Below are 144,179 nucleotides of genomic sequence, written 5' to 3' on the forward strand. Positions count from 1 at the left end.
ATGAGATGTACAAGTCGTTACATCGAAAGCGAACTTTACAACTTTTGGGGACGGGGGAGTGGGGAGGATTGGGTGGAATGGGGAGACGGAGGGAGGATGGGAAGGGATGGAAAGGGGAAACAAAGGAGGAGGCTACAATGCTTGATAAGAAATTTACTCATTATCTTGCCCATGTAATTGTAACTCCTCTGTACAGTATTTTCACAATTAAAAAAATATCACCTCAAAAAATTAAAAGGAATAAAAAAATTGGCTGACAAATATTCGATACTCACAGTTGATGCTTTTTGAATACACACATTTTATTTGTCCTGTTTGATGTGTCTTCTTTTCAATTTTAGATTTTTATATTAAATTAACTTTTAAGATTTAATTAATTTTAAGTTTTTAATGATTATTAACTTGCTCATGTAGCAGATGAATCATGCCTAAACTAAAAGATTGCTAACAAATAATAAAGGGGCTTCCTTGCATTAACATCCAATTTACCTACAAATTTGAAACAATTTGTATGGGGAAAAAGAATGCAAATGAAAAAGGCACTGTGATTCCTACTTACTCACGTTAATATAGGACATGTTTTGACAAGAAATCATATCAGAAGCTGGCATATATGTGACCAAATGGGAACATCGCTAGTCTGTATAAGGAATGTCAATAAGTATCAACCACTTTTGAAAACACTCTCGTGTTCCTATATATTGAAAAGATAGCTCCTCTATCATCCAGTAATCCCATTCCTTTGCTTTGACCCAAAGGATCACATTGTAGAATGGAATAAACCTACCAACATCACTATGGTCATTGTCTCATTATTTATCGTAGCTAAGGTGTGGAACCAACCCTGGTAGATAAGAACATTGTGGCATACTCCCTAGAACCATGTTTCAAAATTTTTACATCTGGTAATTTGTATAAAACTATCGGTGGACAAATGGATTACAGTGGATAATGATAATGATAATTATAATGATAGAGTGGATATTAAACAGACTGGTACTTAATGCTGGAATATGACAGCCTTTTCTGTCTTTAAAAATCAAAACACACACACACACACACACACACACACACACACACACACACACACACACACACACACACAAACCCAAAAAACAACAAAATATATTTTTGCCTGACATTGGACCTGAACTTTGGCCCAGTGCACTATCTCTCAGTTCTTCAGCTCAAAGCTAGCGCTCTACCTCTTGAACCATTGCACCACTTTTTCACCTTTTTCGGCTTCTGTGGTGCTAAGGAATCAGACCTAGAGCTTCATGCATGAGTTGATTGATTAAATTTTAAACTTGTGGAGTTAAAATATAGGGCTATACCCATATTCCCTCTACATAATAGAAATTGTTCAAACAAGAATGAGAAGGATATTTGGTCTACCATTCCATTTAAAATCATCTGATGTTAGTGACTATCACACCATATATAATTTTTTCTTCAAGTATTATCAGAACTGAATTCAAAATGGTGCTTATAGGTAGGAAGGAAGTTTATCATGAAAAGTACGCTTGTTAGACATTGCATATCCTTTGTTTATTTTCTTTTCAGAGAGTAAATCAATTCCAGATGAAAACTGCCTTTCAGGTGCCTGTTGATGTGACAGTATTTGGTTGTGTCCCCAAATTTGGGGTCTAAGATATACCCAACCATACTATGTGAGATACAGATATGCATTTTATTTGTTAGATGAGCTCTGAGTTCCTGATCTTCTCTGTCATATTTTATTTTGAACAATATATAAACAGCTATATAAAATAAATGAAACAGCAAACTCTAAATAATTATAAATTGTTGTGGAGCATCAAGAACAAGAAAATAACTGCCTCTTTTAGACATGTTTTGTTCACTTCGTTTTGTATTGCCAGATTTCAAGTAATAGGATGGATAGGATTTAAAGAACTGCACTGGTAAGGATAAAATTTTTGAGCAAACTATTCGATGGTTGAACATGACAGAAATAGATGTTATCTGTAGTGAAGTGAGATTTATGCATGATAGAATGGAAAACTAAAGGAGCTCTTTATTCTAACCTCAGTCATCCTAAGAGAAAGGACATTGTGATAATACCAAGTACTGTTGACTGCTTGAGCAATGAAATAGTACATCAAGCATTAAAAAGGTCTAAAGGGCCTATCTTGTTGTAGGTCTTGTGCTTCAAATGAAGCTTGCGTATACCTTCCTAATTACATTTTTCCATAGAACATAGTATATGCTTGTAACTTGATTAATAGATAGAAGAATGACTACTGTTATATGTTCCTTGCAAAAGATTTAAAGTATAAGTGTGGGAGAAGCGAGGGAATATTGAGAATCACTTTCAGAGATTTCAACTCTAGTCGACAGGGAGAAAACATCTTATGTGTGTTCTGGCTTTGAGTTAAAGTAAAATATAGGAAATAGTATAGGAAACTGAATTTGTGGGATGCCAAACCACTGACTTTAGAGAAATTAAAGACAAAATATGTTATTTATGTACAAGAAAGTGATAAAGAAAATAAACGAGTACTTTATAGAAGATTGAAAATAACTTGAGCCTTTTGGATGTTTATCAAAGTAGAGTACACACCAAGCAGAGCAGGTACCCTTAACCGCTGGAGAGAGAAGGGATAAGGTCAAGTAGGTATCTCAATAAGGGTGGTCATTTGCTTCCAGATTAGCATATTCTATCTTTCCCTTTTTGATTTCCTGAAAACTTGTGTTTTTTTTCAAAAAAATTGAAAAGTTGTTAGATTTTGTATCCTTTTGATCTCACATATAAAAAGATACTACAGATTATGTCTGTTGGCTTGTGTCTATGATTCTCTCATCTTTATTGGTGCACTAATTACCAGTGTAGTTTTTATTTTTTAATGAGAGTTTAAGAACAGTATATCAGAAATTAATGTATTCAAACTTAGACCTAAAACAGGGTGAGTATAAGGCAGAAGACGACCTTTCTTCAAAATGTAGTCCTGTATAGATATTAAGGGAACATACCTATAAACAAATGTCTGTATATAGACTACAATGCACATATATATCCATGTATAAACGTATGAAATTTAAAATAAGTGTTACTATCAATATCCTATTTAAACCTTATTGTCAAGGCATTGTACAGAATAATTTAATTAGTCACAATATTATGCTATCTTCACAAACTGTTTTTTCTCCTCTCAAGAGAATATGTTTGGAATGTTATTTTGTGTACACACAGACGAACCTGGTTTTGCCCTACCACAGGTTTTGCAAAAAAACAAAACAAAACAAAAACTCTCATAATTTCTTCTGATGAGAATACACATGGAAATCACTGACATATATAAGACTTGTATATTAAGAAACATACATCAGGATATTGGTTGAAAAATTCTTTTGAAATTTTCAGGGCCATTCTGTATGGAATAGATAGGTGATGTAGGATTTGTATAAGAAATCTAACATTTCTGCAGTTTTGTCATATATTTATTAGGTTATAAAATTATAACAATATGTGAAAAGGAAAATTATATTCACAGGCAAACCGAAGGACAGTAAAAACAGAAGTATAATTTTTTTCTCGAAAGGAAACATGTAGATGTTGATGTGATGATGGAAATTTCCATACTCCAACCTTCCCATGTCTATTTGGCAAGTGACTTGGTGAATTCCAATGAAGACATAAATACCTGTATACTTCTGGATTCCAGGTAAGGTGAAAAGGTAGTAGAAATCAAAATGCATAAATTAGTTGAGTTATTATCACATATTTATAAATGTAAGATGTAACTCCAACAATGAGAAATGGTTTGAACTCATGATTTATTCACTGAACGATTTCTGCAAAGAATTATTTCAAGAGCTATGCAAAAATTAACAAAAGCACATCATCAGTTATTTTCAAAAAATTTATGCTTGCTTCCATTTCCATTTCCATTCAAACTTAATCATTGTATACAAACCTTCCCACAAATTATGCTTGGACATTCTCTTAACACATTCAAAGTGCATCGAACATTTGAAATATGACCCTAGTCAATCTATTGTTTTAACAAGTATGATACAGTTCTGCAAATCTTAATATATTGTGACCCAGTCAATCTTAGCTATGTATGGGCACCGGTCCTGAAATATGTCTCTTAAAACATTAATTGTTATAACATGCATCCAGGAAAGTAAGATGAAATAAGTCACATAGCTGTATAGAAAAGAAAATATATAGTGGTATTAGTATATAACGTTATTGTAATCAACTTAAATCAACAGGATAATTTGGTGTCCATTTCAAAATTTGTGAAACGGTGCATAAAAACAAAGCACAAATCATAATTATTTCATGATATGTATCCTAACAAAGGCTACATTTAACTAAAATAGTAAGGTTTTTAAAAATCCAAATACCTTTAGGTGTAATTACAAGAATAGTGCCATGGCTCAAACAAATAAACTGCTTTTCCACTTTTATGTGTGCATAAAACAAATGCCATTTTGTAGTGATAGTCATATAGTGAATTGGTTCCTGCTAAATGTATTCATCAGTCCGGGGAAATAATGAAAATTTTAGAAACATATGCATGTCACCTGTCAGTAAGAACACTGAAATATTGGACTTTAAGGGAACATTGTAAATTGCCACTTTCTCAAATATATATGGTTATGAGAATTCTATGCCAGAGACACACAAACATTTGGAATACATGTCTAGGATTGAGCCCAGGGTAACAGAATTGATATCAATGATACAATCAGGCATTCAATCCTCATTACCAGGGAAGACCTGTGATTAATGTTTATTATGATTGAGTAAAATCAAGAGTTGAAGGAAGGCAAAAATCTCCTCAGTTTTACATTCCAAAAATCATAGCAATATGCCCTGACTCACCTTAGGTGTGTTGAAACTGTGTAGGGAAAAATTGTAATACCACTTCAATTTGTACACACACAGACACAAAATTTGCATATACAAAAGTCAGGTAACAGAAATATCTTATCACATATGAATCTATTCTCCCCCCCAACTCTCTCTCTCTCTCTCTCTCTCTCTCTCTCTCTCTCTCTCTCTCTCTCTCTCTCTCTCTCTCTCTCTCTGTCTCTCTCTCTCACACACACACACACACACACACACACACGTAGGAAAAAGAGAGAATGAGAAAGATACTTTGGATAAAATTTAAGAGACAACTCAGAAAGTAACCTGGTATTCTATTTTGTCGAAGATTCTCTCATCAATTCAGATGTTTCTGCTAGGTTCCACATTTAGAAGCCAGAAAAAATTTTCATTCCATAGCTAAATCGTAATAGCATAATTGAAAAGGACTAGTAATACTGTGTAATCACATTAATTATTCTAATAACATAAAGTTAGGGAAATATTACTGGCCCCACCACCATTACTCTCTGATTTTCAAAGAGAATATACAAGTTAGTACAAGTTGGGGGTGAATAAAATATAACTGGCTATCATGTGGATGAAAATAGTTCAGAGATTTTGGAAATACCTGTGAGTATTGGACATTATTGATGAATATTGCATTAGATCCCTGTGTTTGATTATTGTTGTTCGTCTTTCGGCTTGAACTATGGGCTTAGACACAGTCCCTGTGCACTTCAGAAGGCTAATGGTCTACCAATTGATCAACACTGCTTCTTCTCGTTTTGAGGAAATTTACTGGTGAAGAGAGTGTGACAATGGCTCCTTTTGGGCTGCCTTGAAACTCTTCTCAGATCACAGCCTCCAACAAGTTTCTAAGTGACATTTACTGAGATTCTTTTCTGTTATCCAGAGTCTATTCACGATTTTTCTGCTGTTTTGTTCTTGATATTCATGCAAATTTCACGTCTCTGAGTAACCATGATTTTCATTAAAGATACTGCTCTATACTATTCGATTTTGAGGGGATTAATACCAGAACTGAATCTGAGAAAAATAATTGACTTTATTAATCTGTAATGAGATCCTCATCTGTGAAAGGTGTGATATGCTAGAATTAACACGTGGCCTGGCTCAAGTGTGATTGTCATCCCTCAAAATCAATATGAGCTAATCACTTTCTTCTGCATGAAAGAGGATGAGAAACTGTCTAACCACAAGAATAAAACGCATTCTGTTGATCAAATACTATTCAGTTGGAAAGCAGTATGAGTTTTAGTCCTTTATAATCTTCATGAATTAGAAAACTTTCATCAGACTATCTTCACTATATAAACTGCCAATAAATCCTCCACATAATATTGTAATATATTTAACATACAGTAGTCAATAGAAACGGAACATCCTAGCCCAAGTTTTGTTTGGGGCACAATCAAATCTTCTGGCTACAACAGGTAAATAAAATGCTGTTTTTTATGATGCACTCTTTTCTCTCAAAATTGAAAGTAAAGAAATAGGATAAATGGATAAGCCTCTTTCTGAACTTTATGCCCATATAATTTGCTTGCTACAAATGAAGTTTGGACTGTTCTCTGACCGGGTAACCCTTTGATTGGTGGCAAATATCAATTAGAGTTTCTGCCAAAGAGGAAACATATACTTGGTTGACATGCTACATTAGATGGTATCTAATATCATATATTAATAAAGAATAATAAAAGTTTTCAAGAACTTAAGAGCCTTACAAGAAACAGTGAGGTGGATAATAAACATTGAAAAAAAAAGATTCTTAGCCATTGTGCAAAAAACAAATCATTTAGGTATTTGACATAGTTTTACTCATTTAGGGATGCATATCTTCATATATGTTATTGATATTAGCATACAACACAATCCAAGTTGAGCACAGAGTTTTAATTTCACTACTAAGGGAAGAAATCATACATCAGCACGAGATAAGTTGAGGTTCAATCACAGAAAATACAGACAAACTAACAAGTTCTTTACCTTTATCCCAGTGTTGCCCAGAGGAAACATATTGGCATGCATTATCAGGATTATGGTCTTCTCTCTGGTTCCAAGTGAAGTTCACTATAAGCTAACAGAAATCTACAATCACAATACAAATTCAGTACAATTATCCTATATTGTTTTGGATTGTATTTTACATATCAGGCTTACCGACATCATCTTCAAGGGCAGTTTTGTCCACCCAAGTTTTGATATGTGTAGTGAGTTGATCTTGTGGAACCAGGTGGTGAGCATTGAAGGGACATGTGATGAATTTGGAAGCAAAATCAGGATGATTCTGTGCAACAAAATTTCAAATGTGAAAAATCTTTTCAAATTTTACTGTTTTAGATTACTTTGGGCTGGATGCCTACTGCATGGATTTTCACCAAGATTTGCATGCTATGCTATTGCATCGTTTTGCAAAGCACTAGACTTCTGCAATTTTAGCTACAGCACCTCCTCTCTGTTCTCATTTGAGAGTGAAGCTAAAAGTCTCTGTGATTCCCTGTCTGGACTTTTACCAAAAAATTATACAGAGCTTTCAAACGTTCGGTTTGACATGAATTCATTCTGGAGGAACCACTGCCATTCTCCATAAAATTTTATATCAATATTTAGTAAGGTACGCCTATACTTAATATTGGCCTATGTTTACTCAACATGGATTACTTATATCGAATTTATAAACACATAGATACGGTGATTGAAACAATATTTGAAAATATCCAAAATGATGGGTCATGTGTCTTCTTTACAAAACACCATACCAGAAATTGTGTTTCTCATAAAGCTCTGGAACTTACTGTAGCAGTGTTACTTTAAGAAACAATAATTTACTACTAACAATTCTGTCAAATTTCAAATATTGTGAATTTTTTTTCAAACTAAGAAGAGGAAAATCAATACCCAAAATATACAAAAGAGACACAATGCATCTTCCATGTTATCAGTTTATGAAATTGGACTGAAAAATGAGTATTCAAACTGAATTCTAGTCATAAAAATAGAGTGGGTGGAGTGTCTTAACAAAATAATTAACAGTTAATAATGTAATTAATTTACATTTTGTCTATTACATAATGTGGAGGAAGGCACCAACTATAATATTTGTGAAATGTGGCACACTCAATTTGATATAATTGCCCAAAATAAACATCTTGCCTATGTTCTGCTTTGAATAGAACTCTAGCAATAAAACTAAAAATACACAAGTTGGACTTCCTTTGCCTTACTTTCCATTACATGCTGCAGAGATTTCAGGAAATATAAAATGGTCTCGATGACATTGCTGCCAACCCACTGTCTCACACCTTACAAATACATTTCGAACAATTTATTTTAAAAACAATATGCAAATGTATACATGAACTAAAGAAGTTATGTAATACCTAACTTGCTGTATTTCACCACATAGTACGGTAACCTGCATGACCTCATTTTGTGATAATTAATATAGAGACATTGCAATAACCTCTCAGCAGCCACAGATTCCTCCAAAAAAAATACCTCAGGAACAATCAATATATTTGGGAAAATACAAAACTTCTGTGTTATTTCCTTATGAAATATACATTGTCACCAATCCTTATTTGAAGTATGTAGATTCTAACTATGACAATTAAACTTGAATACAAATCATGATCTATTCTCAGTTTCTATTAGGTAGTTCTTACTTTTTAATATTTTGAAAACTATTACTTCTAGTTAAATGACTATTGATTTCAGTCAAATGGAACTGTTAGCTTGTGTTATCTTCTGAGAGCACACATAAAATGTGGGTCCCTGATTTAATTCCTTCCTTACATATCAATGTAGAAAATGCCTATAATTTACATGGTTTTTACCTTTCAATCTAGCCTATCAAAAGTGAAAGTTATAATTACCATCATGTCTACACTTTCAGAGTCCATCAGGAGAAATCCTACTATCCTTTTCTCTCTGATCCTGTCAATATATCTTTTGTGATTCAAAAAATAAAAAAATGTGAACTCGATCATTTAAATTAATTCCCCAAACAAATGAATAAACATGTTTACCTCCTTCCACTGTGAAAGGCATGTGACTATCACCAGGTCCTGCAGACAGAAAAATTCTCTGAGAGAAAACATAACTATATAAGTAAAATCTCATGTCTTAAATGTTGTGATTTCCTCAATGGTATGAAAAACAACCCAGTAGAACCTATTCATTCCTAATACTTGCTTTTCGAAACACATATGACATGAAATAAATTGATGACTCTACATCACAGATTACAGTCACTTTCAGAGCTCAGTAACAACGTATAACTTTGGAACTCAACAAATTGAATATTTTTCAGGCATTTGTTTCTTCACCCTAAAAAACAATTAGAGCATGATGCATAATAGCAAATTTTGAGTGAGTTTGGAAAAGGTTTGCTAAATTATGGATGTCTAAATTAAGAAATGCTGAACTCCCATTTACAAATCTCCTATGCCTATTGAAAATATACAGTCATCACAAGTAGGATTTGCCATTCTTATCGATATGTGTTGAGAAGATATGTATCACAAAGTAAAGTAATCATTGAGACCCGTAAGAGTCAATGTTTGATATTAGGGCAGTGGTTCAATAGGTAGTACATTTTATTAGGAGAGTGTCTAGTGGTCATGAAGCAGAGCCAGAAGACATAAAATATGTCATTGCTTTGACCCACTTAATATTGAAGGTAAGAGAAGTGACTTTCAAGTTTGACAGAATGGAACTAGTTCTTTATTTCCTCAAGTCTTAGGAACCTAGTAAAGAAATTCATTCTTTACCTGTGGAACTATACTGCCTACTTAGAGAACATGATAAGAACTACATCTTGGGATGTCAGGGATAGAAAGCAAGAAATGTCCCAGTCACATACAAGAGCCAAAGAGATAATGTAAATGAATAAGTCATAGAAGAAGGAAAAGAGCACAAGGGACTGTCACCTCTCTCTGTTAGTTAACTGTATTGACCAAACAAGTCCAGGATCTCTTCCTCCCCACAATGGACGAGGTCCCATTAGTAGGTTTTCCACAGCAACACCTCCTTCCGTATAGTGTCTTCTCTGGTTGAAGCAACCGTTATTGTGAAGTAGCCCATAAATGCCACTTCCATTTTACGAACTGAGGAAACTCAGCCACATTTCTGCATAGGACAACAGAAATGCTGACTTTCAGGATGAAACAGGAAGACAAAGTCCCTCTTCCTTTTAATATACATTGGTGGACTTCAGTAGATTAGAAATGTACAACTCTTCAGTAAGGGAATAATGTGAATTGATGTCTCACGTTTTTCATATTGTCATCAACTACTGATTCTTTGTAAGTTGTTCTCCCTAGACAGCAAGACAATATCTATGGTCACTGTAGTCAAAATAATTCAATCTTTAAGTATTATGATTCTTTGTTCATTTCTTTAGTTTCCTTACTGATCAATATTTAGAATAGAAAAAGATTTAACAAAGACATTTCTAGAACTTATTCACCTTCTGCCCAAAATGTAACTTTGCTTTCCTTTTAGACATGCTTGATAATTGTATATATCCTTTAATTCACACTTTTTATTAATATCATGTAAAGTAAATTAATATAGTCTAGGATTTCTCAAAGCAACTAGTGGCAAATATTAAATAAAGAGCAAGAGAGAGAGACAACTTCCCAGATGAATTTTTTAAAATTTAAATATGATACATTTCTAATGATTCAAATATTAACATTATGATATATTATAAAATACGATCATAAACATAGATAAATGTCTGTAGGTTTATGTATATCTATGCATTAATTAATGATATAGATATATACGTACACATTATTTAATAAACAATAATGTGAACTATATAGAAAATTCCTGGAATATAACATGATTATATAATTTTCAACTCGAGAATCTGAACGGTTTATGTAGTACACATGAAATTAAATTAGGTTTTAATAAAATATGAAAACTTTTAAAAGGATGAATTTGTGTATTCTGATATTTAAAATGTGGTGCATAGTATCTGTCAGTTTTCTAGTATTATGTATAGTGTGTATCATTATTTTCAGAAATACAAAATAAATTAAGAAAATTCCAGAGATTTTTGGGTATATATTCAGGAAACTTTAAGAGTATTGAGACTTAACTATGGATGCTGAAATTATGTAATCTCAATGGCAACGTTCTTCTTATATAACTAGTGTATAAGAACAAAACAGTGGAAATTAAAGTATTTGGTGGTACAACAATGAGGCACAGGATACTTTGTTTACAATGTTGTTTGCTTACAGTTGTTGATTTATGAATCCTGAGGAGCTGAAATACTTTAATTTTTTCATGGATAGAATAATAGAATGTGGTTTGAGAAAATGGCATTAAACGGACATGGGAAGAACAAATAAAAGTCCATAATTTGTCTTTAAATGGAGTATCTGGCAATATACCCAAGTGAAACAGAGAACATGGACACTTAGGTACAGATAAAAGAAACTATAATATAGAGGTAATTGATATCTCATGAAGTTAATCAGGCACACGAAAGCAGAGCAGGAACCTTCTCTGTAATAGTAGAAACGATTCCCATTAGAAGGCTTCTGAAAAGTAATCATCAGGTTTTCTAAGTGTCTATTATGTGTGTGTTTATCACGCTTGGGAAATGACAAACAGTGCTCATGTAAGAATCACCACCTTAGGACTCTTAGTACACATTGTGTTTCTGTCAATTAATCAAAGTATAGGATACTATCCAACTCCTTCTGACACCAAGATGAACTACAATTCATTGCAATTTTACTAACATTCAGTACATTTTATTTCTACTTGGAATTCTTCCTGTTATTCTTCACTATGCATACTGCTCTGGATTCGCATTCCTTCTATTAAAAGAGCAGTGTTTTCTATGCCTTAAACAGGCTTCTATACACAATAGACTTTTTCTAACATATCAATAAAAGTAATCGAGATAAATTTAGACACAAGACATGACGGAATTAAGTTCTTAGGACAAATAGAGTAGACTTTAACTGCTTTTGTTCATAGAATGCGCCTAATCATAGAGACAATTATAAATAGTAAACTGCATACATTTGCAAAATATAACTTGATATTGTAGTATGAATCATCAAGAAATAGGAAAGTAAATGAAATTGTATTCTTGTAGATTACATTTAAACATTAATGAACATTTACAATTTGAATGAAGAATATTTGGGCAAATTGTGCTCACAAGCCTACATGCAGAGGCAATAATTTTATCAACCTTTTCCTTCATGGCAATATCGTACTGAGAATGATAAGGAATCTCTCGGACACTGTCCAAAACTATTCTCACCAATCACAGTTTTCTGAGATAAGCATCTACGAATTGATTGATGTTAGAGAAATGATAGTTCCTCTAAAATCTAGGTGTTCATATAATTCTCAATGACTCTACTCACATTCAGTTTCTGGTAGTTTTGTTCCTGAACAAGAACATAACAGAGTCACAAAATATATTCATTGATAATTCCTCTACTCATGATATATAGATTCGCATTTTCCTGCCATGAACTCTTTTGGAAATTAAAACCCTTTTGTAGAAATTAAAAGAAAGGATTTTTGTTTTAATTTCTGTTGATCAATTGGCCAAAAAAGGTCTCATGTAGAAGGATTTTTGGAAATGTATCATTACATTTATATGGCGTAAAATCATATCATATATTTTTTGTTTCCTTTCCAATTCAAAAAGAGTTAGAATAATAGAGAACCTTCCCTAACTCCCTTTCTCCTTCATATGTCATCATTTTTGTGTTGGCATATTTTGTTTATGTTCAATAAACAATTTCCATTCTCTCTTTATGATTTTATGACTATGTTTAAAAAAATTACAGAGTATTGGCCCTGATGATTATCACCTCAAATTAAGCATAAAGAAGAACATCTAAAAGGAAAATTTGAAATATTAATATAGATGCTAATATTCAAATCCTATTACATTGTTGAATTCATTATATCTGACTGCAATCAGTGAAACAATGTTTTTTTTTCCCCTAGTCAATCGGTATTGAACCAATCAGATGTGAAGTGACATTAGAGAATATCACGACGTCAAACAGCACCCAGAGTAACTAAAACGTTAGGGCCCATTATATTTTGACACTGTCATTTGTCAATTCTCATGTAAAGACCTGTCTATTGATTGTCAAACTCCATACACTCTTTTGGACTCAAAACTGTATGTTCAAACTTATTTCATATTTCTTGCTGTGAGAAATATTTTTAACACACTGAACAATTTCCTCCGATTTTATCACTACACATAAAATGGAACAGAATAAAAGAGTGTTATATACCCATAAGAAATGAATAATCAGAAGAAAGATAAAATATTCATTTGGAGAGTTTGTTGAATACAGAAAATTACACCATGGCACATGTATTCTAATTGTAGCATAATCATCACAAAATTTATTAAACAAAACAATAGTAGAAGTATATTAAGCCCGGTCACATATTCCGTGCCATTATTATCTGTTTCTTTTGACACTAGCTTGAGTTGATCTGAGAGTCCTGGTGTCAGGAACTGATATTGCACATTCTTTGGCCTATAACAATAACAAAGAAATCTCTCAAGGGAGACAATCTAAAAGTTGACAATTTTTCGTTAAAAACTCAACTGCTGAGGATGATTTCTTCCTTTTTATGGAATAAATCCTGTTTTAACTTAAGGACTCCAATTTACTTTATGACATATCAACCAAGATATGCCAAATTTTTCCACCTTCCAAATATTATTTCCATAGGTTATTTTTGTGGCCTTTGGATATTTCTATATTATGCAATAATGAACATATATTATGATTCTATTTCAATTTTTCATTCATTTTTTCCTTGCTTTCCTCACATTTTCTCAAAATTTCAAGTTTTGTCGTGTGTGCAGCAGCATCAGCATGCTTCTGTTCCTATCAGTTTAGAAAAACACATTATCAAGAAACCTTAAATACAAAAGGCATGTTATAGTTTGAAACACAAACAAATATTCTTATTTCTTACTTTTGTGGTTCAGAATCACTGTACATGTGTGTATTAGGAATTTTCCTCCCATTGAAAACAGAGTTCTAAGAGCTGTTTTTACTTTTACTTTCCCCAAAGTTTTCTTTTTGATCCTTCATCAATTTCCATTAAAATATTCTCATGCAAAATTTCGTTGCTAAGTGTTGGTAGCTGAAAACTGCAAACCTAGCAACTTAGGTGGCTGAGACTGTTGGGTGCTTGGTCAAATCCACCAAGGGAAGTAAAGTATTTTAACATCGTAACTGCAAATAACCATCAGAACAGCAGATACACCACAGTGATTAAAACTACCATAGAGCTGGCTTTTAACAAAATGAGCTTAGAGATACTGAAAGGGCCATGAATTTTGGCAAAATGAACTCTCCTAAATTTTTTCTGGTATTTATTCGCAGATGCCAGTTACAAAAACAAGAATAATAAAATATGACATTAACTGGAAATAGCTATCATATGTCAGTAAATATTTGACAAATTGTGTTTCCAACAATTTGAGATATGATTGTGAATTGATACCTTCTGTAATACGTTATCAAAGGAAGCTCTAAACATTCTAGGCCTGAGAAATAAATGAAAAATAACTGCCATGTCATTTCTATTTTTGTTCAATTTACTATATTTTAAAAACCTATCATTCGGACTTCCCAAGTTTTGGGTTTTTTGTTTGTGGGGCTTTACCTCTGGGCTTGGGCACTTTCTTTGTGCTCTTCAGCTCAAGGCAAGCACTCTACTGCTTGAGCCGCAGCACTACTTCTGGTTTTCTAACAATTTATTGGAGATAAGAGTGTCACGAACTTTCCTGACACAGCTGGCTTTGAACCGCGATCCTCAGATCTCAGCCTCTAGAGTAGCTAGGATTACAGGCGTGAGCCACCAGTGCCCGGCTCGTTTGGCTGTTTTTAAATATTCTTATTCCTTAGTAATTTTCAGAAAATCCCAGAGGGGTTAGTGTTGTTTCAGATCACAGTTTTACATCCATAGGTCTGATATCATTTTGTACGTCATATTCTAAGACACAGGTTATACATACTCTGTTTTATATATTGCAGGGTGTAAAATATTTGGTAAGTAAAGGTTGGTTTATTAAGATATTTCTATTTGCAAGTAAGTACGTCATTTCTTGCTAGAAAACTTCATTGAGGATAAATGTACACTGCCCATTAACCCGTTACAGTGGCTGATATATAATCCAGTGATTATTTTTTGCTGGGAATATTTTCAGTGCAGAAATAAACTTTAATTCCCTAGATAAAACAGACCATAGAAAAAAGAGTGACATAATGTAACTTCTATGTAGGTATAAAAAGTGGGATGTAGTTCAGGTGAGTTAGATGCAAAGAAGATACTTGCAGCACACTTCTATCAAAGCCTAGCAAAATTCCTGTGAATTGTAAGATGAAAATCTGGAATGTAATTTTTCCTTCAGTCTTTGAGCCAGAAGCAGTATTTCAATTGACATAACTTAGGTGGTGATGAAGGACGCAAACTAATGAATGCGAAATTATTCTGCCATTTTTATATTAAGTATGGTCCCAAACAGAGGAGATATTGGAAATGACTCCTGCACATGAACTATCTCATTGATGGAAGGGCCTTCTGTTGTCTTTGTTAAGTTACTTAACTTTAGCAAATACCTTAATGTCCACACATTACTTTTTACTGTTCCCGAATGTAAACATTTGTTATTCTTTTTATTCATCGATCTAAACTCTACTCATATTCAGAGCTTTTCCACATATCAGCAGATGTCTTCCTACAAGATTTGGTCATTACAAGTTTTCTAGGTTTAACAAGCGCCAGAACACTACACTCTAAAGCATTGTTTGAATTACAGAATGATAGCAGGAAACACTATGTTTCTAACCCAATATTCCATCAACTACCCAAATTTATGCTGTAATATTTGCTAGGAATCTCTTTAGCCATATTTCCTACCGGTTATTAATAGAAGGCAGGTAGTTATTAAATTATACTTTGGAAAAGTGATATTATCTCTCAAATTATCTTTCCTAATACAATATATTTTCAATGGCTTCCAGAGAATGTTTAGGCACAATTTTGAAATGTGATCAACAAGGTATAAAAGCTCTATGAAATTTTGTAACAAAAAATACATATAGAAGTAAATTTGTATTTAAAAAATTGGTTGTAAATGTCATCTCTATATTTATTTGTGAATTTGTGAATTTGTCTGCTTCTCCTTCATACACCAAATTAACAGCATGGGATTAATTCCAGAAACAGTACTGACTTTTAAGGTCAAAATGTATATTCCAGAAATTCTGGAAAATCTTCATATCTAAAATAGGACTTCAAATAATTAATAGTTACACTCATATAGTATATCGTCATATAACGTTACAGTTTTCTTCATGTCAACATAGGATATTTCCTAGTTATGAACTTAGGCAACACCGTTTAATTACTCCATGATAACTCATAGCTATAAACCTCATATTGAAAATGGTTTGCGGTATGGTATTATTTATCTGGGAGGGAAGAATAACAATAATCTAGGGATTTGTATTGAGAGAACATTTGAAAACATACAGGTCAAATCAATCCTGTCTGTTTTCTGTCCAAATACTGTTTAAATTAGAATTTTGCTTCTTAGTGATGAACTGTGTAAATGTGTGTATGCTTAAGCCTTTCTATATTCATGCGAGTTTATTTATGTAAGTCTTTCTTCTGTATGTGTCTGAAATATTTGATTTGATAAAGTGCAATATTGCTTCAGCTTAGAGATCCTTACTTGCAAAAACAGAAACATTCCTTATATTAATTAGGGAATCATCGATGATCCAATTTTTTAATGACATTAACCCAAACACAGATAAATGCATATGGTACCTTGCAATAATATCTACAATAAATTAGAGTTTACCCGACGACTGCCTACACAGTTGCCTTCCTATCACCTAATTGGGATAAAGTCTAAGTGCTAGTCATTTGCAGTTTCACAAATATCAATGTCCCAATTCACTAGAGTTCTCAAGATACAGACGGATAAAACAATTTTTAAAAACAATTTTTAGAAACGCCTATGATTGACATGTACAATTGAACTATTCACACAGACAATGACATATGTTTATGAAAATATAGCTAATTATTTGACATTGTTCTGAAACTTTCCCTAATAACACTACATACTGTGACTATTATCACTTTCCAAACATTTGCATTTTTCATATTTTCAAATGGAATCAAAGTAATCTTGGTTTGAACATAGGGACATCATTGTGTATGACAATTCTTTAGTTATTGAATTGAAATTTTTATTACATTATTTCAATATTTTGCATAGGTGACTATAATTCTTGAGTGAATTCATATTAATCTTCTCATTAAACAATGCATGTCGCATCACACTGAGATATGCAAGAGATTAGAAAAGGAGCAATGAAAACAGCATTTAAAAATATGTATAAAATCATGAATTTATTACTTCCAAAGTTAGTAAATTTTACTTTCATATCACATCCTGTTGTAAGTTTTAAATTTTTTTGAATATATACAATTTTTAGTGTTTTGAATACATATGATTCCATAGAGTACACTCAGGTTTATGAATGAGATGTATTTTCAAATGTGTTATAAAAATTTGCAAAGTCTGTGCCTTCACCATAATATTAAATTGGAAAAAGTAGACTGAAACAATAACTCCTGTAATACTTGAGAAGAGGATTATGGATGGAAAGAGAGGGACAAACGAAGATGTGTGTAACATGTTTACCAGGAATTATACTCATTATCTTTCTTATTTAACTATATGCACTCTGTGTCACACCATGACAATAATATGAAAATAAAAAATAAAAGGTAGACCTCAATTATGGAAATACTGTATTGATTCATATTCCATTTCACATAATCAACTCATTTTAAAATAGATGAGAATTTTAATATCTATTAATATTTCTTTGAATACTAATTTTGCAATTAGCATATTTTTAATGTGCAAGACAATGCAAGAACAAAACAATTTTAGTCTACTTAACCAAATGCTATCTTTAAAATTTGGATATCTTTATGAGTATCCTTGTTAGTTTATTTCTAGATTACAGAAGTTATGTTAAGGTCTTTTGCACAGAAGATATATATAGACAATTTTGTCATTTTTTTTTTCATAAACCACTCCAGTCCAAAAGTTGCACATGATTTTCAAGCATTTCTCATTTCCAAAACTGAATTTTGATAAATAGCTGATGACTAAAACCACAGGTTTTTTTCCCTGTTAAATCAGAATTTTTTTATTTTTATTTTTATTTTAAAGTTACGGTACAGAGGGCATACAATTACATGGGCAAGATAAGTACAATTCTTATCAAGCATTGTAGCCTCCTCCTTTTTTTCCCCTTCCCATCCCTTCTCATCCTACTCCTACAACCCACCCAATTCTAATTGCTACCCCCAAACAAACTTGTAAAGTTCGTTTTTCAAAATAATGACTTGTACATGTCATTGCTGCAATGGATTCACATATATCCCTATTTAAACGATTTGTTTTTCCCTTCCCCTCCACAAATTATACCAACCTCAAATACAGTGAAAGCAGGGGTTATACCATGAAGGAGGGACATACAAAGCAACGAAGAAATAATCTTATAAATGTGTTAGAAACAATCACCTGAGTGAAAAAAAATTGAATACATATCTTAGGGTTCATTTCCCTTACATCAACTTATCTGACCATTTCGGTTTGACTCAGACATATACTAGTTATTGCAAATAAGGGAAACCACAAGACTTAAGTTTCTTTGGATATGGTTTACTTCACTTAATATAATTTTTTGCGACTCTTTCCATTTCCTAACAAATGCGGCAATGTCCTTCTTTCTGATGGAGGCATAGAAATCCATTGTGTATATATAGCACATTTTCTTGATCCATTCATTTACTGAGGATCATCTCGGTTGGTTCCATATCTTAGCTATGGTAAATAATACTGCAATAAACATAGTCGTTCTGGTAGCTTTATTGTGGCCTTGTTTTGACCATTTGAATAAATGCCCAAGAGTGGAATTGCTGGGTTGTAAGGGAACTCTGTGTAGAGTCTTTTGAGGAACCTCGATACTGCTTTCCAAAGTGGTTGAAAAAGTTTTCACTACCACCAACAATGAAGTGAGGTACCCTTTTGTCCACATCCCCTCCAGCATCTGTTGTTATTAAATTTCTTGATTATAGCCATTGTACCTAGGGTGAGGTGGTATCTCAATGTTGTTTTGATTTGCATTTCTTTTATGGCTAGGGAGGTTGTACATTTATTAATGTGTCTATTGGTAATCCTTCTTTCTTCTTCAGAGAAGTTTCCCTTTAAATCTTTAGCCCACTTATTTATTGGGCAATTCTTTCTTTGAAGATTTGTTGCTGAAATTAGGAAATTTATGGCTGAAATTAGGAAAGCAACTCCATTTGTAATAGCCCCACAAAAAATAAAATACCTAGGAATTAACTTAATCAAACAAGTGAAGACCCTCTATGATGAAAATTTAAAATCTTGAAAAAGGAAATCAAAACAGAACTTAGAAAATGGCAAAACCTCCCATGCTCCTGGATTGGAACGATTAACATCATGAAAATTGCAATACTTCCCAAGGCTATCTACAAATTCAACGCAATACCTATCAGAATTCCAACCTCATACTTCAAGGAAATAGAAGAGGCAATCCAAAAATTCATATAGAACAATAAAAGACACTGAATAGAAAAAACGCTCCTCAACGAAAAAAACATTACTGGAGGAATATCAATACCAAATTTCAAACTCTACTATAAAGCCATAATAATCAAAACAGCTTGGTATTGGCATAAGAACAGACCTCAGGGCCAATGGTATAGAATTGAAAACCCAGAAATGAACCTATAGACCTATAGCCAACTAATCTTCGATAAGGAATCTAAAACAAGAGAATAGAAGAAAGACAGCCTCTTCGGTAAATGGTGCTGGCAAAATTGGTTAAGTACTTGTAGAAAACTGAAACTAGATCCTTATATATCACCCTGCACCAGAATCAACTCCAAATGGATCAAAGACCTCGAAGTCAAAGCAGACAATCTGAAAACATTACTGGATAGAATAGGAGACACCCTAGGTCTCCTTGGCTTAGGCCAAAATTTTCTTAACAGAGACCCGGAAACACAACAAATCAAAGTAAGGCTGGACAAATGGGATTGCATAAAGTTGCAGAGTTTCTGCATGGCAAAGGACATAGCTAGCTAGATCAATAGATAGCCAACAGATTGGGAGAAGACCTTCACTACCCATACAACAGACAAGGGTCTCATATCTCAAATATACTTGGAACTCAAAAAATTAAATACCCCAACAACAAATCCTCAAAGAAACAAATGCCTAATAAATAAGTGGGCGAAATATTTAAAGAGAAACTTCTCTTAAGAAGGAAGAAGGATGGCCAATAGACACATAAAGAAATGCTCAACATCCCTAGCCATAAAAGAAATGCAAATCAAAACAACTTTGAGATACCACCTCACTCCAGTCAGAGTGGCAAAAATCAAGAACTCTAACAACAACAGATGCTGGATGGGATGTGGACAGGAGGGAACCTTACTTCATTGTTGGTGGGAATATAAACTTGTTCAACCACTTTGGAAAGCAGTATGGAGGTTCCTCAAAAGACTCACATAGAGCTCCCCTCTGATCCAGCAATCCCACTTTTGGGCATTTACCCAAATTGTTACAAACAAGACCACACTAAAGCTACCAGCACAACTATGTTTATTGCAGCATTATTTACCATAGCTAAGATATGGAACCAACCCAGATGCCCTTCAGTAGATGAATGGATCAAGAAAATGTGGTATATATACACAATGGAATTCTATGCCTCCATCAGTAAGAATGACATTTCCCCATTTGTTAGGAAATAGAAAAACTTGGAATAAACTATATTAAGTGATGTAAGCCAGGCCCAAAGAAACATAGGTCACATGGTTTCCCTTATTTGCAATATCTAGTATATGTTTGAGTCAAACAGATAAGGTCAGATAGTGTGATGTTAGGAAAACGAACCATTAGATATGTATTTTAATGTTTTTTTTTCTTTCATGCATTTGTTTCTAATGCATTTATAAGATTATCTCTTTGTTGCTTTATGTTCTTCCCCCACAGTATAACCCCTGCTTTCCCTATATTTGATGTCAGTATAACTTGTGGAGGAGATGGGGAAAAACAAGTCGTTTAAGGATACAGGTGGACCGGTTGCAACAATGAGAAGTACAAGTTGTCTTGTTGAAAACGAGCTTTACAACGTTGGTGCGGGGTGGGGTGGGGGGGGGGAAATTAGTTGGGAGGGGGGAGTCTGGGAGGGGATGTGAAGGGTAAACAAAGGAGGAGGCTGCAATGCTTGGTAAGAAATATATGCATTATCCTGTCCATTTAATTGTAACCCCTCTGTACAGTATGTTTACAAATTAAATTAAATTAAATTAAAGTTAAAAAAAGATTTGTTGTTGGAGGATTTAATTTTTTGTGTTCCAGGTATATTTGAGATATGAGTCCCTTCACTGTTGTAAGGAAAGTGAAAATATTGTCCCAATCCGTGGGCTTTCAATGGATCTTGTTAGCTATGTCCTTTGCCATAGTAAAACTGTGCAATTTCATGCAATCCCGTTTGTCCAAACTTTCTTTGATTTGTTGTGTTTCTGGGTCTCTATTAAGAAAATTTCTGCCTGTGCCAAGGAATCCTAGAGTTTCTCCTATTCCATCCTGTAACGTTTTCAGGATTTCTGCTTTGACTCCGTCTTTTTTTTTTTTTTCTTTGATCCTTTTGGAGTTGATTCTGGTGCAGGGTGATATAATAAGAATCAATCTTTAGTTTTCTGCAAAACGTTCACCAATTTGCCAAGACCATTTATTGAAGAGGCTGTCTTTCTTCCATCCTATTTTTTTTAGCTCCCTTATTGAGTATTAGATGGCCATAGAGCTGTAGGTTCTTTTCTGGGTTTTCACTTCTATTCCAGTGGTCCTGGGGTCTGTTCTTTTGCCAGTACCAAGTGTTTTTATTACTATGGGTTTGAAGTAGAGTTTGAAATTTGGTATTGATATTCCTCCAGCATTGTTTTTTCTAATGAGGACTGTTTCAGCTATATTCAGGGTCTTTTATTATTCCATAGGAAGTTTAGGATTGCCTCTTCTATTTCGTTGAAGAATGAGAATGGAATATTGATAGGTATTGCATTGATAACCTTGGGAAGTATTGCCATTTTCATGATCTTGATCTTTCTAATCTAGGAGGATGAGAGTTTTTGCCACTTTCCAAGTTCTGTTTTGATTTCCTTTTTCAGGTTTTTAAAGTTTCATCATAAAGGTCCTTCACTTCTTTGGTTAAGTTAATTCCGAGGTATTTTATTTTTGTGGGGCTATTACAAATGGAGTTGCTTTCCTGATTTCAGCCACACATTTCTCATTGTTAGCATACAGAAAAGCCATCGATTTTTGAGTGTTGTTATAATCTGATACTTGCCAAAGTTTTGAATCAGCTTGAGTAATTTGGGAGTGGTGTCTGTGTGATGTTTTAAATACAATATTATGTCATCTGCAAAGAAGGAGTGTTTTACTTTTTCTTTCCCTATTTGGATCCCCTTTAAGTTTGCATCTTGTCTTATGCCTATAGATAGGCATTCTAATACTAGATTGAAAAGCAGTGGAGACAGTGGACAACATTGTCTCATTCCTGAGTAAAGAGGAATTAGCTTTAATTTTTCAGCATTAAATACAATGTTTGCTTTAGATTTGTCATATACAGCCTTTATTGTATTGAGGAATGTTCCATGGATGTCTAATTTTTCCAGAACCTTCATCATAAAAGGGTGTTGTATCTTGTCATATGCTTTTCCTGCATCTATTGAGATAACCATATAGTTCTTATCCTTGCTCCTGTGGGTTTGATTAATTATATTAATTGATTTGGTATATTGAACCAGCTTTGCATCCCTGAAATGAATCCTGTATTATCGTGGTGTATGATATTTTGGATGAATTGTTGAATTCGAGTGGCCAAAATTTTGTTGAGAAGTTTTGAATCCATTTGCATCCAAGAAATAGGTCTATAGTGCTCTTTCTTTGACGAGTCCCTGCCTGGATTAGGATGAGGATTATGATGGCTTCATAGAATGTGTTCGGTAGTGAACTTTCTCTTTCAATTTCATTCATGTTTTTAAAGTTTCATCATACAGTTGGAGGGGTATTTGTGTGACCTGTGCCTAAAAGGCTTTGTAGAATTCTGCTGTAAAACCATCTGGTTCTGGGCTTTTCTTAGAGGGCATGTCTCTTATAGCTGTTTCTATTTGAGTACTTGATATGGGCCTGTTAAAATGATTTAACTCATCTTGGTTTAGTTTTGGCATGTCAATATTTGCTATGAAAAGGTCTATTTCTGTCAAGTTCTCGAACTTATTAGCATAAAGTTTTGAGAATTATTCCCTTATAATGTTCTAAATCTTGGTTGTTTCTGTGGTGTTTCCATTTTTGTCTGAGTTTATTTGGGTGTGTCCTCTTCTTTTTCTGATAAGATTTGCTAAGGATCTGTCAATGTTGTTAATTTTTTCAAATAACCAACTCTTTGTTTTATTGATTCTTCCTATTATTTTGGATTCTAATTCCTTTAATTCTGATTTAATTTTAATTATTTCTTTCCGTCTACTTGATTCGGGTTCATCTTGCTGCTCTTTCTCAAGGAGGCTCAGATGCCTCGATAAATTATTAGTTTCAGATCTCTCCAATTTGTTGATGTAGGAATTCAGAACTATAAACTTGTCCCTAAGTACTGCCTTAGCTATGTCCCAAAGGAGCTGGTAGTTCGTATGTTCATTTTTGTTGAAAATGATGAATATTTGAATTTCCTTTCTAAACTCTTCAATGACCCAATCGTGACTCAGGAGTGTTTTTCAGCCTCCAATTGTTACAGGACTTTCTTTGGTGGCTTTTGGTGTTGAGTTCTAATTTTATTTCCTTGTGGTCTGAGAGAATGCAAGGTATAATTTCACTGTTACTGAATTTGGATAAGTTTGTTTTGTGCCCTAAAATGTGGTCTATTTTGGAAAATGCTCCATGTGCTGCTGAGAAAAACGTATATTCTGATGTTGCAGAGTGAAATATTTGGTAGATGTCTGTTAAATCTAGTTGATCTATGCAGTTGTTTAGATCTGTGGTTTCTCTGTTGAGGTTTTGTCCAGTTGATCTATCTAGTGAGGAAAGTGGTGTGTTAAAGTCCCCAAAATCTTGTAGAACTTTTTTGAAAGAGCATGTTTCTCATTTTCCAGGAACCAGACAAAGGTACTTTAAAATTTGTTGAAAGCAAAAAGCAAGTTTCTTTTATTTTTCTCAGAATAAGTTAATGCATTTTTCATAGGAATTTTAATGTAATGGTACAGGGATTTTAATAAAATGAGTGCAAAAATAAAATAAAATAAAATAAAATTACTGCAATATATGTATAATTTGCTCTATGGTAAATATCATTGAAATGTTGTCACTAGATTAGTTTTTACCAGTGATTAGTATGCTTCAATTTACTTTTTAATCCCAAATAAATCATTACAATAGTTGACGTCCTCTAGAATTTTCATATATATATATATATATATATATATATATATATATATATAAAAATGGTCTAAACACAATATCAACAAAAAATTGAATGAGCACATTCACTAAAATTTTTAGACATGTATACACTACTCTCCAGGTTTTGACAGAATCATGAGCTCAATGGAATCATTGAATAATTTGACAAGTTTGGTTCTGTATCTTAGTTATGGTAAAAATATTGCTGCAAAAATAGCTGTGCTGGTAGCAATAGTATGGCCTTGTTTGTGGTTGTTTAGGTAAATGCCCAAAGTGTGATTGCTGGGTGATAGGAGAGCTCTATGTAGAGTCTATTGGGAAAAAGTCTATTAGAACTAGCAAGACAAATATGATACTAATATATCTTTACGAGAAGCCTACATTCAGTATTGGTTGAACAAATTTATACTCCCAACAACTATGCACTAGGCTTCACTTTGTGCCACATTCTTACAGTATTTATTGGTATTAGGTTTCTTGATTTTACTTATGCTGCCGGGGGGTGTGGTGGAATCTCAATGTTTTCATTTGTATTTGTGTCATGCCTAGAGAAATTGGACTTTTTTTCTTGTGTCTATTGGTGATTATTATTTCCTCTTCAGAGAAGTTTCTCTGTAAGTCTTTAGCAGCCCACGTGTTTATCTGGCAATCGTTTGAGGAATTGTTGTTGGGGGATTTACATTTTTGCGGGGGAGTCCGGTTGTGGGGCCTGAAATCTGGGCGCTGTCCCTCAGCTCTTCAGCTCAAGGCTAGCACTCTTCCACTTTAGCCACATTGCCACTTCCAACTTTTTTCTTTTTGCTTATGTGATGCTGAGGAATTGAACCCAGGGCCTCATGCATGCAAGGCAAGTGCTCTACCACTGAAACACCTTCCCACCCCTGGATTTACTTTTTGAGTTCCAAGTATATTTTAGATAGGAGACGATTGTCCATTTTATGGCTAGTGAAGATCTCCCACTCCTTGGACTTTATATTGATCTTGCTAGCTATGTCCTTTGCCATGTAGAAGCACTGCAGTTTTATGCAATGTCACTTGTCCAAACTTTCTTTGACTTTTTTGGTTTCTGGGTCTCTATTAAAAAATATTTGCCTTGTTTCAAGGAGCCATAGAGTTTCTACTATTCCTTCCTGTAATGCTTTTAGGATGTATGCTTTGACTCTAAGGTCTTTGATCTGTTTGGAGTTGATGCTGTTGCAGGGTGATATATAAGGATCTAGCTTTAGTTTTCTATTGATGATTAACCAATTTTGCAAGCACCATTTACTGAAGATGCTGTCTTTCTTTCGTTATATATATATATATATATATATATATATATATATATATATATATATATATATATATATATATATACTTTTTAGCTACCTTATCGAAGATTAGGTGGCTTTTGATCTTCAGGTTCATTTCTGGGTTTTCAATTCTATTCCATTGATCCTCTTTTCTGTTCTTATACAAGTATCAAGCTTTTTTGATTTTTTTAAAATTTATTTATTTTTTTTTTAAAAACACTGTACAGAGGGGTTACAATTACATGGGCAGGATAATGCGTACATTTCTTAACAAGCACTGCAGCCTCCACAATTGTTTACCCTTCACATCCCTTCCCAGCCTCCCCGCCCAAGCCCACCCACTTCTCCCCCCCCCAGCACCAACGTTGTAAAGCTCATTTTCGACATGACACCTTGTACTACTCATTGTTGCAACCGGCCCCCTGTGTCCTTAAATGACTTGTTTTGCCCCATGTCCTCCACAAGTTATACTAACATCAAATATAGTGAAAGCAGGGGATATACTGTGGGGGAGGGACATACAAAGCAACAAAGAGATAATCTTATAAATGCATTAGAAACAAATGCATGAAAGAAAAAAAACATTAAAATACATATCTAAGGGTTCATTTTCCTAACATCACATTATCTGACCTTTTCTGCTTGACTCATACATATACTAGATATTGCAAATAAGGGAAACCATGGGACCTATATTTCTTTGGGTCTGGCTTACTTCACTTAATATAATTTATTCCAAGTTTTTCCATTTCCTAACAAATGGGGAAATGTCATTCTTTCTGATTGAGGCATAGAATTCCATTGTGTATATATACCACATTTTCTTGATCCATTCATCTACTGAGGGGCATCTGGGTTGGTTCCATATCTTAGCTATGGTAAATAATGCTGCAATAAACATAGTTGTGCTGGTAGCTTTAGTGTGGTCTTGTTTGTAACCATTAGGGTAAATGCCCAAAATTGGGACTGCTGGGTTATAGTGGAGCTCTATGTGGAGTCTTTTGAGGAACATCCATACTACTTTCCAAAGTGGTTGAACAAGTTTACACTCTCACCAACAATGTACTAAGGTTCCCTTCTGTCCACATCCCCTCCTGAATCTGTTTTTATTAGAGTTCTTGATTATTGCCATTCTTGATTATTGCCATTCTTGATTATTGCCATTTTTTGATTATATAGCTTTTTTTAAATATTATTTTATTTTATTTGAGAACATACTGTACAGAGGGGCTACAATTACATGGGCAGGATAATGCATACATTTCTTACCAAGCATTGCAGCCTCCTCCTTTGTTTACCCTTCACCTCCCTTCCCAGCCTCCCCCCTCCCCCCACCCAATTGTACCCCCTCCCCCCCCACACCGACATTGTAAAGCTGGTTTTGACATGACATTTTGTACTTCTCATTGTTGCAACAGGTCCACCTGAATCCTTAAACGACTTGTTTGCCCCCATCTCCTCCACATGTTATACTGACATCAAATATAGTGAAAGCGGGGGTTACACTGTGGGGGAGGGACATACAAAGCAACAAAGAAATAATCTTATAAATGCGTTAGAAACATATGCATGAAAGAAACGAAAACATTAAAATACATATTTAAGGGTTCATTTTCCTAACATCACATTATCTGACCTTTTCTGCTTGACTCATTATAGTAGGGTTTGAAATTTGGTTTTGATATTCTTCCAGCAGTGTCCTTTCCGTTGAGGAGCGTTTTTGCTATACAGGGTCTTTTATTGTTCCATATGAATTTTTGGATTGCCTCTTCTATTTCCTTGAAGAATGAGGCTGGAATTATGATAGGTGTTGCAAGGAATTTGTAGATACCCTTGGGAAGTATTGCCATTTTCAAGATGTTAATCTTTCCAGTTCAGGAGCAGGGCACGTAACTTCCATAGTAATACGCTCATATTTTATGTCTTCATTCTCCCAATAGGGATTCCTAAGGTAATATATTGGTCATAAAGGAAAAACAGTATAGATTTGTATATACTCTAGTATATTGCTTCTTGCAGAGGTAATTCCTTTTTCAGAATTCTGTGTTTCGTGAGAGGTTATTGCAATATCCCCATATAAAATTCACAAGATCATATAATGCAGGTTCCCAGACGTAGGGTGAAATACAGAAAAATAACCTTTCATTGGAAAATGTTGGTACTACAAAATTTCTATTGTTCATGGATAAATTTCTGTATGGTTTGTAAAGTAAATTTTTTGAAATGTATGCATATGATGTGAGAGAGTGTGTGGGCAGAAATGCCAAGGACAGGTTATGTATTACTTCTGAAATCTCACCAGCATGTAAGGGAAACTATGACAGTGACATTCCAAATTGTGTATTTCATTTTTTTAATTTAATTTAATTTTATTTGTGAACATACTGTACAGAGGAGTTACAATTACATGGGCAGGATAATGCGTACATTTCTTAGCAAGCATTGCAGCCTCCTCCTATGTTTACCCTTCACATCCCTTCCCAGCCTCCGTCCTCCCCCCCAATCCCAATCCTTCTCCTTCCTCCCCATCCCCCCCCCCCCGACGTTGTAAAGCTCGTTTTGGACATGACAACTTGTACTTCTCATTGTTGCAACAGGTCCAGCTGTATCCTTAAACAACTGGTTTTTCCCCATCTCCTCCACATGTTATACTTACATCAAATATAATGAAAGCAGGGGTTATACTGTGGGGGAGGGACGTACAAAGCAACAAAGAAATAATCTTATAAATGCGTCAGAAACACATGCATGAAAGAAAAAAACATTAAAATACACAACTAAGGGTTCATTTATCTGACATCACATTATCTGACATTTTCAGCTTGACTCATACATATACTAGATATTACAAATAAGGGAAACCATGGGGCCTATGTTTCTTTGGGCCTGGCTTACTTCACTTAATATAATTTTTTCCAAGTTTTTCCATTTCCTAACAAATGGGGAAATGTCATTCTTTCTGATTGAGGCATAGAATTCCATTGTGTATATATACCACATTTTCTTGATCCATTCATCTACTGAGGGGCATCTGGGTTGGTTCCATATCTTAGCTATGGTAAATAATGCTGCAATAAACATAGTTGTGCTGGTAGCTTTAGTGTGGTCTTTTTTGTACACGTTAGGGTAAATGCCCAAAAGTGGGATTGCTGGGTAATAGGGGAGTTCTATGTGAAGTCTTTTGAGGAACCAACATACTGCTTTCCAAAGTGGTTGAACAAGTTTTTATTCCCACCAACAATAAAGTAAGGTTCCTTTCTGTCCACATCCCCTCCAGCATCTGTTGTTGTTAGAGTTCTTGATTTTTGCCGTTCTAACTGGAGTGAGGTGATATCCCAATGTTGTTTTGATTTGCATTTCTTTTATGGCTAGGGATGTTGAACATTTCTTCATGTGTCTATTGTCCATCCTTCTTTCTTATTCAGAGAAGTTTCTATTTAAGTCTTTCGCCCACTTATTTATTGGGCAGTTTTTTCTTTGAGGATTTGTTGTTGGGGGGTTTAATTTTTTGAGTTCCAAGTATATTTTAGATATGAGACCCTTGTCCGTTGTATGGCTAGTAAAGATCTTCTCCCAATCGGGGGGCTTTCTATTGATCTTGCTAGCTATGTCATTTGCCATGCAGAAGCTCTGCAACTTTATGCAATCCCATTTGTCCAACCTTTCTTTGATTTGTTCTGTTTCCGGATCTCTCAAAATTGTGTAATTCTTGTGCAGTATTTCTTGGGGTCTTCTCCAAGCAGAGCATAGACAAAATCTTTTGTGTGTCCAGTTATATCAAACTTTGTGTCCCATATTTACCATATATTAAAAGTAGTTTCCTGTTACTCACTATTGCCTAATGGAAAAAATGCAAATTACCTGTATGAATAAACATTAACTTAATATATTAAGACATCACTGCATTATTTTATGAACAGGAATTCAGCTTAAATCTTTATACTGTCATGCCGTGGTAATAAACAGATAACATGGAGAGATTCAATGTGTCTCTGTTTTATATTTAGGGTATTGATTACAAAGTTTTTCCTCATTTTGATGAAAAATTTCACAGTATTTGAAGATTGTCAGAATGGTGGGTAGAAAATTAAGTGTCTCCTAATTTAACCCCATAAGTTTTTGCAATGTAAGAGAGACTATTTCATCTTTTTTATTTTTTAAAAAAAGAGATATACTATGACCAAACATTTTGGATGATTTCAAAAATCCTTTTCAATCATGCCTTGTATACATTCATCAATTCTATATAAGTAATCAATATTTGAGCAAACAGAGGCCAAAATTTTGAATATGTATGGTTTTAAATTTTGATAAAAATTTAGAAAAAAGAGTGTTTAGCACTCTTCTTTCATGCAATAAATCCCATCTGTGTTTGAGATCTGTGTAAAATTTTTCGACCCCTGCCAGGGAATAAGAGTCCTAGCAACCATTATGTCCACTTTCAAAAGAAAAGAGTCAGAAGATGTGCTTTGACCAAATTCTTAGAAGATTAGACCACAGCAAAAGGATGCAATAGAACTGAACATTTATCACTTTCAGGATCTTCAGGCAGTCAATCTTTTTGGCTTTTTTAAATTGATGTATAATGTTAGAGCCACCGTAATCTAGCATTTCAACCAAGTATTTGTTTCTCCCTTGGGCAGAATCTTTACAATATCCTAGCCCCAGTTTTTTTGAGGCACAATCAAATCCTATGGCAACAACAGGCAAAGAAAATGCTGTTTACCTATGACAAACTATTTTCCTTCAAAATTAATGGTAAAAAAAGGATAAATGTACAATGAACTTTCTGTTCTACATATCCACAAATTTTGCTCATTGCAAATGAAGATTTGGATTGCTCTTGCACCTGGTGAATCAATCAAGCATAGTTTCAGTAGGAAAAATGGGAAATTTACTCTTCCATCCTGTGAATAATTAGTCATTCATAGTTTATAATTAGTCTAATTCATAAAGATTATAGAAATGACTAAAACACGCTGCTTTCAAACTGTATGGATCAATGCAACATATGAACAATATATGTTTATTCTTGTGATTAGGGAGTTGCTTACCCTCATGCAGAAGAAAACAAATAGAACATTGGAAACTATTTTATTGAGCCAGGCCTGGTTTTGATGCGTGTAATTCTATAATCTCAGGCATTTGACATATGTTGATCTCCTTACAGATTCATAAACTGAAGAATTTTTCTGAGATTCATTTCTAGAATGAATCCCCTCAAAATCCAATACTATAGAGAAAAATTTCCTTAAGGATAATCATAGTTACCTTACAGAACTCCAGTGTGGATGGCAGTCCCCGAACAAACAAGCACAAAAAAACATCAACACACTAATGAAAGAGAAAAACAGCCTAATGTGAGTGGCTTAAAAACTTGTAATCCTCCCAACTCAGGAGGCTGCCATATGAGGATCACGTTTCAAGGCAGCCCAGCAGGAGTCTCCATGAGACTCTGATCACTATATCAACCTCAAAACTGGAATGGCACTGTTGCTTAAGTGGTAGAGGATTATCCTATAGCTGAAGAGCACAGGGACTGCACCCAAGCTCAGAGTTAAAAGCCAATGAATAAAAACAACTGGAAAAATCGACACAAAAGTAATTCACTATTCATCAACTATGCCCCATACTGACTCTTACTTTGGAAAAAGTGACTGAACTATTTTTCTCAACATAACAGCCACTTAGATTGTAAGGAACATATCGCATTTTCTCTTTGAAATCTACAACGTAATATGTTAAGGAGTAGTGATATTTGCCGAACTTCAACAGTTGTTAGGTCACTTAATGTGACGCTGTGGTAATACAAATCTTTTCCCTTATGTAATATATCTTAATTTTGGAATCATAAGAATTTTGGCTACTAAGAACAGTATGGTACTAGAGAAGCTGTGAATTGATTAGTTTGTGACAATTTAGTAGACCATGTTATTATTTCTTGATGTGTCTCTTGTACTAGGCTAAGATTTAGCAAACGGTATCTTTGTCATGATACATAGATGAGCAGATTTGTGTGTGGTATCATATATGTCTGTTACCTATCCATTTGTAGATGCAATAATTGTGAGTGTTTGTGTGTGTGTGTGGGTGTGTTTGAAAAAACTGAAACTGTGTTATAAATTTTCCCTACTCTATTTCAACTCTCATAAATTGTATCAGGGAACATTATTGTGTTTTTGCAATTTATAACTGTGGTGAGCTTTTGCCTCCTTAAATTCTAGATTTTATTCAATTTTGATAAATTTTAATCACAGGTTGTTCAGGATTTTATTTCTTATACATCTTCCTTGTCATGATGATTAAAATCAGGATAATGCCATTGATATTAAAGCATCTTACAATAGGCTTAATCCCAGATATGTATTCCCAATGTTGGTGTGCCTCTTGAGTAGAATTATTGAAGAGAATCATGTGTGAAATAATAATCTTAACAAAGAAATGCTAACCTAAATTAATGGCAATCTCCTCAAAGTTCATATCAATGTTCATATTGACAGGTGACATTGCCTATATCTCTTGTTCTTATATATATTTCCTGATGACTGAAAATATTGACTAGGTATCACTTTATAATTTGATTATTACCTCACTATGGCATTAGTTTTGTCCACACATAAGAAAGTATAGGCAGTTTTTTTTTTAATTTCGATTATGTTCAAAGTGGGCCACCGCACCTATCTGTTAATTGTACCTCTCCTTTTATGCTTTTGTCATGCATTACATTATGTATGTATTCTTTAAGGGGATACCTCACAGGAAAAAATATGTGTGCTTTGTTGATATACATCCTTTCACATTGAGATTGAGATACATATTATCATATTATTTTAAATTCTTTGGAATGACATTATATAGGAAATGCATTACAGTTTTCTTTCCAATATAACGAAGTGAAGAAAAATTCCTTTCTATTTTCCTTTATGCATAATACTTCCATGAATATTGTATAAGATATTAAGGTTTGAGGAGTTGGGACATAAACCTTAACGTAAGGGTAACATTTCAAATGTTCAATGAACTTGGAATGTGATGAAAAAGGGTCCAAACATAATATCTGTGAAGGTGTGTTCATAACAAATTTCAATAGAGGAGGAAGTGGAAGCAGGGCAGCTTTGCATAGCTATTGTTAATTTTTGCTTTTCTCTTGGCCAAGGAGTGTAGTTTCTTTTGGATCACAGAGATGTATAGATACCAGAAATATATGATCAGATCTTTTTTTCTTATTTTTATTGGGAGAAAAGGGTACAAAAGAATAACAATTACAAGGGCAAGAAAATGAGTTCTTTTTTTATCAAGCAATGTTGTTCATATCTTCTCCACAAAAAATTATTTGTCGGAATCATTCAGGAGACACAACATGAGTTCAAATCAATTGTCTAATGGCAAGTGCTTTTTACATATATCTCACATTAATAAATATATTGTGAAACTCACTCAACCAAAGGAATGCATTTTAATTTCTATTGCTAAATTACCCAATCTCATTTTATAAGATTATACATATTTTTCCTTGAATATAGAAATAACCAAAGGAATGCATTTTAATTTCTATTGCTAAATTACCCAATCTCATTTTATAAGATTATACATATTTTTTCTTGAATATAGAAATAAACTCATGCTTTTACATCTTCTTTGGAATTAACCATGTCAATATCTATGTGCACATGGTGAGTTCAGCATAAGGAATTGTCAATCATCATATCCAAATATACATATACTTCCTTTTGCAGAACAAACCAAACTTCATATTTCCCTGTAGTTGCTTTCCTGTGAATATTTTCATTTTCATTTTTCTTATAGTTGTAGAGCCTAATAAATGTATAACAAAAGTGCAATGAATTTGTTCCATAATAGAAATTTTACATCACCTTATGTATTCTGTTGAAATGGGCCTGAAACCTTTGATGGTTTTTTCCAACCAAAAATGTGAAATATATTTCATACTATGCAAGATTCTCTTCCATCTCAATGATTTCCATGATTAATCTCATCTTCAGAAGGACAGTGTGACTTCTTTCCTATGCCCCTCATGAGGAAAAACAAAGTTTTAGTATGTAAACACATAATATCATCCAAAATATAGTCCTTGGAAAACATGAATTTTGTGAAGTTACCATATTTTCTGCCAACATCTGACCCTTCAGAAAATCACAGTTTCCTTACTGCTGACCTTGATATTGACTTCTATTCCCATGACTTTCATGTGGATTCTATGCTTAAATGTTCTTCTAGCTCTACTTCAAGGATACTAAACACTGTTCTACTGAAATTTACTACCTATTCAACAACATCCCCAATCTCAAATTTTGATTCACTTGATTCACAATGATCCCTTTTCTTTGTGTTATATGTCTTGCTAAGAAGCAGATATCAGAATGATTCATCCTACTGATCTTATAATCCTAGTAGAGACAAAAATGTAGAATGGCAAATCCTCCTTCAGGTGAGTGTAAATTTTTAATAGGTTTTGATATTTGTAAAAGGTTATATGGAAATGGGTGATTAAGACATCCATAATTTAGAAACTTTTTGCAAAATCGTTCACGATATATTTTCCTCTAGTTTGTCTATGATGAAGAAAAAATGACTAAAAATTATGGAATTGGTTGAGTTCAAATTTATACATTTGTATAGCTTGTTATAACTGACCCTAATCTGTGAAGTAGACAGAAAAATCAATGTATGTAGGTCATGTGTGCGTAGCTCAAGATTCAGAGATGAATATATTCTACCTTTTTATTGTTCATTTCATTAAAGAAATCACAACATTTAAGACATCTCATTTTGATCTATTTTGTCAAGATAATTTTCTAAGTATTTTTCTTCCCACAGGACTGCTGACATTTGACTGCTTATCACAATAGAAGAAGGTACAGATTTTTTAGAAATTGTTTACCTGGTTGAGTTCATCTTATTTTCTTCATTGATTGAATCACAGATGGTATCAACACAGGACTAGACAGAATAGGGTAAATAGTATTACTCCTAATCTTCTCTGAAAATTTAGACATGTTGATCATTATATCTTTGAGATTTTATATGATAGATTGAGATTTAAGACAGAATGTAAATTATGGAACTTTTCTTTATTGAATTGTAAAAAAGCAAGTAAATCATGAGCCCCCTCCAACATGGGTGTAAACTCTCAGAATATAATACTGGATAACAATGCCAATTGGCTCAAACAATAATTATTTAACTAGAATGAATATTTTTTATACTAGAAATGAGAACAACTATCTGAAGGGAAGTGAGAGTACATCAGAAACTAATTTCTACAATAATATTCTTTGTACTATTTTGAATGTTCATTCTCCTAAGAGTGATTCCTAAGGTATTGTTTTAAAGTGAAAAAATGAAGATTTCTACTTTCCCTAATATATTGCTTTTTCCTTCAATGTATTTTTTTAATTTTCAGAAGAATCTGTGGATCCTGAGAGTTTATTGCTGTATCGCTATGATACAACTCATAAAATCAGGTCATGCAAGTTCCCATCCTATCTTGTAAAAGCTATTGTTTCAGTATAAAATGGACACTGGACACTGTTCTACTGAAATTAATTACCTATGGTACATATTCCCAATCTCCAATTTTGATTCTCATAACTCACAATGAATCCTTTGCTTTGTGGTACATACCTTTATATGAAACAGTTATCTTCTCTAAGAAGCAGGGTAAAATGTTGGTTCCTAATACAGTCTTCAGTTCATGCATAAATTAGGGTTTCTTTTTAAGTTTAAATTTTAAAAGTATTTGAATGACTTGAGAGAGTGTTTGGGAAAACGTGTCATGTAGAGACTTTTGCATTGCTACTGAAATCTCAGCAAAATGTAATGGAAACCATGACAGTGAAAGTTCAACTTGTGTATTTGCAGAGCAGAGACTATGGAAGATGTTTTGTGTTGGACAATTTTTTAAACTTTGTTTGCCAGATTTCACAAACTTTGGAGGTGGTTTCCTTTTACTCAACATTGCCTAATAGCTCAAATGTAATTTATGATATTGTTAAACGTTCAATTCTAAAATGTTAAAACATTCACTGTAATATCATATGACCTGAATTCAGCTTGAAACATTTAGGTTCCCGGCCGTAGTTTTTAGCTAATTATCATGGTGAGATTCATTGTTTCTATGTCTAGGGTATGGATTACAATTTTGCTCTTAGTTTGATTCAAACCTCAAGATATTTGAAGGTTAATAGATCTATGTGTAGAAAATGAATTTTTCCTAAGTTTTCACTGCTACACTAAGTTTTAGAGATGTAAGACAGAACACAATTTCAGTAGACTTCGTTTGAAAGAAGATACTGGTGATGGCCCAGCTGTGGGATGTTTTTAAATATCCTTTTCTATCTCCTTTGTATACATTCATTGAGTATATATACCTAAACATTATTTGCATAAACAAAGGTCCAAATGTTGAAGATGTGTTTGTTTTTGAAGTTTGATAAAATATTTCACGGAGTCTTGCCCTGCTTCTTTATGTTTGAAATCCTATCAATGAAAAAGTTTAAGATCTGTGTATTATTTGTTCAGAGAGCCTTGACAAAGTGCTCATAGAGACTCATATGATCCATCAAATGTGAAAAGAAGAATTGCTCTGGTTAATTAACCAGTCTACTAAGCCTCCCCTCAACCACCGAATCAAACCATCACCCAAATAACCTACCCTCTAACCAGTCGACCAACCAATCTTTTCTGAGTGATGTTTCTCTTACCCTCCCTACTTCCTCCAACCTCCCTCCTCCCCCTCTCCATCTGGGCATTCCGATCCTGGTACATCCTGCTGTCATTGGACTCCTCTGGGTGAATTGACTGCAGTATGAATCTTAACATCTCCCAGATGGTCATCCTGTGGGAGTCCATGGTCATGTTGAGGATGATGGAAGGGAAGGAGTAGGAGGAGGACAAGGAGGAGGAAGGCAGTTCCCCCCTAATCACTCCCCGCTTCTACATCCTAGCTATGGCACTGGGGATGTCAGACAAGGCCCCGAGCACATTGTGGAGAAATAACCAACAAACGCTGAGCACAAGCAGCCTATATTTCGACCTTCTAACCTCCTTCCATGCCCTCCATCCTGTCTTTCTTCATCCTTCTTTTCCCTTCTCTCCTCCTTTTCTTCCCTCACTATCCTTCTTTTACTTCCTTTCTTCTTCTTGGATGAGTTTTTCATCCACTCTATCTGAAGATCCATTCCAGCTTGACGAAAAGACAGACTTCCCAGCCATGCCTCGCCTCTGCATAGAAAGGAACCTAAAAGAATAAACCTGCACTGCCCCCATCGGGGGAACTCAGCTCTATGCACTCAGCTTTTCCAAGGGAGGAAGCTGGATGCCCAATGCAAGATGAAAATCCTTAGGAAAACTGTTCCAAATAAACACAGCAACAACAATCATGTTGAGGCTTTTCCACAATGAGAACAGGAAGACATTGATGTAGAGGGTAGAGGGGGAAGAGAAGGAGAAGGAAGACAAAAAGGAAGCAATAAAGAAGGAGATTCTCCTACTTCCCAAATCACATGTTGCCAGAATACATGGTCTTTATGAAAAAGAACAAACAGGTAAACCACAACATCAACAGAACAAAAAGTTGAGTTTTGGGGGAGCTGATTGATCTTCCCACATGTGGGTAGGCCAGCCTCTATACATGGGGAAGGTGATTTGTGAATTGTATCAGGACAAGGTCTGGAGTCGATTTAAATCCCCCAACGAAAACCCAGAATAATAAGAAGCTTGCATGGTTGCCAAGCCGGGCCTGGTTTAGAAACTTCTCTCTGCCCTGTGTGTGTGCACACTCGCTCACCTATATGCCTGTGTGTGGTTTATCCATTGGCCTTGCCTCTTCTACTTATTTTTTATGCACTCTGGCCTCTGTATCGAGTCACCTACTTAGTCCCCTACGGGCTGGAAAGCCTGATAATTCCCCCTCCTGCCTATCATTAGAAAGCATACAAGGGTAGATAGCCTCCTCCCACACATTACATACTCCCTGTCTTCTAGCCTAGCCCCTCTACTTTCAGATAAAGAGAAATGCTAAAATATAAAGGGGAACCAAACCAACCAACAAACAAAATGCAAGAAATATGAATTGAATTTCTTCTCTTGAAGAAATAATAGATTTGTGATTCAGAATCCAAAATAAAAATGAACATCTTCTACCATTGTGGAACAAAAATAGAAAAACAGTCGTGTCTGGAGTGGTTGAACATGAACCCTAAGCACAGAGAAGCTCAGGAACATTGTCCAGTCCCCAAATTCAAGGCCTGGTGCCGGAATTCAAGGTCCGAACTGAGCTCAATCCCCAGGTCCCCATTTCGGGCCCATACTGTAAATTCAATTCTCAGGGCCTGCATTCAGAGCCCAATCGATGAATTCAAGATCCAGAAATGAGTTGAAGGCCCTTTCCCCATGTTCAAGGAATAGGCATTTAATTCAAGGACACAGCATGGAGTTAAATGCTCATGCTATGAATTCAATCCCTGGGCCTGAATTCAAGACAAAAACCCAATTCAAGTCCCAGGTCCGAGTCAATCCAGGTCACAATTTGAAGTGCCAGGTGATGAATTTAAGGCCAAGGCTGTGAATTTAAATCCCACACCTGATTTTCATGCCTGGCTGTGAGTTAAAAGCTTAGGATCAGAGCTCAGGTCCTAAGAGATAGTTCTAGGAACTGGAAAACTATTCTATTCCCAGGCCCTCAAATCAAGTCCAGGCCCTGAGTTAATAGCCCAGGTTGTTAGTTTAAGGCTTTGGCCCACAGTTTTATGGCCAGGCTAATTGTTCGAATCCCAGCTGGAGAGTTTAAGTCCCAGCTTTTGAGTTAAAGACTTAGGCCATTATTTCCAATCCTATTCCCAATTTTAAGTCCCAGGAAATGATGCAAGTTCAAATCTTCATTCTGGGGTAGGATAGGGAGGGGCAGGGAAAACAAAATCAGGAAATGATGTGGACATGGATGCTAGGAAATAGATATAAATAAGAATAGGAAGAAAAGAGGAAGGATATAAAGCAAGAAAAGAAAAGGAAGAAAAAAAGAAGGAAGGAAGGAATTAAAGTGAAGGAAGGAAGGAAGGAATTTAGGAAGGGAGGGAAGGATGGAGGAAGGCAGAGCAGCAGGGACGAAGCTAGATAGGAAAGGATTGAAGGAAAAAATGAGGAAGGAAAGGAGGAAAAAGGAAAGGATATAAAGAAGTAAGGAAAATGGACGCAAGGAGGAGGCGGCAGAAGAGAAACACGAACAGAAATAGGAGAAGGAAGAAAGCGTGTAGGAAAAAAAGTGTGGTGGGAAAGGAGGAACACGAGGAGAGGGATATTTTCCAGGATTTCATATAGTAGTGCTGTATCAATTTCAAAATTATATTCATGTTGAAAATTTACTTCAAATATTTTTGTGAATATTTGATGTCATGCAATTGGTAAAATAGTGCTGTCTAAATATGCACTCCAACATAAAAACCTGCTTCAAAACCACATCCTCTGCTACTCACATATCTGATTTCACGTATCTAACGTAACCTATGCCCTAACTAGATATTTCATAATTTATTTCTCAAGTTAGATCTTCAAAAAATATGCTAGAATCAGTCCAGTTAGCAACAGGAATGATTTCAATGTATAATTTATTCATGTGTTACACTGTGTGGAAAAAATTACATTTCCAGAAAGAAATATAAGCATAATGCAGGTTTGTATGAACAATTAAAGCTTTTAGGTGTAATAGAAGTGTTCATTAGTGATTAAACACATGTGTATAATTCTTAAAATTCATGTGACTTTGCATAGCTTGTGCTTATTACACATAAGTAATTTCACAATCCACATCTAACAGAATATAGCCAAATTGTAAACAAGAAGATTGTAATTTTTCTTTGACTCAAGTAAGAAAAGATTGAACAAAAGAATTTTTCTAAAATCTCATGAAGAAACATTTTTAAAAACAAGCTTTGCACTAAAGTGAAAGAAAATGATATTGGATATTCATTTTTTCCCTTCTCACTCTTAAAGATAGAGAAACATAGAGCCTTCTATGACTCCTTTCGTCTTTATAGTGCATGCATTTTCCTTTATCTTGGTAATAGGTAATAAGCAATTTCCATCTTCATGCTTTTATTATTACAGTAGAGGAAATCTCCAAGTATCAGCTCTGATGATTATCATGTGAAAATATGCATTACTAAGTACAGTTGAAATGCGAATTTGAACTATTAATACAGATTTTTAGATTTGAATTCATGCCAGTTATTACAGTTTCGATTTCAGTATCTCATAATTTAATCAACCAATGTTTGTGTCACGTTTGTCAACTGGTTTTGAAGAAATGTTCAGATTTCTAATTTTAATCACCCCAAATCAACAAGAGATTAATGAAATCAAAATAATGATATTATGTCAAAAAGTATGATTTTGCATTTTTCGACCAAATTATATGATGGTTTTAATTGAACAGGTAATAATTTTATCTCACTGAGTTTTAGCAGTATCTATTGAATGTATTTCTCGAGAAAATTTAATGTCTTCTTAGTTTGACTTTAATAGTATGCTTTAAAATCCTTTTGTATCGTTTGTTTTCAGATTTATCAATAGAAAACTGGTCATTTATTTGGTATGATTAGTATATGTCTATGTTAATTTTATCAGATGTGCAGAAAAGGTGAAAAATATATGGATTGGTTGAAAGATAGATAGATAGATATTAAATTACAATATAAAGTGATGTTATCCTTAATATAATTTTTGCAAGTCTTTCCATTTCCTAACAAGTGTGGCAATGTCTTTTTTTCCAATGTAATATATATATTTATATATTTATATATATATTTATACATTTTTTCCAATGTTTTATATACATATATATATTCTATTCTTACATATATATTCATACATATATATATATATATTTATACATATATATGTATATATATATATATATATGATCACAATCTGTTGATATATTCAACTACTGAGGGGCATCTGGGTTGGTTCCATATTCATAGGTATTATAAATAATTCTATCATAAACATAGTTGTGCTTGTAGCATTAGTATAGCCTTGTTTTTGATCACCTGGTTAAATGACCCAAAGTGGGGTTGCTGGGTAATAAGGGTGCTCTATGTGGAGTATTTGACGACATTTTTATATAAATTCTTCTAATTTGGGGAGGGAAAGGGAAATAACAAAATGCTGGAAGAACGAGAAACGATCACACATTGTAACAATGAGATGTACAACACAATATGTAGAAAATGGACTTACAACCTCGGAGGGTGAGGGGGAATTGGGAACAGAGGATGGGATGGAAAGGGAAATAAAGACATAACAATGCTTGATAGGAAATGTACTCATTACATTACTCATGTAAGGGAAACTCCTCTGTACACTATTTTTATGAAATGATTTTAGGAAAAAATATTTTATAAAGTGTTGGTAAGTGTAAAATATAAATATCAACTGTTCAAGTGAATATTAAAGCATTTCAACAGTACAATTATAGGAGTTCCTGAACACTGATTCCTGTTAAAAATCATTTAGAAAATATATCTTCAGAAATTTAGTGGAAGGGAACATAAGTATATTTGAACATTGTAGAGATTAGAGAACTTCGTGGTTATCCTAAATGCATGATAATAAGAGAGAAGTGTTGGCTGGAGTCAAATTAAAAGATGATTTATTTTATTGCAAGGTGCCATACTTCACATATGTACGTTTGGTTTAATCATGTTACAATAATGGTAACATTGATGCTTCTCTAAGTAACGTAAGAAAAATATTGTTTTTACAACCGAGGAGTCAAAATTTGAAACAAGATTACACCATGTCAAACCAAATACTTCAGTGCATAAGCGAGAATTCCACAAAGAAATTAGCACAAACATGGACGCGATTCATCGCAAAGATGCAAATCAACGATTTAAACAATATTGGAATAAAAAGGAAAGTATTAATTTGGACACTATATTTTCATACAATGTCTCAACACAAATATCTAAACTATTTTTATTTCCCTTCTAAAAAAATTATAATTTAAGCAGCTAATTATATTCTGAATGAGGTTAAATTATTTGAATATTCATGGTGGCACATGAAACGTTGTTGCCTAATTTATAATTGGTAAATTGTATAAATTATATATATATATATATATGAATATATATACTCAGATTTTTAGTAGTGAGGGCTATGTACTATCAAGAGTCTTCCATGAATGACTTACTGAGCATTGATATTTACCAATGTACAAAGGAATCTAGGAATATTGAGACACCAACATGGAATTTGGAATTCTGTCTGGAGAACAGAAAATTTATAGGACTGTTCGGTCTCACAATGAAAGTGACGGGAGTTACACAGAATTTCCAAGTCAGATAGAAAGGAATCTGTTTTTTTTCTGATGTTACAGCGAGTCAAGGATCTTGATTATTGAACCCAGTGAATGATTGTGCCTAATTGGAGAACATTCAAACAAACCAAACGTGGGATTGAAGGGCATGCAAGCCAAAAAGCGAGTCTCTCAGGTATACCTTGGACATAGCCCATTGGCACTTAATTAACATGCCCAAGTTGACCGATGAAGATAGAAACCAGAGGAAAGGCTTTTTCCAAAATTCTAAATGTAAGTGGACACATTTCATTTATTATTGCTGTTCAACATAATAAAAATATAAGACAAGTATAATGATATGGATCCCTCATACAAATTTCTGATCCAATTCTGTTATTCACAGAAGTTTTTGTTTTCGTTTTTGATCAGTCATTGGGTTTGAACTCAGGGCCTGATTGCTGTCAGTCAGCTCTTCAACAAAAGGTGAGCATTCTACCACTTGAGCTACCATGCCACATCTGCTTTTCTGGTGCTTTTTTGTTGAAGATAAGAATTTCAAGGAGTTTCCTGCATGGCTGGCTTCGAAACATAATCCTCAGATCTCAACCTCCTGCATAGATAGGATTACAAACTTAAGCCACCCGTGCCCCACTACAGAAATTTTTAAGCCACATCATTTTGCAGCGATTTCTCAAAATAAAAGATTCTAAAGCAGTTCAGTGTTGTTTATGTGTCATCTCATTTTGTAAACAGAAAGTGACATTTATTAGATAAGGATAAAAGCATCATTCGAGAATTTTCCTGTATATTGCTAAAAGGTTCACAAAGATTATTCGGGACCTCTGGACTGTAATTCAAGGCTACCTCACAAAACCATATCTGATTAATTTAACTTTGTTTTCAACATGTATATAACCAGCTGCTCATATTGATGCACCTCACCACCAAAATTTTATAGCTCATTTGGCATTTCTGGTCCACCATATTGCTATTGATTAATGGACTAGCTTTTGAAGTATTTATTTTGGAAGATCTCCCTTGCAAATAATACTTGTTAGTGGTTAGGAATCCTATGCAATCAATTGAGTTGAAGTATTTTACTAGAGAAAAGGAAGTTTCACAAGTGAGCATTTTCTTCACATGTATGAGAGGTGTTAAAATGTGATGGTATCTGATTTGGGAAACACTTCATCACCAGGATTTCTCCTGGTTTGAAATTTCAAATGAGTATTGAAATACCTAAAGAAATATTTCCACAAAAATTATTTCAACATTAATTTGCCAATGTTGGCTTTGATCATGTTGACTTAGAGAAAGCTCTATCTTTTCTATGATTTTACTATTGTAAAAAGAAGACAATCATTTCCACATCTGTACATGTGCTACAAACCCACCAATATAAATACCTTGGTGGTAATTTATGAGAATTGAGAATACTCTTCTTTTTAATGGAATCCGATTTTCAAGGTGATGTATATAATATAATATATATTAAACTGTGAGTCAGCACTTTTCTGATCATATGTCCTTACCCAATGTTCAATTCTCTCACATTTTTCTTCTGCGTTGAGCCTCCATCCCCTCCCAACATTTGCAAAGTTTATTTCCAAAGTGTTGTATGGATGGAGTTGTTCTTTGGTTTCCCTATGTCTTTTTCTCAGGTGCCTAACTCTTCTTAATTTACATATAATACACACGGTACCAAAATTGTAATGCCAGTAAAAAAAAAATAGCCTCACAGAGTATATTAAAAACAAACAGAAAAAGAAACCTGTTGATGTTTTTTATCTCAGAGTTGTGTATTTAGCTTAATCTTCTATTGTCATATGTATGTTAATGTGAAGCTATTTGGATCTACCTCTAGGACTAAAATAGATATATACCAACTTTTACAAATAAGAGAAACCATGGGGTTTATGCTTGTTTAAGTCTGGCCTACTTCCCTTCATAAGATTGTTTCCAAGTTTTTCCATTCCTTACAATCGGGACAATTTCATTCTGTCTTATGGAAACCTAGAAATCCATTGTGTATATACTCCATATTTTCTTGATCCATTAATCATCTCTAAAGCATCTGGCATGGTTGCTTTTTTTTCCTATGGCAAATAATATTACAATTAACATGAATTTACCATTCTAATTGCATGTGATGGAATCTCATTGTTGACTTCATTTGCCTTGACAGATGTTCAGCATTACTTCATATGTCCTTTGTCTATTCTCATTTCCTCCTCAGTGAAATCTCCCTTTAAATATTTAACCTTTTTGTCATAGGTGGTTTGATTGTTTGGAATGTTGAGTGGGAATTTAAATTTTTGAATATTCAATATATTTCTGGTATAAAAACCTTTTCTGTTTCATGCCTAGTCTCATGGCTACTCTCAGTCTTTGGAATTCTATTTACCTTCTTAACTATATCCTGTGCCAAGAAGAACCTGCCCTGCAGGTTGAAGTAATGCCATTTTTCAACCTTTCTTTTACTTGTTATTTTTATATGTCTATAATAAGGAAGTTCCAACCCGTTCTAAGGAGCCCTAGTATTTCTCGTATTCTTTCCATTCGGAGCATTTTCTTTATCCTTTGATTCATTTGGATTTGATTCTGACACAGGGTGTTATATAAGGATGTAACTGTAATTTTTTATAATAGTTAACCAATTTTGCTTGCATTGTTTATTGAATATTGCTTGTTCATTTTCCTGCATTTTTCAAGCTTGTGTTTGAACTTACCCAGTGAAGACACATACATTTTCCTTGACAAGTGACACTTAAAACATAAGTATTATTGTTTTCCTCATTGTAATATTTGGTAAATGTGTCATCCTAGAAGAAGATTCAATAGCATAATAACTAGGTACATACGAATATACAAGATTAGGATAAGCAAAATGAACTTCAAAATATGAAAAAAGTGGCTTTAATCACTATTGGACTTTTTCTTCAACTTTTTTCCCTTGCTTTTCAAACTTTATTTTCCAAAGTTTTTCTCCCTTGTATTTACACTATTCGATTTTGGTAGCCTGTGGCTGCATTGCCATTTCTTCTGTAGGTCAATGTTGATAAACTATTTAGACATGAAAAAATAGAAATAGAGTAACAGGACCTAATTAATATGAGTAAGTACTTAATTCATTTGAAGTCTTGTTTGAGATATGAAGTTTTCTCACTATGTTTTCAACTAGGCTTTAAATTTAAATTTTAGTAAAGTTTTTAGAATTAATCCTGTGCTATTAATAGGTGCATACCATATTAAGGGTAAGCATCCATATTCATAGAATTATGCAGATGACCTTAACAAAAAATTTAATAAAATTTTATTTTCAAATATACATATTGTTTAGTAAATATCATACAGCATTTCTACATTTTGGATCACAGTTTAAATTTTGCTGGAAAATTGTCAGAAAGCGATTGAAAAATGTAGTCAAAAGAGTTCATGTGCAATGGGTCCAACTCTATCCATATTTAAACGATTTGTTTTTCCCCTTTGCCTCCACAAATTATACCGACATCAAAAACAGTGAAAGGAGTGGTTATACTGTGGGGGAGGGACATACAAAGCAACAAAGAAATAATCTTATAAATGTGTTAGAAACAATCGCATGAAAGAAAAAAAAAAGCCATATGAATACATATCTTAGTGTTCATTTCCCTAACATCTGACCTTTTCTGCGTGACTCAGACATATACTAGATATTGCAACAATGAGATGTTCAAGTCGTTATGTCGAAAATGAACTTTACAAATTTGGTGCCGGCGGGGCGGGGGCAAGGAGGATTGGGTGGGGGTGGGGGGTAAGAGGAGAATGGGAAGGGATGGGAAGGAGAATCAAAGAAGAAGGCTACAATGCTTGATAAAACAATGTACTCATTATTACCCATGTACTTGTAAACACTCTGTACAGTATTTTCACAATTAAAAAAAAATTCATGTGCCTGGATAGTAATTTTTGAAGGTGTAATTTGGTAGTTTTCTGCATGCAATTGGGGGGTGGTGAGGGTAGCCTTGAGGATTGTGGGGGGTTGGGGGCAGGATGGGAAGGGATGGGACGGGGAAACAAAGGAGGAGGCTACAATACTTGATAAGAAATGTACTCGTTATCTTGCCCAAGTAATTGTAACCCCCCCCCCGTACAGTATTTTCATAATAAAAAAAGGAATAATTCTAAAAAGCTTCCTACCATAGATATAGGTTTATATTTGGGTTGTTGATGGCATATTTGCCACTAATTTAGTGAGTTGTGCTATAATTTTTTGTTAGAAACAATAGTGCCATTCAGAAAGTAGTGTCCTGGCAGTTCAATCAAAGCTAGATAATATGACGTGAGAATAATACTCTAGGAAGGCAACAGCTAATATTTAGAACAGCTCTGAAAATGAGTAATGTTGATAAGGGAGAATAAAAGGAAACATGTAAACAGTTAAGTGGGGAGAGAAAGCTGTCTGTTAATTATCTAAAGTTAGCTTGGCCAAAGACAACAGGAAGCTCTTCCGTCACATACACATTCCATTTGCATTGGTCAATTCCATTGTGGTTGCTGTGTGGGAACCAAATTACTTTTGTACTGACATAATTATTTTGTAGCTCATGATCTGAGATCTTTCATCACCAAGCTAGCCTATGTCAAGGAAAAAGCTTATTTCTGGCCGAAAGACTGAAGGGAAGATTTCCATTACTGAGTGCTATGATATGACAAAAACAATTTACTGCAATTCTTCTAGGCTTCAGTAGAAGGGTACTGCTGATGTTTTCTTAATCTCTAACTCATCTGAACTATGATAATACTGTTCATACCTACATAGAAGTGCTTTCCCATTGCTCTTGTTTCAATAGAAATTTTGTTCTAAAAAAGTAATTATTCTCTTCCTTAAACATATTCTCAGAAAAGCTTTTATTGGATTGTCATATTTCAAACTCTGAAAGAGGATGATTGATGTGCAGTATACTTTTCTCTTAGTAAAATTTATGTATCAAGGAATAAAATAATTACGTGCAAATATAAATGTTAATAAAGATATCATAGTAAATATTTTATGCCATGTAAAATATAAAAAATTATGTACAACCTATGCCTTAAAATATGGCATTGAGCCAGGTGCTGAGTCTCATGACTTTAATCTTATCTACTTACTAGCCTGAGATCTGAGTTCAAAGCCAGCCCTGGAAGGACAGTCCATTAGACTCTCAACTCCAATGAACCACTTGGAAACCACAAGCAGTGCTGTTGCTCAAACAATACAGTACTTGCCTTCAGGTGAAGTGCAAGGGACGTTGTCCATGCCCCAAGTTCAATCACTATGATGGAACAAAAAGAAAAAGAAATTATGACATGGAGTTAAATGATATACCAAATGTTGATGTAAACCTGTTCTCAAAAAATTAATGAACTATGCAACTACTCTGTACAATAATTTTAAAATGAAAAAAATTAACAAACAAATGTGAATGGAAAATATTGTCAAGTTCTGATGGAAGCTAATCCCCCTGGGATTTTTTCAAAGCTACTGCTGATTAAGAGCAAGAATGTTGGAATTACTCAATGTAGGTGTCAAATAACACTATGAAGTTGCAGTTATTCCGTACGAAAGTCCTGGCCTAGAATATGCTACCAATATTTTGTTAATCTTTCCTTGATAACACATGACAGAAGAAAACAATTCACAGTCACATTTGAAATTGTGTGAAAGTTCTTGTGAAATGCTTATTTTTGTATAATTGCCCTTAGCAAAAAGGTCATTTAAAAAATACTTTTTCTGCAAATGGTCTCTTCTTAAACATGGCAGATAAGCTTGAGTATAGGTCATTGTGCTTGATCTCAGGGTCCTTCCAATAGCTCTAAGATATTTTTTAAAAGGCCAACACGCTATTACGTTGAACCAATGTGATTCTTCCTTTGTGCTGGTGGTTCATTTGAAATGAGATGCTGACTTGACCCACCAATCATATCCTCAGTCTTCTGAATATGTAGATTTGGAGTTGTGAACCCTTTCCCTTCTCCTACAAAATTTTACACGAGAATATCTTAATGAAGATTGTTAAATGAGGGAAAAGGAAAATTTAGTAATATTAAATTCAAAAGCTCTTTTTTGAGCCCACTTTAAATTGTAGCAATCTTACGATACCACATGTGCAGTGACTCTGAACTGCACAAGAGAAGAAATGGTAATATCTTCTTGTTTTCAAAACTATAACATGAACATCAGTGACTTTTCCATTTATAAGGGTTTGAGAATGCAGTTTTCTAAACTAATAGGAAGAGAAACTGATTTTCTGCAAATCGTTTGAAAGCTTCAATAGAGATAACACTATGAAAACAGACATGGGAATGTGGAAATAGAAGGCTAATGTCTGTTCATTATATGATATTCTAGAAAAAAAATAAGAGACAAATGACCTATAGAAATAGTATTTGGAAAGTGCACAAAATGATATATTTTCATATATCATTCATATCTCATAAAGTAAATCACAGTCAGTAAGGCAGATCCCTTCCATATGAAAGAAGAAAATATCCCCACTGTTTTATATTTGCTTTTCTTTACGAACATCATCACCTTTTAGAATATCTCCCTTGAGATTTGTCCTTTTCATTGTATCAGATCAAAGAATGCTCATATCCAGTTCATGACTTCAGGATTCTCAGATCAACTTGTGCTTTAGTCAACTGAAACGTAAGAATGGGATGGCTTTATACCTGACAAAGTATGAAGTCCAATTGCTATTTTATTATACATTGAGTTTCATGAAAACAAAGATAGTATTAGGAGAGATTTGTGTTCTTAGAATTTTGTATTTTACACAATTCTCCGCACGGATACTACAACTATCTTTGAATTATTTATTCCTTATGCATTTATAACACCCTTTAATTCTCTTGCACTTTTTGTCTAACAATAAAATCATAGGAAATTTTACGGTGTGTTACTATCATTTTTCACAGCAGTTAAATGGAAATGCTTGGTAAAAATTATATTAAGTGATGTAAGCCAGGCCCAAAGAAACATAGGTCCTATGTTTTCCCTTATTTGCAAAATCTAGTATATGTCTGAATCAAGCAGAAAAGGTCAGATAAGGTGATGTTAGGGAAATGAACCCTAAGATATGTATTCAAATGATATTTTTTTCTTTCAGGCGATTGTTTCTAACACATTAATAAGACTATTTCTTTATTACTTTGTATGCCCCTCCCCCACAGTATAACCCCTGCTTTCACTGAATTTTCACAATAAAAAATACAAAATAATCTTGAACAGTATAGTTTGGAATCCAAAAGTGTGTGTGGAGATAGACAATCTGTAGGCTGGTTTTATATGAAAGTTGCTGAACAAAAATGCCAAAAAACAATTGAGCCTCAAGTTTTATGTACTCTGGATGATACTTAAAGTCCTGAAATCTCTAATGTGGTTGGAAGAGAAAAGGAAATATTTATAATAATTTCTTCAATTCAGTTAGAATATAAATTGCACTGGTTGTATGTAAAGTGGACAATATATGTATTAGTGGTTTAATATTTCACACTGCACATATGTCATTCTCCTTTCCAGAAATGAACAATATTTCTTGAAAAAGTATTCTAGAATATACTCATTTTTTCAACAGTAACTTCATAGGAGTGTTCTCTCATTCCCGATATATCATTTTATTACTCATCCTAATTTATATCATAGAATAATATCCTTCAGGGAGTAACAATCAATACTCATACTGAATCATAATTTTTTCATGTGAAATGATATCAATGTTCTTTAGTGTCATGAATAGAGTGGATAATTGTCTTAGTATTCTTATTCTGAAGTTGTATTGAAATGTAATAAGAAATAAAAATGGACTTAATGATATCACACATTGACTTATATAAAAATACATAGCGTTTTTGCATAGTATCCTGAAACTATAAAACCAACAATTTTCAAGCCTACATTCTTTTGACTAGACTATGTAACTCCTTTATCAAGAAAAAAAAGTTACAGTTTGAAAAGTACCCAATAAATTCTCAAATCCTACTGAGAATGTGTATTCATAGGTAGGACGATTTGTCAGTTTGATCCCATCTCCTATTTATATCTATTTAATCCCATGGTTCTGTGAGGAATTGCAAGAAATTATATTTAAGGGTTAATTACAGAGAGTTTTCATCAAAATCTTGAAGGGTAATGTGAACTCTTTGACGTTAAAATGTTGAAAATGGAACTTTATTTCTACTTGGAGAAACTTTTTTAATGCTAATATGTTATGGAAGTAACTAGGACCTTTAGAGAGAGAAATTATAACTACCTAGTGCTGAACAATGACAGCATACATAACAGGTATTTTTAGGAACCAATAATTTTGAAATTCCTATGTCATGAATTTAGAAAAGTCATTCAACTCATTCTTTTGCCCAATGGACAATTGCACCACTGTTCAGACAGTCATGGCAAAAGAAATATTAATGCGTGTTTTGGGAGGCCACAGCTCTTCTTTAGAAGGTTCACTTACAATATTTAATAGCAAAACAGAATAAAGTTTATAGAGAAGAATTCAAACGAAATTTTAGAATGATCTTCATTTATATCTATTCAACTTCTGTGGTCTAGATTAATTACAATAAGAGAGGAAATTTATACTCCAAGGGGTTTCATGGATAGAAGAGACAATAATTAAATTAGAATTGAGAAACCATACATGGATTGAATAAACCATCTTTAGGTTATGTGACAATATAAACATTAATTGTGAGACTCTTAGCAAATCTGAGTTACGGAATGCAGACAGAAAGAGAGAATAAACCCAAATGTGTGAAACTGGAGATGAGATATTTAACCTCATGACAGTCAAGATTCAAAAGAAGATAAGCGTATATGTTGGGAAAAAACAACAAAATAAAGCCCAGGACAAAAAGTGTTCATAGGTGATTTCTGGAGATCTTTCAGAGTACAACCCTCTCTAATCATGCTAAACTATTTAATGAATCAGACAGGCAACGTTCACAGTGAACTTGCTGTACGAGTTCATCATACTTCCCCAAGAAAACCTGTTATGGATTCATCAATGAAAGAACGGTAGAAACATTTCTTGCTTTACCATCCGTTCAATCTTCTCAAAAAATTTCTGGACAGCTGATATAAAGAACTAGTAAAATAAACACAAACACTCACCAAAGGGGAGTCATACTAGACAGTAAAGTGGGTTCAATATATGCAAGTCAACCCATATAATTCAATCCATCAATAGGAAGAAGCACATGAATCACATAAGATCCATCCCCCATTATTATGTCAACTATGGAGAAAATAGAAACCCACACAATATTCCTCAATAAAATAAAGAGTGCATATGAAAATGCTACAGTTACCTCACACTTAATGCCCTAAAAGTAAAACTATTTCCACTCCTATTAGGGAGGAGAGAATGCATCCCTTCTCTTTGTATACTTCAATATAGAATTGGTATTTCTACCTGAATTAATATGGGTAGGGTAACCAAAATGAGAGACAAACAGAGAAAGAAGAAATTAATCTCTGCCTCTGCAAGAGAACCTCTTGCATCCTGTATTGAAAGAAGTTGTGTAGGCTACAATACTAATTCCCTATGGCGGTTCTTAACTTTTGTCAAAGCAACAGAGTTTACAAAGAACTCACAAAATTCAGCAGCATTTCTTTATTCTCAAAATGAGAAGAATGATGCTTTAACCAAAAAACAACTTCTTTCCTGATATCCTCCAAAAGAACATAAAAAGGCCTTCACCTAAGAAGTGAAGGAACTCTACCAGGAACATATTAATCATCTGAATAGAGAAAATAAAACATACTTTTCTTTAATTTAATTTAATGCAGCACACGATGCTGGAGTGGAAGTATAGACATTGAGAAATTTGGAAAAGTGCCCAAAGCAATACTGATCAATATTCCTAAAACATCATTTAATGAAAGAGAAAAGGTAATAAGAAAAGATACATGGAAATATAGGAGAACCAGAAAGCAACCCATAGCAGGAAAAGCAGAGCAATAATGTTAATATTGCACTCCAAACTCTCTTATTAAACACACAGAAACAATCCAACACACACACACACTAATACATGAGCATGCACACACACATACACAGAGTAAGGTTCATTGTTAATTAGTTACTTAGTACTCGCACATACATAGGCCTAATGCCCAAAAGAAAAGCATTAAAGAAACCGAAATCATCCTAGAGACATATAGCCATTTGAATTTTGATAAAGGAGCTAAAATCTTCAGATTACAGAGTGTCCCTTCAATATGGTACACGTAAGAGTAGCTATAGGTGTCTGATTAATTGACAGGAGATAATTATATTTGAACGTAGGCCAGAACCAAGTCCACATGGGTTAAAGACTTCAAAGTAGTATGAAATAGGGGATGCCCTATCGTCTTGGATTCTCAGGGGAAAAGCTTACTAAATAAAATTCAGTCACAACAAATCATAGGACGGCTGAATATATGGTATTGAATTCAATGAGAGAATATTTGCTTGGCAATCGTCAGAGGTAGGAAGAAAAATAGAAGTACAAAACCCAGTTTGGGAGATCACCTATTGAAGAACTAACAATACAACATGGAAGTGCTCCAGAGCTCACAAAATTAAAACACCACACAAAAATATTCACCAAGAAACAACCACCCCATTTATATGAGGGCTAAATAATACAAGGGATTTCACTGGGTATGAAATGAGGATGAGCAGGGAGTTCTGGGAAGATGGCAGAAGAGAAGATGAAGGCTAAAGAAGTTCTCACATAGAAAGCAGTTTTAGTGTTCCAGTAAACATTCATAAGCCACAGAATTACAACAAGAGAGTTAGGCCAGAGAGGGAATATCCAGGTAAGGAGATAGATCAGAGCACTTGCCAGCAGCCACAGTTGTGGCAGCGGTGGCAGCGGCGGCTGCTACTGCCATACCTGCACACAGAGAGTCCGGGACTAAGGAGCCAGAAAAAACTGAAACAGAACAGACATCTTCATCCTGCTGATTGCAGACCAGAGATGACCCAGGAACCAAGAGTACGGCTGTAAGTATAAGCCTGACATCTTCACTCCTTCTCAGGATGCACAGGAGGGAAGGCCAGCCCCCCCTCACAATACTGGATATCTCCATCTTTGATACTGACAAAGGCCTAGCTGAGCAGCTAGCTCCAACTCAGGCCTTGGAAGAAAACAAAAGAGTTATTTAGCAGGTCACAGGAACCTAACCTGACCTGCCAGGCTCAGCTCCACCCAGGGAAAAGTCACCAAGCCTATACCAGGCAAGCTCCGCCAGCCCAAGGACTGGCTTTCTTCACTAGGTAAACAGAGCCAGATGCTGCCCCTCCGTACAGCAGCCTTGGCAATCAATTGTAATTCAGTAAACATAATCCCTGAGAATGGATCCAGGCTGGGTTCTGTGAGGGTCTCAGAAGCAAGCTCCTCAGAGAAAAGCTACTGTGTGTTAAAAGGCCTCAACTCTACCCAGAACCTAGCCTCATCACAGCATCTCCAAATTACAGGAAACAGCAATCTCCCTCTTTTGTCATACTCAAAGCAGATCTCCCTCCCACTGAACTAGCCTGGAGGGAGGATCACAAAATCCTGGGTAAACAGAGCATTTTTCTGCCTGCTCACACAACTGCCTTAAAAAACCAACCAAGTCACCACACCACACACAAGTCACTCAAAACACCACAAGCAGATCAGAGACTCCAACAAGAGATTGGTTATGGACACAAGGGAGATACAGGACCCCTCCAAAAAAAATCAAAGAACTCTTTTATTTTTGTACTTTTAATTAAAAACTATTTTTTTAATTTTTAAATTAAAAATGTTTTCTATTAACTTCTTTTTCTTCCTCTTATGATTTTTATTTTAGGGGTATATGTGTGTGTGCTGTTCCTTCCTTCCTTCCTTTCTTTCTTTTTTTCTTTCTTTCTTTTTGTTTAGCTCTACTGACCTTTAGATCCTTTTTTTTTCATTCTTCTCATTCTTTTACTTTTTCTTCTCATTCATTCTTCTTTGCATGACTTAATTGCTTGTCTTCTAATCCTCAGGTTTACCCGTAGTGGATTATTATACCTTATCCCCCACTTAATCCAGAAATTTCTTACTCAATTCAAACCCTCTTAGACTTAAATTGCTTAATAGCAGTACAACCTATAGGATATTTAAGCAGTTTTATTTTTGTTTTTCATGTCTCCTTCCTATCCCTCCCTTTCTCTTAACCTATCTCATTACTTCTCAGAACATTACGTTTTTACATTTGCATAAATTCTGTTTGACTTTTTAATTTTCAATTTTTGTTTTTCTATTTTTCTTGTCTCTTTTTTCTTTCTCTTTCTTCTGTGTTTCCCTCTATTAATATTCTATCCAACCTATTTCCCAATTTGAGATTAGGACTTAGTTAAGTTAACTCTTCCTCTACCATTCCACAATCCTCTATTCCTATTTTTATCCACATCCCTCCCTAAAGCTAATAATTTCTGGCTTGCTAAATTATTCTTTGAGGTTTGTAGCCCATTAATATATAGTTGTTTGATGTTGAATAGATATATCTGTTGAACTAGATTGTATCTAGTTTTGACTGTGTAACTACAGACTCTAGTTATGCTTGCCTTAAGATAGTGTTCTAGCACAAAACTGGTGTTACTTGCATCCCAAATAGGCAGAACAATCCAGAAAAAAACAAAGAAAAAATGTCAAGTCCTGGTCAAGTCCCACTCATGATAATCAGGGCACATAACATATAATGAATAATCCAGAGGAGAGTTCCCAAAAAGCTCTACAAACACTACTGGTAAACATGGTAAATGAAAAGATTGAAAACCTGCAAAGGAGTCTGTGTGAGCATGATACAGAGAGAGAGGAGGTAAACCAAAGGTCAATACAGGAATATCATGAGCGTGAGGAAGCTACTCAAAGATTGATACAGGAAGTGCATGAGCAGCTTGAGAACACTGAAATAGAAATAAAGCATTGGCGTGAGCAGGCTGAGATCAGTCAAAGAGATAGAAATTGCTGGAGCTGGTGGAGATCAGACAGAAAGTCAGGAATGGCGTTAACAGGCTGAGAACCCTCAAAGGGAACTAAGGAATTGTGAGAATGTGAGGAAGCCAATTGAAGTGTAATACAGGAATTGAGAGAGCAGGATGAATATAGACAAAGATCACTAAAGGCTTTCATGGAATTCATGAACAGAGACCTGAAAGAAGTCGGGAGACCACAAAGGGAATGCTGAATGGAACCCAGCAGAAGGAATGGGAGTAAAAGTAAGCCATAAACCAATCAACTAAATGATTTGAGAATAAACATTGAACACCAAACTAAGGAAATAAAGAAGTTCATTCTAGATCTAAAACAACGCTCCAACAAAGAATTTGAAGCCATCAAAGCTGAAAACCAAGAAGGAAAAGAAATAAAAAACATAGTAGAAAGTCTTGATAGTAGAATACACCATGCAGAAGATCAAACCTCCGTGATTGAAGACAGTCTAGATATTATGGAGAAAGAACATACAGGCATCCAAAACATACCAAGAAATATGGTAGATCTATTCAATACTTGGAAGACACCATAAGAAGTCCTACTCTGAGGATAATTTTTGTAGAGGAGCACCTAGATACAGAAGTGAATGGTCTAGGAAATTTGTTTACAGGATCCTAGCAGAGAACTTACCAAACATGCAAAAAGATAGGCCTATTCAGATACAAGAAGCTTTTAGAACTCCAAATAGACCAGACCAGAAGAGGACATCCTATCATCACATTATAATCTGCACAGACAATGGAAAAGATACTGAAAGCGGTCAAGGAGATCAAAATCTATCACCTATAAAGGGAAACCAATTAGAATCACCTCAGAGTTCTCAATAGAGACAATCAAAGCAAGAAGAGCCTGGAATGATGTATGCCATGCCCTAAAAAAAACTATCAACCAAGAATATTGTACCCAGTTAAAATCTTTTGCGTAACCGAAGGTCAAATAAAAACTTTCCATAGGAAAGAAAAATTGAAACAATATATCTCCACCAAACCAGTCCTACAAAAGTTTCTGAAAGATGTCCTACACATAGAAAACCAACAAGACCACCATAAAGGCCAAGACACCACACCCAAACTGAGAGTCCAAGAACCCTAGGAAGAAACCAGTTGACACAGCCCCCAGTAAGGTGGATAAAATGGCAGGAACTCCCAAATACATCTCAGTCCTATTTCTCAACCTTAACAGACTTATCTCACCAATGAAGTGACATAGAATGTGTATTTGGATTAAAAAGCAAGATCCTTTAGGACTCACATCTTGCCCATAAAAAGAAACACATTTTCAATATGAAAGGCTGGAACAAAATCTACCAAGCTAATGGCCCACATAAAGAGACAGGAGTCATAACCCTAATATCAGATAAAATAGACTTCAAGTTAAAAGTAGTGAGGAGATAAAGAAGGTTGCTACATACTTATAAAGGGATATCCCTTCAGGAGAATATTACGGTTCTAAATATCTATTCGCCAAACAAGGGACCACCCAAATTTATCCTAGAAACTCTACTTTCCCTCAAATCCCACATAGATCCAAAGACATTAATGGTTGGGGACTTTAACGTGCCACTTTCCCCACTAGATAGATCAACTGGACAAAAACTCAAAAGAGAAACAGGAGATCTCTATATCTGCATAGATCAACTAGATTTAACAGACATCTACCGAATATTTCACAAAGAAGCATCAGAATACACATTTTTCTCAGCAGCACATGGAACATTTTAAAAATAGATCATATTTTAGGCCACAAAGCAACTTGTCCAAGTTCAGAACATTGAAGATACACCTTGCATTCTCTCAGACCACAAGGGAATAAAATTAGAACTCAACACCAAAAGCCACCAAAGAAAGTCCTGTAACACATGGCCGCTGAGCAACAAACTGCTGAGGCACGATTGGGTCATGGAAGAGATTAGAAAGGAAATTCAAATGTTCATGATATTCAACAATGATGAAAACACAAATTACCCGCTCCTCTGGGACACAGCAAAGGCAGTACTCAGAGGCAAGTTTATAGTTTTGTGGTCCTACATCCACAAATTGGAGAGATCTGAATGCAACAATTTAATGAGACATCTGATCCTCCCTGAAAAAGAGCAGCAAGATAAACCCCAATGCAGTAGATAGAAAGAAATAGTTAAAATTAAATCAGAATTAATTGAATTGGAATCCAAAAATACGAAAGAAAGAATAAACAAAACAAAGAGTTGGTTCTATCAAAAAATTAACACAGTTGACAGACCCTTAGAAAATATCAGAAAAAGAAGAAAACATACCCAAATAAATAAACTCAGAGATGAGAATGGAAACATCACCACAGAAACAACCATGATTCAGAACGTTATAAGGGAATACTTCTCAAAACTGTATGCTAATAGTTTGAGAACTTGGCAGAAATAGACCTTTTCTTAGAAAATATTGACCTGCCAAAACTAAACCAAGGTGAATTAAACCATCTTAACAGGCCCACATCAAGCATTGAAATAGCAACAGCAATAAGAGTCCTCCCATCTAAGAAAAGCCCAGGAGCAGATGGATTTACAGCTTAATTCTACAAGGCCTTCAAAGCAGAGTTCACGCGAATACTCATCCATCTCTTCAATGAAACTGAAAGAGAAAGTTTACTACCGAACCCAATGTATGAAGACATCAAAACCCACATCCCAAAACCAGGCAGGGAGACATCAAAGAAAGAGAACTTTAGACCCATTTCTTTGATGAATATTGATTCAAAACTTCTCAACAAATTTTGACCTATCGACTTCAAGAAATCATCCAAGAAATCATACAGCACTATCAACCAGTATTCATTTCAGAGTTGCAAAGGTGGTTCAATATACACAAATCAATTAATTAAATTCATCACAGCAAAAGGAGCAAGGATAAGGACCATATGGTTATCTCAATAGACTCAGAAAAAGCAATTGACAAGATCCAACACCCCTTTATGATGATGGTTTTGGAAAAATTAGGAATCCAGGGAACATTTCTCAATACAATAAAGACTTTATATCAAACCTACAGCCATCATTATACTTAATGGTGAAAAACTAAAGACATTTCCTCTTAACTCAGGAACAAGACAAGGATGTCCACTCTCTCCACTTCTCTTCAATCTAGTATTAGAATGCCTAAATAAAGCAATAAGACAAGATTCAAACATAAAAGGGATCGAAATAGGGAAAGAAGCAGTAAAACTCTCCTTCTTTGCAGATTATATGTTCCTGTATATAAAGAATCCCACAGAATCCACTCCCAAATAACTCAAGCTGAGTCAAACCTTGGGCAAAGTAGAAGGGTATAAAATTAAACCTCAAACATCAATGGCTTTTCTGTATGCCAACAATGAGAAAAGAGAAAAGTGTGGCTGAAATTAGGAATGCAACTCCATTCGTAATAGCCCCACAAAAAATAAAATACCTAGGAGTCTACTTAACTAAAGAAGTGAAGGACCTCTATGAAGAAAACTTTAAAAAAAGGAAATCAAAACAGAACTTAGAAAGTGGCAAAAACTCACATGCCCCTAGATTGGAAAGATCAATATCGTGAAAATGGCAATACTTCCCAGGGCTATCTACAATTTCAATGTGATACCTATCGAAATTCCAACCTCATTATTCAAGGAAATAGAAGCTGCAATACAAAAAGTTATATGGAACATGAAAAGAACCTAAATAGCAAAAATGATCCGTAACAGAATGTACAGTGCTGGAGGAATATCAGTACCAATTTTGAAACTCTACAACAAAGCCATAGTAATCAATATAGATTGGTCCTGGCACAAGAACAGACCACAGGACTAATGGAATAGAATTGAAAATCCAGAATTGAACCTACACACCTCTAGGCATCTAATCTACGATAAGGGAGCTAAAAAAAATAGAATGGATGAAAGAGCCTCTTCAGTAAATGTTGCTGGCAAAATTGGTTAACTACTTGTAGAAAACTAAAGCTAGATCCTTAGATATCACCCTGCACCACAATCAACTCCAAATGGATCAAAGATCTCGGAATCAAATGAGACATTCTGAAAATATTTCAGGATGGAATAGCAGAAACCCTAGGCCTCCTTGGCACCGTTCGAAATTTTCTTAATAGAGACCCAGAAACAGAAAAATAATCAAGGAAAGGTTGGAGAAATCTGCATGATATTGCAGATCTTCTGTATGGCAAGAAACATAGCTAGCAAGATGAATAGAAAGTCCACGAATTGTGAGAAGATCTTCACTAGTCATACAATGGACAAGGGTCTCATATCTAAAATATACCTAGAACTCAAAATATTAAATCCCCCAACAACAAATCTTCAAAGAAACAACTGCCCAATAAATAAGTGGGCTAAAGACTTAAAGAGAAACTTCTCTGAAGAAAAAAGAAGGATGGCCAATAGACACATGAAGAAATGTTCAACTTTTCTAGCCATAGAAGAAATGCAAATCAAAACAATATTGAGATACCAATTCACCCAGGTATAATGGCTATAATCAAGAACTCTAATTACAACAGATGCTGGAGGCAATGTCGACAAAAGGGAACCTCACTTCATTGTTGGTGGGAGTGCAAACTTTTTCAACCACTTTGGAAAGCAGTATCGAGGTTCCTCAAAAGACTCTACATAGAGCTCCCTTACAACCCAGCAATCCCACCGTTTGAGATTTACTCAAATGATAACAAACAAGGCCACAATAAAGCTACCAGAACGACTATGTGTATTGCAGTATTATTTACCATAGCTAAGATATGGAACCAACCGAGATGACCCTCAGTAGATGAATGGATAAAGAAAATGTGGTATATATACACAATGGCTTTCTAAGCCTCCATCAGAAAGAATGACATTGCCCTATTTGTTTGAAGTTGGAAAGTGTTGAAAAATTATATTAAATGAAGTAAGCCAAGACCAAAAATATAGGTCCCATGGTTTCCCTTATTTGCAATAACTAGTATATGTCTGAGTTAAGCAGAAAAGTTCAGATAAGTGGATGTTAGGGAAATAATCCCTAATATATGTATTCAAATGTTTTGTTTGTTTGTTTGTTTGTTTGTTTTCTCCCATGTGATGGTTCCTAGCATATTAATTGTATTATTTCTTTGTTGATTTGTATTTCCCTACCCCACAGTATAACCTCTTCTTCCACTGAATTTGATGTCAGTATAATTTGTGGAGGAGAAGGGAAAAAAACAAATCGTTTTAATAGGGCTACAAGTGGACCCATTGCAACAATGCCATGTACAAGTCGTATGTCGAAAATAAACTTTACAACTTTGGCGGTAGGGTCGGGGGAGGAGCACTGGGTGGGGTTGGAGAGGGCTGTAGGAATGTGGGAGGGGCATGGGGAGGATGGGAAGGGATGGAAAGGGGAAACAAATGAGGAGGCACAATGCTTGATAAGAAATGTACTCATTATCTTGCCCATGTAATTGTAACCCCTCTGTACAGTATTTTCACAATAAAAAAAGAACAAAGAAAATTAATAAATAATAAAAAAAATCCACTCACATTGAATCAAAGGAGGTCTGAATATATGGGAGTGCATTCAATAAGAGAACATTTTTTCGGCAATAGTCATAGGTGGGAAGATTAATAGAAGTACAAAACCCAGTTTTTGAGACCATCTATTGAAGATCTAACAATACAACCTGCAAGGACCCCAGAGCTCAAAAAAATTAAATCAACACAAAATCAAAAACAACCATCCCATTTTATGAGGGCTAAAGTATACAAGGAATTTCTTTTGGTATGCAATAAGAATGACCAATACATACGTGAAGAAATATTCAATATTTCTGGTCATAATAATAATGAAAATAAATCCCGTGCACATCAAAATGTTTATATTTATCAGCAGCATGAATTTCTATGCAGAAAAACTGAGAAGGAGTATAAGCTTATTTTAACGCGTTAAGACACATGGCTATAGTAAAGGATCTTCTAGTCTTTTTGGAAAATTTTCTTTGAATTTTTGTAATATATTTGTTCAACCCAAAATTGCAGTGCATTTTCTTGAATAAAATGGCTGACAAATATTCGATCCTCATAGTTGATGCTTTTTGAATACACACTTACTTTATTTGTCCTATTTGATGCGTCTTCTTTTGAATTTTATATTGGAATATTAATATTCTTTTACGTTTTTAATATATGATCCTTTCAGTTGATATTGTCTGTTATCTTGAATGTGGCTCTCTATATATGTACTTACTAAGGAAAAAAGAATCAATGTTGCTAGTAGCAATGGTTAGATATGAGCTTGCTCATGTAGCAGATGAATCATGCCTAACCTAAAAGATTGTGAATGAAGAACAAAGGAATTTCCTTGTATTAGCATCCATTTTGTCTGCAAATTTGAAACAATTTTCATCGAGAAAAGGAATATAAATGAAAACTATACTGAGATTTCTACTTACTCCTGTGAAAATAGGACACATTTCGACAAGAAATCATATTAGAAGTTAGTATGTATGTGACCGAATGGGAACGTCGCTAGTCTGTATTATGATTGTCAACAAGTTTCAACCACCGTTGAAAACACTCGAGTTCCAATATATTAAAAGGAGAGCTTCTCTATCATCAAGTAATGCCATTTCTTGGCATTGACCCAAAGAATCACATTGTAGAATAAAATAAATCTACCAACTTGACTATGGTCATTATGTCATTATTTACTGTAGCTAAGGTATGGACCAAACCTGGTAGATATGTACATTTTGGCATACTCCATAGAACCATGTCTCATATTATTACATTTTGTAAATTGGATTTAGCTATCTGAGGCCAAATGGATTAATTTGGATAATTATAATGAGGAAGCAATTAAAAGCCTTGTAATTAATGCTGAAAATTGACAGCTTTTTCTGTCTTTAAAAACAACAACTAATTTTTGCCTGTCATTGGGCCTGAACTCAGGCCCGGTACACTGTCTCTTAGTTCCTCAGCTCAAAGCTAGCACTGTACCACTTGAGCCACAGCAACACTTTTTCAGTTTGTTCTGCTTCTGTGGTGATAAGGAATCACAACCAGAGCTTCATGCCTGCTTGGAAGCATTCAACTACTGAGTCACCTTTCCAGTCCCATATGACTATTCTTAAGACCAACATATAAAGAATTATACCAAATGATCAATTTTGCTGTTCACATATGTTATTATAGTTTAACATCCTAGTTTCTGATTGGAAAATGTTAGTCATAAACACAGGGTGTGAATATGTGCACGTGTGAGAGCTCAGACACACACACACTCACATTGCCCCACCAAAAACACACATTGAGCCAATGAAGAGACTATGCATTTTGTTTCTAACACACGTTTCTCTAGGAAGAAATCCCTCCGTGAAGAGTATTTTATTCACTTTCTTACATCCTCTTGTACCTTGAATATTTTACACTAAATTTCTAGAACACCAGTCATGAAGGAACATTGAAAAAAACAAAACATGATACACGTTGATACCATTTGAAATGTTGTAAAATTTTGACCTAATAAAATAGGGCATATATTTAAAGCAATACAATCTTACTGTATCCCCAAAACAATGTATACTGAGGCTGATTGTAAATCTTGTCCCTTTGAAAGAATTTTCATTTAGGTTGTGGCTGGGTTTCAAAGGTATCATGGTGTAATTGGACAACCATTAGAAAAAACACTTCAGATCTCTCATCATTTTGTTAAATTATTTTTGCACAAAAGGCCTTGTTTTGAAAATTACCATGCAACAGCATTGTACATCTATTGCTAAGGACTATGTAGTTCCATATGAAATTCCAATGACGTATCAAATATCCTAATTATTTATTTCATATTGTAGGATGGATGCATATAAAAATTTAAGCATCCTTATCATGGACAAAACATAATACGATGAATGGAATGGAATTTTCCATAGAGCAAATCATGCATACATTTTGATGACTTTGTTAGAAGTTCCTAACATATTAAACTATGCATGCAAAGCTGAAATGGATGATTTTGACAAAGAAATAACTGCAGTTATTTGTTTTTTATAAGAACTACTTAAGAATAATTATCTATATACTTACATATGCAATGATATACACTCTTTTTTTTGTAAATTGCATAGGGTTAGTAGTGAAAATGAAATACAATTCCTCTGATTGCATTAAGAATATATTAAAATTGTATTTGAGGCAATTAGTAACACGTTAAAATCAGGGTTAAATTTTCAAATGGCTGCCTTTCCAGAAAGGAATTCAATTGTGTCCTATTTATGTTATTTTTGCTAAAATAATGTCAAATATATTTCTATAGTTGGAAATAAATAACCAGAACATTTATGTATGAAATTTGAAAATGACCCTGACAAATATCCTCAAATAATTATGTGCTCTGCTCAACTTACTGATCCATAAAAGGCTGCTAATTGACGAATGGGAAAATTTGAGTAATTCTCAGACATTATCTTCCTCCACAGTTTCCAGGGTGTTTCTTCCATTGTTTCAATAATATAGTTACACTTATAATCTTTTTCTCACATTACAGAATGGAAAATAGTATATTCCTGTAAGGTGATCGTGTGCAATGAACATTTTTTCATTCAGTGCAATTATTTTATCATTTACATTTGAAGGCATTGAAATTTCTTAATTGAAATATACACTAATTTATGACAAAATTTATATGAACAATATTGCATTGATCTGGTCGAATAAAAGTATTGATCAGAGAAAACCAAAAAATATTTCCATGTTTAATTGGGTATTCATATTTTGTGTTAAGCATGAGTTGATTGAGTAAATTTTAAAAGTGTAGAGTTTAAAATTTAGGACTATACCCACATTGCCTCTTCATAATAGAAATTGTTCAAACAAGAATGAGAAGGATATTTGGTCTACCATTCCATTTAAAATCATCTGGTGCTAGTGATTATCACACCATATATAATTTTTTCTTCAAGTAGTATCAGATTGAATTCAAAATGGTGCTCATAGGTAGGAAGGAAGTTTATTGGCAATAGTATGCTTGTTAGACATTACATATCCTTTGTTTATTTTCTTTTCAGACAGTAAATCTATTCCAGCTAAAAACTGCACTTCGGGTGCCTGTTGTTGTGACAGTATTTGATTATGTCCCCAAATTTGAGGGCTAAGATGGACCCAACCATACAATGTGAGATACAGATACACATTTCTAGTGTTTTATGAGGTCTGAGTTCCTGATCTTCGCTGTCAGATTTTATTTGGAACAATATATAAACAGCTAAATAAAATAATTGAAACAACAAACTATAAATAATTACAAATTGTTGTGAAGCAACAATAAGAATTAAAAAATCTGCCTTTTTGAGACGTTTGATTCACTTTGGTTTGAATTGCTAGACTTCAAGTTATAGGATGGATAGGATTTAAAGAACTGCACTGGTAAGGACAAAATTTTTGAGCAAAGTATTCGATGGTTGAACATGACAGAAAAAGATGCCATCTTTAGTGAAGTAAGATTTATGCATGTTGGAATGGAAAACTAAAGGAACAGTTTACTCTAAACTCAGTCATCCTAAGAGAAAGGACATTGTCATAGTACCAAGTACTGTAGACTACTGAACAATGAAAAAGTGCATCAAGCATTAAAAAGGTCTAAAGGGCCTACCTTGTTGTAGGCCTTGTGCTATGTATGCTTTCCTAATTACATTTTGTCATAGAACATAGAATATGCTTATTTGTTAGATTTCATGGAACTCATTGGTGAATACTGAGAGGACAAACAGCCATATGGATAGAAATATCAACATGCTTCTGTACAACTAATTTTTTCATATAGATGAAAAATTGAACATATATTCGGATAACATGTATGTAGAACAATACTGGAGTAAGCATGGAAGCATTAAACAATTGAAAATTATCCCCGCCCCTCAAAAAAATTCTCAATCATCCACTGTGGACCAGTACATCTATGAAGGTTCCTTTAACGGTAACATGTCATTTAAACAAATTATACTACAGACTTGTAACTAGCAAGAAGAATGACTTCTGTTAAATGTTCTTACAAAAGATTTAAAGTATAAGTGTGGAAGAAGTGAAGGAGTATTGAAAATCACTTTCCGAGATTTCAACTGCATTCAAGTTGCAGGAAAATATATGAAATAGCATAGGAAACTGAACTTGTGGGACGCCAAACCACCAACTTTAGAGAAACTGATGATAAACTGAGGATACAAGAAATTGATGAAGAACATAAACGAGTACATGATAGAAGACTGAAAATTAATTGAGCCTTTTGGATGTTTGTCAAAGTAAAGAATACCCCAAGCATAGCAGGAATCCGCAGAAGAGAGAAGGGATAACATCAAATAGGTATATCAATGAGTGCTCACTTACTTCCAGATTAGCGTGTCCTTTTTCCTTTTAGATTTCCTGAAAATTGTGTTAATTTTCAATAAAATTGAAAATTGGTGGATTTTGTACCTTTTTGGAGTCACATATAGAAAGATCCTATTACTTAGTATCTATTTCCTTGTGTCTATGCTTTTCTCTTGTTTTATTGGTGCACTAATGAACAGTGCAGTTTTTATATTTTTAAACAACAGTTTGCTTAAAAATAGGAAATCAGAAATTCATGTGTTCTAAATTAAACCTAAAACAGGTTGGATATAAAGCAGTAGAAGACCTTTTCTGAAAATGTAGTAAAGTATAGATATGAAAAGAACGTATGTATAAACACATGTCTTTATATAGATTACAAGGTACATACCTATCCATGTGTAAACATACAAAATTTAAAATGTGTTAATGTCAATACCCTATTTCAATCTTATTGTCAATGTGAGTCATAAAGTAATTATAATTAGGCACAAAATTATGCTATTTTCACAAATTGCATTTTCCCCTCTCAAAAGAATACGTTTGGAATGTTATTTTGTGTATACAAAGAAAAACCTGGTTTTGCTTTGCGTGCAACAGGTTTTGGAAAAAAACTCATAATTTCTTCAGATGAGAATACACATGTAAATCATTGACATGGATAAGACTTGTATTGTAAGAAATACACCTCAGAATATTGGTTGGAAAATTATTTTGAAATTTTCAAGACCATTGTCTATAGAATAGAGAGTTGATGTAGGATTTGTGTAAGAAATCTAATATCACTGCAGTTTTGTCATATATTTTTTAGGCTCTAAAATTTTAACAATATAAGAAATGGAAGATGATATTCACAGGCAAACTAAAGGAGAGTAAAAACAGATGTATGATTTTTTTTTCTCAGAAGGGAAACAAAAGTTGATGATGATGTGGTCACAGAAGTTTTCATACTCCAACCTTCCCATGTCTATCTGGAAAGTGACATGCTGAATTCGAATTAAGACAAACATCTGGATTCAAGGAAAGTGAACAGGTAGTAGAAATCAACATGAATTTACTTAGTTGAGTGAGTGCCACAAATATTTATAAAGGTAAGATGTAACTACAACAGTGAAAAATGATTTGAACTCATGGTTTGTTTACTGAATGATTCCTGAAAAGAAATGAGGAAGCAATAATATTTTAGTTTCCGTGGAAAAGACCTGAATATATTTTTCTGTAATCTGCATATGAATAAGAAATTACACCAGTATTTCAAGAGATATGCAAAAAGTAACAAAAGCACATCGTCAATTATTTTCAAAACATTACATGCCTGCTTCCACTTCCATTTCTATTCAAGGAAGTGGAGCGGTGGCTCAAGCTGTAGAGTCCTTGCCTTGAGCGGAAGAGCGGAGGGACAGCGCCCAAGTCCAAAGTTCAAGCCCCATGACCAACAAACAAAAAACAAACAAACAAAAAACATTTCCATTCAATCTGGATCATTGCATACAAACCTTTCCACAAATTATGCTTACACATGCTATTAACACATTCAAAGTTCATTGAATATTTGAAATGTGACCATAGTCAGTCTATTGCTTTAACAATTATGATGCATTTCTGCAAATCTTAATCTAATGTCACCCAGTCAGTCAGTCATAGCTATGTATGGGCACAGGTTCTGAAATATTTTCATAAAATATTCATGGACATATCGTGCATCCAGGAAAATAAGATGACATAGGTTGCATAGTTGTATAGAAATAAAATCTATACTGGAATTAGCATATAACATTATTGCAATGAACATAAATCAACAGGATAATTTGAACTCCATTTCAAAATTTGTGAAGCGATGGATAAAAACAAAGCACAAAGAGTAATTATTTCATGAGATGTATCTGATCATAGGACAAATGCTTTATGCTAAGCAAGTAAAATATGAATGTATAAAATCCAAATAACTTCAGGTACAATTAACGGAACTGTGCCATGGCTGAAACCAGTAAGTTGCTTTTACACTTTTTTGTGTGCATGAAACAAATGCCCTTTTGTAGTGATAGTCACATTGTGAAGTAGTTCGTGCTAAATGTATTCAGCATTCCGGGGAAATAATTAAAAATTTAGTAACATATGCATGTCACCTGTCAGTAAGAACACTGAAATATTGGACTTTAAGTGAACATTGAAAATTGCCACTAACATACTTCATCAAATATGTATGGTTATGAGAATTCTATGCCAGAGACACAAACATTTGGAAAAATATCTAGTATCGAGCTCAGCGTAACAGAAACAATGATCCAATTAGGCATTCAATCCTCAATACCAAGGAAGAGCTGTGCTTAATATTTTTCATGGTTGAGTAAAATCAAGAATTGAAGGCAGGCAAAAATCTCCTCAGGTTTAATTCCAAAAATCATAGTTATATGCCCTGATTCACCATAGGAGTGTTGAAACTGTGTAGGGAAAAATTGTAATACCACTTCAGTTTGTGTACACACAGACACAAAATTTGCATATAGAGAAATATCTTATCATGAACATAAATCTGCTCTCTCTCTCTCTCTCTCTCTCTCTCTCTCTCTTTCTCTCTCTCTCTCTCTCACACACACACACACACACACAAACACACACAGAATGTGAAAGATAGGGTTGGATAAATTTTAAGAGACAAATCAGCAAGTAACCTGGTATCCAACTTTGTCACAGATTCTCTTATCAATTCACAGGTCCTCTACTACCATCCAAACTTAGAAGCCAGAAAAAATTTGATTCTATCCCTAAGTCATAATAGCATAAAAGAAAAGAATTAGTAATACTAATGAATCACTTGAACAGATGAAGTTAGGGAAATAGCACTGATCCATCAAATATTACTCTCTGAATTTCAAAGAGAATATTCAAGATAGTACAAATAGGAGGTAAATAAAATCTAACTTAGTTGGCTTTTATGTCGGTGAAAATAGTTCAAAGATTTTGGAAATACCTGTGAATATGGGGCAATATTGATGAATGTTGCATTACATCCCTGTGTTCGGTTACTATTTTTGATCGTTGGGCTTGAACTCTAGGCTTAGACACAGTCCCTGCGCATTTCAGATCTCTAATGCTATACCATTTGATCAACACTGCTTCATCTCATTTTGCCGAGGTTAATTGGTGAAGAGAATGTGACAATGGTTACTCTTTGGCTGCCTTAAACCATTTCCTCAGATCTCATCTCGGACAAATTCCTAAGAGACATGTTCCTAGATTCTTTTCTGTTATACAGTGTATTGACAATTTGCTGCTGTTTTGTTCCTGGCATTCATGCAGATTTAAATCGCTGAGTACCCATGATTTTCATTAAAAATACTGATCTATACTATTGGTTTGAGGGGATTACTGCCAGAAATGAATCTGAGAGAAATCCTTGACTTTATTAATCTGTAATGAGATCCTCATCTGTGAAACATGTGATATGCTAAAATTAACATTATCAAGTGTGCTTTTCAATCTTCAAAATAATTATGACCTATTCATTTTCCTCCGCATGACAGAAGATGAGAAACATCATAACCACGAAAATAAACGTATTTTGTTGATCAAATACCGTTCAGTTGGATAGCAGTATGAATTTTAGTCCTCTCTGTACTCTTCATGAATTAGAAAATTATCATCAGACTATCTTCATTATATAAACTGCAAATACATCACCATATAGCATTGTAGTATGCTTGACCACAGCAAACAATAGAAATTCTGAGTATGCTTACTACGTTTTCACAGGAAGAATATATGAGGTTGAACTGTGATGAGAAGTTCAAGTAAATACAACTGGGTCCTGTGTTAAATGAGCATGTTTTTGTGAGGACTGGTCAGTAAGGAAAATACTTGAAAATATTGATACATCTAGAATGTATTGTTTCACTTATAAAAGGGATGAAGTCCCATATTACCAAGCAACATAATTACATGATTCCAAATGGAATAAGGCTTAGAAACAATTCCAAGCAAGCCCATTTGCTGTTCATTTGTTCTCTTATTTGCCACCTTACAATGTCAGTAAGAGTGTCTTGGTGTTTTCCCATTCCATAAAATCAATAGGACAATCTATTTTGTGATGATAGAAGGACAAGATCATAAAATGCTTTCAAAAATCTCATAAACACTAAGGGATACAATAACTTGTAGTTTAGATTTCTTTTTTTCATTTTGCTATCTATACCATATCTAATGGGTATCAATACTTAATACAGGAATTTGAAATTTGAAATCCATGTATGTATTGCTGGTTAAAATATAGCAGAAAATACATTTCATTAATATATATCTTCCCAAAATGCAAAGTATAATTCATGTCAAGGATCTCCTCAAACACTTGTAGACTAAGGCAGGTAGACAATTCAAACAAGGTAATTATTCAATTTCAGAATGAAGATATGATACCCAACCACAAGTGTATGCATTTATCCAGTATTAGTAGAATATACTTCCATTTACACTATTATAACTGATGAGATAAGTAAATCCTGAAACCCTGAAAGTGGAAATAAAACGATTGGTCTACCCAAACAGCATTATCTATGTATTCTCTGATTTAAGTTGATCATAAGAGAATGACAAGAACATTCAGAAGAGGAATTGTAATTTGAAGTAATTTTGGTGATTGCATATATTATTGGTCCAACGGAAACTACTTGACTATTACCACCAATCAAATGGTCACCTGGTCACAGAACAATACAAACTTCATTTGTAGTGAGCAAATTATATGCCTATAAAGAACAGAAAGATTGTTATTCATTTATCCTATTACTTTACTTTCAATTTTGACAGATTTCATCATTAGAAAACAGCATTTTCTTTTTTTTTATTTATTTTTTATTGTGAAAATACTGTACCGAGGGGTTACAATTACATGGGCAACATAGTGAGTACATTTCTTATCAAGCAGTGTAGTCTCCTCCTTTGTTACTTTACCTGTTGTTGCCAGAGGATTTGATTGTGCCCCAAATGATTCTGCCAAAGGGAAACACATACTTGCTTGATGTGCTACAATAGATGGTCTTTAACATTGTATATTATTAAAGAATAATAAGTTTCAAGCACTTAAGAGCCTTATAAGGAACATTGATGTGCGTAATAAACATTGAAAAAAAGGATTCTTAGACATTGTGTAAAAAAATCATTTAGAGGTTTGACATTGGTTTTACACATTTAGGGCTGCATATCTTCATATATGTTATTGATATTAGAATACAACACAGTCCAAGTTCATGACAGAATCTTAATTTTCCTCCTAAAAGAAGAAATCATATATCAGCACAAGATAAGTTGAGATTCAATCACAGAAATGCAGACAAAGCCAGTCTTTACCTTCATCCCAGTCTTCCTCAGAGGAAACATATTGCCATGCATTTTCAGAACTCTTGTCTTCTCTCTGGTTCCAAGTGATGGTCACTATATAAGCACAAAGAAATCTACCATCAGAATACAATTCCAGTGAGACTGGCCTATATTGATTTGGATTGTATTTTACATATCAGGCTTACCCAAATCATCTTCAAGGGAAGGTTTGTCCATACAAGTTGTGATATCTTTACTGAGTTGGTCCGGTTGGAACTAAGTGGAGAGCATAGAAGGGACATATGGCAAATTTTGGAAGCAACATCAGGATCATTCTGTGAAACAAAATTGCAAAAATGAAAATTTTTTTCAAATTTATTTTTTTAAATTACTTTGGCAGGATGCCTACTGTAGGGCTTTTCACCACGGTTTGCATGCTGTGCTACTGCATGCTTTTGCAGAGCACTAGACTTCTGCAATTTTAGCTATAGGACCTCCTCTTTGTTCTCATTTGATAGTGAACCTAAGAGTCTCTGTGATTCCCTGCTTGTACTGGTATCAAACTTGATACAGAAGTCTCAAACTCTCGGTTTGACATGAATTCATTCATGAGGAACCACTGCCATTCTCCATAAAATTTTTATAACAAACTTTAGTAAGACACGCATGTACTTAATTTTGGCCTATGTTTACTCAAAAATGGAGTACTTATATAAAAGTTATAAAGGTATAAAAACGGTGATTGAAACAATATTTGAAAATATCCAAAATGATGGGTCATCACATGTGTCTTCTTTACAAAACACACCTCCAGAATATATGTTTCACAAAGAAAAGGAATCATTGAGACTAATAGAAGGCATGTAATTATTAAATTATACTTCGGAAAATTGACATCTGTTCAGATGAACTTTCATAATACATATTCAGTGGCTTCCAGAGAATATTCAGACATAATTTTGAACTGTGGTCCACAATGTATAAAAGCTGTATGAAATTTCATAACAAAAATATATATATTGAAGTAAATTTGTACTTAAAATCTTGGTTGTAAATATCATCTGTATATCTATTTGAATTTGTCTGCTTCTCCTTCATATACCCAATTAACAGCATGGGATTAATTCCGGAAACAGTACTGACTTTTAACGTCAAAATTTATATTCCAAAAATTCTGGGGCATCTTAATATGTAAAATAAGACTTCAAATAAATTAATAGTGATAATCATGTACTATATTCTAGATAACATTGCAGTTTTCTTCATGTCATCATAAGACATTTCCTAGTTATAACTTAGGCAACACCGTTTACTAACTCCATGATAACTCAGAGCTTTATACCTCATACTGAATATGATTTGCTGTTTAAGCTATTATTAATGTGGGAGAGAAGAATAACAATAATCTAGAGATTTGTGTTGAGAGTACATTTGAAAACATTGAGGTAAAATGAATCCTGTATTCATGTAGGTTTTTGAAGAAAACAGGACTATCTCCACATGTCTGTATATTGACCTCAAATTAATCAACATATTTTTCCATGGGTAAACATGAAAACAAGGATAAATATAAGAAACAATAATCACCTCTTTATTTTAATTTCATATTCAAGGTGATGTATAGACCATTTACAATTATGCATATGATACAGTAAGTTGATTTTTGACGCTATAATATCCCTCATTTTTCTTATACATTATTTTTTCTGAAATGTCATCACAGATGTCTATTTCATTTTCAACATATTCTTTTGAGATGAAAGATGGGATATTGGTTCACCATATGTCCTCTGGCTTAAGATTTTATTGTTCCCCATCCCTGCCTTATTCAGAAAAACGAGTATACAATCACATTCTAACAAAATCAAAGAGTGACATAAAGGGAGAAACTTATTGAAAATAAAGGAAAATAGCAAGAAATCTATGAACAGCTGCTCATAGTATTTTCAGGAAAACACCATAATTGATAAACCTCTTCTTTTCATATCTAGGAGAGCATTTTTCTTATCTTAATCTTCTATGTTCCTATTTCCATATCTATTCAGTTACTGCAATCTTTTACTAGGTTGAAACAGGTCATATGCAACTTATTACAATAAGGTTAACCATGGTACCTACATTTTAAGTGTTGCCAATTAAAATGACATAGTACATCAAATGTGCTATGTGAAGCTCTTTCTTGTATTTTTTCATTTATTTTCTTATGTCTTATCAAGATCACTCTTTTCGATATTCTTTTCTGATGTAATACATGTTCGTGAATCTAAATTAGGGAAGGGCAGGGAAGGGAGCAATGAAATTTGAGACAAAGGACTAAGGCTTAAATAATATAACAGCAATCCTCACTAACAACATGTTGGAATAAACTTTTATACCTTGTGGGATGGGATGGAGATTCAAGGCAGAAAAAATAATGTGAGAAAAATGAGAAATGTGTGGTTACATGTGATCAGAAATATAATCACTGCCAAAGATAAGAAATTCTATGTGAACTTGACAAGAAGATTCAATTAATAAGAAAAGTATTTATACACTCTTAGCAACAGTTATAAGTTTACACATTGACATATATTTGATTGGGTTTGCACTTCATATCCAGACTTGTGGATGTAGTTCTCTTCTCTTTATATCCCTTCATCAATACAAAAGACATAGGTTTCCCCAAGTCCCCATGATCCATGCCATCATTTACATATCAATGTTGAATCATTTTTCTTCAAATATTTCTGTGGAAATCCTGTTAATTGTTGAAATTACAAAGTAGGAGAAAACTTATTGCCTAAATATGTCCATAATCAGACACCTTCAGCTTTCCACACCTAGCATAAATATGAGCAGGATTCTCACATGTGAAACTTTCTATTCTGTAGTCAAATACTTCAACTCTATTCATAAAATAGGAATCCAAAAACTTATGAATTTTTGGCAAGGTATATCTTTGTAAAATATGCTGCAAACATATTTCATTTAGTAGTAGAAACGTTGTGGACAAGGAATGCCCAATTAATTATTGAATGATAGTATAGATCATAAATATGGGGGCACATTACCGACCACTTGAAAACAACGTTAGATTCATGGGATATGGTTTCATGAAAGAGTCATGAATTCTAGTCGAAAGTTATAGCTTAATATTTGCACATTTCAGCAATATAATGAAACATTCTCAAATGATTCATGTGTTCTTGCCTCATAAATGTCAGATTATCTGTTCAAAACTAATGTATCTTCATATAGTGTACATTCACTCCCTCCAAACTAATATATTTTGGCTGATATTTTAAGAAAGTATGCATGAATCTTTGTTTGCAATGCCACAGGCATTGTGAAGAAGTCAGAGTCCTTCTGCAGATTAGAGAACAGATGAGAAATATTGAGATATATTAGAATCTTGTACCTCGAAAAATATCTTGTGAAATTATTTGGGTGAAAATAGCCATAAAAATGTTTTACCTATTCTCTTTGGAACACAGAAGTTGTTGGGATATTTGTATGAGGGTTCTAATATCATTATACTCTTTTCATAGTTTTATTGTGGTCCATAGCCATAAAACTGAATTGGAACATATTATTCTTCAGAAAACATAATTATTTTGATGGGTCCCCTTACACTTAGAAGCTAGGAAGTAGTCCAATCTTTCTTTCTTCACGGATCAATCTAGGCATGCTAATTAAAGGGCTCTCGGTATTATCAGAAGGGATAATTCCATACTCCATCTTGGAGTCTCAATAACCTGAAAGATTTACTTCTTTTTTTTTTTTTTTTTTTTTTTTTTTGGGTCCGGTCATGGGGCCTGAACTCTGGGCCTGGGCGCTGTCCCTCAGCTCTTCAGCTCAAGGCTAGCGCTCTACCACTTGAGCCACAGTGCCACTTCCAGCTTTTTTCTTTTTGCTTATGTGGTGCTGGGGAATTGAACCCAGGGCCTCAGGCATGCAAGGCAAGCGCTCTACCACTGAGCCACCTTCCCAGCCCGAAAGATTTACTTCTATTATAGGAAATAAGTATCTGCTGTCAGTAAGCCATTCATAGAAATCTCTTGAAAGTATATGTCATACTGCTAAGAAGCAAGTTATATGTAGAAAAATGCAATTGATGTCTCACTTTCTCCTTCATTGAGAAACAACTCTGTAATATGTGTTTGGGAACAGATAAGAACATTTTTTGATTGGATAGATTTTGAACTCATTTTTTCAGAGTTCTCTGTATAATGTCATCAAAAGATGGCTTTTCATTATAAGGCAATGAGTATTTTGAAGCACTTCTGCGTATCACAATGTTTGTGGATGTTCAATGTTACAGAGAAATGTTGTAAATGCTTTTCTACTTGATCTTTTTATTCTTTGCTTGCCTGTAATGAGGTTTGTTCTGGTTTTGGAGGCTGTCCTTTTGCTTTTCATGTCAAGGCCTGAGCTCTGGATCACTTTTATTTTTCTGGTGGTTATTTAGAAATCAGCTTCCCAAGGAAATTCTTATTTCCTACTTCATGCATACTATCCTCAAAACAAATAAAAATTTAATAGGCAATGAGTGCCAATCAAACCTAGATTTTTGGTAGGCACACTCAAATAAATATCAGTAGTAGGATCTTTTTCTATGTGAGTTAAAAAGGGTAACAATTCCATCATGAGTTCAGTTCTACTGAACAACAGCACAGTTCCCAGGAAGACTAAAAGAAAAAGAAAACATAGGTAATGCTCTATGGTTTTCCCTTTGGAAATTTGTTTCTTCAGGGAGCCATTCACATGCCAACAAACAGTAACCTTTTTTTTTCATGTCTTTCCATTTCCTATCAAATGGGGCAATGTTATTCTTTCCAATCCCGAAGAAGCATAGGTCCTTTGGTTTCCCAAACCTGCAGTAACTAGTATATTTCTGGGACAAGTAGAAAAGGTCAAATGTGTGTCCATATGATCAGATAAAATATTGTTAAGCGAAATGACCCCCAAGATGGGGACACAATTTTATTTTATTTCTTGCTAGTGTTTCTAACGTATTTATAAGGTAACATGTAATTTTTGTTTGCTTTGTATGATCCTCCTCCACTGTATAAGTACCCTGTTTTCACTATATTTGACATCTCCAAACACACATAGCCAGTAGGCTGAGAGATTTGGATGGTGGGTCAAGTCACCAGTGTAAGGAAATTATATTAGAATTTCATCTTCCCGAAGAACCGAATCATCTCGGTATTACAGACAGAGTGTGGCCTTGAATAAAAATTCCTTAGAGATATATGAAGGGCCCTGAGTTCAAGCCAAATGACCTAAAGAACGTCCTATCTGATATGTGCCACAAGATTTCAGTTGCAAAAAAGTTAAAACTGAAAGGATGACATTACATCCAACAGCTGTTACTTATCACTAACCATTTCAGAGAATTTCAGATAATTTAAAAAGCCATTGTCAATTGTTTTCTTTTGTCTTGTGTTATCAAGAGAAGCTGTACAAAATATGGGTAATATAATCTAGGTTTGGGAAGATATAAAGACTGCCAGTCCATATCATTTTTTTTTATAAAAACCTATATTGAGTACTTCCCTGTGTCTTGTTTTGTTTAAATGCTTGATTAGTTGTATCTTTGAGAAAATCCTGGGCCTAGGGGGTTAGGGTGAGGTTAGCAGTAAATCAGTAATTAACATCATTTTCCCTAGCGATTAAGTGCTTTATTATCTGTTAAGAGTTTTATTTCATTTACTTCCATGTCATATTCTAAGACACACCTTTTACATAATGTTTTATACCTTACACGTTGTAACAATCTTTTCACACTGAAGTCTCCTTTTTTAGGATATTCACAATTGCAAGCAATTACTTCCCTCCTTACTGGAAAAATATCATTAAAGAAAAAAGAATACTGTGCTCTAGTCAGCCTTTTTCAGTGGGTGAAGTATAACCATCTACTTATCATGCTTTGCTGTGAATTTTTTAGGGCATATGATAAATACTTCTCTAGAACAAACAGACCATTGAAACAAGAGTGATGGTAAAGCATTTCTATGAAAGATATGAACAGTATGATAGTACTTCGAGTGAGTTCCAAGGTAAGAAGACATCAGCAGTACACTGCTACTTATATGTAGCATAATTTCAGTGAATTTTATGATGGAAAACACAGCACTCAGAAATAGAAACCTCCCTTTTCCTTTTGTGCCAGAAAAAAAAATTCACTTGATATGTTTCTTTCTTGATGAAGTACTCGAGATCATGAACAGGAAAATGATTATATCAGTAATATAGTTTATGTGCTCACATACAGAAGAGGCAGTGGAAGTGAAAACTGCCAATGAAATGTATTTGGTAGAAGGGCTTCCTGATGTTCTTGGTGCATCTTCTTATTTTCATCAGACATCTAAATGTACCCACTCCAGTTATCATACCATGTGTATCCATTTGTTATTTATTTTACCCTCATATTCAAAGCTTTTCTGGGTATCACCTGTTATATTCCTTTTTTTTTTCAAAATCTATTAGATTTGGTTTTTATTGTAGAGCACAAATATCAGGGCAAAGTGCTGCACACACAACTACAAATCAATTTTTGGGAAAAAAGCTGTAAAAAAAAATAAAACTGCAACTGCTTTAGTTATGCAGTCCCAACTTGAGGAATCCACGCTGGCAAAGGAGTTCTGGACCCTCAGAGAGGCTTCTTGATGGTGCTGCCCCAGAATTCTGCAGCTTCTGAGGTTTCAGGTCTAGGTCTCTGTACAAAAAACCTCCTGAAGTGGTGGTAGCCCGGTTGCCAAGAGGGCTTCTGCTTTTGGCAAGCTCAGGTTCTGGCCTGACTGGAAAGAAGTCATTCCTAATGAATTTTAGATCAGCAAAATCTTGCAGCCTTCCAGGATCTGAGTGGGTAAAAACTGCTGAAGACTTTACTTATTTTTTAGAAGCCCCTGTTCCTAGAAGTACATTCTCACGTCCTAGTTTCTAGGTTTGATTGAAATTCCAGAACACTATACTCTGAAGGGAATTTTGTGTCTCTCATGGAATTGTACCAACCATGCCTAAATTTTTATTCTGGTTTTCTCCCAACTCCCCAAATATGAAGGTTAATCCTTGAGGGATGTTATTCATCAATATTTCCTAGCATTTATTTTTAAGAAACAGCTTAATAGCTGTATATTTTGAAAAAAAAGATATTATACAATAGGTGAACCATGATCCTCAGATCTCAGCCTCCTGAGTAGCTAGGATTACAAGCATGAGCCATCAGTGCTCGGCCTTACTGATATTCTTAAAGGTAAAATTTGATTATGCTAAGACTATTGTCATATGACCTGAATTCAGCATGAATCCTTTCGATTTCAGGCCATGCTTTTAATCCGGTATCATGGAGTGATTCATTGTTTCTGTTTCTATATCAAGGGTATTGATTACAAAATTGCTCTTAGTTTGGTCAAAAACTTCACAATATTCAAGTATGAAGGAACTGTGAACTGTGTGTAGAAATTTTCCTCCTAATTTAACACTGCTTCAAAAGACATAGAGACACCTGTGATGACCCAACATCAGGATGTTTCCTTTTTTTTCCTTTCTATTTATGTTGGTCCTGGGTGCTTGAATTCTTTGTGTTTTTTTTTTTTCTGTATTTTGTTTTGTTTTGTTTATTGTTTTTGCAAATACCATACAGAGGAGTTACAATTCCATGAGCAATGTAGTGAGCACATGTCATATCAAGCATTGTTGTCTCCTCCTTTGTTTCCCTTTCCCATCCCTTCTTAACTCCTCTCCACCCCCCTCCCCGCCCTCTGGGAAATTTGTAAAGTTACTTTTCGACATAACATCACGTATACCTTATTGTTGCAATGGGTCCACCTGTATCCCTATTTCTATCCCTCAGCTCTTCCGCTCAAGGCGAGCACTCTACCACTTGATCCACAGTGCCATTTCTTGTTTTCTAGTAGTTTATTAGAGATAAAAATGTAACAGTCAGATAAGTTGATGTTAGTTAAAATGAACCCCATGATAAGGACTCAAATGTAATTTCTTTCTAACTATTGTATCTAACATTTATGAGATGTTTCTTTGTTACTTCTTTATATCCCACTCCCACTATATAACACCTATTTTCACTGTATTTGATCTTGCTATTCTTTTTGGAGGGAAAGGGGAAAAACAGATTGTTTAAATGGAGATACAGGTGGACACATTGCAAAAATGGGATGTGCAAGACATTATGTCTAAAAACGAACATTACAAGTTTGGTACCAGGATGGGTGAGGGGGGAATGTGTGGGGAGATGTGAAGGGATGGGAAGGGGAAAACACAGGAGGAGGAAACAATGCTTGATGAGAAATGTACTCATTATCTTCCTCATGTAATTGTAACCCCTCTGTTCAGTATTTTCACAATTAAAAAAATAATGTAACAGACATTTCTGCGCAAGTTGGCTTTGAAACGTGATCCTCAGATTTCAGCCTTCTGAGTAGCTAGGATTACAGTTGTGAGCCACCCTCACCTTTCTAGGGATGTATTCAAATATCCTTTTCTATCACACTTTGTACACATTCATCAAACACACACACACACACATATAATTTGATTAAACAGAGGTTATTATACTAAAGATACGTTGGTTTCTAAAGTTTGATTATAAAACTTCATGGAGCCTCATACTGGTTCTTCATGAATGAATTTATAATAGCAAAGGAGTTTGAGATTAGAGTATCATTTTTTGATAGAATCTGGACACTAGATTCATAAAGACTCTTACATGAGTAATCAAATGCAAAAGAATAGTTGCTCTGGTTAATTGATCAACCTACAAAGCCAGCCACCAACCACCAAATCAATGCAACAAATAACCAAATAACCTACCGCCTGACAACCTGAACAACCCATCTTTTCTGAGTGAGGTTGGATCTGTACCAGAGTTCATCAATATCGGAATCTTGCCTGTGATGGAATCCAGAGCATTAAATCTTGTTGCATTCCGTGACTGCCATGTATCTCATATGCTCCCATCTATCTACGAAACTCCATACTCCCCCTCTACCTTTGGGCATCCTCATCCTGGATGATGAGATGTCCACAGAGTGGCCTCCTATGGCTGACCTAGCTGCCACATGGTGCTTAGCCTTTCCTACTTGGTCATCCAGTGGGAGAGGAGACCCTGGTCATTTTGAGGATTTTGGAGGTGAAGTAAGACCAGAAGGAGGAGGTGGAGGAAGGAAGTTGCCCTCTAACCACTTTCCCCCCACAAATCCTATTTGTGCCACTGGGGATGCTAGACAAGGCCCTGAGCACATTGTGGAGAGCTAAGCTACAAATGCTGACCATCAGGAGCCTCTATTTCCCCTTCCATCCATTATCATTTCTGTAAATTTGTTCCCAGCCACCCCGTGGCCCACAAAACTTCTGGGGCTACATCAAGCACTGGCTAGCCTTCAAGTGTTAATACAAAATAGCCTGAGTCGAAATTGTCATCCTTTAGCCTTTAAATTCCCTACCATAAACACAGGGCCTGTATTACAGGTATTTGCCAGATACTAGGCCCCGGACGCTAAAGTTATAATCCAGTTCCCTGGACATCCACAAGGCGAGTAGGAACCAGGAGAAAAACAAATCAGAACAGATTCTCCGGCCCTCAGGGACATCTGAGGGCTATGAACAAAAGAGCTCCTTCCACAGTGTGCCATAATCACAACTGCGTCCTTCTTCCTTACTTCCTTTCATCCTTATTTCCAGCTTATCCTTCTTCTCCCATTCTTCATTCCCTCCTTTCATTCTTCTTCCCTTCCTCCCTATTTTTTCTCTCCTTCATTCCCACTTGCCTACCTTCCATACTAAAGTCAATCTGAATTTCTCTTACTCCTTCCTTTCCATACTTCTTTCTTCTTTCCTTCCTCCTTTCCTTCTTTCCCTTTCTCCTTCCTTTGTTCCATTCCTTTTTCCTTCCTCCCTCCCCTCCTCCCTCCCTCCCTTCCTTCTTTCCTTCCTTCCTTTCCTCCCTACATCCTTCCTTCGTTCCTCCCTTCCTTGTCTCCTCTTTCCTATCATTCCCTTCTTTCCTGTCTTCCCTCCTCTCTCCCTTCCTTCTTTTCTTCCTTCCTTCTTCATTTCTCCTTCCCTTCAATCTCTTTCCTGTCCCAAATACTTCCATACTTCCTTAATCCTCCTTTCCTTCCCTCCTTCCCTCTTCTGACTTTCCCTTCTTACTTCTTTCCTCCTTTCCTTTTTTTCTTTTTTCTTCCTTCCTTCTTACTTTTCTTGCTCCTCCTTTTTTCCTTCTACCCTCTCTACTCCTCACTTCACTCCTTTCTTCTTTTTATATCCCATTATAATTGATCCCTTCTTTCCCTCCTTTCCTTTCCCTTTGCACCTTAATTCTTCCTAGCCTGATCTCCCCTTCCTTCCATTTTCCATCTTTGTCTCCCCCTTCTCTTCCCACTTTCTTCTGTCCTTCCTTGCTTTTCTTTTGACTTCTGGCATATTTAATCCTCAGCCTCATTCCTCGTAACCTTTCTTTCCTCCCATTTCCACCTTCCTCCCTCCGTCCCTGCCCTTCATCCTTTTTCCCTTCATCTTCCTGACCCGCTCGCTCCTGCTTTTAATCAGTCTCTCCTTCTCTTCCTTTCTTCTACATGACTGGTGTTTTTCGTCTGGTCTCCCTGAGGCTACATTCCTGCTAGGCAACATAGAGACACCCCGGCCATGCCATGAAAAGGAACATACAAGAATAAATGTTCCATACCACCATTGGCCTCCTGTATGCACTCCTCTTCCTCAAGTGAGGAACTTGGATACTCCATGGAAGAAGTAATTCCTTCGGAAAGTGTTCCAAATAAACAAACCAACAACAATCATGAGGAGGAGCAGGACAACAAAAAAGAAGTAAAGAAAGAAGAGATACTTCCACTTCACAAAGGGCTTGTCACTGGTATCCAAGGTCTTTCTTGAGAAAGAACAAACAGGTAAACCACAACAACAACAAAACAAATCCTGAATTGTATTTTTCGGAGCTGTTTGATCTTGCTACAACAGGGCAGGCAGGCCTCTCAACATGGAGAAAGATATGTGGGGTCAATTTGTATACTGCAATCCCACCAAGAGTAAATTGGAGTTGGAATGGTACAGAACATCTTGTGCCAAGCTAAGCCTTGTTCCAGACATTTCTTTCGGCCCTCTGTGTGTGCACACTCATGCACCTCTATGCCTGGGTGTGGTTCATACTTTGGACATGCCTCTTTTTCTTTTTGGTGAACACCTGCCTCTGTACCCTGTCCACCAACTTATAATCACAGATGGCCTGGAAAACCTGATAATCCACTCTCTTGACTCTCCATATAAAGCATATAAGTGTACACATGCTCCACACACATACACATTATACACTCCGTGTGTTCTTGCATACCCCTCCACTTTCAAATAAATGAAATACTAAAATGTAAAGGGGAAAAGAACTAACCAAGCAAATGCAAGTAACATGAAGCCAGGTGGAATTTCTTCTCTTGGAGAAGTAGAAATTTTGTGATTAAAAAACCAAAACAAAAATAAAAATACACATCTCACCACGGAAGAAAAACAGAAAAACAGCCTAATCTGGAGTGGTTAAGCACAAACCTTAATCACAGAGAATATCAGGAACATTATCCAGTATCCAATTTCAAGCCCCCTGAACTGAGTGGAAACCTCAAACCCCTAGTTCAAGGCCCAGACTATGTGCTCAATTTCCAGTCCCCATAGTCAAGACCCAGGACCTAAATTGAAGGCCCAGAAATGAGTGTCATGTCATGTCCCCATGTTCAAGACATAGGCAATTAATTCAAGGACCCAGCTTGCAGTTAAAATCCCAATCTGTCAAGTCCCAGGTCTTGAATTTCAGGTAAGCACCCCTATTGAAGTCACAGGCCCATAGTTCAATCCTAGGTAAGAAGCTGAAGTGTCAGGACATAAATTCAAGTCTCAGACTTGAGTTTAAGGACTATAGCTGACTTTAACAAATGACTGTGAATTAAATGCCTAGGATCGTAGATCTCGTCATAAGCACTACTTCTAGGAACAGGCTGTGAAATCTATTCTCAGACCCTGAAATCAAGTGCAGGCCCTGGGTTCAAAGCCCAGGTTGTGGACTCAGGCCCAGAATATCCTGTGCAGGATATGAGTTCATATCCGAGTTCAAGAGTTTAAGTCCTAGTCTTTGAGTTAAAGGTCTAGGACATTAATTCCAATCCCAGACCGAATTTCAAGTCCCAAGCCATAAGTTGAAGTTCAGATCTTCATGCTGAGGTGGGGTATGGAGGGGCAGATAAAATAAAACAAGGAAATGATGGGTGCATGGATGTTAGGGGATAGGTAGTAAATAAGAGTAAAGAAAAAAGGAAATTCAAAATGGAGAAAAGGAAAAAGGAAAGAAGGTAGGAAGGAAGGAAGAAAGGAAGGAAAGAAGTATGACATGAAGGAAGGAAGTCATAAAGAAAGGGAGGGAGGAGAAAGATTGAGGAAAGCAGGGTAGGAGGGAAGAAAGTAAGAGGAAAGAAGGTAGAGAGGGAGGGAGGTAAATAAAAATGGCAAGAAGGAAAGAAAGGAAAAAGGGAAGGATGGGAAGAGGTAAAGAATGAAGAAGGGAAGAAGTAAGGAATTAAGGAGGAAAGTAGGAGGTGGAAGAAGATTAGGAATAGGAAGAAGAGGAGGAAGAAGAGCAGTATGATGTGGGGGAGAAGGAAAAGATTTGGGGGGATAAGGAACACTAAAGGGAGAGGAATCTTTTCCAGGATTTCATGTATTAGTATTGAATCAATTCCAAGAATTTTATTCATATTCAAAGTATGCAACAATGTTTGATATTATTCAGTAGTGCTGTCTAAATATTCACTCCACGAAAATCTTGTTTTCAAAACCACCATCTGTGCTGATCATCTTCTAAATTCACATATCAAACCTGTATGATAACTACACTATTACAACTTTCTTTCACAAGGTAGTTCTTCAGAAAATATTCTCGAAAAACCAGTCCAATTAGCAACAGAAATGTGTTCAATGCATCATTTATTGATGTGCAATACTGTCTGAAAACAAATCGTATCTTCTGAAAGAAAGGTAAGCATAAGACCAGTTTGTATGAACAATGAAAAACTCTATATGGAAAACATGTATTAATGATTGAACTCATGTAACATTTCTAAAATTGATATGATCTTGGGTAGTTGTACTTTTTGCAAATCAATAATTTTACGATGCACAGCTAATAGTGTTCTTAGCATTTATCCAAATTATACACAAGAAGATTGTAAATTTTCTTTAATTCCACTAACAAAAATAGGAACTATTGTTGAAAAACGAAAATTTCATTGTTCTGAAGGAAAATGATTATTGGATATTTCTTTTTTCCTGTTGCTCTTTGAAAGAGATAGAAATATATAGAGCCTTCTGAGACCCCATTTCTTCTTCAGCGTTCATGCATTCTGTTTGTTGCCATATTTTATTAATATTCAATAATTAATGTTCATCTTTTCTTCATGCTTTTCTTACTATGGGAATGGAAATCCCAAAGTATTGGCTCTGATGATTATGAACTGTGTGGTTGAAATGAGAATTGGAACGATTTGAATTCATGCCAGTTATTACCTTGTCAAATTCAGTATCTCATAATACAATCAATCAATCAATCAATCAATCAATCAATCAATCAATGTTTGTGTCTCCTTAGTCTACTGGTGTTGACCAATTGTTCACACTTCAATTTTAATCCTTCCAAAAGTACAGGAGACAAATGATGTCAAAATGCATGAAAATATGTTGAAATGTATGATTTTGCAATCTCCAGCCAAATTATATAAGGGCTTATTTGAGCAGGCAATAATTTCATCTTTTTTAACTTTTCAAACCTTGTTTCATGGTGAACACAAAAGCCGCCCCAAAGTTTTATAAAACTTTTGGAAATACATCATATTGATAACACTAGTGTACTATCAGGAAGTACAGGCATTCAAAACTCATGTCAGATGGTGATACAGAAATAAAATAGAACTTCATTTACTTTAGAAGTAGTTTATTCATTATTTTATGTGACTTCTGTACTTCTTTGTTTATTTCCTAAACTCCTGCCCATCACTCTGTGAAGGAATGTATATTCTTCGATGAGAAGACTAAGACCAATTCATTCAAGAATTATGTGAACATTGAAAAAATTTTCAACTACTATGTTACAAAAATATTCAACATAATTACAAAAGATGTATCATATTTAACATAGCCCCTTTGTGTAATCAGAGAATTGCTGTTTACACCAAGAAGTGTGAAACATGCAAATGTTTGTAAAGTAATAACAGTCACAGTATGTAGTAATAATGGGGAAATATATAGGAAGACATAGAACCAGGTTTTTCATAAAAATATTAATATCACTGTTCATGTGAACATCGCAACAATTGAACAGCACACTAGTACAAATTTGTGTGGAGTAACTCCTGGTAAAAATCTTTTTGACTTATCTGTATCTTCAGAACTGTAGTGAAAGGGAACATCAATATTTCTGAACCCTCTATGTTTTAGGGAAATTAGTGGTTATTCTACTTGCATGATAAGACGAGAGGACTGTAGGCAAGTGTCAGATAAAATGATTTCTTTTAAATATTATTGCAAAGACCCATACTGCACATATGAATGTTTGGGTTAATCATATAACAATTATGGGAATATGGATGCTTCCATAAGTAAGGTAAGAAAAATATTGTTTTGCCACCGAGGTGTCAAATGTTCAAACAAGATTGCACAATGTCAAACCAAATACTTCAGAAATATGCATGAGAGAATTACACAAAGAATTGACACAAATATAGAAAGTGTTAAGTATTCACACTTTAACACAGTTCAGAAAAAAGCAAATCGATGATTCAAAAAATAATTGAAAAAAAAGGAAAGTATTAATTTGGCCACTATATTTTCACACAATCTCTTAACAATCTAGACTATTGTCATTCTTCCCTCTGGAAAGAATTGTAATTTAATCTGCCAAATATATTTGGCATGAAATTAAAATATTTGAATATTCATGGAATCACATGAAACAGTGTGGGCTATGTTTATAATTGAGAAATAATATTAATTATATATATTATATGGTAATATATAATATATAATTCTACACATATAAAATCCCCAAGCAAACTGACTTTGGTGATTTTCCCTCTAGTAAATTCAGAGAGAAAATCGGGAGTATTTTATATCCACTCACATAGTGATGTTCTTGTTAGGTCAGATGCACATCACACGGACAACCAAAGATAGAATATGTGAGTATAATTTTCTTAACTGCAGGAAATATAGTTCCTATGGAATGTGATCTGAATAGTTCATGTGCTCTCCAATTGGAGGACATTCAGTTAATCATTGTCCCTTCCCATGCAATACATTAATTAAATGAATAAATGATATAATCCAAATAGTACACATGTAATGTAAAATGTCACTAATTTTCCAATTTTCAGTTGACATTTGGGAGTTGTTTCTCAATGGTATTTATTCATGAAATGTTTCCTTTCTCAGAATTGTCAATGACTATACGGTATTGATAAGTAGGTTTTCACAAAATAGGTGACTGTGAATCATTAGTATCAACCCTGATTGATTTTTTCTTCATTACTGTTCCTTCTGTGCTTTTTTATTTTCCACTTTATTTATCAGAAAATGTGCTTGCCTACTGTATTTCTATCCCCATAGTTGCTACAACTTGATAGGATTGATTATTTCAGAAGAAGTTTAAATCCTTTCCTGTTTTCTTCAAATCAAGGGCATGGCTATGTCTTCACTAGGTCCATGTTTGGAAAATCTTGACATAAAAAAATAGAAATACTTTCTCAGGGTATAGTACATATATATGAGAACTAAATTTTGTGAAATCCTGTTTTAGATCTAAAGATTTCCCAATATTAATTCAATATAATTTTTGAACATAAAATTTAGTAATGTTTGTTCAATTACTCCAGTGGTATTAATTGGTGCATAGCATATGAAGGATAGGGATGAAAATTTGACAGAAAAAACTATGATGTCTTTTACAAACAAATTTCTAATAAAATATTTTTCAAATTTTACATTTTTAATGAATTTCATTAAACATTTCTACATTGTGGATCACACTTCAAATTTTGCCTGAAAATTCTCAGGAAATACTGAAAATGATAGTTAAAGGAAAATTCATATGCTTGAGCAATATCATTTTTCCAAAGTATGATTAGATAAGTATTTGCCAGGTATAAATAACTGCTAGGAAATATTTCTAAAGAGCTTCCTACCAAAGGTTAATGTTTAAATTTGGGGAGTTGACAGGAAATCAGGTTAGAAATTCAGGCATTATTTTCATAATTCCATAATAGAATCAATACTATACTTCAATGTATAGTGAACTGGTATTTCAATCAAACCTAGAAAATCGGATGTGAAAATGAACTTTTTACAGAAACAACAGCCAATATTCAGAAAAGCTCTAATATGAGTAATATTTTAATCCAAGAGTAAAATGAATAACATAATCAGGTATACATGATAAGATTGATAACTTATGTGAGCACATTAACTTTTCCAGTAAAGATAAGCAGACTTGGCAATGAAAACAGGAAGCCTTTCCATCAAATACACATTTTATTTTCTCTGGTCATTTCCAGTGCCACCTCTATGTGGGATGCCAGTGATTGTACTGACATAATCATCTTCCCGTTCATGATCTCAGGTCCGTCTTCAGCAAGCCTGCCTACCTCAAGGGAAATACCTACTCTGGCCCAGAGCCAGAACGTAAGATTCCATTGCTGAGTGCTATGATATTCATCATAAAATTTACTGGAATTTGGCTAGGCTTCAGGAGAAGGATGATGATGGTGTTTTCCTAACCTCTAAATCATTTGAAATAAGGTTATAATGTTTATAACTACATAAAAGTGCTTTACATCACTCTTATTTCCATGGTTCGCTTGTTCTAGGGAAGTAATTATTCTCTTCCCTAACAACATTTCCAGAAAAAAAAACTGGATTGTTATATGTCAGGCCCTGAAATAGGATGAATGGGGCACAGTACACTTTTCTAATTAATGAAAGTTATCAAGCAAGGAATGAAGTATGTGCTAACAAATATAAACGTCTGAATAAAAATATCTTTAGTAGGAAATATTTTACACTATGTAACATATAAAAATATTTAAAATCTGAGCCATATTATATGACATTCAGGTTCATGATATCATAGCTGTTCATGTAAAACTCAGAAATTTAGTCACTCTGAAAGGATTGACTCCATGACAATTCAAATACCTTAACTTCATACGGAAGATCATTGGCTGTTTAAATTATAATTCTTGGAAGAAAGAATAAAAATTATCCAGAGATTTGTTTTGAGAGTACCTGTAAAAATATGAAAGCCAAACTGACACTTTCCTTTTTGTCTCAAATATTGTTTACATCGATGTTTTATTTTTCTGTGATGAACTCTGTTAATATGTGTATGTCTATGTTTGTATTAATTTCTTTTGGCAATTCTTTGTTATGCTGGTTTTCGAAGTATTTGATTAGACATCATGCCATCTTTTTTTAACCTAAAATTCCTGAGTTTCTAAAACAAAATTTTGTTTGAATTAATTAGAGAAACATCAATGTTCTCATTTTAAGAGGAATAACCCAAGCATATATATGTGAAGTATGTTACCTTGCAATAATATTTACATAAATTATATTTTTACCTAACGGCTACCTATAGTACTGTCTTCCTATCATACACTTAGGATAACCATTATGTCCTCTAACATCTGTCCCCTTTCATATGTCAGTCTTCAGAAATTCTTCAGATTGCCATCTTGCATTGCAATATTCACATGGACAGCTGATATTCATATATTTATGAAAATATAGCTAATGGTATATCAGTGTATATCTTCCCTAGTATCTCTTGGAATTGTGACTGTGACTACAAATATTTGCATTTTCACAAATCCTAAAGGAAAAAAGTGACTCTCATTAAATAGGCAGATTTATGCATGACATATCTTTAGTAAGTATAGTGAAGATTTTTGTATTATATCACTTCAAAATTTGGGGTAAGTTATATAATTCTTGAGTCAATGCAAATCACTCTTCTCATAAAAATAATACATATATCGTTCCACACTTTGAATGGAAGAGTTTAAAAAATGACTAAAGGAAAAGATAGACATAAAAATTGTGAATAAATGATTTCCAAATTTAGTAATGTTCTATGTTATTTTATATCATATCCTGATATAATTTTTCAAAGTGTAATTGCTGATAGTACACTTGTCGAATAAGATGTATTGGAAAAGTGTTATGAACCTCTGAGGAGGTTTTTGTGTTCACCATAATGCTAGCTTGCAAAAAGTAGACCTACGCATAAGACTTATGCAATCAGTGTTACAACAATATAGAAACAGCATATGTAGCAGCAATTCTCACAAGACAATATGTTGGATATGATCCTTACAACTGGGGTGGTGCGATTTATGGGATGGAAAGAGAAAAAAGGTGGAAGCGTGTATTTGGTTTCACAATAATATTACTCAGTCCTTTACTGATTTAATGATACCCCTCTGTACCTCACCTTGAGAATAAAATTAAAATTTAACCAAAGAAAGACCTAAATCATAGAACTGATGGAAAGTCTATTATTACATATCACATACACAACTCATTTTGAAGGTTATGAGAATGTCAGTATCTATGAATAATTCTTTATTTCTACTTGTACAATTAGCTAGCTATACCAAAATCAAATACAGTGAAAACAGGGGTTATACCGTGGGGGAAGGAAATACAAATCAACAAAGAAATCATCTTATACATATGTTAGAAACAATCACAAGAAAGACAAAAAACAAACATTTGAATCCTTATCGTGTGGTTCCTTTAGCCTAAAATCAAGTTATCTGAACCTTCCTACTTGTCTCAGACATATACTTGTAATTGCAAATAAGGCAAAGCATTGGCCCTATGTTTCTTTGGCCTTGGATTACTTCACTTAATATAATTTTTCCAGTCTTTTAATTTCCTAACAAATGGGGCAATGCCATTCTTTCTGATGGAAGCATTGGGGGTGGAGAGGAAGCAGGGATGAGGGGAAATGGGGAGGGAGGGGATTGGGAAACAAAGGAGAAGGCTACAATGCTGGATAAGAAATGTACTGATGACTTTGCCCATGAAATTGTAACCCCTCTGGATAGTATTTCCGCAATAAAAATAAACAATTATTTATTTATTTGATAAACAAGGCTAACAAATCATTAAATGTTAGCCATATTAGCCAAATGCCATTATTAAAATTCAGGTATCTATGCCAATCCCTATGAATAACCTTGTTAGGTATCAAAATCAAATACAGTGACAACAGGGATCTATAATAGAAGCAAGAAATAAAATGGAAACAAATATTCACATAGTACAGTTAAAAAAATAGAACAGCAAATATCTAGAAAAAGATAAACCCGTTGTAGAAATATCTTTGGGTTAGTTTCACTTACCATCATATTTTAGTCATATATATATATATAAATATACATATATGTAACTGTATCTGTGTATAGATATGTATAAGTGTATAAATATAAATATATATATATGTATATATATATGAATATATACATATATATGTATATATACGTGTGTGTGGTAGAGTTTTTGAGCTTTTCTGGTCGTCTCACATGGATATCTTGCTTTTTTCTTTTTTTTCTTTCTTTTTTTTATTGTGAAAATGCTGTACAGAGTGGTTACAATTACATGGCCAAGATAATGAGTACATTTCTATTTTTATTGTGAATATACTGTACAGAGGGGTTACAATTACATGGGCAAGATAGTGAGTACATTTCTTATCAAGCATTGTAGCCTCCTCCTTTGTTTATCCTTCCCATCCCTTCCCACCCTCCCCCTCCCCCCACCCTATCCTCCCCCCACCACCAAAGTTGTAAAGTTCATTGACAAGTTGTACTTCCAATTGTTGCAACGGGTCCACTTGTATCCTTATTTAAACGACTTGTTTTTCTCCTTCCCATCCATAATTATACGGAAAGTTTTGAAAAAAAGTGTAAGTGAAGTAAGCCAAGCCCAAAGAAACATAGGTCCCATGGTTTCCCTTATTTGCAATATCTAGTATATGTATTAGTCAAGCAGAAAAGGTCAGATAAGGTGAAGTTAGGAAAATGAGTACATTTCATATCAAGCATTGTAGCCTCCTCCTTTGTTTCCCCTTCCCATCCCTTCCCATCCTCCCCCTGCCCCCTCACCCAATCCTCCCTGCTCCCCCTACCCCCCAAACCCAGGCACCAAACTTGTAATATTCGTTTTCGACATAACGACTTTTACATCTCTTTTTTCAATGGGTCCACCTGTATCCCTATTTAAACGATTTGTTTGCAAATGAATCTCACTATTCTCTTGATTGTTTACAAGTAACAATGCAAGTAAGTCTGAATACAAGAGAAACAAAGATTTTGAAAATTACTACCCAGTCCATTAAGAAGAGTTAAATTTTGCCTGGAGAAATACATTCAGCATATACTACTCCAGCATACTTACCACACATAAAATTATTACCTACCGAATTTTACCAGCAATAAGTTAGGTGAAGATTGCAACATCATTCATTTTATGTATTTTTATGTAGCTTTATATCCTTTGTTTCCTGTTCTTTGGTGATGATTAAAATTTAAGACCTGAACCTTTATTCAAATCTGTTTTGTTCAAAGTAATTGACTAAATGGATACGAAAAGTTTTTGACTGATTCATTGTAGTATGGGATAATGAATCCGACAAAGTAATAAGAGGCATGAATTCAAAATTAAAGATCTATATTCTTAGCTCAAATTCTCTTTCAAATATCATTGGTTATATTGCATTTTAAGTGAAAATAATCCTGGCCATATGCTTTCAGATTTCCAATACCCTAGTAATAAAATGAAGGGACAGTGAATCAGATAATGGACTGTCTTTTGATTCTAGTATTGCCACAAGAAAATTTTTCATTTAATCATTTTCCCTGTTGCTCAGGCTGTGTGCACATTTAAATTCTTTATTAATTGTTTAATTGTAACAATGTTGTACAGAGTGGTTACTGATACATGGATAGGGTAATGAGTCCATCTCATAAAGAGCATTATTAGCTGCTCTTTTATTTTCCCTCCACCATTACTTCCCTCCCCACTTCCATGACTACTCCTGCTCTCACAACTCGATATTATAAAGTTCATTTCAAATATATTTTCCTATACATCTCCTCATCACAATGGGTCAGCCTGCATCCTCATGTAAACATTGTGCAATATGCCTTCGCCTCCTCAAATTAAAAATTTATATATACAAGTTGTAGAGCAGCAGCATCAAATCCCATGAAAACAGGGGTTACATTATGAGGGAAGAACATACAATTGAAACAAGCGTTTCACTACTAAAAACACTAGCAAGAATCCATGGAACATTCCTCAATATAATGAAAACTATAGGTGACAAACCTACAACCAGCATTATACTTAATGGTGAAAAATTAAAGCCATTTCCTCTAAATTCATGAATGAGAAAATGATGTCTACTGTCTCCATTTCTCTTCAAACTAGTATTAGAATGCCAAACAATATCAATAAGAGAAGATGCAGACATAAAGTGGATCCAAATTGGGAAAGATGAAGTAAAACTCTCCCTCACAACAGATGACATAATCTTGTATTTAAGAAACCCAAGAACTCCATTCCCAAGTTACTTGAGGTGATTGGAAAATATGGCATAGCAGCAAGATATAAAATTAACCCTCAGAAATGAATGTCTTTCCTGTATGTGAATAATGACAAGAGCAGGACTAAAATCAGGAAAGCAACTCAATTTATAATAGTCCCACAAAAAATAAAATACTTAGGAATTAACAATATAGGTGAAGGACCTGTATGAAGAAAACTTTAAAACTTTAAAAACCTGTAAAATGAAGTTAAAGGAGACCTAAGCAAATGGATTGGTGGGATTAATATTGTGAAAATGGCCAAAGGCTAAATTAATGTGATACTTCTCAATATCCCAACCTCATTCTTTAATAAAATAGAAGAAGCAATGTAACATTTCCTATGGGACAACAAAAGATCCCAAATTGCAAAAACAGTCCTTAGAAGAAAGAACAGAGTTGGTGGAATATCAATTCCAAATTTCCATGAAAACATTGCAGGAAAGAATAGGAGAAACTATGGGCTCCTTGGCACAGGCTGAAATACTCTCAAAAGAGACACAGAAGACAACAAATCAAAGATAGGTTCTACAAAGGGGATTGCATGAAACTGCAGGGCTTCTTTCTGGCAAAGAACATAGCTGGCAAGATCAACAGCAGCCCAGAGATTTGGAGACAATTTTTACTAGCCATACAACAGACCAGAGTCTCATATCTAAAATATACTTAAAATTCAAAAACTCAATCCCCCAACAATAAATCCTCAAAAAAAAAAAAAAAACGAAACAACAACAACAAAAAAAACAACCGATTCATATATTGGCTAACAACGTAGAGACTTCTGTGATAAGGAAATAAGAATGGCCAATAGACACATGAAGAAAAGCTTAACTTCTCTAGCCATAAAATAAATGTAAATCAAGGCAACGCTGAGATTCCACTTCACTCCAGTTAGAATGATTATAATCAATAAATCTAGTAACAACAGATGCTGCAGGCGATGTGCCTAAAGGGAAACCTACTGCATTGTTGGTGGGAGTGTTAACTTATTCAACCACTCTGGAAAGCAGTCTGGAGTATCCTCAAAAGACCCCACTTACATTTCCTAAATAATGGGGCAATGTCATTATTACTGATGGAGGCATAGAATTCCATAGTGCATATATACCACATTTTCTTGATCCATTCATATACTGAGAGGCATCTGGGTTATTTCCATATCATAGTTATGGTAAGTAATTCTTCAATAAACATAGTTGTGTTGGTAGTTTTAGTATGGTCTTGTTTGTGATCATTTGGGTATATGTCCAAAAGTGGAATTGCTGGGTCGTAGGGGAGCACTATGTGGAGTCTTTTGAGGAACCTCCATACTAATTTCCAAAGTAGTTGAATAAGTTTACATTCTCACCAACAATGCTGTGAAGTTCCTTTATGTCCACATCCCTTCCAGCATCTGTTGTTATTAGAGTTCTTGATTATAGCCATTCTAACTGGGGTGAGGTGGTATCTAAATATTGTTTTGATTTACATTTATTTTATGGCTATATAGGCTGAGCATTTCTTCCTTCCTATTCTGAAAATTTTCTCTTTTACTCTTTAGCCTTCGTATCTATTGGGCAGTTGTTTCTTTGAAGATTTGTTGTTGGGGGATTAAATTTTTTGAGTTCCAGGTATATTTTAGATATGAGACCCTTGTCCAGTGTATGGCTAGTGAAGATCTTCCCCAATCCGTGGGCTTCCTGTTGATCTTGCTAACTATGTCGTTTGCCATGCAGAAGCTCTGGAATTTCATGAAATTGAAAGAACTGGAAAAAATATATTAAGTGAAGTAAGCCAGGTCCAAAGAAACACAGGTTCCATGCTTTCCCTTATTTGCATAACTAGTCTTTGTCTGAACAACCAGAAACGCTGAGCTAACTTGATATTAGGTAAAATGAACCCCAAATTAAGGATTAAAACTTTCTTTTGCTTCTTGAAATTGCTTCTAACATACTTATAACATGCTTTTTGTTGCTTTGTATGTCTGATTTCTTCTAACATATTTATAACATGCTTTTTTGTTGCCTTGTATGTCCCTCACTTGGGACATAGAAACCCCTGTTTCCACTGTAGTTCATGTTGGTATAATTTGTGGAGGGGAAGGAATAAAACAAATATCCCTATTTAAATAGGGATATAGGTGCACCTATTGCAATAATGAGATGCACATGAGGTTATGTCAAAAAGAGAATATTTCAAGTTTGGCAGGGCAGGTAGAGGGTAGATCGATAGGGGAGGGGCAGATGTGAGGGGAATGGAAGGGAAACAGAATGCTTGATAAAAAATGTACTCATTACATTACCCATGTAATTGTAAACCCTCATCGTTATTTTCACAAAATACAAAAAAAAAATTACAGCTTCCCAGTGACCTAGCAATCCCACTTTTGTTCATTTACCAAACAATCACAAGGTCATTCCACGTCTACCGGCGCAACCATGTTTATTGCATCATTATTTACCATAGCTACTATGTTGAACCAACCAAGATGCTCTTCAGTAGATGAATGGATCAAGAAAATGTGCTACCCATCCACACACACACAAACACACATCTAAAATAATTCTTGATATGCACATATTATGTAATTCTATACCTTCATCAAAAAGAATGGCATTGACCCAAATGTTAGGAAATGGAAAGACTTTGAATAAATTATATTAAATGAAGTAAGCCATGCCAAAAGAAACATAAGTCCCATGGTTTCCCGTGTATGCAATGAGTACTACATATCTAGGACAAGCAGAAACGATCAAAGGCTATATACCTATCACAAGAAATAATGTTCAGCAAAATGCACGCCAAGCCAGGGACAGAAGTGATTTGTTCTTTCTTGCTAGTATTTTGAATGTATTTAAAATGCACTATTTGATTCTTTTGTAAGTTCTTCCCCTATGACATAACCCTGCTTTCAATGGATTCAATGCCAGTGTTCTGCAACTTGGATATACACTTTTGTAATTTGGGAATTGGATGGGATATGGGGGAACGTTTAAATGGATATTCAGGCTGATGGAAGACAAGATGTACAATACACGATGTTAAAAACCAACCTTACAATAAGGGCGGGAGGAGTTGGGGAAATGGAGAGGGAAATTATGATAGGGAGAAAACAAAGGAGCAGGTAACAATGCTTTGTATTTTCCCCAATATTCTCCAATATGTTTCTTTTTACCCCCCTCCTTTTCAAAGGAATCTGTGGATCCTGCGAAGTTTTTCTAGTATCCCTATGATAAAACTCACAAAATCAGGTCCTGAAGATTCCCAAACAACCTGCTGAATTCCAGAAAGATAATATTTCATTGGAAATAGTTGGTTCCACATAGAGTCTTCAATACATGGCTAAATTAGGGTATCTTTCTTAATATAAATATTGGAAAATTACGGAAATGATGTGAGAGAGTATGTGCAGGAAATGTTATGGAGAGTATTTTGTATTTCTTCTGAAATCACAGCAGAATGTAATGGAAAATGTGACAGTGGATGTTCAACTTGTGTATTTCAAGAGTAGACCTTAGGTCAAGCAGAAAAGATAAGATAATGTGATGTTAGGAAAATGAACCCTTAGATATGTATTTTAATGTTTTTTCTTTAATGTATTTTTCTCTAATGCATTTATAAGTTTATTTCTTGTAGCTTTGTATGTTCCTCCCCCACAATATAACGCTTGCTTTCACTATATTTGATGTCGGTATAATTTGTGGAGGAGATGAGGAAAAACAATTCGTTTAAGGATACAGGTGGACTTGTTGCAACAATGAGAAGTACACGTTGTCATGTCGAAAACGAACTTTACAATGTTGGTGCGGGGGGGTAGGTGGGTGGGAGGATTGGTTGGGGGGTGGAGGGGGAGGCTGGGAAGGGATGTGAATGGTAAACAAAGGAGGAGGCTGAAATGCTTGATAAGAAATGTACACATTATCTTGCCCATGTAATTGTAACCCCTCTGTACAGTATGTTCACAAAAAATTGAAATTAAAATAAAAAAATAAAAAATAAAAAAATATCTTAGACTCTGATAAGGCCATGGAAACTGAGGTGGGAATATTTAGAAACAAGAAAGAATGTGGAACAATTCTTTCCTTTACATACACACTACAAAATCGTGCTAAAACCCACATTCTGGGGTCAGTGGGCTTGCGTGTAACTGTGGCTAAGCAGCCTTGAATAAATGACTTTAACTTCACAAAAAAAAGAGCAGAGCTTAGGAAAGATATTTGTTTTGGACAACTCTTTTAAATTGTGTTTGCCTGATTTCACTAACTTGGAGGTTGTGTTCCATTTACTTACTATTTCCTGATGTTGAAATGTAAATTGATTACATTGTTAAAGGTAAAATTTAAATATGTTAAGACTCTATTATAAAGTGACCTCAATTCAACTTGAATACTTTAGGTTTCAGCCCATGCTTTTAAATAGATATTATGGGGAGATTTATTGTGTCTGTTTCTATATCTAGGGTATTGATTACAGAATTGCTCTGTTTGATTTAAAAATTAAAAATGTTTGAATTTGACAGAATTGAGAACTGTGTATAGAAAATTGTTTTCCTAGTTGAACACTGTTACAGAAGTCTTAGACTTGTAGATGTTGTCTTTTGTAAAGAAGACACCTGTGATGACCCACCATTAGAGATGTTTTCTTCTTTGCCTTTTGTTTGTTTTTTTGGTCTGTCGTGGCCTTGAACTCTGGGCATGAGCGCTGTCCCTCAGCTCTTCAAGTCAAGGTGAACACTCTATTGCTTAAGACACAATGCCACTTCCGGTTTTCTAGAGATAAGAGTTTATTGGAGATAAGAGTCTCCCCGACTTTTCTTTGTACTGTGGTTCTCAGAGCTCAACCTCCTGAGTAGATAGAATTACAGGCTTGAGCCCTGCCCCCCCTGCACACGACTAGGAATGTTTATAAAAATCTTTTTTATCACCCTTTTTATACATTCAACAAGTATATATAATTTTATTTATTTATTTTTATTATGAAAACCTACAGAGGGGTTACAATTACATGGGCAAAGTAATGAGAGCATTTCTTATCAAGCATTGTTGCTTCCTCCTTTGTTTCCATTGCCCATCCCTTCCCATCTCCACCCCGGTCCTCCCCCTGCTCACTCCCCTCCCTACTAAAGAGGTATAGTTCTTTTTCAACATAACATCTTGTACATCTCCTTGGTGCAATGGATCTACCTTTATCCCTATTGAAACAATTTGTTTTTTCCCTTGTTCTCCACTAATTTTACGAACATCAAATTCAGTAAAAACAGGGGTTTCACTGGACCTTCATGTATTAAATCATATCAAGGAAGAAGTTTGAGATCTGGGTATCTCAAGCTTGGATGCAGGGATCATAGAGATTCTTAAATGAGCTATCAATAGAGAAAAGAAGAGGTGCTCTGGCTAATTAACCAACCTATCAAGCCATCTACCAACCACCCAATCAACCCAACAAATAAACAAATAAACCTTTACCCAACTAGTTAACCAACCCATCTTTTCTTTGTGAGGTCCAATCTGCACCAGAGCTCATCATTATCCGAATCTTGCCAATGATGGGACCCAAATCACTAAATGTCCTCCCATTCTGGTGACTGCCATATATCTCTTACACTCTGTACTACCTACCAACTCCCTCCTCCCCCTCTCCCCTTGTTCATTCTGCTCCTCGCAGAAGGCTTCCTGTTGTTACTGGCCTCCTATGGCTTAACTGGCTGCTACATGGCACTAACCCTTCCAGTGGGAGTCGATGGCCATGTTGAGGACAAAGGAGGTAAAAGAGGACCAGAAGGACAAGGTGGAGGAAGACAGTTGCCCTCTATCTGCACCACTACCCTCCCTACCCTCCTCCCATTCCCCCTCCCCGCCATCCTACTTGTGACACTGCGGATGTCAGACAAGGCCCTGAGCACATTGTGGAGAGTTATGCAACAAACGCTGACCACCAGCAGTCCCTATTCCCCTTCAATCTCCTTATCATTTGTGTAAATTTTTTCTGAGCTACCCCCTGGCCCACAAAATTGGACTCCATTAAACATTGGCTGGCCTTGCAGTGTTAATGCATAATAGCCTGGAGTCGAATTTGACACCCTTTAGTCTACAAATTCCCCACCACAAATACAGAACCTGGATTACAGGTATATGCAAGCTACTCTGCCTCGCACCCTAAAGTGACAGTCCAGTACCCTGGACATCCACAAGGCCAGTGGTACCCAGAAGAAAAACAAGTCAGTTCAGCCACCCCAGCCCAGAGGGATAGGGCGGGGTGTCAACCAAAGAGCTCCTTCCACTTTGTGCCATGATCACAATTGCAACCTCCTTACTTACTTCTCTTCTTCCCTAATTTAAGCTTGCTTTCCTTTTTCTTCTATTCCTCCTCACCTAGTGTTATTCTTTCCTTCCTCCCTATAGTTTTCATTCCCTCCTGTCATTCCACTTGTCTCCCTCCTTTGCTTTCTACATTCTTCCTTTCCCTTACTCCTTCCTTTCCCGACATGCTTGCTTGCTTTTTTCCTCCTTTTTTTCTTCTTATTTTTTTTTATTTTGAAAATACAATTACAAGGGTAAGATAATGGGTCCATTTCTTATCAAGCATTTTTGCCTTCTCTTTGTTTCTCCTTTCCATCCCTTCCCATTATAGCCCCTCCGTCCCCCATACACATCTCCACCAAAGTTGTAAAGTTAATTTTTCGACATAAGGATTTGTACAACTCATTGATTCAATGGGTCCACCTGTATTCTTATTTAAACAATTTGTTTTTTCCCTTACCCTCCACAAATTATACCAGCATCAAATACAGTGAAAGCAGGGGTTACATCGTAGCCTAGGGAGATACAAAGCAACAACAAAATCATCATATTAATATGTTAGAAACAATTGCATGAAAGCAAAAACATTTGAATACTTATCTTGGCGTTCATTTCACCTAACATCAAATTATCTTAACTTTTCTGCTTGTCTTAGACATATACTGGTTATTGCAAATAAGGAAAACCATTGGACCTATGCTTCTTTGGACCTGGCTTACATAACTTAATATATTTTTTTCAAAGACCTTCCATTCCCTAATAAATGGGGCCATGTCATTCTTTCTGATGGAGGCCTAGAATTCCATTGTGCATATATACCACATTTTCTTGATCCATTCTTCTACTGAGGGGCATCTGGGTTGGTTCCATAACTTAGCTATGGTAAATAATTCTGCAATAAACATAGTTGTGCTGGTAGTTTAGTATGGTCTTGTTTGTGATCATTTGGGTAAATACACAAAAGTGTGATTGCTGGTTCATAGGTGAGCTCTTTGTGGACACTTTTGAGGAACCTCCATGCTACTTTCCAAAGTAGTTGAACAAGTTTACACTCCCACCAACAATGCAGTAATTTTCCCTTCTGTCCACATCCCCTGCAGCATCTGTTGTTATTAGAGTTCTTGATTATAGCCATTCTAACTGGGGTGAGGTGGTATCTCAATGTTGTTTTGAATTTCTTTTATGGCTAGGGAGGTTGAACGTTTCTTCGTGTGGCTATTGGCCATCCTTCTATCTTCTTCAGCAAAATGTCCCTTTAAGTATTTAGCCCATTTATTTGTTGGCCAGTTGATTATTTTAAGATTTGTTGTTGGAGGATTTAATTTTTTGAGTTCCAGGTATATTTTAGATATGAGACCCTTGTCTGTTGTGAGGCTAGTGAATATCTTGGCCTAATCCATGGGCTTTCGATTGATCTTGCTAATTATGTTCTTTGCCATAGAGAAGCTCTGCAATTTCATGCAATCCATTTGTCCAACCTTTGTTTTGTTTTGTTTTGTTTTTCTGTTTCTGGGTGTCTAGTAAGAAAATTTCAGCCTGTGACAAGGAGACATATGATCTCTCATTTTTCATCCTGTAATGTTTTCATAGTGTCTGCTTTGATAGAGGTCTTTGATTCTATTTTCTTGAAGAATGAGGTTGGAATATTGATAGGTGGTGCATTGAATTTGTAGATAGCATTGGGAAGTATTGCCATTTTCATGATATTGATCCTTCCAGTCCAGGGGTTTGGCAGGTCTTACCACTTTCTGAGTTCTGTTTTGATTTCCTTTTTCAGGTTTTTAAAGTTTTCATCATCGAGTCCCTTCACTTCCTTGGTTAATTCCTAGTTAATTTAATTTTTGTGGGTTATTAGGAATGTAGTTGCTTACCTGATTTCAGCCACTCTTTCCTCATTTTTGGCATACAGAAAAGCCATTGAATTTTGAGGGTTAATTTTATACCCTACTATTATGCCAAAGTTTTAAATCAGCTTGAGTAATTTGGGAGTGAGTCTGTGGGATTCTTTAAATACAAAAATCATGTCAACTGCAAAGAGGGAGCATTTTACTTCATCTTTCCCTATTTGGATCATTTTTATGTTTGTATCTTGTCATATTGCTGTAGAGAGGTATTCTAAAACTAGATTGAAGAGAAGTGGAGAGAATGGACATCCTTGTCTCATTCCTGAGTTAAGAGGAAATAGGTTTAGTTTTTCACCATTAAGAATACTACTGGCTCTAGGTTGTCATATACAGCCTTTCTTGTATTGAGTAACGTTCTGTAGATTCCTAGTTTTTAAAGATCCTGCATCATAAATGGTGTTGGATCTTGTCAAATGTTTTTTCTATGTCCATTGAGATAACCATGTGGTTCTTATCCTTGCTCTTATTGATGTGATGAATTATATTAATTGCTTTGCGTATATTGAATGAGCTTAGCATCCCTGAAATGAATCATCTTTGATCGGGGTGTATGATTTTGTGGATGAATTGTTCAACTCGATTGACCAAAATTGTATTGAGAAGTTTTGCATCCATGTTCATCAAAGAAATAGGTCTATAGTTCTCTTTCTTTGATGAGTCTCTGCCTCGTTGGGAGTTATGATGGCTTCATTGAATGAGTTCGGTAGTCAACATTCTCTTTCATTTTCAATGAAGATTTGGAGGAGTATTGTTGTGAACTCTGCATTTAAGGCCTTGTAGAATTGCGCTGTAAATCTATCTGGTTCTGTGCTTTTCTTAGATGGGAGGTGTCTTATTGCAGTTTCTAGTTCAATGCTTGATATGCCTGTTAATATTGTCTAACTCATCCTGGTTTAGTTTCGGCATGTCGATATTTGCTAGGAAAAGTACCATTTCTACCAAGTTCTCAAACTTATTAGCATAAATTCTGAGACATATTCCATTATAATGTTCTGAATCTTGGTTGTGTCTCTGGTGATGTTTCCTTTCTAAGCTATGATTTTACATATTTTGGTATGTTGTTTTTCTGGTAAGATTTGAATGGTCTGTCAATTTTGTTAATTTTTTAAGAATACTTTGTTTTATTGATTCTTTCTATGTTTTTTGGGGTGGATTCTAATTCATTCAATTCTGATTTAATTTTAATTATTTCTTTTTGTCTACTGGAGTGTGGTTTATATTGCTGCTCTTTTTCAAGGAGGTTCAGATATCTCATTAAATTGTTAGTTTCAGATCTCTCCAATTTACTGATGGAGGAATTCAGAGGTATAAACTTGCCTCAGAGTACTGCCTTTGCTGTGTCTCAGAGGAGCAGATAATGTGTGTGCTCATTTTTGTTGAATATCATGCACATTTGAGTTTCTTTTCTATTCTCTTCCATGACCATCTGGTGATTCCCCAGTGTGTTGTGCATCCTCCATATGTTACAGGACTTTCTTTGGTGGCTCGTGGTGTTGAGTTCTAATTTTATTCCCTTGTAGTCTGAGACAATGCAAGGTATAATTTCACTGGTACTGAATTTGGACGTTTGCTTTGTGACCTAAAATGTGGTCCCTTTTGGAAAATGTTCCATGTGCTGCAGAGAAAAACGTGTATTCTGATGCTGCTGGGAGAAATATTCGGTAAATGTCTGTTAAATCTAGTTGATATATGCAGTTGTTTAGATTTGCGGTTTCTCTATTGAGTTTTTGTTGAGTTGATCTATCTAGTGTTGATAGTGGTGTGTTAAAGTCCACAACAAATAACGTCTTTGGATCCTTGTGAGATTTGAGGGAAAGTAGTGTTTCTAGGATAAATTTAGGTGCCCCATTGTTTGGCAAAAAGATATTTAAAATTGTAATATCCTCCTGAAGGATAGATCCTTTAATTAGTATGTAGTGACCTTCTTTATCTCTTCTCACTAATTTTAATATGAAGTCTATTTTATCTGATGTTAGCATTGCAACTTGTTCCTATTTATGGCGGCCATTTGCTTGGTAGATTTTCTTCCAGGCTTTCACTTTCTAAATGTGTTTGTTTTTATTGACATAGTGTGACTCCTGAACGCAGCAGATGAAAGGATATTGCTTTTTAATTCAACTAGACAGTCTATGTCACTTAATTGAAAAGTTAAGTCAGTTAATGTTAGAGATAGGACTGAGAGGTATTTGGGAGATCCTGCCATTTTATCCACCTTTTAGGGGGGCTGGGTTTTTCCTATGTTTCTTGGATTCTCAGTTTCGTTGTGGTTTCTTGGCCTTTCTTTATGATCTTATTGGTTTTCTGTATGTATGACATCTTTATATATTTTTTGTGCGGCTGGTCTGGTGGAGATATATTGCTTCAGTTTTTCTTTGCTATGGAAGGTTTTTATTTGACCTTTGGTTATGAAAGAGTTTAGCTGGATACAGTATTCTTGATTGATAGTTGTTTGTCTTTAGGGCATTGCATACATAATTCCAGGCTCTTCTTGCTTTAATTGTCTGTGCTGAGAAATCTGAGGTGATTCTAATTGTTTTCCCATTATAGGCGATTAATATTTTCTCATTGACCTCTTTAAGGAACTTTTCCTTTGTCTGAATTGATCCTGTGTGGATTATAATGTGGCGGTGTGATGTCAGGTTCTTGTCTGGTCTATTTGTGATTCTAAAACCTTCTTCTATCTGAATAGATCTATCTTTATGTTTGTTTGTGAAGTTCTCTGCTAGGATACTGCCAAACGTATTTCCTAGACCATTAACTTCCTTCTCTAGGTTCTCCTCTACATCCATTATCCTCAGATTAGGCCTTCTGATGGTGTCTTCCAGATGTTGACTAGATCAATCATAATTCTTTGATTTGTCTTGGATAGTTGTATGTTCTTTCTCTATAATATCTAGGCTGTCTTCAATCCCCTAGATTCGATCTTCTGCATAGCCTAACCTACTGTCAAGACTTTCTAGTTTGTTTGTTCATTTCTTTTCCTTCTAATTACTCGGCTTTGATGGCTTCAAATTGTTTGTTGGACCTTTGTTTTAGATCTTGCATGAATTTCTTTACTTCCTTAATTTGGTGTTCAGTGTTATTCTCAAATCACTTACTTAATTGGTTATGTTTTCCTTGGACTCCATTCAGCATTTCCTTTGTGTTCTCCCTGACATCTTTCAACTGTCTGTTTATGGATTCCATGAATGCCTCTACAGATCCTTGTCTATTCTCATCTTGCTCTGTCAATTCCTGTATTACTCTTTGATTAGCTTCCTCATGTTTACACAATTCCTGTAGTTTTCTTTGACTTTTCAGCTCAAGCCATTCCTAAATTTCTCTTTGTCTGTGTGTAGCCTGCTCACGTAATTCGTATCTCTTTGCCAGTTATCAGCCTTCTCACACAATTCCTTTATTTCTCTTTGAGTGTTGTCAACCTGCTCATGCAATTCCTGTAGCAACCTTTGAGTAGTTTCCTCACCATCATGATATTCCTGTACTGAAATTTGGCTTGCCTCATCTGTCTCCCTAAAACACTCACACTGAGTCTTTTGCAGGTTTTCATTGTTTTCATTCACCATGTTTACCAGTAGTGTTTGTAGAGTTTTTTGGGAACTCTCTTCTGGAGTATTAATTATCTGTTTTGTCACCTGATTATCATAAGTGGGAATTGAGATTGCCGGACTTGCCATTTTTCTTGTGTTTTTTCCGGCTTGTTCTATCCATTTGGTATGAAAGAAACACCAGTTTTTTTGCTAGAACACTATTTTAAGGCAAGCATCAACCAAAGTCCTGTAGTTGCACAATGAAAAGTCTACAGCTACAAGCTAGTTCAACAGATTCAATCTATTCAACATCAAACAGTTATTTGTCAATGGGCTATGAATAGCAAAGAGGAATTTGGCAAACCAGAAATTGTTAGGTTTAGGGAGAAATGTGGGCTAAATATATATATATATATATATATATATATATATATATATTATTAAATTTATATATATAGTTTTTATAATTTCCCAATTATAAACATAGGCAAGGCCCTTTGATTTGACCCCATGAATATTCAAATATTTTGATCTCATAATGAATATAATTGGCAGCCTAAATCATAATTCATTTGGGAGGGAAGAATGACAATAATATAGATAGTTGTGTTGAGAGGTTGTGTAAACTATACTGTCCAAATAAATAATTTCCTTTTTTTCAAATATTGTTTAAATCATTGACTTGCTTCTTTGTGAACTATATTAATGGGTGTATAATTAACCCTTTCTATGCTTTTGTCATTTTATTCGTGTAATTCTTTCTTAGGCATATTTCTGGAGTATTTGGATTGACATTGTGAAATCTTGTTTCATGTTCTGCCCCTTCGGTTGCATAAACAATATGTTTCTTACATTACATAGGGAAGCATCAATGATCCCATTACTGTAATATCATTAACCCAAACATTCATATGTGCAGTATGGGACCTTGCAATAATATGTATAATAAATCATTTTTTATCCGACACCTAACTACACTACTATCTTCATATCATGCTATTAGAGTAGCCACTAATTTCTCTAACACCTAGAGGGCTCACACTTTCGGACGTTCCCGTTGACTACAGTTATGAAGATACAAGTTTAAAACTATTTTTAACAGGAGGCATTCTACACAATCTACTATTGCCCTATTCAATTGATGCAATATTCAAGTAAACAGGTGATATTAATATTTTTATGAAATATTCTATATATTTCTATAGCTTGCTCCATTATCAAATACATATTGTGATTATTACTTTACAACCATTTGCATATTTCACACTTCTTCATGGAAACAGCGATTCTCTAAATATTGGAGAAGTTTTTAATATGACAAATCTTTTGTATTTATGTTGAACATTGGAGAATGGCAAAGAGACAAAAATGAGGAAGTGGGCAACAGTTCCAAGAAGGATTGTACTCACTGCTTGTGTAATACACTGCTCTAGGGCCCTATACAATAAAATTCAAATAACAAAGGAAAGGTAAACCTAAATGATAAAAATGATGGGATGACTAATGTTACCTATCACATATTCATGTAACTTTGAAACAGATGATAGTGACAATAACTATTAGTAATGCTTTGAATTCCATTTTTGCAGTTAGCTCTTTTTTCATATAAAGAGTAGGCTAAGTAGACCAGTGCAATTTTTAGAATTCTGATATCTATAAAATCTCTATGAATACGTTTGTCAGTTATATATAGATTGCAGAATGTATAGTAAGGTCTTTTGCAAAGAAAATACAGAAATATGGTATTGTTAACAGTTAATAGTGTTCTTCCATTTATGTATTACATTTTAGTACCGTAAATCATTGCAAAATTTATTATTCTACAAAATTTTCACATGCATAGGTATGCCCCACACACAGGGATGCACACTGACAATGGTACGGGAACTTTCAACACAACTTTCAGACATGAATACACTACACCCAGAGATTTGAGAGGACCATTTTTATCACAGATGATCACTGAGTAAATTGATTATGTAGTGAAGGCTTTAAATTGCAGTAATTACTGGTACTGACTGAAGAAGAAAGAGATACAAAGAGGGAGAACACCTGGTGAATATTTTAAGATTGTGATTTGTCAAAAACTCTATTGAATATAGCAATACATATAATTATATTATGTGGTGAAAAACATAAATTTTAGAAAATATTCTACAGCCTGTTACAACTGTGAGCAAGTTACACTTACACCCACAAACATCACTCCCTCTCCCCCCCCCAATTATTAAAAAACAAGTTATACAAGCAAAGTGTCTGTGAATTTCATTGAGGATGTACAAATCCAAAATTTAATTCTAATTCTCTTTAATTTACTTCCTTTCATTTTCTTTTAACTTGAATGAATTAGTGCTTACATTAAACTTGGTAAAGTTTACATTCTTTTGGATGGAAATTATACTATAATAAAAGTGTTATGATATTGTTATTAGTTTTGGATTTTTTTTTGCGTTAGGACACTGTAGTTTTAAAACCACACACACACACACACACACACACACACACACACACACACACACAAAATGGACTTCAATTCTTTGATCTGAAAGCATGAATATTGTCACATTTTTATTATATTGAAAGACTTTGAAAAAATAAATTCTAGCATCAGTTCAAATAGTAATATGTTATCTCTATATCTATTTATCTACCTATCGATCTACCTATCTACTACCTATCTATAGAAATCTATATAATTTTGACCTTTTATGCTCCTCTGATAAAATTACCATAGTCATAAGCTACTTATATGAAATACATCATCAGTTCCATGTTGATCATTTGGAAGGGATCAATCCAAATTAGTCTGAAGAAAAATGACATAAACAGGATTTTAAAACTTACTATACAAGTCATACTAAGAACATATTCAAATTATTTCGAGAAATATATTAAGCAGATTCTGCTGAAGTAGTATAGTGAGATAAAAATTATTACCTGCTCAATTTAAACCATCTTATAATTTGGCTGAAGATTGCAATATCATATATTTCAATATATTTCCATGCATTTTGATATAACCTGTCTATTCTTCTTTTGAGAGGATTAAAATTGGAGATCTGAACATTTGTTCAAAACCAGGTGACTAAAGGGACACAAATATTGGTTGATTGTATGATAAATACTGAATTAGACAATTTAATAACTGGCATGATTTCAAATCTTAAAATCTGTAATAAACGTTCAAATTCTCATTTCAACTATCCTTAGTTTATAATCATCAGGGCCAATAGTTTGGGATTTTCACTGCATAGTAAGAAAAGCATGAAGAAGAGATTGAGATTAATTATTGAATATTTAAAAAATATGCTAACAAACCAAATGTATGAACTATGAAGAAGGAACGGAACCATAGACCGCTCTGTATTTTTCTCTGCCTTTCAAAGAACAATGGGAAAAATATATATCCAATACCATTTCATTCAGATCAATGCAATTTTCATTTTTTAACAATTGTTCATTTTTACTTAGTTGTGAACAATTTGGATAATGCTGCGAACTCTATTAGCTCTGCATTATAAAATTACTGATGTGAAATAAGCATAAGCTACCCAAGATCATATCAGTTTTAACAATCTCACACATGAGTTCAATCACTAATACATATTTTCCACATAGAGTCTTTCATTGTTCATTAAAACCGGTGTTATGCTTCCCTTTCTTCTGAAAATATGATTTTTTTCAGACAGTATTGCATATGAATAAATGATACACAAAATTCTATTTCTAATTGAATTGGTTCTTCAAGAATATTTTCTTTAGATCTACCTTGTGAAAGAAAGTTGGAACAGTGTAGTTAGCATAGAGATTAGATATACGAATTAAGAAGGTGATCAGCAGAGATGGTGGTTTTGAAAACAAGATTTCCTGTGGAGTGCACATTTAGACAGACCTATTGAATAATAACATTGGCTACAATATTTGATGGAAAGTTTGAACTTGAATAAAATTCTTAGAGGTGAATCAACACCAATACATGAAATCCTGGAACAGATCCCTCTCCTCCTCATGATCCTTCTCCTTACAACTCTTCTCTTCCCCCATATTGTCCTACTCCCGTTCTTCCTCCTCTTCTTGTTCCTCCTCCCCTTGCTCCTCCTCCTACTTTCCTCCTTCATTTGTTACTTGTTCCCATTCTTCCCTTTCCTTCTTCTCTTCTTCTCATTCTGTTTCATTCCTTCCATCCCTCCATCCCTCCATCCCTCTTTACCTTATTTCCTTCTCCCCTGCCTTCCTCCATTATTCCCTCCCTTCCTTCATTTCTTTCTTCCTTTTTTCCTTCCTTCTTTCCTTCCTTTCTTTTTCTCTTCTCCCCTTTTATATTTCATTGGTTTTTCCTACTCTTATTTAATGCTTATCCCCAGCATCCATGCATACATTATTTCCTAGTTTTATTTTCCCTGTCACTCCCTGCACCACCACAGCAGAAATATCTGTACTTCAACTTATATCCTGGGAATTGAAATTTGGACTGGGATTGGAACTAATGGCCTGGAACTTTAATTCAAAGGCTGGGACTTGAACTCTCGAGCTGGGATTTGAACTCATATCCTGGGCATAAAATTCTGGGCTGAGTCTTGAACTCACAACCTGGGATTTGAACTCAGGGTCTGCACTTGATTTCAAGGTCTGGGAATTGAATTCACAGCCTGTTTCTCAAAGTAGTGCTTAGGACCAAATCTCTAATTCTAGGCATTGTGGATCAACAGCCAGCTGTTGAAGTCAGCTACAGGCCTTAAGCTCAAGCTTAGGCCTTGAATTCACAACCCGACACTTCAACTTCTGACCTGCGATTGAACTAGCGGCCGGTGACTTCAACTGGGGTGCATGCCTTGCATTCAGCGCCTGGGTCTTGAGTACATAGACTGGGCCTTAAATTTGATTCTAGTTCTTGAACTCACATCCTTGGCCTTTAACTCCTACCTGGGTCATTGAACTAATTATCTAGGCCTTGAACATGATGTCACTCACTGCCTTGCACTAATTTCTGGGCGTTGAATACATGGCCTGGGCCATGACATTGGGGCTTGAACAAGGGGCCTGGGGCTTCAACCCAATTCAGGTCCTTGAATTCAATGGGTAGGCCTTTAATAGGGCTTCCAGGCCTTGAATTTGGACACTCAAGAATGTTCCTGAGCTACTCTGTGCTTAAGGTGCATGCTCAACCCCTCCAGACAAGGCTGTTTTTATGTGTTTTTTAAACGTTGGAGAAGGGTTTATTTTATTTTTTTGGTTTTTGAATCACGAATCTACTTTTTCTCAAAGAAAAGAAATTCCATCTGGCTTCATGTTCCTTGCGTTTTGTTGGTTTGTTTGGTTCCCCTTTAAATGTTAGTATTTCCAGTTATTTGAAAGTAGAGGGGTAGGCAAGAAGATAGGAAGGGTGTAATGTGTGTTTTGAGTCTGTGTACACTTGTATGCTTTCTATGGAAAGTCAGGAGAGTCGATTTTCACGCACAGGGTACAGAGGTAGGTGTGCAGAGAAAAAAGGAAAAAGAGGCAGGACCAAAGTATGTACCACACACAGGAATAGAGGTGCATGTGTGTGCACACACACAGGGCCGAGAGAAATTTCCAGAACCAGTCCCTGCTTTGCACAAATTATTCCCTATTATTCCAGCTCCCTTTTCCTCTGTGTCGTTGTTGAGGTATTCAAATTGACCTCAGACCGTCCATGTGAATCTCATGAACCTCCTTCTTTATGTCGAGATGCCTGAAGCTCTGCTGTGGGAAGATCAAACAGCTTCCAAAATTACACCACAAGATTTGTTCTGTTGTTCTTGTGGTTTACCTTTTTGTTCTTTCTCAAGAAAGACCATAAATTCTTGTGATAAGCCTTTTGTGAAGTGGAAGTATCTCTTTACTTTTTGTTACTTTTTCATCATAGTCCTCCTCTTCCACTTTCTCGCCCTTCTCCATGAGTGTATTCTAGCTGTCTGTGTGGAAAAGCCTCGTTTTTCTAAAGATTTGCTTCTTGTATGGAATAGAATATTTCCTCACTTGTGGAAGCTGAATGCATAGAGTAGACCAATGGTGGCAGGGCAGATTTATTCTTTTATGTTCCTTTGCATGGCATGAGCCAGGCCTAGCCAAGTTGTCTCTTGCCTACCAGAAATGGAGCTTCAGAGAGAGGGGATGGAAAATCCAGTCAGAAAGAAGAAAGGAAGTGAATGAATGAGAAGGAGGCAAGAAAAGCAATAGCAAAGGTGGTCAGAAAGATGAAGGGAATAAGATGATGGACAGGAAACAAGGGATGAAGGTGGAAATGGGAGGGAAGTTAGGATGGGAGCAAGGAGGCTGGAGAGAAAGGATGGGAGAAAGGAAAGGAAAAACAAGGAGGATGAGAAAGAAGGAAGAAAGGGAAGGTGAGGCAAAGATGGAAGTCAAAGTAAGGAGACACCAGACTAGGAAGGAGGACGGGGCAAAGAGTAAGAAAAGAAAGGAAAGAAGGGAAAAAGTATAAAGGGAAATATAAAGGACAAAGAAGGAAGGGAGGAGGAGACAGGACAGAAGGGAGGAAGGGAGGAAAGAAGGAAGAAGGAAAGAATGAAGGAAGCAAAGAAGAATGGAGGGAAATGAGGAAAGCAGTAAGAAGGGAAGGTCAGAAGAAGAAAGGATGGGAGGAAGGGAAAATGAATGAAGATGGAAGTATTACGGGGCTGAGGAGGGAATGAAGAGAGGGAGGAAGCAAGAAGGCAAGTCAGAAGAAAAGATACCAAGACAGGTAGGAAGACAGGAAAGAAAAAGGGAATGAAAAGCATATACAGACAACGAAGGAGAAGGGAGGAAGAAACAAAGGAAGGAAGGAACTAAGGAAGGAAGGAAGGAAGGAAGGAAAGAAGAAAAGAAAGAAAGATGAATGAAGGAACGTAGGAGAAAGGAAGGAAGGAAATGTGGAAGAGAGGCAGGAAACAGTGAAGGAATGAAAGGAATGGGGAAGGAAGGAAGAAAACAAGGATTGAAAGTAGGAAAGAAGGTAAGAAGCAGAGTTTATATAAAATATAAATTTTATATCTAATTATTTATGTATATATTACTATATATTATATATTAATTTTATTTATAAAGAGTACTATATGAAAATTATATATTTATTGTTAAGTGTTTCTTTTTAAATTTAATTTATATAAATTTATAAATTTAAATATAGTTATATATATATATTATATATCCCCAAAAAACTTCTGAGAAAATGGAGAGTATTTTATATCCACTATTATAGTGTTTTTCTTGCTATGTCACATGCACATAACATGACAACCAAAGATAGAATATGTGAGTATAATTTGTATTAATTGCAGGAAATATAGATCCTATAAAATATGATCTCAGCAGTGTGTGATCTCCCAAGCACTTACATTGGATGACATCCTGTTAATCAGTACTCTCTCCCATGCAATATATTAATCAAATGAATAATTAACTGAATTCAAAAATAGTACCAATTTTCCAATATTTTGTTAACACTAAATTATTTTGGACATTGTTTCTCAAATGGTATTTATTCATGAAACATGTTTCCTTTTTTAGATTTTCAATGATAATATATTATTGATGACTAAGTAAGTAAGTTTTCACAAATTAAGTGATTATGAATCCTTAGTGTCAACTCTGATTGATTATTTTCTTCATTACTGTTCCTCATGTGCTACTTTTTTTTTATTTTCCAATTTATTTACCACACGATTCTCAGGAAATGTGCTTGCCTACTGGATTTCTATCTCTATAGTTGCTACAAGCTTGGCAGGACTGATTATTGTAAGAAGTTTAACTGCTTTCCTGTTTGTTTCAAATCATGGGAATTGCTATGTCTCCATTGTTCTATCTGAAGAAATTCTGTTGACATGAAGAAAATAGAAATACTCTTTCTGAGCATAATATATATATATATATATATATATATATATATATATATATATATATCTGAGTACTACAATGTTTGATAAGAATTGTACTCATTATCTTGCCCATGTAATTGTAACCTCTCTGTACAGTATTGTCACAATAAAAAAGAAAAGAAATTCTGTTGACATGGAGAAAATAAAAATAATCTCTCAAGCTTAGTACATATATATGACTACTAAATTTTTTGAAATCCTGCTTAAGATATGAAGATTTCCCAATATTAATACAATATAAAATGTGATCATAAAATATAGTAATATTTGCTCTATTATTCCAATGGTATTAATTGGGGCATAGCATATGAATGATAAGGAGCCAATTTCACAGAAATATTCTGATGTCCTTTACACCCAAATTTCTAATAAAATATTTACATTTTTAGATCACAGTTCAAATTATGCCTGAAGAGTCTCAGCAAAGTACTGAAAATTTATACTTAAAGGAGAGTTCATGTGTTTGGATAATATAATTTTTCCAAAGTATGATTTGATAATTATCTGCTGGCTATGAATAACTGTTAGGAAACATTTCTAAAGTGTTTCCTACAAAGATTAATGTTTAGATTTGGGAGTGGTGGACAGAAAATAACCTAAGATATATAGGCATTATTGCTATAATTCCATGATAGAATCTATACTATGCTTCAGTCTATAGCAGCTTGGTATTTCAATGAAGTGTAGAAAATCGGATGGGAAAATGACCTTCTAGGAAGACACCTCCCGATATTCAGAATAGCTGTGTATATGAGTAATGTTTAGATCCAAGACTAAAATAAATAACATAATCAAGTATACATGGTAAGATTGATAACTGATATGAGCACATTAAGTTGTGTGCTAAAAATAAGTAGACTCACTAACGGAAGCAGGAAGCCCTTCCATCAAATACACATTTTATTTGCAGTGGTCATTTACAAAGCCTGCTCTATGTGGGATGCCAATAATTGTTGTACTCACATAATCATTTACTAACACAATCATTTTCACATACATGATCTCAGGTCCTTCATCAGCAAGCCAGCCTATGACAAGTGAAATACCCCCTTCTGGCCCAGAAGACAGAAGGGAAGATTCCATTGCTGAGTTTAATGATTTTCATCATAAAATTCACTGCAATTCGGCTAGGCTTCAATAGAAGGATGCTGCTGGTATTTCCTTAACTTCTAACTCATTGGAACTAGGATCATATTGTTTATACCTACATAAAAGTGTTTTACATTACTCTTATTTACATAGTTTGTTTGTTCTAGGGAATTAATTTTTTCTTGCCAAAAATATTCCTAGGAAACAACAACAACAACAACAAAACCAATTGTTATATTTCAGGCCCTGAAATAGGGTGATTGGCGCTGAGTATACTTTCTAATTAATGAATTTTATCCAGTAAGGAATGAAGTATATATAGAAACAACCCAGATAGCCCTCAGTAGATGAATGATTCAAGAAAATGTGGTATATATACACAGTGGAATTCTATGCCTCCATCAGAAAGATCGACATTGTCCCATTTGTTAGGAAATGGAAAATTTGGGAAAAAATGATTGAAATAAGCCTGGCCCAAAGAAACATAGGTCCTATGGTTTCCCTTATTTGCATTTACTAGTATATGTCAGATAAGGGAAATGAATCCAAAGTAAACGACTCAAATGGTTTTCTTTCTTGCTATTATTTCTAACATAATTTAAGATAATTCTTTGTTGCTTTGTATGTCCCTCCCCCACGGTATAACCCCTGCTTTCACTATATTTGATGTTGGTATAATTTGTGGAGGAAAAAGCAAATCATTTAAAAAGGGATACAGGTGGACCCATTGCAACAATGACTTGTACAAGACGTTATGTCGATAAACGGACTTTACAACTTTGGCGCTGGGGTGCCGGGTGGGTGGAGTGGAAGGGGTGTGGAGGAAGATGGGAAGGGATGGGAAGGGGAAACAAAGGAGAAGGCAACAATGCTTGATAAGAAACATACTCATTACCTTGCCCATGTAATTGTAACCCCTCTGTATGGTATTTTCACACTAAAAAATGTAAAATTCATAAATGTCTTAATAAATGTATATTCAGTTAGGAAATATTTTACACAGTGTGACAAATAATAAAGTATGTAAAATCTATGGTATAATATGACATCGAGGTATATGATATCTTACCTGTTCATGCAAAATTCTTCTCAGGTATTTAAGTCAGTCTGAAGAGAGTGACTCCATGGTAATTCAAATATCTTAACTTCATACAGAAGATCATTGTCTGTTTAAATGATAATTCTTCTAGGAAGGAAGAATAAAAGTTATATTTGTGTTCAGAGAACATCTCTAAATATGGAAGCCAAACTGATACTTTCCGTTTTGTCACAAATACTGTTTAAATCAATGTTTTAATTCTTTGGGATAAACTCTACTAATATTTGTATGTCTATTTCCATGATTTGAAGTATTTGATTGGAAATAATGCAATCTTTTTCCAATCTATCACTCCTTGGTTTCAAAAACAAAATTTTGCTTACGTTAATTAGAGAAGCATCAATGTTCTCCTTATTGTAATAGGAATAAACTAAGCAAACATATACGAAGTATGGCACCTTCAATAATATTTAAAATAAATTATATTTTGGCTAACTGCTCCCTAAATTTCTGTCATCCTTTGATACACTTAGGATAACCACTCTGTCCTCAAACATCTGCAGTTTGTGCAAATACTGATGTCCCCTTTCAGAAATTAGTCTTCACAAATTCCTCAGATTGACACGTTGCATTGCAACACTCCGCCTGACCGGTGACATTCATATATTTATGAAAAAATATAGCTAATTTTATATCAGTGTATATCTTCCCTCTTATCAATTAGTATTATGACTGTGATTAGATACATTTGCATTTTCACACATCCTAAAGGAAAAAAAAAACAAAAAACAATTCTGTAATAAAACCTAGGCAGCCTTATGCATGACATATATTTTGTAAGTATGTTGAAGAGCTTTGTATGATTTCACTTCAAAATTTTGCATTAGGTTGTAAAAATTTTGAGTCAATTCATGTCACTCTTCTACAAAAGAATCTATATCGCTCCACATTTTGATGTGCAAGAGTTTAAGAAATGGTGAAAGGAGAATAGGCATAAAATCGTGAATAAAGAACTTCCAAATTTAGCAATGTTCTATTTCATTTTTATATCACATCCTGACATAATTTTCGAAAGTCTGTAATTACTCATAGTATGCTTGGGCATATCAATGAGATGTATTTAAAAAATGTTATGAACATTTGAGGAGGCTTTCGTGTTCACCATAACACTAACTTTGAGAAGTAGACCTAAACAATAGAACTCATGCAACTATTAGTGTTATAACAATAGGGAAACCGCATATGTAACCCCAATATTCACAAGACAATATGATGGATATGATACTTACAACTTAGGAAGTGGGATATTGGGGATGGAAACAGAGAGAAAAATGTGGAAGGGTGTACCAGGTATCCCAAGAATGTTACTCAGTTCCTTACTGATTTAATGATACCCCCTCTGTAAAATTAAAATTCAACCAAAGGTAGACCTAAATCATAGAATTGATGGGAAGCCTAGTATTATGCCCTTCCAGAAAATAACCAACATAAACTAAGAAACAGATACTTTCTCATAGATTTCCACATTTTTCGCCAAGAGTTCATGGCAAGAAATGGAAGCCTATTTGTGGTGGGTAGAGCAGTTATCTATGACTACATTTTCAGATTCTGTGCTGAAATTTTGTCCAGGTATAAAATACCTGTTCAAGAAACTGAATGCCAGAGCAATTGTTAAGTAATAGATGAAGTTCTTGATTTTAGAGGGTCCAAGAATTCCCTATAACATATCAGTTTATGGATATTTATATTAGACTAACTGTGACTTGTTAGTATCGATTTTGCTATAGTGATTCAGATAGTGTCCTGTCACTTCGACTCTAGTATTGCCACAAATGAAATTTTTTATTAAATCATTTTTCCTGTTTCTTAGCCTGTGTGCACCTTTAAAACATTTTAATATTAATATTTTATTTTAAAAATGTTGTACAGAGTTGTTGAAGTTACATGAGTAGGGTAATGAGTGTATTTCTTAGCGAGCATTGTTACCTTTTTTATTTTCCCTCCACCATCACTTCCCTCCATATCTCCCTTATGACTCTCGCTCCCCTAAACTCTATATTGTAAAGTTCATTTTCAATATAATTTTCTGTAAATCTCGTCATCACAATGGGTCAGCCTACATCCTCACTTAAGCATGCTGCTATATCATTTCCCCTGCCCAAATTTAAAAAAACAAACAAACAAACAGGGGTTATACCATGGGAAAGTCATACAATAGAAACAAAATAATCACCTAGTGCATTGAAAGTACATTCAAAACACTAGCAAGAATCCATTGAACATTCCTCAATATAATAACGACTTTTTATGACAAACCTACATACAGCATTATACTTAATGGTGAAAAGATTAGGCCATTTCCTCTAAATTCAGGAATGAAAGAAGGATATCCACTCTCTCCACTCCTCTTCAAACTAGTATTCAAAGGCCTACCTAGGGCAATAAAACAAGATGCAAACATAAAGAAGAACCAAACACGGAAAGATGAAGAAAACTCTCTCTCTTAGCAGATGACATGATCTTGTATTTAAAGAACCCCAAGGAATACACACCCAAGTTACTTGAACTGATTGGAAACTTAGGAATAGGTCCAATAGACACATGAAGAAATGCTCAACTTTTCTAGCCATGGAAGAAATGCAATTCAAGACAAGTTTGAGATTCCACCTCTCCCCAGTTAGCATGGCTATGATCAAGAAATCTAGTAACAACAGATACTGTAGGGAATGTGGCCAAAAGGGAAACCTGCTGCATTGTTGTTGGGATAGTGAACTTGTTCAACCACTTTGGAAAGCAATATGGAGGTTCTTCAAAAGTCGGCTCCCTTATGACCCAGCAATCCTATTTTTGTGCATTTACCCAAACCATCAAAACAAAGTCATCCAAAGCAGCCAACACAACCATATTTGCGGCAGCCTTATTTATCATAGCTAAGATATGTAATCAACCTCGATACACACATACACATACACACACACATAACATGACTCTATGTACACATATATAATGTGTTTCTTTGTCTCTGTCAGAAAGAATGACTTTCTATAATTTGTTACGAAATGGAAAGCCTTTGAATAAATTATAATAAATGAAGTAAGCCAGGCCCAGAGAAACATAGGTCCCTTGTTTTCCCTTGTTTGCAATGACTAGTATATGTGAAGGACAAGCAGAGAATGTCAAAGGATATGTATCTATGTCCACATGAGGTAATGCTAAGCAAAATGTACCCCACAACTAGTTAATGTTTTTTATGTACTGAACATTCAATATTTGATTTTTTGTTTCTTTTGTATATACTTGCCTCATTTTATAAACTCGGTTTTCATTGGATTTTATGCTGTTCTGCACCTTGCATATACATTTTTGTAATTTGGGGAGGGGAGGAAATATTGGGGAACACATAAACCAGGATGCAGCTTTACCATTGTGATGAGATTTATAATACCCTATGATAAAAATGAATGTTACAGTGTTGTGGTTTGGGGTGACCGGAAGAGTTGGGGAAGTGGGGAGTGAAGTGATGGCAGGGGGAAAACAAAGGAGGAGATGACAATGATCTCTACGAAATGGACTAATTACCCTCCTCATGAAGTGGTAATCCCTCTGTACAACATTTTTAATATATATATAATAATGCAATTATTAATTATGTCCTACATTTTTGTACGTAATTAAAATAATTTTCATAAAATGTAACTGCAATGCAAAAGCCTTTATGTATATACATAAAGCCACACACTCACAGATATGTCTTCATGTATATTCTATGTTTATATTTACATTATATAGTAACAATACCATTTGTGTAATAAAAATATGTGATATATACATAAAAATTATTCTGGGAGACTTTCTCTTTCATGTTTTTTTTTTTTCATTTAACATGTCCTAGTACTTGTTTTGAGAAATTTTAGACCATTTTATTGTTACTTTGTATCATAAGAATTTAAAAAATGAATTATGAAGATATATACAAATAAAGCATATCTACAAGGGGTCAAAGGAAGATTTGTGTCAGAAATTGAATAGCATAAAAAACCCTTGCTTTGAAAGTACTCTCTCATAGACATATAGATATTGACGGTCTGGAAAATAAATAATCACTATTATTCTGACATATTTTTCCTTAGTACTAGGTTGTTAACCTCTTTTTCTTTAATAACTTTTTTTATTCTGAAAGTACTGTACATACGGATTACAGTTACATGAGCAAGGCAATCTGTACATATATTATCACATTATATTATGTGAAGTAAACTAGGCCCAAAATAGGTCTCCTATCTTCCCTTATTTGCAATAACCACTATATGTCTGCAAGAAGCAGAAGAGTTCAGAAAACATGATGTTAAGCAAAATGAACCCCAATATTTGGAGACAAGTGGTTTTTCCCTTCTCGCTATTGTTCCTAAGCTACCATGTGATTTTTTATTGCTTAGTATAACCCCTCTTTTCACTGTTGGTATAATTTGGGGAGGGCAAATAACAAAACAACTTGCTTACATAGAGGTTCAGGTTAACCCATTGTAACAATCAGATGTACAAGACACTATGTTGAAAACTAAAGAGGAGACAACAATGCTTGAACAACGTTTTCAACTTTGTGTCAGAATGGTGACCGAGAATGTGCATGAAACTTTTTATGTAGAAACATTGTACAAATATAACTCAAGTCAATTTGGAGACGAAAATCTGCCTGATTGTGACTCAAATATCATTTTTCAACTTTTTCCTAGCTATGACTAGAAAATAATGAATGTAAGGAAGTGAAAAATAATATGGCATAAAATTTGATTTAATGGAGCTGCATGGACCATTGAAAAAATGTTGATATTTAGGCAGAACCACTTATAATGAAGGAGTAGATGATGTCTAGATGAAAATTGTGGGAAAAAATCCTAGGAGTTATGTAAAGAATTGATGGACTTCAATGATGAAAACTAAAAACCTGAGAAAGGAATTTAAAGCATAACTAAGGAAGTGGAAAACTCTCCCCTTTTGCTCAATTGGAAGGATTACTATCGCGAAAAGGGCTATCTACTAATTCAATGTGATACATATTGATTTCCCATCCTCATTCCTAAAGAAAATAGAAGAATTAATCCAAATATTCTTATGAAATAACAACGACAACAAAACCCAAATACCAAAAAACATCTTTCGAAGAAAGAACAGCTCTGGAAGAATACCAATACCAAACTTCAAACACGACTACAAAGATAGAGTCATCATATCAGCTTGGTGTTGGTATATGAACAGATCTGAGAACAAATAGAATAAAGCTAAAGACACAAAAATGAACCCACAGGCCGATAGCCACCTAAGCTTGGATCAGGGAGTCAAAAAAGTAGAATAGAGGAAGATCACTTCATTAAATGGTGCTGCAAAATTTGTTAAACACCTGTATAAAATTAAAGCCAGATATTTATACATCACCCTGCACCAGAATCAATTCCAAATGGTCAAAAAAGACACCCTGAAAACATTACAGGAAGCAATACAACAAACTCTAAGGCTTCTTGGCACAGGCCAAATTTTCCTAGTAAAAACCCAGAAACACCACAAATCAAGGAAAGATTGGTCAAATGGGAATATGTGAAACTGCAGAGCTTCTGATTGGCAAAGGACATAGCAAGCAAGATCAATTAAAAGGCCATGGATTGGGAGAAGATCTCCACTAGCCATATAATGGACAAGGGTCTCATATATTATATGTATTTAGAACTCAAAAAATTAAATCTCCCAACAACAAATCCTCAAAGAAACAATCATCTGATTAGTAAGTGGGCTAAATACTTAAAGAGAGACTTCTATGAAGAGAAAAAAGAATGGCTAATAGATACATAAAGAATTGGTCCATTTCTTGAGCCATAAAAATATCTCAACACAGATGGCACTGTATTTTATACTGGTGTCCTGAAACTTGTACATTTTTTTTCTAATTTCTGGAAGGGAAGAGAAATAACAAAAATGCTAAAATAAGTATAGAGGATGACACATTGTAACAAAGTGATGTAGAGGACACTATGGTAAAAACGAATTTACCAACTGTGCAGGGTGTGATTGGAGAGATATGAGTTAGGTGATGGAGAGGAAAGGGATGGTAATTGAAAAACAAAGGTGGGCTAATGATAGATACAAAATGGACTTATTACCTTGCTTATTTAACAGTAAACATTCTGTACATTTTTTAATTAGAGGTATATATCTAAAATTAATTAAACATGAAACGGAAAAAGCAACAATGAGATTTCACCTTACCCCCATAAGAATGGCTATACTTAAGAAATCTGATCTAAACAGGAGCTGGATTGGATGAGCCCAAAGGGAACAATACTGCATTGTTGGTGGGAGTGTAAACATGCTCAACCACTTTGGAAAGCAGTATGGAGGTTCCTCTACATGTAGAGCTCCTCTATCACACAGCAATTCAACATTTAGGCATTTTCCAAAATATACCCAAACAAGGTCACAATAAAGCTACCAGTACAACTATGTTATTTACCATATCTAAAATATGGAACCAACCCAGATGCTCCTCAGCAGATGAATCAATCAAAAATTTGATACATACATACATACATGTCATTCTTGTTCTTCTTTGTTAGTATATAGCCCCTAATTTTGTTTTGTTGTTTATTTGCAAGTTCTTCCACAATGGCATAACTCCTGTTCTCACGGTACTTGATTTCAGTGTTCTGCACCTTGTAGATATATTTGTCAAATTTGGGGCAGGGAAGGAAATAACAAAATGTTCAAATGCCCATTTAAAAAACAAGATATATTAGAAAATATGTTCAAAATGCACTTTACAAGTTTGGGTGTGGGAGGTAGATGTTGGGGAAATGGGGAGGAAAGGAATGATAGGGGAAAAACAAGGATGGGTAATATTGTTCAATAGGAAATGGACTCATTGCCCTGCTCATACAACTGTAACAACACTCTACAGTATCTTTATAACAAAAGCACACTCAGGTGTGTGTGTGTGTGTGTGTGTGTGTGTGTGTGTGTGTGTGTGTGTGTGTGTGTGTGTGTTCAACCTATTCACAGTATTCTAATCCTCAATCCTCACCCATTTCTATTCCACAGAATTATAATACAACAAAGCACAGTAAGAGAAAGTGAGATGTTGTCTTCCAGGAACAGGCTAGTAGTTATCATTTCTATTTTCATATATGGAAGTATGGCTGACTTTCCTCAGTTCGTTAAACATAAGTGAGGATTACTGGCTACATTACAGTAACCATGGCCCCACGCAGTTAAGACCCTCCACACAAGTTATCGATTGCTGTGTCATATTTAACATTGTGGGGAGGAAGGGATACTGAAATTGGTGAATCAGATAACTTAGGAGACAACTTCCTTTCCCTCATTTCCTTCTTCCACATCTTACGTATACACACTATCCATTTGACTCTTGGACAAAATTGGAATATTTATCTCTTAATGTCTTTTTTCTTTCTCCTCCTTATATCCCAAGATGTATTTACTAATTTTTTTCCCAACCTGGTGATATTGTTCATTTGATAAAAGAATCAAATAATTTACTTCTCCACACTTCAGAAAACAGCTATTTCCCTTCTGGTGATGTTGAAACTTAGTTCTATTCCCGTCACATTTACGTGGCTCCATAGTTAAATGCCTTCTGTTTCTGCTTCATGGACCAAATATCAGATTTGACTCTTACATTTCATAATGATTCCTTTGGGTTTTGGTATGTATTTTCTCTAAGAAGCACTTATCTGAGTCATTCTTTCTACTGATCTTCTCATCCTAGTAGGAATCAAGATAGATGTAGAAGAATGACAAATCATCCTACAGATGAGTATGTATTTTAGTAGGTGTTTGATAATTGAAAATGGGTTATGGAATTTGGTAATTCAGACATCCAAAAAAAAACCTTTTTCAAAAGAGCTCAAAAATTGTCATGATATATTTTCCTCTACTGGCTCTGTATGATGAAGAAAAACATGACTGAAAATTATGGAATTTGTTGACTTGAAAAGTTCTACAATTGTATTGCTTAATATCACTGAACCCAATCTGTGGGGTAGACAGAAAAATCAATGTATATCAGTTGACATGTGTCTATTTACAAAATTAAGAGGTGAATATGTTTGACCTGTTTGCTTTTCATTTCAATAAAGAAATCACAACATTAAGACATCAGATTTTCTAGTATTTAGTCATGACTTTTCTCCAATAATTTTTCTCAGCAAAGGAATTGCTGACATTTATTCTCCTGTCAAAATGGAGAAACCTACACGTTTTTAGAAATTATTTACGGGGTCGAGTTCACCTTATATACTTCATTGGTTGTATCCCAGAAGATATGTTCACAGGGGCTGAAAGAACAAGGTAGATAAAATTACACCTGATGGTCTCTGAAAATTTTGACATGCTGATATTTTTTTCTTTTTCTTTTTTTAATTTTTTTATTTTTTAATTTTAATTTTAATTTTTTGTGAACATAGTGTACAGAGGGGTAACAGTTACATGGGCCACATAATGAGTACATTTCTTATCAAGCATTGCAGCCTCCTCCTTTGTTTACCCTTCACATCCCTTCTCAGCATCCCCCCGACCACCCACCCAATTCTAACTGCTCCTCCCCCCCCCGGGCCAAAGTAGTAAAGTTCATTTTCAACATGACAATTTGTACTTCTCATTGTTGCAATGGGTCCACCTGTATCCTTAAACGACTTGTTTTTCCCCATCTCCTCCACAAATTATGCCGATATCAAATAGAGTGAAAGCAGGGGTTATACTGTGGGCAAAAGGACATACAAGGCAAAAAAGAAATAATCTTATAAATGCGGTAGAAACAAATGCATGAAAGAAAAACACATTAAAACACAGATCTAAGGGTTCATTTTCCTAACATCATATTATCTGACCTTTTCTGCTGGACTCATACATATACTAGATATTGAAAATAAGGGAAACCATGGGACCTATGTTTCTTTGGGCTTGGCTTACTTCAGTTAATATAATTTTTTTCCAAATCTTTCCATTTCCTAACAAATGAAGCAATCTCATTCTTTCTGATGGAGACCTAGAATTCCATTGTGTATATATACCACATTTTCTTGATCCATTCATCAACTGAGGGGCATCTCGGTGGGTTCCATATCTACCATATAGTAGATATGGTAGATAATGCTGCAATAAACATAGTTGTGCTGGTAGCTTTAGTGTGGTCTTGTTTGTATAAACATTTGGGTAAATGCCCAAAAGAGGGATTGCTGGGTCATAGGGAAGCTCTATGTGAAGTCTTTTGAGAAACTTCCATATTCCATACTGCTTTGCGAAGTGGTTGAACAAGTTTACACTCCCACCAACAAAGAAATAAGGATCCCTTATGTCCACATCCCCTCCAGAATCTGGTGTTGTTAGAGGTCTTGATTTTTGCCATTCTAACTGGGGTGAGGTGGTATCTCAATGTTGTTTTTATTTGCATTTCTTTTATGGCTAGGGATGTCGAGCATTTCTTCATGTGTCTATTAGCAATCCTTCTTTGTTCTTCGGAGAAGTTTCTCTTTAAGCCTTTGGCCCACTTATTTATAGGGCAGTTGTTTCTTTGAGGATTTGTTGTTGGGGGATTTAAGTTTTTGAGTTCCAAGTATATTTTAGATATGAGACCCTTGTCGGTTGTATGGCTAGTGAAGATCTCCCAATCCGTTGGCTTTCTATTGATCTTGCTAGCTATGTCTTTTGTTATGCAGAAGCTCTGCAACTTCATGCAATCCCATTTGTCCAGCCTTTCTTTGAATTGTTGTGTTTCCTGATCACTATTCAGAAAATTTTGGCCTGAGCCAAGGAGACCTAAAGTTTCTCCTATTCCATCCTGTAATGCTTTCAGAGTGTCTGCTTTGACTTCGAGGTCTTTGATCCTTTTGGAGTTGATTCTGGTGCAGGGTGATATATAAGGATCTAGCTTTAGTTTTCCACAAGTAGTTAACAAATTTTGCCAGCACCATTTACTGGAGAGGCTGTCTTTCTTCATTCTATTATTTTAGCTCCCTTATCGAAGATTAGATGTCTATAGGTTTGTAGGTTCATTTCTGGGTTTTCAATTCTATTCCATTGGTCCTGAAGTGTGTTCTTATGCCAGTACCAAGCTGTTTTGATTACTATGGCTTTATAGTAGAGTGTTCTTTCCGTTGAGGAGCGTTTTTGCTACTCCGGGTCTTTTATTGTTCCATATGAATGTTTGGATTGCCTCTTCTATTTCCTGGAAGAATGAGGTTGGAATTTTGATAGGTATAGCATTGAATTTGTAGATAGCCTTGGGAAGTATTGCAATTTTCACGATGTTGATCTTTCCAATCCAGGAGCATGGGAGGTTTTGCCATTTTCTAAGTTCTGTTTTGATTTCCTTATTCAAGATTTTAAAGTTTTCATTATAGGAGTCCTTCACTTCTTTGGTTAAGTTAATTCCTAGGTATTTTACTTTTTGTGGGGCTATTACAAATGGAGTGTCTTTCCTAATTTCAGCCACATTTTTCTCATTGATTTTGGGTGGTTAATTTTATACCCTGCTACTTTGCCAAAGTTTTGAATCAGCTTGAGTAATTTGGGAGTGGAGTCTATGTGATTTTTAAAATATAAGATTATGTCATCTGCAAAGAGGGAGAGTTTTATTTCTTCTTTCCCTATTTGGAACTCCTTTATGTCTGCATCTTGGCTTATTGCTGTAGGTAGGCATTCTAATACTAGATTGAAGAGAGGTGGAGAGAGTGGACATCCTTGTCTTGTTCATGAGTTAAGAGGAAATGGCTTTAGTTTTTCAACATTAAGTATAATGCTGGCTAGGGGTTTGTCATATACATCTTTTGTTGAATTGAGGAATGTTCCATGGATTCCTAATTTTTCCAAAACCTTCATCATAAAGATTTGTTGGATCTTGTAAAATGCTTTTTCTGCATCTATTGAGATAACCATGTGGTTCTTATCCTTGCTCCTGTTGCTGTGATGAACAATAGTAATTGATTTGTGTATATTGAACCAGTTTTACATCCCTGAAATGAATCCTGTTTGATCGTGGTGTTTGATTTTTTGGATGAATTGTTGAAGTCGATTGGCCAAAATTTTGTTGAGAAGTTTTGCATCAATGTTCAGCAAAGAGATCGGTCTATATTTCTCTTTCTTTGCTGAGTCCCTGCCTGGTTTTGGGATGAGGGTTATGTTGGCTTCATAGAATGTTTTCAGTAGTGAACTTTCTCGTTCAATTTTAATGAAGAGTTGGAGGAGTATTGGTGTGAGCTCTGCTTTGAAGGCCTTGTAGAATTCTGCTGCAAAACCATCTGGTCCTGGACTTTTCTTTGCTGGGAGGCCTCTTAATTGCTGTTTCTATTTCAATGTTTGATATGGGACTATTAAGATGGTTTAACTCATCTTGGTTTAGTTTTGGCATGTTAATATTTGCTAGGAACAGGTCCATTTCTGCCAAGTTCTCAAACTTATTAGCATAAAGTTTTGAGAAGTATTCCCTATAATGTTCTGAATCTTGCTTGTTTCCGTGGTGATGTTTCCATTCTCATCTCTGAGTTTATACTTTTGGGTGTGTTCTCTTCTTTTAATGACAAAATTTGCTAAGGTTCTATCAATTTTGTTAATTTTTTCAAAGAACCAACTCTTTGTTTTGTTGATTCTTTCTATAGATTTTTTGGATTCTAATTCATTTAATTCTGATTTAATTTTAATTATTTTTTTTCTGCCTACTGGTTTGGGATTTATCTTGCTGCTCTTTTTCAAGGAGATTTAGATGTGTCATTAAATTGTTGGTTTCAGATCTCTCCAGTTTGTTGAGGTAGGAGCTCAGAGCTATAAACTTGCCTCTGAGCACTGCTTTGATGTGTCCCAGAGGAGTTGGTAATTTATGGGTTCATTTATGTTGGATAGCAGGAACATTTGAATTTCCTTTCTAATCTGTTCCATGACCCACTCGTGAATCAGCAATGTGTTGTTCAGCCTCCAAGGGTTACCGGACTTTCTTTGGTGACTTTTGGTGTTGAGTTCTAATTTTATTCCCTTGTGGTGAGAGAGAATGCAAGGTATATCTTCAATGTTTCTGAATTTAGACAAGTTTGCTCTGTGGCCTAAAATGTGGTCTATTTTAGAAAATGTTCCATGTGTTGCTGAGAAAAACTTGTATTCTGATGCTGCTGGATGAAATGTTCGGTAGATGTGTCTTAAATCTAGTTGATCTATGCAGGTGTTTAGATCTGCAGTTTCTCTGTTGAATTTTTTCTGAGTTGATCTATCTAGTGGGGAGAGTGGTGTGTTAAAATTCCCAACAATTAATGTCTTTGGATCTATGTGGGATTTGAGGGAAAGTAGTGTTTCTTGGATAAATTTGGGTGCTCCATTGTTTGGCGAATAGATATTTAGAATTATAATATCCTCCTGAAGGAGAGATCCTTTAATTAGTATGTAGCGACCTTCTTATCTCTTCTCACGAATTTTAATTTGAAGTCTATTTTTTCTGATAGTAGGATTGCAACTATCGCCTGTTTATGGGGGCGTTTGCTTGGTAGATTTTATTCCAGCCTTTAACATTGAAAATTTGTTTGTTTTTACAGGCAAGATGTGACTCCTGAAGGCAGCAGATAGAAGGATCTTGTATTTTAATCCAACTAGACAGTCAGTGTTGCTTAATTGGAGAATTAAGTCCGTTAATGTTGATAGAAAGGACTGAGGGGTAGTTGGGATTTCCTGCCATGTTATCCACCTTCTTTGGGGACATGCTGATAATTTTACCTTAAGTTTTTATATGCCAGATTGAAATATAAGAAAGCAAGTAAATAATGGGAATTTATTAATTGAATTGTAAAAATGCAGATAGTCATGAGTCCTCTATGGAGAATATAAACTCTCAGAAGATAATATAAGGTAGCAATGTCAATTTACTCAATATAGCTAGAATGTATATATTCATTATATAAAAAGTAATTACTATATAAAGAGAAGTGAGTACACCTGAAGTTAATTCCCACAGTTATACTCTTGTCATATTTGAATCTTCATTCCCCTAGTATGAATTCTTAAGACAGTGTATAGGTCTTAAAAGGAATAATAGCAAACATTTTTAGTTTTCCCAATATATTGCTTTATACCTAATGTGAGTTTTTTTTTTTTCATTTCCAGAGAAGTCTCTGGATCTTGAGATTCGATTGCAGAATCCCTATGATAAAATCATAAAACCAGGCTGTGCTGGTTCCCATACCATCTAGAAAAATGAAGAAATTTTATGTTTCATTGGAAAATGTTGGTACCACATGAAGTTTTCAGTGCATAGATATATTTTTAAGGTGAATGTTGGGAAAATATGTGAATGATGTGAGAGTTGTTGGGAAAAAATGACTTGGAGAGACTTCTGTATTTCTTCTGAAATCTCACCAGAATGGAAAGGAAATTATGATAGTGGAATTTCAATTTGTGTATTTCTAGAGCAGAGCACAGGCAAGATGTTACGGGATGGACAAGTATTTTATTCTCTATTTGCCAAATCCCACAAACTTGGGATATGATTTCCTTTTACTCACCTAATGGCAAAAATGTTAATTACTAACATTTTTTAAAGTTAATTTTTAATATATTAAGACATACATTTTCTTATCATATGACCTGAATTCAGCTTGTATCATTTAGGTATCAGGCCTTGATTATAAACTGATAACATGGAGAGATTCATTGGGTCTTTTCCTTTATCTACACTATTGATTACAAAATTCCTCTTTGATCAAAAACCTCACAATATTTGAAGGTTGACAGAATTTTGTGTAGAAAATTGTTTTTGTTCTTAATTTAATACTTCTACAATAAGTACTAGAGCTGTAAGACAGATACAATTTCTGCCTTTGTCTTTGGTAAAGAAGACCCTGTGATGCCATATTTGGGATGCTTACAAATGTACTTTTCTATCACACTTTGTATTCATTCATCAAGTATATATAAGTAAACATTTGAGTAAACAGAGGACAAAATTCTGAATATATAAATGTTTCTAAAGTTAGATTTAAAAAATCATGGAAGTCATACTAGTTCATGTATGAAATCATATTAACGAAGGAGCTTGAGATCTGAGTATCATTTTTTTTCATAGAGCCTGGACACAGATGTCACAGAGACTCTTATATGAATTCTTAAATGAGAAAAGAAGTTTTGCTCTGGCTAATTAACCATCATACAGAGTCACCCACCAACCACGCAATTAACCCACCAACCAGCCAAATAACACACACAAACGACGCATCTATTCTGAATAATTTCAGATCACCAGTGTTCATCACAAATGAAATTTGCCTGTGATGGGACCCAAAGTAATAAATCTGGTTCCATTCCTGTGACTGAAAAGTATCCTTTACCTTCCCTATTCCCTCCCTCCTGCTTTCCCCGCCTCTTCCACCAGTCATCCTGATCCTGGCCCAGGTTTTCCTGCTGGCCTCCTTTGGCTGAACAGTCTGCAACATGGAATTATGCCTGTCTACAATGGTAATCCACAGGGAGTCATGGCCACGTTGGAGGCAATGGAAGTAAAGGAGAAGAAGGACAAGGAGGAGAAGGGCAGCTGCCCCATGTCCTCCCCTCCCCTACAGCTACCCGGGACACTAGGGATAAGTCAGACAAGGCCCAGAACACACTGTGGAGAAGATAACCAACAAACGCTGGCCACCAGTAGCCTCTGTTTCTCCTTCCTTCTCCTTGTCTTTTGGGTAGATTTATTCCTGCCTAGCCCCTGGCCTAGATAGGGTGATAGCCTGGATCAAGCACTGGCTGGTCTTGAACTGGCAATGTACAATTGGATGGAGTCGAACTTGTGATCCATTTGCCTTCAATTTCCCCATTACTTATACAGGATTGCATGTATTACAGGTATTTTCCAGGCATTAGCCCCTCCCATACCAAGTCAGAATCCAGGACTCTGGACACCATATGACCAGCGAGACTTAGGAGGGATTCCAAATCAGTTCAGACAACCTACCATAGAGGGAAATGTGAGGTCTCTGAACTGAAATGATCCCTCCAGAGTGAGCCATTATCAAATCCTCCCTACTTCGTTATATTCCGTCCTTACTTTCAGTTTACCCTTCTTCTTCCCCTTCTTCTTCCCTTTCTTTTTTCTTTCTTTCTTCCTCCATTTTTCCTCCCTTTCTTTCTTTCTTTCTTTCTTTCTTTCTTTCTTTCTTTCTTTCTTTCTTTCTTTCTTTCTTTCTTTCTTTCTTTCTCTTTTTTCTTTCTTTCTTCTTTCCTTCCTCACTCTCATTTTAATTCCCTCCTTCCTGACCACTATCCTCCCCCCTTTATTACTTTACTTCTTCCTTTCCTTTTCTGTTCTCACTTTCCTCTCTCCATTCCTCCCTCCCTTCCCTCTTCCTTCCTTTTCTCCTCTATCATTTCATGCCCTTGTCCTCCTCTCTACCCTCCTACTTCCCTATCTTCCTCACATTCTGCCTGCCTTTTTCCTTTCTCTTTTCCTTCTTTCCCTCCTTCCTCTCTTTCTTTCCAACACTCTTCGTTCTTTCTCCCTTCCATATCACCTTCCTTCTTCTGTCCTTCACTTCTTCCTTATTTTCTCCCTTTCCTCCTTCCTTCATCTCTTCCTTCTTTCTTTTCGTGTTCCCACAATCTTTTCTCCACCCTTTTTTTCTTTTCTTTCCCCTTTATTCTTGCTCTCTTCCTTCCTTTCTTCCCTACCCCTTTACTCCCTTCTCCTTGCTAGCTGGTCTCTCCTTAATTTTGTCTTCCATCTTTCTGTCCCCCTTCCCTTCCCTCTTTCCTTCTATTCTTCCTTCCTTTTCTTTTCCCTTTGGGTCTCCTTTCTCTCACCTTCCTGGATCCCTTCCCTCCTTCTTCCCTCCCTTTCCATCTTCCTCCCTCATTCCCTGACTTACAACTTTCTTCCTTCATCTTCCTGCCCCAATTTTTTTCCTGCTTTTCTTGTATCCCTTCACTTCCTTTCATCTTCTTGGCGGGGTTTTTCATCCCCTCTCCCTGAGGCTCCCTTCCACAAGGGACAACCCAGCCAGGCCTGGACATGCCATGGAAGGGAACCCCCAAGAATAAACTTGCACTGCCACCATCGGCTTTCTCTATGCATTCAGCTTCCCCAAGGGAGGAAACTCGATACTCCATAAAAGAATGAAAGCCTTAGGAAATAGTTCTAAACAAACAAACCAAAAACCATTTTGAGGCTTTCCCACACAGAGAGCAAGGAGGACAGAGGAAAGGAGAGTGAGAAAAAGAAGGGGAGGAAGAAAAGGCGGAGTACAAGTAGGAGAAGGAGGAGGAGGAGGAGAAAGAGAAAGAAAAAGAGGAAGAAGGTGTAAAAGAAGCAAAGAAGGAGATTCTTCCACTTCACAATGGGCTTGTCTCTGGAATACATGGTCTTTCTTGAGAAAGTACAATAGAACAAATCATGTGGTGTATTTCCATCTTGTATTTCATGGTGCATTTCATCCTGGTCTTTCTTGAGAAAGAACAAACAGGTAAACTGCAACAACAGAACAAATCCTGTAAAGGATTTTCATCCTGTGGAGCTGTTTCATGTTCACACTGCTGGCCAAGCAAGGCACTGAACAAGGGGAAGGAGGTTTGTTATGTTTGTGAGGTTTACACGGAAGATGTCTGTAGTAATTTCAATCCCCCAATCCAGACCCAGAGTATAAAGGAGTTGGCATGATAGTGAATACTTTGTGCAAAGCTGGGCCTGGGTCTAGAACCTTCTCTAAGCCCTGTGTGTGTGTGCATATTTATGCACCTGTGTACCTGTGTGGTTTATATTTGACCCTGCCTCTTTTTTGTGTGCAAACTTGTTCTGCACTCTGTCCATTTACTTATACCCTGACTGGCTGGCAACCCTCATAATCCCTCCTCTACCTTTCCATAAGAAGCCTACCATCGTACACAGCTTCACTCTACACACATTACATTAACTGTATTCCAGCCCAGGCACTCCATTTTCAGATAAAAGGAAATATTAACATATAAATGGCAAATAAACAAACAAAAAGTGAGAAACACAAAGCCAGATGCAATTTCTCTCTTGGAAAAAAGTGAATTAGTGATTCAAAAATCAAAAATCAAAATAATACTTCTCCTCCTGCTGTGGAATAAACACATACACATAAAAACATGTCTCAAAAGGATGAACACTAGCTTTGAGCACAGAGAACCTAGAGCAACATTGTCCACCAGTTTCCAAACTGAAGGCCTAGGATCCGTTTTCAAGGCATGGCACCTAATTGAAGGCCCAGAACTGAGTTCAAGCCACAGGTAAATAAGACTGAGATAAAAACGAAGTATAAAAAGGAAGGGAAGGAAGGAAGTAACCCAGGAAGGAGGGAAGGAAGGAACGAGGAAGGAAGGAAGCAATGGAGGGAAGAAGGAAGGAAGGGTGAGAGAAAGGGAGGGGAAGAGGGAGGAAAGAAGGGCAGGAAGGAGAAAAGTAGAGAAGGAGGGAACGTAAAAGGAAAGGAGGAAGGTAAAAAGGGAAAGGGAAGGATAGAAAGAAGGAAGGAAAGATGGAAGAAAGTAGGATGGTGGGGAAGAAGAGTAGGAACAGTAGGAGGAAGGGGAGGGAGAGAAGAGGGAGGAGGAAAAGAAGGTGAAGGTGAGGAAAAGAAGGTGAAGGTGAGGAAAAGAATGGGAAGATGAGAAGAAGAAATAGCAGGAGGAGAGGGATCTTTTCCAGGATTTCATTTAAGTATTGTTGAATCAATCCCAAGAATTGTATGCATGATCATCGATTGCTTCAAATATTGTAGCCAATATTTGATATAATTCAAGAGGTAAAATACGGCTCTCTGAATATGCACATCACCAGAAACAACCTGTTTTCAAAACCTCCATGTCTGATGATCATCTTTTGAATTCACATATATAACCTCTATTCTAACTACACTGTTCCAACTTTCTTTCACAAGGTAGATCTTCAGAAAATATACTTGAAGAAGCAATCTAATTACCAACAGGAATATTTTAGTGTATTATTTATTCATGTGCAAAATCTTGAAGATAAATTATATTTTCAAAAGAAAGATAAGTGTAAAACTGATTTATATGATCACTGAAAGACTCTATGTGGAAAAGAAGTATTATCAGTGATAAAACTCATGTATAAATGTATTAAAATGATGAGAGCTTTTGTAACTTGTACTCTTTGCACATCAGTACTTTCAAATTGCTTAGCTAAGTTTTAAGCATTTACCCAAATTCTACACCAAAGATTGTAATTTTTCTTTGACTGAAGTGAGGAAAAATTAACAACAGCATTTTTCTAAAATTTTCACAAATATTTTTGAAAAACCACATGTTGCTCTCTGAAAAAGAAAGGTACAGAACCTTCTGTGATTCCCTTTCTGTATAGTTCATGCATTTTATTTGTTGGCAGATTTTGTTAATATTCAATAAGCAATTTCCATCTTTTCTTTATGCTTTATTACTATGGTAGTGGAAATCTGAAATTATTGGCATGATGACTATCAACTGAAAAAAAACATAACGAAGTGTATTTGAAATGAGAATTTGAACTTCTAATATAGATTGTTTGATTTGAATTTGTGACAGTAATTACATTGTCAAATTCAGTATCTCATACTCCAATCAATCAGTCAAAAAATGTTTGTGTCCCTCTAGTCAACTGGTCTTGAAAAAATGTTCAGACCTCCAATTTTAATCATCCCCAAAACACAGGAGGCAAATAATACTAAAATACATGAAAATAGGTCAAAATGTATGAGTTTGCATTTTCAACGAAATTATATAATGGTTGTAATTGAGCAGGTAACCATTTTATCTCACTGAACCTTAACAGTATCTATTGAATGTATTTCTGGAGATAACTTTTATCTATTCATAGTGTGACTTGTGTAGTAAGTTTGAAAACCCTGTTTGTGTCCTTGGTTTTCAGACAATTAGATTGCCCCTTCAAACAGAATAACAAAAAATGATCATTAATTTTCTATAATTAGTATATGTCTATGGTAATTCTATCAGATAAGCAGAAAAGCTCAAAAACTATATATTTTGGTTTAGATAGGTAGATGGATAAAGATATTGATAATATATTACTATATAAAGTGATGCTACATGAAATGAAACCCAAGGTAAAAACAGAAGTGTTTTCTTTGTGTTTTTCTTGATTTTAACATGCTATTTTTTTTTTGGGGGGGGAGAGGGGGTCTGGTGTGGGGACTGAACTCTGGGCCTGGCACTATCCCTCAGCTTTTTAGCTCAAGGCTAGCACTCTACCACTTGACCCACAGTGCCAGTTCCGGCTTTTTTCTTTTTCCTTATATGGTGCTGGGGAATCAAACCCAGGGCCTCATGCATGCAAGCGCTCCACCCCTGAGCCACCTTCCCAGCGCCTGTTACATTATTTTTTGTTTCTACTGTATATTTTTCTTCCAATGCTATATTCCTGTTGTCACTATGTTTGATTTGGGTACCATTTTGTTCATCAATTTGTCTACTTTGGGGAGGGGCAGGAGACCAGGCCTTTGGTATATTGATACTCACAAGACCCTATGTGGGAAATGAACATTGCAGCTTTGGTGTGGAAGATGAGTGATGTTCAGGAAGGAAAGGAAAGTACGGAAGAAAAGCAGGGTATAACAATATTCGACAGAAATGTACTCAATACTGACGTAACTGTAAATTCACCATACTGCATCTTTTGAAGAAAATAATTTTTGAAATAAAGAGGCTACAAAGTACGAATAGAAAACAAAAACAACCTGATTATGGAACCAAAATGCCCTACTATTCTGTTTATGCTGAAGGAAGTCTTATCTCATGTGACTGTGAGGGCATTGTGAGTTTTTTGCTCTTTTTAAGCTCTCAAGGAAAAGCAATGTTGCCTTAATGATACTAAAAATATAAGCAGGATGTGAAGTTGATATAGAGAATATAAAGTTTGACATTAAACCACATACTTCCTAAATGCTAAGTTCAACTAACTGGGTTAAATAATCCTCATCTATCTTTCTATTCTCAAGAATGGAATTTAAGTGATTTATGCAGAAAAATGAAAAGCAATTAAACTGAAATATATATGTATATGTATATATATATATATATATATATGTATATATATATATATATATATAAAATGTTATTTTCACATTTATTGGTATTCAGAGTGATTTAGTCCCCAGAAAATTTCTTCTAAAATACAATTTGATTTGAAATAAGAAAACAAATATCATGAAATAAGAATCTTTCATTGTGGTTTGCAAATGAAAGTGCCCTAAGGCAAAACAAAACAAAATAAAAAAATAATAAGAACAAAGACACACTTTTATTATGCTGCTTTGTTCAATCAAAAGAGGCATAGTTTAACAAGATTAATATAAGCAGTAATTCATTCAAGTTACGAGAGAATGACAGGAAGTAACAGAATGAGAGTTAAGATTAGGATTCATATGTGGCTAAACCAACTTCTCAAGTACTTTGCTTTGTGTGTCATCGTTTTGGGTGGGGAGGGAGGTGGAGGTGTAAGTTGCCTACAGTTGCAACAGGCTGTCGAATATTTTCTAAAATTTATGAATTTCCCCACAATATATATATATATATATATATATATATATATATATATATATATCAAGGTCAATAGAATTTTTGAATAATCACATTCTAAAGTAATCTGCATGTGTCCTACCTTTTTGTAGCTTCCTCTTCAGTAAGAGTAACTACTGCAATCTAAAGCCTTCACGCTATTTTCACCAATTTGCTCAGGGATCACCTGTGCTAAAATGAGTCTCCCAAAATTCTGGCAGTAGTGTATATATGTCTAAAAATTGTGTTGAATCTCCTTGTTCCATTATCAGAGTGCATCCCTAAGTGTTCAGCATAACTATCCATATGAAATTTCTATGAAATATCAAATTTTGTAATGATTTATTTGGTAATAAATAGTCATACATAAAATGGAAGAATACTACCCACTGTAAATAAAGGAATATTTATATATTTTTTTGTGCAAAAGGCCTTAATATACATTCTGTAATCTGGAAATAACTGACAAGGATATTCGTAGAGATTACTATAAATACTAGAATTGTAAATACAGAATTTGTCTATTTAGCTTAAAATTCTTTTCTGCTCTGTTTGTATTGTATATACAAAAAGGAGCTAATTGTAAAATTAAAATTCAAAGAATTATCAACATATATTACCATTATTATCTGTTTCAAATTAAGTTGAATATATGAAATGTAACATGAGTAATTCCATCAGTTCTATGATTTATTATTTTCTTTGTTATTTTTACTTAATTTTCATAGTGAACTGGAGCAAGTGTATAGTTACACAAATAGTGAGTACAATCCTTATTGAAATTGTTACTCCTTTCTCATTTTTCTTTTTCTCTTTCACATTCCCCATTAACACCCAATGTGTGTTGAAAAAGGATCATATCCAACATATTTTCTTGTAAGTGTTGCTGTTACACTTGTTGTCATTTGACTTATCATTTTATTTTCACACTAGCCACTGCATAAGTACTATGGTTTAGGTGTAACTTTTCAAACTTTTAGCTATGGTAAACACACAAGCTTCCTCAACGTTTTATAAATGTTTTGCAAATACATCTCATTGATAAACCTGTGTGTACTGTCAGGAATTAAACACTTTCACCAATCATGTTAGGATGTGATAAAGAAATCCAATAGAAATTTACTATCTTTCCATGATTTTATGTACCTCTGTACTCATTTGTACTCAATATTTGTACTCACCTGTATTCTTTGTTTCCTAAAGTTTTACACATCAATGTGAAACGATGTATAATGTTGGATGAAATAAAATGATTTCATTCAAGAATTATAACAAAAATCGAAAGATTTTGAACTTCAATATAATTACAAAAGATGTGTCATACATAACAATGCCCCTATGTTTAATCAGAGACTGTCTTTGTTTCCATCAAGAAGTGTGAAACATGCAAAAGTAATAACAGTCAAATTAGGTAGCAATAATAGAGCAAGATATAGAATGATCTGGAATGAGTTTGTGTTCATAAATATATTAATATTACCCATTCACTTGTATATTATAATTGAATTGCATAATATAATGTCTTTGTATAAACCGACTTATTTTAAAAATTGTCAACTTATCAATACCAGCCCTGGATGTATATCAATTTCAATCTTCAAACTCTACTACAAAGACATAGGCATCAAAACAGCTTAGTCCTGGCACTTGTGCCTGACCTGACGACCAATGGAATAGGACTGAAGACCCAGAAATGAACCCACAGGACTCTAGGCACATAATCTTTGATAAGGGAGCTAAACAAACAGAATGGAAGAATGACAGACTTTTCAGTAAATTGTGCTGGTAAAATTGGTTAACCACTTGTAGAAAACTAAAACTAGATCTCTATATATCATGCCACCAGAATCAATTCCAAATGGATCAAACACCTTGAACTAAAAGCGGACTATGAAAAAGTTACACGCCTTCTCGCACAGGCCAAAATTTCTAAATAGAGAAATGGGAGAACAACATATCAAAGAAAAGTTGGACAAATGGGATTGCATGAAATTGCAAAACTTCTGCACGGTAAAGGACATAGCTAGCAAGATCAACATAAAGCCCATAGACTGGGAGAAGATCTTCACTAGCCATTCAATGGACAAGGGTCTAATATCTGAAACATATTTAAAACTCAAAAACTAATTCCCCAACAACAAATCATCAAAGAAACAACTGCCTGATTAACAAAGGGGCTAAAGATTGTAAAAGAGACTTCTCTGGAGAGGAAATAAGAAAGGCCAAAAGACACACAAAGACATACTCAAACTCACTAGCAATACAAGTATGAAATCAAGATAATACTAAGATTCCACCTCACCCTCTGCTAAAATGGGTATAATCATTATCTCTAATAACAACAGATGAGGGCGGGGAGGGGCCAAAAAGTAACGCTAATGCATTTTTGGTGGGATTGTAAACTTGTTCAAACACTGTAGAAAGCAGATTCTCTAAATGACTCCACATAGAGTGCCCTTATGACTCAGGAACTCGTCTTTGGGCATTTAAAAGAAAGGATCACAAACAAACTCATATGAATGCCACCAGTACAACCATGTTTTTTGCAGCATTATTTAACATAGCTAAGATAGGGAACCAACACAAATACCCTTCAGTAGATAATGGATCAAGAAAATGTTATATATATATATATATATATATATATATATATATATATATATATATGCATATATACACGAATATGTATATATACATATGTGTGTATATATATTTATTTATTCATATATAGAGATTTATAGATTTTATAGATTTATAGATTTACATTTTATAGATTTATAGATTTTATAGACTTATAGATTTATACATCTATCTACCTATAGCTATCTATCTATCTATCTATCTATCTATCTATCTATCTATCTATTTATATGCATTCTATGCCTCCATCAGAAGGCCTAAAAATGAAACTGCCTTTTTTGTTGAGAAATGGAAAGTATTGGGAAAAAATCATATTAAGTGAAGTAAGCCAGCCCCAAAGCAACAGATACCATGGTTTCCTTTGTTTGCAGTGACTATTACATTTTTAAGGAAAAGGCTATGTACATATGAACATAGGAGATAATGTTAAGCAAAATGTTCCCCAAAACAGGGATACAAAAGTTTTTGGGATTTTTTTCTTTCTTACTAGTGTTTTTACTGTACTTACAATACACTATGTGATTCTATTGTATCTTCTTCCCCCATGGTAACTGCTGTTTTCAACAGATTTGATGCTGCTGCTCTGCACCTTGTATATTTATTTCTGTAATTTGGGGACGGGAAGGGATATTGCAGCATGCTTAAATGACAATGCAGACTGACCCGTTGTGACAATGAGATATACCGAACACTATATTGAAAATGAACTTGATATTGTTGGGGTGAGGGGCCGCACAACTTGGGGAGCTAGGGTGGGAAGTGCTGGTATGTATAAAATAAAGGCAGACGTAAAATGCTCTCTATGAAATGTAGTAATTACAATACTCATGTAAATGTAACCCCTCTATACAATATTTTTACAATAAAAAGCTAAAAAAATATTTTAAGTTTCCTATTCATTAAATGTGAACAATTTGTGTAAAGGCATGCTTCTCACTTCAAGGGGGACAAACAATATTTTTTTTTATGTTTTCCTCAGAAGTCACTTTATTGCTCAGAGATATTTTAATGTAAGGGTAAGGAAAGTTCAATAACATTACCACAATACATTTATTCTTTGCCATATAGACAAAAATCATCCTAGTGTTTTCACTAGATTATCTATTATCAGTAAATAATTTGGATTAATTAATATTCTTCTTTTGATTACCAAATAAGTCAACATTTGGTAGCATAGAAATTTCATATGAATATATATGCTTCACAAACAAAGCTGCACACTCACAATTCAACGAGAAATTTCTATTAATTTTTACACATAAATACACTACAGTACAGAGTTGTGACAAAATCATTCTTTTCCAGGTGAGTTCATTGATTAAGTAATATGAAAGTTTTAGTTACTGGTATTGAAGAAGGAGCTACAAAGAGAGAAAACACATGCTAAATATTTATGAGTGTGATGTGTTAAAATCTCTATTGGACTAGCAATACATAAAATTATACTATGTGTTGATATGGTGAAATTCATACATTTTAGAATGTATTACACAGCTTTTTTGAACTAATGGCAAGTTACACTTCCCCCCGCCCCACCAAACTAAACAATGGTGCACAAAGCAAAGTTGCTGAGAAGCTCGTTTAGACAAGAAGTTATCGCACTTTAAACTCTCTTTCTCCCTGTTACTCTCTTGCCTTTTTTGTCACTTGAAGTAGTTACCACTTATATTAAGTTATAAAACATACTTTATCATGGCTACATAGTAAATCATAGTGTAATCTTTCGATATTTTTGTAGTTCCTTTTTTGTGTTATCCTTATTACCTTAGCAATATTTCATTTTGAAACCATAATGTAGTTATATGATGCTTGTCATCTAATTTCAAATCAATATATATGACAAGAATTTATTAGTGGGTAAAGTCATTTTTTTTGTTCTGGTCACGGTGCCTGAACTCTGGGCCTGGGCACTGTCCCTCAGCACTTCAGATCAAGGATAGGGCTCTACCACTTGAGCCAGAGGGACAGTTCCGGCCATTTTTCTTTTTGCTTATGTGGTGCTGAGGAATCGAACCTAGGGCCTCATGCATGCAAGGCAAGCGCCACCTTCCCAGGACCAATAAAGTCATTCTCTATATCCATAAAGATATGGCAAACATTATGTTTGATTTCAGTTTAATTGCTTTTCACTTTTTTGCTTAATTCAATAGAATTTCACCCTTGAGAATATCAAGGGTGAAAAAGTCATCATTCTGTAAGAAAGTGTGTTTGAATTGGCATTTAGGAAGTAAGAGAGTCTAAAGTAAAGGAGTATATTGTGTCTATTGATTCTAACATTCTACTCATAGTTTCAATATCCTTCATGAAATGTTATTTTCGTTTTGAGAACTTGAAAAGAGAAATATATCACAATGCAAAAATTGTTATTTGTGGTACACCTACCTCTACCACATACATTTTAATAGGACATTTGGATACCATGATCAGTTCTGTGGGATTCTCTTCTGATTTTTAGCCTCTTCTTAGAAATATATTTTCTTGTAAATATAATTTGTCGAGGAGTTACAGTTAAAACATTAATGTAATGTGTAAAATGCTTGTCAAACATTGTGATTCCTCCTTTTGTTTTTCTCCTACTATTCTTTCCCTCCTCCATCTCAACATACTTCTGCAACGATAAAGTTCTAAAGTTCATTTCCAATATAGTGCCTCATATCATTGAATGGGTCATGCAGTCTTCTTTCAGGATTTTGTTATTCCCTTTTCACTCCCCAAATTAAATAAAATTTATAAAATTTATATACAACAGGCCAGATATCAAAATCAACTACAGTGACATCAGCGATTAAAAATAGGAGGAGGAAAATGAAATAGAAACAAAAAAACTCGCATAGCACAGTAAAAACAAGTACAACAAAAGTAACCCTCTTGTGTCAATATCATTGGGTTAATTTCACATACCAGCATATGTTATGTATTTATACATGTATGTACCTGAATATGCACATACTTTAATATATTTATGTATGTATGTACCTGAATATGCACATAGTAGCACATATATGCATATATGTACATAAATAGGTATGGAGAGTTTTAGCGTTTTTCTGTTCATCTGACAGGTTATCTTAAACACATACTAATTTGTGCAAATAACTGATCAAGATCCTCTGGATCGTTTTGAAGCCACAGCCACACTCTAAATAATCTGAACAAAATTGGCAGAGAGAGGATTTTTAAACTCAGTACAGAAATCCACTAAGATAAGTGAAAACCAGCCTCGAGAAATGCATTCAGTATATGCTTCTCAGGCATAATTACCACACATAAAATTGTTGCCTGCCAAATTGCAACCATCATGTAGGTTCGGTGAAGATTGAAAGATCATTCATTTTACATAACTTTATGGATTTTCATATCCATTGTTTACTATTCTTTGGTGATCATTAAAATAAAGATTTGAACGTTTGTTCAAATCTGTTTGGTTCAAAAATAATTGACTAAATGGACACAAAAGTATTTGATTCATTGCATATGAGATAATGATTTTGAAAATGTAATAACTAGCACAAATTCAAAATTAGGGATTTAAAGTGACAGCTCAAATTGTTCTTTCAAATATCATTTGTTTTTCTTAATTTCAGGGGAAAGTCATCATGGCCAATGCTTTGAGATTTCCACTACCCTAGTAAAAAAATTATGAAGAAGAGATTGAAATTACTTAAAGCCAACATACAAAATGCATGAAATATGCAGAAGAAAGTGAGTTGAGGAAGGCTTGCTATCGTTATATATTGAAAGAGTGATGGCAAGCACAAATATCCAACATCATTTTGCTTGAGATCAATGAGAAGATATGTTTTGAAAAATGCTTTTTCAAGAGAATTGTAGAGTAATATTGACTTTTTTTTATTACTTGAGTCAAAGTTAAATTACAATCTTCATTTACATACCTAAGATAAAGGCTAAGATCGCTACCTCTTGCACATTTTGAAAGTACCGATGTGACATATGCAAATGCTATCCAAGGTTTTACCAATTTTAGAAATGAATTTTACAAACGAGTTCATTCGTTAAGTACTATTTGTGTTGCAATAAAGTGTTTCATTGCTCATAAAAACTGGTGTTATACAGATTTTTCTTCCTAAAATGATAATTCTTTTTTGGACAATATTACACTTGAATAAATAATACAGTAAAATGTTCCTGTTGCTAATTGGACTGCTTCATTAGGCATAGTTTTTGAATATCTGCATTGTGAATGAAATCTGGAAAATTGAGTTAGGATATAGGTTAGATATGTGAGTTCAGGTATCAGTTAGATTTATGAATTCAGATGATGAATACCAGATATGGTAATTTATTTAATTATTTATTTTTATTTATTTATATTTTTCAGATGTGGTACTTTTTAAAACAGGTGTGTCTGGTGATGTGCATATTCAGACAACATTTTTTTCCTATTGAATAATATAAAATGATGTCTCCACCCTTTGCAGAAAAGTTTGAAAATGAGTAAAATACTTGTGACTATTTCAATCCTAATACTTAATGAAATCTTGCAAAGAGAGTCTGCAGGTAAACCAAAGCATTTTCTATTCATTTTGGATAGTATAGGGACCAGAGATGTCTCAAGTCAGGAGAAACCTCTCACATGGCAAGAATGGAAAGAAGTGAGACTATAAAGGTTTTTCTGCCCTTCCAGTGACGAATTTAACCTAAGAAACATAATTTTTCATATATTTCTATATTTTTCCATATGTGTTCATGGCAGGAAATGGAATCCTGTTTGTGGTGGGTAGAGCAAGTATCAAGGATTACATTTTCACACTGTATGGTAGACATTTGTTGAGACATAAACAATAATACAAGGAATGGAAAGCCATTGTACCCTTAAGAAATAGATGCGCTTCTTGATTTTAGAGGATCCAAATATTCCCTATTGCCAATCAGTTCACGGGTGTTTATCTCTGAAAACTATGACTTGTGTGTATCCACTTTAGGACAGTGATTCTGATAGTTGACTGCCATTCCAATTCTAGTATTGCCAAAAAAGAAAATCTATTAAATCATTTGACCTGGAACTCAGGCTGTGTCCACGTTTTGACTGAATGTTCATCATACAAATTCCAAATTTTCATAAATACATCAATGTCACTGACCAAAACACAACTTCTGTGATTGTTTCCTCTTTTATGAGTCACATTGTCATATCAATTCATATTTTCCTAACATATACCTTTGACAATACTTTTTTCTAATTGTTGATATCAGTAGGCAACAACTATGAATAAAATCAGTAAAAATTTATTCCATCTGTAAAATGTGTTGAATTCTTTCAAATGTTGTTTCTAAATTTATCTGAATTACTTGTTTGGAAAATATTGTTAAGAAAAGTTTCTTGTGTGTAGTAGCCTACTGCAATACAATTGAAGACAGAAAAAAAAACAGTGCTTGCTTAGTAGAAAGAATGAAAATGACATTCAGACTGCAGGCTTGTGAATAACAGGGAGAATTCCATCTATTGATCAAATGGGATGAATTATAGTATATTTGAAATGAATTGTAGTTCATCTCACCATAAGAAGAAGGATCTGGGCATTGTGATATACTTTGCCTCAATTAACTTCAGCATATATTGAACTGGATTTCCTAAGATCCTGATTGCTGAGAGATGTTGCCAGATTATCCATTTAAAGACTAAAAAGCCTTCTAATATTTTCTCTCCCATGTCAGTCTTGTCAAAATCGTCCCAAAGCATCTTTAGTTGTTCTACACAAAACAAAATTGGAATGCTTCAGTTCTTTACCAGACTTAAAGAGTAATTCCAAACACTCAGATTCGGAAATCCACAATATTCTGTCTTTATTATTGTAATAATAAATAATTTATTACTATTTTTGTTTATCCATATACACTAGATATTTATTAAAGGAATTGGCCACTGACATCCACATTTAATACTCCATAGTCCCAAAGTTTCCTCAATATGAACCTAAAAAACTTTAGTAGGAAATTTTCAAATAAAAGTGCTTTGTACTTGTGAAAAATGATAGCTAACGTACATATTACTAAAAGTCATTTATATTAGACAACACCTTCTATATGTCAGTACACATTTGACTCCCCCTTTTGAAAGACTGAATAATTATATCGTATTTTTATTGATACCTAACTGAATTTCATATTTTCTACATAAATCTGTCAACACTCTTCACTTAAAAATTATGCAATCATTATTTATGTTCCAGGATATTTGTAAGTAATTTATATAATTGTTGATGAAATCTATAATCAATGCAAAAGCCCTTATGTATAATCATTAATGCACACATTCACTGATGTTCCTATATATGCTACATTTAGTTTTACTCTATAATGTAAAAATAAATATAGAATTAATGAAACACTAATATTTGTGCAATAAGAATATGATATATACATACATACTTTTGGGAACCTCTCTTCCCTGCTCTTTTTATTTAATTATTGCGAGTACTTGCTTTGAGAAATCTTAAATCATTTTATTCTTAATTTCAATGAATATGAATTTAAGTTGTGAATTAAGAAGATATATATAAAATTAAAGCATATATAAAAGGAAGGAAAAGAAACATCTGTGTCAGAAATTAAATAACTTGTAAAATGGCCTTCTTTTGGAATTACCCTCTAATAAACATATAAATACTTGATAATCCTGTAATATATAAACACTTATTCAGAGTCAAAATTTCTAAGTAAAATGCTGTCAACTTCATGTCAGAATATTGACCGGAAATGGGCACAAATATTTTATATAGGAACAGCCTACAAACATAACCAAGTGAATTTGGAACAGAAAATTCGCACTAGATTTATTTTTGCGATGTGTTTGCATCAT

This window comes from Dipodomys merriami, unplaced genomic scaffold (assembly GCF_024711535.1).
Source record: "Dipodomys merriami isolate MVZ:Mamm:240054 unplaced genomic scaffold, mDipMer1.0.p SCAF_18, whole genome shotgun sequence".
NCBI lineage: Eukaryota > Metazoa > Chordata > Mammalia > Rodentia > Heteromyidae > Dipodomys > Dipodomys merriami.